The sequence below is a fragment of the Tasmannia lanceolata genome, unplaced genomic scaffold (assembly GCF_043159265.1).
Source record: "Tasmannia lanceolata isolate RefF3 unplaced genomic scaffold, GAP_Taslan_0.1 ptg000019l, whole genome shotgun sequence".
NCBI lineage: Eukaryota > Viridiplantae > Streptophyta > Magnoliopsida > Canellales > Winteraceae > Tasmannia > Tasmannia lanceolata.
This window is the reverse complement of record NW_027518696.1, coordinates 8,012,204-8,156,382: the sequence shown is the minus strand read 5'-3', so window position 1 is coordinate 8,156,382 and position 144,179 is coordinate 8,012,204. Positions and strand designations below refer to the sequence as shown.

Below are 144,179 nucleotides of genomic sequence, written 5' to 3'. Positions count from 1 at the left end.
AGTAAATCCGAAATTTTACTATAAATAGTAATATGGAAATTTTGCTATAAATAGTAATCCGAACATTACTATAAATAGTAAATGCGAAAATTACAGATTTAATTATCTAATTTTAGATGAAATTTCATATTTGAAACCCTAGTTTTATCATGCTTTTGAAAGAGTTTAACATACTTACTTGTATGATGACAAAAGCCTAAAAGAAATGAAGACAAAAGCCAAATCATTTCTCCTTTTCTCTCTCTCTCTCTCTCTCTCTCTCTCTCTCTCTCTCACGTTTTGGGTTTAGGGCTGCAAATGAGCTGAACCGAGCTTTGGGGTGTTCGGGCTCGGCTCGCTTAGTTTTTATGAAGGCTCGTGGTCGGCTCGGCTCGGCTCGTGAAATACTCAACAAAGCTCGGCTCGTCTCAAGAATGATAAAAACAGACAGCTGTGGGATTTGAACCCAGGCCCCCTAAATCCAGCGCCTTAACCACTCGGCCAAACTTTCATTTTTGATAAATAGCCCACATTCTTTTATTTTATTAATAAAAAACAAACATAATCCGAGCTTTAAAGCTCGACTCGGCTCGTTTATGAACCGAGCCTAAAAAGTTCACGAGCTTGTATGAGCCGAGCTATACAAAGCTCGGGTTCGGCTCATTTATTTGACGAGCCTAATTTTTGGGCTCGGGTTCGGCTCATTTAGTAAACGAACAAGCCTGAGCCGAGCTTTTAACAAGCCGAACCCAAACATGTTCGCGAGCCGGCTCAGCTCGTTTGCAGCCCTATTTGGGTGCACGCATGAATGGAGAGGAAAACCCATGTTTTGGGTTTTATAAAACCCATTGATTTATGTTTCCTAGTTTAAATCAAAGAGAATAACATTGTTCCTATTCTACTTCAAAGAGAATGGTAAGTGTCCAAGCCTAATAGGTCTCTTTAATTCTTATCTTTTATTTAAGTGATATAAAAGAGGAATTCCAACTTTGAGACAAATTGGTGGCCTAATAGGATCAATCCTGTCATAAGGCCTCATCTTAACAAAAAAAAGCCCATAACTTTACCAATTCGCGTCCAAATCCCGAAATCTTGAATTCGTTGGATAGATAACCGAGTATGCCATCTAACGGAGCCTAAATCACACCGAACGGACAAGATTTGAGGCCCCAAAAATGAGCTATAAATAAAGTGACGGGAATACACTATGAGCCGTCGATTTCCCGAAATCTCTTGATCTCTTAAAGATCAAGGGGGGTCGATACTCGAGTGACGTGATATGTCATCCATTCGAGCTTGATCGGCGGTTTGCGAGATCTGGCAATCGATCCAACAGTCTGAAAGGCTCCAATCAAAGATCTAAAGCGTTGATCTTCGATCGGGGGATCTACATCCAAGATTTAATTATAATTATTAATTTTCCCCACCATTGGTGAGGCCGGGTCTTTGCAACAGGTTATCATGTGTCTTTCCAAAAAGATTAAGTGATCTCCTAGAATGTTGGTTCCACGTTCTGTGGCGACCTAAAGGAAAGAATCTCTGGAATGTGATCTTGTTGACAAAAATTTGGGTCTTGTAGGGTGTTTGATGGCCTTATAAAGTCCTCGTGGCCTTGTAAAGTCCTCGCAATTTATTTACACTAAGGTGGTTGCCCTAACTATTGGGTTAAGTCCCTCCTTAGCTTAAAGATATGCTTTAGTATAGAGCACATGTCGACTTCATCCCCCTAACTATAGCTTTAGTGAAGGAATGCTTTGAATGGGACGAAGGGAAAATATTGTCGAAAACACACTTCAGAAGATATTTCTTTTTACAGGGAGTTGGATTTGGTAGCAAGATTATTGGAGATACTGGAGGCTTGTTTTATAAAAAGGGGCTGGTAAAGATAAAAGGGTTTGGACTTGGTGCTCGTCCGAGCTTGTTTTATAAAAAGGGGCTGGTAAAGATAAAAGGGTTTGGACTTGGTGCTCCTTCGAGATATTCATTGTCAAGTCATTCTACCATCAATTGGTCACCTAGCCCTGATCCCTCACATCTAGACAGAGTGTGGGGCATCCCAGGGCCTCCAAGTGTCTATGTGTTTGGATGGCCAACCTTTCGAGACAGGATCCAAACAATCGATCGTCTGCACAATCGTCGAAAGGTGATTGTGGATCATTTGTGCTCTTTGCGCGGTGTCTGGCAAATCAGTAGACCACATGTTTCTCCATTGTAGAATGGTTAGAGAAGTACAGAGTCGGATTTTGGGCAGGTTGGTATATCATGGGTCTTTCCACAAAGACTAAGTGGCCTCCTAGAATGTTGGTTCCATGTCATGTGGTGACCTAAAGGGAAGACTCTTTGGAATGTGATCTTGTTGGCAACAATTTGAGTCTTGTGGAAAGAAAGGAATGCTAGGGTGTTTGATGGCCTTATAAAGTCTTTTCACAAAGACTAAGCAACCTCCTAGAATGTTGGTTCCATGTCCTGTGGTGACCTAAAGGAAAGACTCTCTAGAATGTGATCTTGTTGGCAACAATTTGGGTCCTGTGGAAAGAAAGGAATGCTTGGGTGTTTGATGGCCTTATAAAATCTTCACAATTTATTTACACTAAGGCGGTTGCCCTAACTATAGCTTGGCTTAAGGACCTCCCTCGCTTCAAGATATGCTTTAGTATAGAGCATGTGATGGCCCCATCCCCCGGATGTAAACCGCCTGATCTAGGTAAGTTGAAATTCAACTTTGACAAATCTAGTTTGGGCAATCCCGGGCCAGATGTAGTAGGGGAGGGGTTCTAAAAAATGGCCACGGAGCCACAATATGGGCTTGCTTAGGTCCTCTTAGGATCACAGATTCCAATGAGGCTGAGACGAGGGCGGTGCTACAGGGCATGAGGATTATAGAGAGGAACGTTTTGGACGAATTGATTGTAAAGGGTCACCCCCTAAATGTTATTAGACGGTTGAGGGGGAGCCATACCCATCGATGGAGATTCACCCATCGGTTCGATGAGATCTTCGATAGAGTGGAAGGGAGCCACGAGAGCGTAGACTTGTAAGAAGATCGGTCGATGGTGATGCAAACAGGTTAGCCACGGCCGGCGTTGACAAGGATGGTCTAAAATATTCGACTTCCTCCCTCATGAGGGTTTCCATTCTGATGTTCTCTCTCTCTCTCTCTCTCTCTCTCTCTCTCTCTCTCTCTCTCTCTCTCTCTCTACACACACACACACATATATATACATATATATATATATGGGGAAAGTGATGGTGAGCGGTCGCTCATATAAGCTATATGCGCAGTCGCATAATAACCGTTGATTAGAAACGATCGTAGCCATTCTCTCAAAAATCCAGAAACAAAAGGGTAAAACCCATTCGACGTTCTCTCATGTGCGATCATTCTCACCCAAAACCAGAGGGCATCTCCGACGATCGCAGAAATCTGCCGCCTCTCTCCGCACGGTGCCATTGATGTTCTCCCTCTCTTTCTCGACAGATGCTATCCCCGCACGGTGCCATCTCCTTAGACGCGCCCAAAATCCGTCCTCCCCTTCCTTCTCAACGGTGAAATCCATCATCTCTGCACGGTGTGGGCTCCTCCAACGAAGCAGGCGTCGTTCTCCTCCCCAGGTAAGTTTTATATTTCATTTTTTTTCTTTTTTTCCCTCTTCTAAGGGTTTCATTTAGGTTTTTTTTGTTTCTAGGTTTTTATCTGTTCCATTTTTTTTTTTTTCTAGGGCAACAAAAACGGTGATTTTAGAAGAAGGGATTTTCTCTTCTTCCTTTTTATTCCTTTATTTTCCCTTCTTCCTTATTTTCTCTTCTTCCTATTTTATTCATCCACATCCCAAAATCCCTTCTTCTAAATACTCCTTCAGCTTCGACGACTCTGGTTCTCACCATATTCTGACTTCGGAAGCCCTTTTAGGCTTTGGGGTTGTATCCTCTAAACTAATTACATAGATTTGGCAAATCTCAGCCAAAATTACAGAAACCCTATTAAAAACAAAAAAAAAAAAACACAAGAGAAAATAAAGGAAGAGGTGTGCTGAGAAAATCAAGCTCAGTGTGAATTTTATAGATTTTATGCATATGAATGGGAGGAAATACTGTTTGAATGGAGATGAAGGGGTGGTTTATCTATCACATGCAGCTGAGTTTATTTAAGTAATTGGGTGTTTGAGAAGTTCTTGACTGGGAGTCTGTGGTGGGTTCTGAGCTTATTTAAGTAATTGGTTTGGGAAGTTGTTGACTGTGATTCTGTGGTGGGTTTTGATGATGGATGAAAAGAGAGTGCGCTGCGGGAGATGTATAAATGTGAGTGTTGAGTTCCTTTCTTTCTGTTCTTCAATCTATGCGACGATAAATAGGTAGGAATGGAGGGCTCAGACGAATCTGACTGGGAGAAAACAGATAGTTTAAGAGGACTTAATGCGTCTCTTGGCGTCTCGAGAAACGCATCAAATGACACCGGGTGCATTCCCATAGCTAAGGAGAGAGACCAGGTGTTATCTTGTACTGATAATTTTGGGTTACTGATAATTTTGAGTAATCATATATAACCAATTTCTGATCTCTCTCTTTTTTCTTTTTTTTTGGTTGGTATATATTTTTAAAATTGTTGGATGATTTGGTATAGGTCTGTTGAATTTTTTGTCCAATTTTCTGTTTTGTTTCTTTGTTTTTTGTCTTTTGAGGAAAATGTGAATGTGGTGATTTTAATTAGTTTTACAGTTATTATTATTTTTCTTAAATGATCTGAAATGGGCTGAAACTATGCCATCTCATCCTTTTCTTGTCATTCTTATGATTACTACTTTGGTTTAAGGAAAAAGGAAGGTTTGATTTTTTTAATAATTTTTCCTTCAAAAAATACCGGCCATACGAGCAGCTTCAATGGCGATGAGGAATTTGTGGGATTTAGTGATTTTTTTTGTGGGATTTAGGGTTTGTGGGATTTTGTGATTTTTTTTCTTCTGTGTCTGTGTCTGATGTTATTTGTAGTTCATATTATATTTCCATTGGTTTTATGCAGATTCAGAGAGACTCAATTAATGGCATCCTCTTGCAATAGTAGTTCTAGCAGACGTGGTATCAAAATTGCTACAAGAAATTGTAAATGTGAGAAGAAAGCTTCTATCCAAATAACGCAGACGGATGAGAATGGCAATAGAGGCCGCCTGTTTTACGCTTGTGCCTTCTTCTGTGAATGTGTCCCTGAAATATGCTGGCACCCAGTGGGTCTGTACATCCCACATTTTTGCTAACCAACCATTTTCCTCAATATGATATTTCTGAATCAAATTTTCCCATGCTACCCACAGTCTTCCTTTTGTCTCGTGTAAAATCATTTCTTGCAATCCTTGGGAAATTCACTAGTGGGATCTTGCATTAATGGAACATGCTCAAGTAAATGCTTACTGATGTGCCAAGAGCAAAATCTGTGACGCGTATTTGGAAAGACGGTTCTGATAGCATTTCGCATCGCCCCATCCATATCTGTGATGATACAACCAGGAGCTCTCCCGAACATGCAGTCCAACCACTGCTCAAATAGCCATGTAAATGTCTCTTCTGTTTCGTCTGCTATTAGCGCACATCCAAATAAGGTGCTCTGCCTGTGGTGATTTACTCCAGTAAATGGTGCAAAAGGCATTCTAAACCTGTTCGTCCTATACGTTACATCAAACACAATGACATCACTAAAGGTTAGATATGCATCTCTAGCTCATGAATCGGCCCAAAACATTGATCGCAAGTTACCATTAATATCCAACTCCATTTTGAAAAAAAAGTTTGGGTCCTCTGATTGTTTCGCTTGGAATTTCTGTGCTACCAAAACGCCTTCATGCCCCATATTATTCACCCTCTGTTTTCTCAAATGGCAAATCACCTGATTTGTCGTTATAGAACTACCTGATCCTTTATATGAAACATTAATGGCCTTCACAATATTAGCAGGATGGATTGAGGCTGTACTCAGGTCGTCCATCAAATTCTTAACTACCTCAGTCTTGATAAATTTGTTATGCGAAGGATGCATTTGTCGTTTCATTGGAGAAGTAAGCTCATGACAATGTACATCTTCAAAAGCTTTAACTTTCCACTTCCCATCAATTAATGAGATATCCATTTTTGCTTTACAACCCTCCCTGACAGTCCGACGTGGCTTCACAACTCTATCAACCACCACATTTTTAGCTTTACTGCTTTTGAACCCTGCTCTATCACAAACAAATCTCTTAAATATCACTCTCTGTGTTATCTTCGACTTATAAGTTGATGATTTCCGTACTCCAAAACCGGTGGCCAACCCATATATATTATAAAAGTCGTATGCATCATTTTCACTATCAAATATCTGATCCAAAAAGGGTTTCTTACCCAGATTCCTCTCACCACCATCATCAATATCAACAAATTCTACACCGCCCTCCTCATTTGGGTCTCCCTCCTCATTTGGGTCTACCTCCTCATCAACAGATATATATATCCCACCTCACTTTCATCATTTCCTAACATATCGCCAACCATAATCAGTCTATTAGCGTCAATATCATCAATTGATAAACCAAAATCTATACAGTCTCTATCATCCATTAACTTGAGTGCCCTTCTTCAATCCCTTCACTTCAAGACAATCAAATAAAACAAAAAACATGTAAGCCAAATCAATGTCAATTACATAATAATAAACGAAGCATAAACATAAGCACAAATCTATAGAAATGCTTGGTCTATCCAAATCACCAAATAACCAACAGGAACAGCAGAAAAACCCTAACAGTTAAAAACCTAGAAACAAAAACAAACCTAACTGAAACCCCTAGAAGAGGGAAAAAAATAAATGGCAGAGATTGAAACTTCAGCTACTTGAAGGAAAAAACAGCGAAAAACAAATAACAAAGGCCTGTTTGCAAAGAAGCCTTTCAGCTCCTGCTAGAGAAAATATAAAGCCATCAATTCATCCATCCATAGCAGAACCAGTTGTCTGAAAGAATTGGGAATTGGATAAAATTCAATTGACAGACCTTAACAGATGTACTGTCCTCTAACAGTGGTAGCAACTTATGCACTATCCTCTAAGACTGGTAGCAACTCAAATGCACTTAGAATCTGCCTAAAGTTTGGAATGTCCCCGAACAAAATGTCCTGCAGATGAAGTAAATTTGCAACCACCATCAAATCTCATCAAAATATGTAGTTAGAAATTTAATAAGAAAAATCCTTCAAATAAAAGCAGAATATAATAAGAAACAAAACACCCAATTTTTTTACATAAGAATAACACTTTGCATAAGATAAAAACAAAGATCTGAAACAAAAAAAATACCTAGAAACAAAAAAGAAAAACCCATTCATCTCAGAGAGAGACCTTATGTAGACACCCCATTTTGACTAAGCCCTAAATCTTCCCGGCTCATACCAAATCCGTCCAAATCTCATCGTTAAGGTCCCAAACTGCGCCCAAGGCGGGATTAAGGTCTCTTCTAACCCCCTGCAAAATTTCAGGAAGATCCGAGAGCGTTTGCCCAGCAAACGGGCTGAGAGAGTATATGTAGTGCAATTAAGGGGTGGCCCACTAGGTTTTGATTTTTATCTCAAAATCCTTGCTTTTTAATAAAAATCTAGGTCAACCTAATGCTTCAAATACCCGTGAATACATTTTTAAAAGCCTTAAAACCCTAGAAATACCTATGCAAAATTTCAGAAAAATCCGACGAAAAAATTCGAAAAAGACAAGTAGAGTTGGTGCAGTTATCAAGCGTGGGGGGTTGCATTAGCCAGCTGGGGTCGCGCATGTGTGCGCTTATCAAATGAGTGCTGATATCATTTTTTTGAAAAAAACTATAAATACCAGTGTAAACCCTCATTTTCAAGGATCTAAGCTTTTCCTAATTTTTCTAGAGAGAGAAATTCTGAGAATTCTGGAGAGAGAGAATAGATCTCGGTCGGAATCCTTCGTCTTTTCCGATAAGATTTTGCCGGAATCCGGTTAATCTCTAGTTAAATCTAGCTAGTCTCTTCACCGGAATATTATTTCTTCAAACCTTAGCTTCTTCCCCCAAATCCAAACCCTAGTTTATCTACTTTCTTCTCCGATCCAAACCCTAACCTGTTAAAAACCTCAAATCTACTCATTTTTGAAACCAGAATTTTCTCCATTTCACTCTTCTGCTCCGATCAAGGCTATTTTTCCGATCACCTTCTCTGACGAGCTCAAGCTTCGGCCACCTCCGAGCACATCATTTCCTTTTATCTTTTTTCTTCAAGTTTCCAAATTTCACCACGGGAACCCTAATTCTTTCGATCAAATTTATTTTTCGGCAAGCTTATATTCTCCGGCCGGATTCACAGACATTCTGGAGCTCTAAATCCTTTAGTTTCTCATCCAAGTGAGATAAAGGCAAGATCATATCCTCCAGAAAAAGGTATTTTACTTTTATTAAAAAAAAAAGTGTAGTTCTTTGACTGATACTGTGATATAATTGCTGAATGATAATGATGATTTTGCTTCAAAGATCACCAGATCTATGATCAATTAGTCCATCGTTTAGTAGATCATATTATGCTTTAAAAAGTATGTTTATATAATCTGAGTTTTTAGGATGGATATGCAAAGTATGATTTGTGTATTTCATTTATCCTGGTATTTTGAAATATAGAAGAGCTCGTAAGTTAATTGAGAATTCAATTTGAAGAGTAAATTGCATTGTTTCAGATACATCTGTACCAACAGAATTAGCATAAAATTTTTGAATTTCTGTAAAGGTGTATCACATGCTTATAAAGGGTTTTCTATGAAGGATACAGGAGATATCCTGTTAGGGTTAAGATTAGGATGTGTTAAATCATTTCATTTAGAATTTGAAGCTATGCATTTGTTCGGTATACCTTTGAATCATAGGGTTCTAATTTTATCCCAATGGATTCATTCTTGCTCTACAATTTATGAAAATATCTATGATTTCGCAAGTTCTCTTGTTATATCAATGTTTCTCACCTTCATTAATTGATTCAACTTCATAATAAGAAGACTTAGTTTTGAAAGTTTCTTTATGTCCCTGTTTTCAACCAATGTTTTGATATAGTTCAGTCTTCGAAATAACCCCTGTTTCACATAGTTTCACTCATAAAACAGCCCCATTTTTTTTTGGCACTGTTCTGCTTATGATCTGGTCCCTGTTTTGTGTATCACAAAGTTAGCCCCATTCATTTGCAATTTAACTCCTGTTTTGTGTATCAAAATCCAACTCATGTATTTCTGTGTTTTAGCTCAATTTTGTCTTTATGTGTGTTTAGTTCATAGCTTATTTCAGCTCAAGTATATGTATATGCGTGTGTGAAAGAATATGTGTGTGCATATGACTTTTTGTAAGTGAATATGCTTATGAGTATGTGTGTGGCTATGTTAATAAAAAAATGGGTTAATTGTATTGAAAGAAATATAATTGTAGTGAAATCATTATGGTATGTGATGGTTGCATTTTTTTTAATTCTCATATCAAAATTTCTAAAAAGCTTCTTTTATCATTTCCATTTATATAGCTTTCATTTTTAGATCTCTCTTCTTCTTTCGGACAGAATGATCATGGCTTGGTGATGATAGGATAGGACTAATTAATTTTTTTTTTTATCAAGTTTATGCTTAGTTTGTTTCTGGGTATTATCCTATTAACTTGTCGGTTTTTTCTATTTTTTTGAACAATCTTAAACTCAGTTAATAAGCATATGCAAGCAGTATAGTTGTTTTGGTTCAAATATATGCTAGCTAAGTATTCAAATCAGCTAAGTACAGAACCTGAACTAGTTAGTCATAATTTGAAATTAAAATCTGTAGACTTATATATATCCTCTTTGTTTTTGACATAAATGTGCTGGTGCTCAGTTATGTTCCTTGAATGCTGATTCTCATGATGCTACCTAGTCTAACTCCAATGGCTCCTATTTGATTCAGTTCATTTTAAGTATTTGTTCAGCCTAGAGAGATAATTTTTTTTTTTTTCTTTCTTTCTCAAATCTTTGAATTGTTTGATTATGATGGAAGTTCAAGTTCTTCTTTGTTGATGTTTCAGATCATATATGTTTCACTAAAGTGAGAAAGTTGGATTTAGAATTTTAATATCATAATCCCATGTGTGTTTTGAATTATGTAGGCCTTGGGTTAAATGTCATATTTTTATGTTTTTTTTTTAGAGGTCTAATTACCTGAGAGCAGTTATTACATAGCTCGAGAACATATTTTTTGGGTCTCCATATTATCAGGCTGGATTGTTCACTAGAAAGTTCTTTCCAAAACCACTTTAAAGCACATGCCCATGTTAATTTATTTACCATATAAGAACTCAGATTCGTATGGCATTATATGCGAATGTCCATTGTTTTGGCATATAAATCAGTCTATGTTTGGTTTATAATTTTTCACTGTTTAAGCACATAACCTGTCCACTGTTTAAGCACATAACCTGTCCACTGTTTTAGTATATAATCTGTCCACTGTTTTAGCATATAATCTGTCCACTGTTTTGGCAAATAATCTGTCCATTATTAGCATGTAATATGTCCACTGTTTTGGCAAATAATCTGTCCATTATTAGCATGTAATATGTCCACTGTTTTGGCAAATAGTCTTTCCATTATTAGCACATGATCTATCCACTGTTTGGCACCTAATTTGTCTATTGTTTGGCACACAAATCTGCTCCATTTCACACATAAATCTGTCCCTTTTTGCATACAAATCTGTTTCAGCTCTGTCCTAGAATCTGTTTTTGATTCGGTTTCTTATTTGGTAGAAAGTCTGCACAAACCAGTCCATAGTATGGCACAAAATCTATGCACAATCCAGCCCCTATCTGAATGAAGATATCCAAAATCCGGTCTAGATGTTGGCATAGTTCTGTCCATTTCAGTCCCTGGTTTTGTGCATAATTTAGTCAGCTATTCAGACCTCAAATTAGCCCTTATTTTGTGCATAATTCAGCTCATAATTCAATACATGGTTCATGTTCCTTATTTTCACAAGTTAGTCCATGTTAATGCTCCAATGTTTCGCACAAGTGATGTTCCTAATTCAGCCTTTGTCTGTACACAGTTCATTAAAATCTCGCAATTCTGTCAAATTCCCTGTGTATGTCTTTTTCTCCCAACTTGTAAGTTTTTGGTTTCTATAGGGCGATGAAGGCGATAGCCTAAGCCCATCATTTAGGAGACTTGTCAAGTCCCATTAGTATTTCTCTTTCTCTTTTAAGAGATTTTCCAGTTTTTTTTTAAAAAACACCTTTAGGTAGATCCTTCATTGTGAGGGCGATGAAGGCGATAGCCCAAGCCCATCTTAAAGGAGAGAATTACTAAGTCTCAGTAATACCCTCTCCCTTCTCTTTCTTTCTATAGAGACTTCTTAGTCCTTTTCTTGTAGGGCTATGAAGGAGTCATCCCAAGCCCATCACTAGGGGATTTGCTCAGTCCAAATAGCATTCTATTTTCTCAAAAGACTTGCCTAGTTTTTTAGATCCAAATCTTTGGAGACAGGCATTGTCTCATTAATGAATCAACCTGAGTCAACCCCTAGGAGACTACCTCTAGTCTCATAAGTCTTAAACCCTCTTCTTTGTGCGTCTTTTGGTTTTGGGAGAACACCCTACTCGGCTTGGCATCATACCCCTACCCTTATGGGTATTGGGTTGCACATTTGTTGCACCTTAGGGCTAGGTAGCTGTCCGGCCCGGCTGGGTGTTTTACCTTTGCCAAATATGCATAAGGTCTCTTTTTCCTTATTACTTGTGAGCTTTATCTTAGCTTGATAGTCTCACTAGCACCCTTCTTTATCTCATTTTCTTTTAGGAGACAGGCTTTATCTCATTAGCACCTCCTTCTTAGAATCCTATTTTCAGAGTCAGTCCTTAGCCTAGGAGTTTGTCCTTAGCTAGAGAGTCTTTCTTTCTTTCAGGATTCAGCCCTATCATCGTAGGGGTTAGGATTTTATCCAACCTTTCATCAGATCATGTTCTTCTATCCTCTCTTGCAAGGTATAGGATGCTGTCCAACCCTTGCATAGTCGTGTTTCTGTCTTTTTCCCCCGCAAGGTATAGGATGCTGTCCAACCTTTGCGGGATATCGGGAGTCTGTCCTCCCCTTATGATGATAGGATTTGTCCCCCTTGAGTCAAAAACATTTAAAAACAACAAAAACATCTGAAAAACCAAAAATCTCAAAAATCTTGAGTCATTAGGAGTAGTTAGGAAATCTGTTCCGAACTACGTTGGCTTGATCCTCTTCCACGAGGTACGTAGTGCAGCTTGGGATCTTTATCCCAAGTCCAGCCAAACCTTTAAAAATAAACATTTCGAACCTTCAAAAATACAAAACTTCTTCAAAACCTTTTCAAAAAGATCTTCCCATAGAGTTAGGAGTCCGTCCTAGTTTGTTTGGGGTGTTTTAGAGTTAGGAGTCTGTCCTGATTTGTATTGATATGGTGTGTCCTGTCGTGTGTGTCCCTAGAGTTAGGAGGCCTCAAGTCGATCGGTTAGACATTTAGTCGAACCGATGGCTAGACTAGGAAGCATATAATTAGCCCATGGTTTTCCTTAGGTTGCACAGCCTAGTTACACATAGGATGTAGGACCCACCTGCATTAGCTTAAGGCTAATCAACTTACATTAGTTAGGTCATATAGAGAGTCCTGAAAATTACAATTCACTTGAATTTAAGCAATCATATAAAAAAAAGCTTTAAAAATCAGTTGAGTCTAATGGATCGAGTCTAGGATAACGGTTCTAGATGGTTAGGCATAGTAGTTTGGAATAGGGCATCGAACTACGTTGACTCCGATTCTTCCCGAGGCCGGGATACGTAGAGCAGCTGGGATGGATGGCCATCTTGGTCCGAGTCAGGTCGCATTAGAGTTAGGACTCATTTTGTCCAGTCAGGTATAGATTTGATTTGTGTTATATGTTTTTGCTGTGTTTTCTTACTTTCATGTACAGATCCTATACATTTAGCTGTATCATACATGTGTTTGCACACCAGAACTTAGACACCCATTAGGCATGTCACTTATAACCTAGTTTTGCTTAGGTGACACATCTTTCATTTATTTTGTGTATGTGTTTAATTTTCATCTCTGAGACATGCATGTTTAGGTAGACGTCTTCTCGGAGATATTCATTCCCATTCCATATGATTTTCGCCCAAAGCTCTTCAAAATTATTAAGTAAATGGCATAAGAGACCAGGTGTTTGCACTTGGGCGGATGAGGTGCTCTTTAGACCTTCCGAATTCGTAACCAGGCACGAACCTTATTTTATATCTCTGGTTATCCGTTGCAACAGAGTATAGTGTGGGATCCAGGGCCTACTTCCCTGGATGGCGACTCTTCTTTGTATAAGGTACGCCTCGAATCTGGGCTAGTCCCCGAATCGAGAGGTATCTCACCTTTGTATCGCCACTCATGCTGTGAGAGGCATTATTCTTTCGAGAGTTCCTTGGTAGAGCTCTCCATTCACGTGGATGATCCATAGAGACAGTTAGCGCGTGGGGGCACGTCCCTCCACCGCCGCGCCTCTCTCGGATCGGGGTCCACACCTTAACATACTCAAAGACTACAAGACTCGGCCCAGCCCATAACTGGGCCTATGCACGTGAGACCCATATCAAGTACCCATCTGAATCACACTGAAACTCAAACCCAATATCAAATCCAAACATTATAAACCTGACCATCCATCCATAATTCATTTATACACAACGAAAGATAATGCATTAAAATCCCTTCTTCTAAATACTCCTTTTTTATTCATCCACATCCCAAAAACACAAGAGAATTTTTTATTCTCTTCTTCTAAATACTCCTTTATAGGGCAACTCCTTTATAGGGCTTCCTTTATTTTCTCTTGTGTTTTTTTTTTGTTTTTAATAGGGTTTCTGTAATTTTGGCTGAGATTTGCCAAATCTATGTAATTAGTTTAGAGGATACAACCCTAAAAGCCTAAAAGGGCTTCCGAAGTCAGAATATGGTGAGAACCAGAGTCGTCGAAGCTGAAGGAGTATTTAGAAGAAGGGATTTTGGGATGTGGATGAATAAAAAAGGAAGAAGAGAAAATAAGGAAGAAGGGAAAATAAAGGAATAAAAAGGAAGAAGAGAAAATCCCTTCTTCTAAAATCACCGTTTTTGTTGCCCTAGAAAAAAAAATAAAAATGGAACAGTTAAAAACCTAGAAACAAAAAAAACCTAAATGAAACCCCTAGAAGAGGGAAAAAAAGAAAAAAAATGAAATATAAAACTTACCTGGGGAGGAGAACGACGCCTGCTTCGTTGGAGGAGCCCACACCGTGCGGAGATGGTGGATTTCACCGTCGAGAAGGAAGGGGAGGACGGATTTTGGGCGCGTCTAAGGAGATGGCACCATACGGGGATAGTGTCGAGAAAGAGAGGGAGAACGTCGATGGCACCGTGCGGAGAGAGGCGGCAGATTTCTCCTATCGTCGGAGATGCCCTCTGGTTTTGGGTGAGAATGATCGCACATGAGAGAACGTCGAATGGGTTTTACCCTTTTGTTTCTGGATTTTTGAGAGAATGGCTACGATCGTTTCTAATCAACGGTTATTATGCGACTGCGCATATAGCTTATATGAGCGACCGCCCACCATCACTTTCCCCTATATATATAATATCTTCTTTGTCTTTGTTCTCCCCTCGTACTGGCGAGCTCGGTCATCATGGTTCTCCCCTTTGCTTTCTTTAATAAAATTAATCATCATTCAGAAAGATGATATAGCATAACAATGCCTCTCAAAAGTCCTGGAAGATAACTGTTTAGAAATCCAGCAATAAGAGATAAATTCTTGGGTGAATATTGAAGCAAATGATAGCTACAGAATCATTTGGAAAGTTATATGAACTACTTAAACCTTCCCGCACAAAGATAATGTGTGGGATCTGACCAACATAGGGATGTTAATCAGTTAGTTACAAATTGTTAACTTACCAACTTCTCTAAAAGCTTAAGCTGTTGGAGAAAGGCGTTATTTATCTTTTATACTTTAACACTCCCCCGCACGTGTGGCCCACTTGGCAAACACATGGCACATGTGGTCCCACTTTGGGCCGACCATCGCATGTGGATTTTTGCTATCTGGGAGGTTTGAACTTGAGACCTTTGGCTCTAATACCATGTTAACTTACCAACTTCTCTAAAAGCTTAAGCTGTTGGAGAAAGGCGTTATTTATCTTCTATACTTTAACACAAATGATGTCTGCGAATTTACTTGTATTGGGATGTCAACCAAGGGAATGATATGTCAGAGGAAGAAGGATGTGCTGCTCACTTCACCAAATATGAGAACTAAAGAGAAGCACACTGCTGCCCTAGCATGTCCACCTTCGGGGGTTTTAACAAAGCACCAAATGGAGATCAGGGCATGATTTTTGGAGTTTTTCATTTTCTTCTTGGAGTTTGGGTTTCATTCATCAATTTCTTGTTTTTTATGGGAATTCAACTCCTAGAACCTTAAAAAAAAAAAATTAAAAAAAAAAAAAAAGAAACTCCTAGAGCCAGGGTGGTAGAGTGGTGCTGGTGTTGGAGGTTCAAGAAAGTTCCCTTTCTCCTGACAAGTTTCTCAAAGTATAGATTGGGTGGTGTTCTTTCCACCTCCTCTGTGAGTGGGTAGTCAGAGTTCAATTTTGGGATAAAAGATAGTCACAAAAACTGCTATAATAATTGGGTAGTCAAATTTATGTTTAATTTTGAGCACAATAATCTCTTCTGGACACACAATCGGTTCTCAAAATCCCAAATAAACAGGGCCTTAATGGTATCAAACTTAATTATTTAAAACCCTTTTAAATAGAACCCTAATATGGATTAATCTAAATATGCATGGCAATTTGGGCTACCCTATTAGACCTCATGAGAGATAACTCCAACACTCCTTGAAAATAATGTTCATGTAGGTGCTAATTGTTAATGATAATAAGACTGTCCATAAATCAATGGAACCATTAACAAAAACATGTGAAATAATATAGTAAATTAAAAACGGTAACTTTTTTCCTCCCTTAACAAATCTTGGGTCTTCAAGTCACACTGTTGCAACACTTAACAGACTCCAATACCATGCATATACTCAACTTAATTCTGGGTATATACAAGATCCTTACTATCTAAAGTCTATACGCCATTATGACCATACAAACTAGATTTCCATCAAAAGGGGAAGAATTAAAAATGGATTACCTATTTGTGACGTAAAATAACGTATCCAAATCAAAGAACTACCATTTTGCCTAGTGCTTTAAGTACAAAAGTTGAGTAAGATTCCAATAGATTAAATGCTTTAGAAGATGAATAACTAAGCGTGTTAGAATGGAAAAAATACGATACTTAAGAATTAAGTTAAATTATGCTTAATCCTAAGCTTCCATTAGATTGGTTGAAATACGCCGGTAGTGTAAGATTCTAAAGAACTATCTACAATTTTACAAGGATGATGTATAACGTAGTTGACAATTCACATGAAAATAAAGGAAGATAGAAGCATGTTCTTCAAAGGCATTTGAAATCAAGACCTGTCAAATCAATAACCCTTTATTTAACTTAAAGATTTAGTTATTGTAAAATAAGATACATTAGAGAGACATCAAAGATGAAGACAGGGAAACTTTAGAATTTTCTGTTTAATTGTTTCTGTTAGGTTTCTTCTTTTACTGCTTGTATTGACCAGTTCGATCACCCCTTATTTTGAGTTAATAAAATTTACCATTACTCAAAAAAAAAAACAGGCACTTGAGAGTTTTAGCTAATTGTAAAAAGAAAATGAGCCATTGCCATTCAAAAAAAAACAAGAAAGAAAATGAGCCATTGAACTCCCATTCGATATCCTTTCACATGGAAAGGTACAACAAATTGATTCGGATTATCCTTTTTCAAAAAAAAAAGGTGATTCAGATTGTCCATTTCAAAAAATATATATTCATATTGTCATACCATAGCTAGAAATAGTTACAACTTCTCTACATGCGGCACTATAAGGAAAAAAAAGGATATTCCATTGTCTCAAGCACCCAAGAGGCCATTAACAATGAAATTTCCTCTTCCGGTTTTTTTTTTCTTTTTGTGAAGAGCAAATCAATCAAGTTTCATCATTTGAGATTGCTAAAAGAAACTCGAATGGTATTTGCAAAGCATCTTAATAAGAATGGATCAACTTTCATCTATGGAATTGCCTTCTGTTTTTCATGTTTGTTGAAAACCGAGAGATCTCTAATCTCTCAAATAAGGATGAAACACGATGTACAACAAAACGTCAAGAAGAGATGCAAGAAACACAATCGCACAAAAACGAGAACACAAGGCTTACTTGGTTCGGCAATGTGCCTACATCCACGGGAGGAGTTTCACTATTTTTGTTTAGGGTTACAAACTCTCCTCGGCCAAGAAAACTTCACAACCTGTAACTCTAATATGTGGCCTATATAGCAATGCCACCACATCAAAAAAGTTACCAAAATACCCTTTAGCATAAAACCAAAAATAAAATTCCAGGGCATTAGTCAGTAAGGATGCGGCATCACTGCCAGAATACAAGCCATAAATACAACCCGTCTGCACAACAATGTTGTATAAGAATCCAAATTAGTTATTTTACTTGACAATACATAGACAGCATTATTATTAAGATGAATAAAAACATTCAATGAACATAGGTAGTACACTTACCAACAATTAAATAACTGCCAGACAGACCTGAGGTTAATAAATATAACTTTGTTTGAACTCTTTAATACAAGTTACTATCAGTTTCAAGAGCCTGTCTGATTACAATATTTATGGGGCTAATAGGGGAAAAAATTACACAGTACAAGCAGCAAAGGCATCCTCTGAAGTAGCCAAAAAACTTGCCTTTATTGTTTGAATTGCTTTTGCATAATCAACCAACTAGCTGGATGTTTTCAGCTACATTGAAAACATCCTTATCGTCCCTTTGGATTGATGAGCTGTGAGAACACCGCACTTGTGTTTAGGTACGAATCTTCACTCACGAGCACCTCACTCTCGCACCCAATGCTTATGTCACTGTTTTGGCCACCCAAACTGCTATCATTTGCAATAGCCTCAGAGTCGTTAATGGCCTCACTCACAATCGGTTTCCCACCATTGGAATTCTCTTGCAATTGGAGGGCAAATTCGAGATTCCACAACACATCTCCCATCGCCGGCCTATCGACTCCCTGGTCAGACAGGCATTTCTCAGCTGTGTCTGCAAACTTCTTTAAGCACTCAGGGTTTATCTTTCCTTTGAGGTTAGGATCGACGATATCCTCAAGAATTCCCTTTCTTTGGCAATGTAGAGCCCAATCTGCAAGACTAACCTGTTCCTTGGGAAGGCTCGGATTTAGTGCTGGCCTTGCACATAAGACTTCGAAAAGAACCACACCAAATGAGTAAACATCTGATTTCTCTGTCAACTGCTGTCTTCTGAAATATTCTGGATCCAAATATCCAAAACTACCTTTCACCACTGTACTGACATGAGTCTGATTGAGGTTCGGACCCGTTTTCGACAGCCCAAAATCAGAAACTTTAGCAACCAATTTCTCATCCACAAGAATGTTGGTAGTCTTCACATCCCTGTGAATGATTGTGTATTTTGCACCTGTATGAAGGTAGTGAAGTCCTCTAGCAGCTCCAATGCAAATCTCTAACCTCTGCTTCCATGAAAGAGGAGGCTTGTTGCTCTTATAAAGATGCTCCCTTACAGTCCCATGAGCCATGTAATCATAAACCAAGATCATTTCATTGTTTTCTTCACAGTATCCAATCAAAGAAACCAAATGCCTGTGTCTTAGCTTAGAAAGCATCTCAATTTCGGTCTGGAACTCATTAACACCTTGTTCTGAAGATGGGTTTGATCTTTTGATAGCTACATTAGTCCCTCCATCAATAACTCCTTTATAAACCTTTCCAAAGCCTCCAACTCCAATAACAAGGGACTCATCAAAGTTCTTAGTACCTTGCTTAATCTCAGCAAAGGAGAAGTGCCTGCAGAGACTCACAGCCAAGGAAGATAGATGACTGCTAGCACAGCTCTTGCCAGAGATTGTGGACTTGCTCACGGTTGTTTGTGAATTCCCATAGATCGGCAACCAACCCGATACACCGGACTCACTTCCAAGGACTTTCTTCTGACGTTGATAGGCTGCAAAGCAGATAGCGAACACTAAACCAACTGCAGCGGCCCCTCCAGCTGCCCCACCAATCACATGGGCCTTATCTTTTGACTTTGAAAGGGTATTGGGCTCATTAGATTCCGCCTCTAAAAGCATAGGTGAAGGCACCGGATTGGGCCCCGCCAAGTTCCCAGTTGTGTCGTTCAACTTGAAGATCTCCAATCCATTCAGGATAGAGTCATAATATTCAGGCTTTGCCGCAGCAGAAGGGTGCAGTGCCAGCCATAACTGCTCATCATCACCGGGCCCGTCACTAACATACACAGCATAGTCCTTGTAAACCGGCACAGCCTTCGACCCTGACCACGCTATGACATCAGCAGATTCCTGAGCCGTCTGGTTATTGAGGTAAATATCGAAAACTCTTTGATTAACCTTTGTCAATTGCAGCTCACAGAAGTGGAATCTAACTACATACGTGAAATTCGCATCAACTTGAAAGACCCATGTAAGATTATAATTCATGTTAATCTTTGAATCCGGTCCCATTGATCTTGCTGTGCTGTAAATGTCCAAGGGAGCCATATACTCCGCCACTGTCGTTGGGTATCGGATTTTAACATTATCAGATACTGAGAAGGTGACCCCGAATGCAGCTCCATATAAGTATGGGGAGTCGTCATACCACGTTCTGCTAAGGCCGGAGTCGTTACCTGCCGGTACATACTGCCCGCCAACATTTAATCTATACAATGTCTGTACAGTCGAACTTCCAATATCAACCGTCTGATCAGAAAACCCAACCAATGTGGCAGGGGAATCATAAACATCTGGCATTGAAATTACTTCTATCCCATTGATGAAAGCATAAGAAGCATGGTGCTTGTCAGAAGGTGTGAAGGTGACATTGAGAATGTTAGAAGAGGGATTCAAAGAGAATTCCCTGACAATGTAGGCCTGTGTAAGAGCTTGCGCTGTGATGGAGGCACTAAAATTGCGAAGGAACATAAACCCATCTGATTTTACAGAGAAATAAGCATCAGTAGCATTAAGGCCACCATATGAAGATGGGTAGAAATGGAGTCTGATCCAATGCCGCTTTCCCGCAGAAACAGGAAAAGAGTAGGACGATTCGGACTTGAAGATTCTTGCTGACATGTAAGGAAATTGCGAAGGCAGAGACGGGTCTTGAAATTCGGCTTGTGCTGCAACTGATTTGTCTGATGAGAGAAGGAACTTTGAACTCGAATCCCCGACCCATTTGCGGCCATCGGCGTCCACACCATCCTCAGAAGAACCACAATTCAATAGAATTGAGTTCTTGGGTATGTAATTGCCATTTGAGATATCAAAGACGTTGAAGAGGAATGAAAAGAAGATCAGAGAAAGTAAGATATGGGTTTTGTCTTTCATGGCTGGAGGGAGATACCCTTTATAGGAAATGAAGAGAATTTATCTGGAGCGTACAGGAAAACAGGAAATGGCGCAGCCTAGAAAAGATACAAGTGTTTTCCTGTACGCCCAATGAACAGGAAAACCACTTCTCGGTTTTCTTATGCTCTTATTTGGTTTTTTTCAACCCATTTTTCTTTAGTGGAGATGAATCATTGGAAACTTACCTGGATGTCTTGCAACCAAACCAGGTATATAGAGAGAGAGGGGAAGAAGAAGAACAGAGAGAGAGAGAGAGAGAGAGAGAGATGGGTTATTTTTCCTGTTTTTTTCTTCATTGCCATTCAGCATTGATGGGGTGAAAGGAGTTTGTTAGAGATGAGTGACAGAGAAGAGAAACGGAAATTTTGGTTTCATTGATTGGTCAGAAAACTGGTGGAGAGAGCATGAATTGAGGTATTAAAAGCTGAAATTAGAGTTCTATTTAAACCTTTTGACTACTCGACCGTTAGTTTCGGCTTCAGTTCAATTGTGTAACTGACAACGAGTGGGCGTATTTTAGAATAATTATTGACGGGAAATCTATGTTACACCGGTAGGGCATATCACTAAGTCAGAGCTGGGGTTATATAGAAGTTAATATATTGTCTGGATTCCTATCACTATACCAAAAATGTTCTGCACTAGAAGTAGGATCAATCATGGCACTCGGATTAGCCAAAAAGCTCCCCCAATCATACCAAAAATCATGAGATTTGGCTCTGATCTATCATAAATTACAATCAAGGGCTACTAAATGATGATTTAATGGGGGATCACATTGTCTAACTTGATGTTGTCCTCTGTATCTTGAGGTGCGACGAGCACTCAAATTGTTGATATTTGCATGTAGCTCTAGGGAGGTTTAAGCTTTGTCATTTCAAATAACCCATATTTGAAATGAGCCATAGACCATTTCAAAATGTACATCAAATCCTTTCAAGGTTGAGCCTAAATACTGATCAGTATTAACGATACCCAACATGGCAATTTATTTTCAAACTGCCTTCAACGTGTTGTAAGTTCATTTAGAACTCTCTTAGAGGGTTTCATACTCAAACCAATACTTGATCTCGATCATTGACTTAAAGAAAAACTAATTCTATTTAAACAAAAATATAATCTAAGTCATAAAAAAAAACACTTCTATTTATTGAAAAAGGGTTGGAGAGCAATTGAGAGCAATTGAGAGCAATCTAGTTCTTAGTTTTAGTCCCAAATCGACTTCAAATCATTTTTCTTAAGGTTTATAACCCTACAAAAGGGTTGCTTTGAAGCATTGAGACGCAAACTCTAGAGGATTATGTTCTATAATCATTTTCCTTCATGTTTATAGTCTCTTCAAGCCTAAGTAGATTTAACCTCTAGGGGAATATTGGTTTCATGCTTTAAGATTTATTTGATCTGGACCATTGATTGAAGCCAAAACTCTTTTTTTTTTCACAAAAATCTAATCTTAGCCCACCAAAATCACTTTCATCTTTGCTCTATAACTTGGTTTTATTTTTACCACTTGATTTTAGTCAACTTTAGATCATTTTCTTTAAGGTCTAGAATCTTATAAAAAGGGTTGCTTTGAAACATTGAGATATAAAACCATATCTTCCAAGTCTTGAAGGAATTTGAGATCATTATAATTTTTGAAGATTTGGAGAAAACTCAAAATAATTCAAATTTGTTAGAGTTGCTGAATTCCCCGAGAGAGAAAGCTGGGGAACATGACCTCAAACTCCCTCCTTTAATCAAAGATAATCTTCTTTTATTTTAAAATTCTTTGCTTTCTAATTTGCATGCATATGTTTACTAGTTTGTTCGGTTAGTTTATTTACTTATGAAGTTTTATTTAGGATTGTTTGTTTTGTGTTTTGCAGGTTTATTTGGGATTTAAATAGACCAAGAAAAGGGTAGCCAAAAAGATGATAGGATAAGTTTACTTTTGAAAATAGTAAATAATCATGTCTTATTCTTAGGGTAATTAAGGAACTCAAGTGAAATGAGGTATAAAAATAACGGATTTGCTAGCGTCAATCGCATAAGGCATTTCGCGGATGGCCTTTTGCATCTGAGAGCAGCCACACAGGCTCACTTTTCACCAGATTTTGTCTCCATTCATGAGGTGGCTGCTCTCAGATGCAACAGGCCATCCGCAAAGTGCCTTCTGCGATGGACGCTAACAAATCCCTAAAAATGAAGGATCTTTGTAAGTTACTGTTTTAGTAGCAAATTTCTCATTATACATGGTTTTGGTATTTTACAAGCGGCTTCATGTAAAAAAATCATTTTTTAGTCATGGGGTCCAACTCGGGCCAGGTTGCGTGGTTAGTGGCAAACCCAAGCCCAACCCTAGGTAGCATTATCCCCAACCCTAACCTGATCCTAGGTCGGGGAGGATCACCCCTACCCAACTTGCCTCTAAATCTCTCAATCCTAACTCAACCCGTCCTCGAGTTCGGTTCAGTTTGGCTTTTCCTAACCCACGAGGAAATGCCAACCTATACCGTGTCGAAATCGAGTTGAACCGGACTCAATTTACTGTGAAAAAAAGTCTTATTATTTTTTAGCGGATGATATTGGCACAACCATGTTTTTATAATTGCACAAACTCAGCTTGTCTTTTCACTTTTAAGTGAACTATGACAGCTTTTTGGGAATAGTAATAACATTTGACAGATTAAATAGTAAAAGACAACATAAAATAGTGTTATTATCAAACCATTGTTGTGCTGATATCATTTCCCTTATTATAGGGAATAATGCAGCAATACTATTGAACCTTTGAAATTTACTTGTCATGATTTTTTTTTTGCCTTCCTGGATCCAAATGTTCCCTTTCTTGTCTATCTTTTCTAAAAAGATGGACACAAAAATTTCCAATTACTACATTTTGTCACTAATCAATTACTATTTTGTCGCCATCAGGATTGAACACCTAATGCTTCCTTTTACTGTTTTTTAGAAGTATTCAAACAGCTGTTCATATAGGGATAAAAAAAATTTCTCCTGGATAACTTATCTTCTTCATTGTTTCCCAATTTTGTTCTAGTAATATTTCATCCGAGAGAAGATAACAATTCTATCCGTCGATAAATGAACCCCGGCTTGCTATCCCTAGCTTTGATCAGCCTATCACCATAAGCCCATAGCAATGTGTTTTAAAATGCGGCTAAAGAAAATCCTAGTCGACTCGGCACGTTGTGATAGAAGGTTGCCCTGTGATGGCTGGCTCATCAAATTAACGCTCCCGATGACCACCGACAGCATTTGTGCACTCGCACTGAGTCACATCACATGATCTTTTCCAATCGTCAAGGATTGATTTTGTGGTATCCAAAGAGACCCACAGCTGGATGGATGGTTGGGATCGTCTGTTTGGGATAATTCACTAGTGATCCAACAAGGTCCTACATATGGACGGCCCAGATCAATTACCTAAATGTAATAATAGTAAAAACGATCCTCGTCTCCAGCTTCTCCAATCAATGTCTGGACACTGTAGTACTGTACTTTCGTCTTCTAACGAGTTTTTTTTTTTTTTTTTAGGTTGAGAATAAATACGCACCCCCTGTAGGATAATTCGCACCCGTCTTAAGGAGGGTATGCAGCAGACTCTAACGCTTTTTAACCTCGATTCACGTTACAAGGGGCGCGAATTATCCTACAAGGGTACGAATTTATAACTGTCCTTTTTCTTATAATCCGAGAAAACACGTGGCAAAACTTAATTTTCACCGCGACGAGTCGGAATCACCTCGGCGGTGTCGTCCCGTACACGGACGGACGGATGTCATTTTCCGGTGGGACCCACCGGAATTTCAGGTGGGACCCACCGGAAAAGCTGAAAAGGATCTGATGGGATGTGATGTGGGTGATGTGGTGACAAAGAAGGGAGGCGTCTTTTCAATAGAGACAGACTTTTGTTGTTAGATTCAGAGATCGTGGATGACGTGGCATGACAATGTACAGCACCGCGCGAGATGCGCGGGAGCTTTTCCTTTTTTGCCGAATCCTCACGTCACCCCAAAATCTTTCATTTTCTGGTGGGCCCCCATTGGAGTTTATCGGAAAGGACGATAGGCAACAGTAGGCTATCGTAGCCGTAGGATTTGGCTAGGTATGGGGATTTCGATTGAGGTCAACAAATCCAATGGTTAAGATTATCTTATCAATGTAATTTTATGGGCAGGGCCCACCAAACTAGTAAGCTCCTTAGATAAAAAGGGTGGCAATAATCCCATCAATTACAATATATATGTCCAATTAAGATCAAATAAACATTGAGAAAGACTCAATTCTTTTTTAAAGCATATGATTCTAGTGGTTTACTGCATCAATGACAGCTGCATTGTACCTCGAATTATAGTCTTCATTTATTGGAAATTGTAGATAAGAACTACTACATTTTGAAATTTGCTATTGCCAATATTTTCTTTATAGGAATTTGTAACAAAAACAATGAAAATAAATTATTATCTGGATCTTTGCTAAAGAGTCGTGAAATGATGAAATGAAACTCTAATGTTTGATTTCAATGAGATAATGAGAAATTACATTTACTTTTAGGGCCGTTTGGATGCCGAGAAGATTTTGATTTGGAATTCTCACATTTGCTGCCCTTTTTGTGTTGCCATTTGGATCCGGATCAAATCCTTGAATTTCCAATTCAGCCACTGACAGTGAAAAAAATCAGATGTCTGAATAAGTTGTGAAATAAGTAATTGAAAATCCACAGATCTGGCAGTCTCCTTCACCCTCTTGCTCCTCAACCTCTTCCCTACAGTAGGAAGTACTTCGTAGAATTTTAGCTTTGATTTTCTCTTTTATTGTTGCCTTTGGGATCGGCTCTACTTCTTCTTTGTGAGTCCTTTGTTTATTGGATTAAAAAACAAGTTAATCATTCATTTTCCTTCATGTGATTATGCAGTACACATGTTGCTAAAACTATCTTTACTTTTGTTTTGAGAAGCCACTGTTATGCCGACTTCAATAGGAGGAAGTATGACTTCAAGGCTCAAAAAAACATGCCTTACTAACCAACTAAACAGAAAGCTCTGGTTGATGAATTTCAAATTCTTCTATCAAAAGTCATGGCCTCATTCATAATACAAATTACTTTCCTCTGCCAATCATCGTAGAATTTAAAATAATTACTCAACAATATCCGATAAGATTGATACAGAACAGAAGAAACTCTCAAACAACATTTTTATTTTCAATCTATTTGAGATTTACAAAAAAGAGTAGTCTCAGTCTAGGCGTGATTCTGTTCTATTATCCACCCTGACAACCTCCCGGTCCTCCCAATGTTAGAACAACGCCTTGAAGATCACTATTAGCCCTTGTGGGTTTGGCCAAGGATGGCGTAGCACGGACAGCTGATGGCGGATGAGCTTGCCGGATGTTATGACCGGATTCCGGCATCGCAAATGATGCATGATGCTGAGGTCTTACATAAGCAGGATTACCATGATTTGGATTTGGATTTGGATTTGAATTTGGATTTGAATTTGAGTATGTATGAGCATTGACAAATGGACTTGTTAGAGTTGGATTCTGTGGAAGAACTGCTCTTGTGACAACACATGGTCCCTGATCAGCAGACACAATGGTAAGAACATGTAAACTAGGATTTTTTGCTCAACTAGCTTTGAACTTAGATAGTAGTACTTTGGATTTGCTACATAAATTACATGGTGTTCACTAGGTGGGTTGAGTAGAGTTTATAGAAGCTTACAGGGGTAAATAAGACACCTCTCAGTATCTGACCATTGACATTAGCCGTCATGAGGTACCCGGAATCGAAAGCTCCATCCACCGTACCATGGACCTCGGCCCCAATCTATAAAGAAACAAAATGAGCAGAATTCGAAAAATGTTCAGGCAATTACAATCAAGGTTTTAAATCTCGGTTTCGGTTTCGGTTTCGGTCATCACCGAAACCGAAACGTTTCGGTTTCGGAACGAAATTTCGGACGAAATCTTGTAAAAATTTCACCGAAATTTCGGTGAAATTTTGGAAATTTCCGAAACGTTTCACCGAAATTTCCGAAACTTCACCGAAATTTCCGAAACTTCACCGAAATTTCCGAAATTTCACCGAAACGTTTCGGCGAAGTTTGGTACTTTTCCGACTCACAGTGAATTTCGTTTCGGTTTCCACCGAAACCGAAATATTTCGGCCGAAACGAAATATTTCGGCCGAAACGAAACGTTTCGGCCGAAATTTAAAACCATGATTACAATACAATTCAAAGAAAGGACGAGCTTAAGGTCTATACCAAGGGAGGAATTGCTGATCTCTGTGAGGGCTTCTGATCTGCTAGTGGGTATTGAATGCCTTGCCTTCCGGTGTGGGCAACACGGAGAAACTGCTCTGTTTTCGGCTGCCTCTGAAACTCACTTGGCACGAAATGAAAATCATGACCTGCCCTCTGAATGTTACCTCTCTGCTCCATTTGGTTATTTAGTATGGTGTTGGATTGACAATGGGTCTGGGTCTGATTCTGCTGCCTAAATAAACCAAAGGGTGGGTTAACCATGATAGTCTCGGAAGCTGCAGAGGGTAGTTTTTGAACTGTGGTCTGCTCTTGATCAGATTGGGAAGGAGATGAATGTTGGGATAGTGAAAGAGAATGCTCTTCTTGTTCTGATTCAGCCTGCCATGTTTTGAGCTCACTTGCTCTCCTTCTCTTGGAATGAAAATTATCTGAAAAAAAATGTGGATGGCTATTATGTATCAGAAACATTTGATGTACTCACGAGCTCAATGAAATAAATTCAGCGACAATCAGAACCACCTGAACTACGTAAAACAGAGTGCTTTGATTCTGAGTCAAGTTCACGGGATCTGCGATTTGGTTCTCCGTTACTAAAAATCATAATTTTCTGTGACAGAAGTAAACAAGAACAAATAGTTGAGGCTTATATCAAAGTGACAAATTAAGGTTGTGCAAGCTTGGTATGTAAAAGTTGTTGGGATTACATCATCTCTTGCTGAATTTTTCATCCCTCTCAAAAACCTTCGCTTTTCTTGGTTCCAGTGGCTGCCAAAATTCTTGCACAAGGAAATGTTGTAACGGCCATTAGCATGTTCAGATCCTAGTTGAAGGATGAGTAATTCATTTAGAGGACGCTCATCTTCTCCACATCTGCTAGTTTAAACCACAAGATGTAAAATTTCCAAATAGAACCCAATATTGAAAAAACCCCCAAACAAGCAAATTGGCAAAGATGAGCTCACTAACTATATAAAAACCTTTTTTTTTTTTTGAATGGCACTAACTATATAAAAACTTACCCTCCATAAATGGCAATGTCCGAGTCTGTAGCCACAGCAGTGTGAGAAAACCGCCCTTGTGGTTGCTGACCACATATATCAAGCTGAGTCCATGAACATGTGTGCAAATCGAGAACCCAAACATCATTATAGTATTGCTTATCGCCAACACCACCTATGACATAAACCTGTAAGGCATGCCAGACAAATGCAAATGTTTTTCAGATTTCATTTTCCTAAATTGTCACTTCCAAATTTTCAATTACGTGTCTTGCCTGGGTCCCAATATTTACAGCTGCATGACCTGCTCTAACACCAGGAGAAGATCCATGGACTGCCAACTGTAATAATAATTAAAAAAAAAAGTGAACAATTTATCAAACACAAATGCTAAAAATCAAGTGGTATACTCGTGTTCAGTTTGACTACATATTCTATGAAGAATTTATTCGCATTTAGATGACAAATGCACTTTGTGAACGTGTTAGAAAATTATTTTCTATGTATTTTCACTGTGTACTATCAAGTTAATTGTCAAGTTTTTCACAGTTATAGAATATCTATCACTAAATGAAATAGATTTAGACCCTTATGGGCAAGACATATAAAGCTTTTCCTGCTTAGTATCAATATAGAAGAGGTTGCACGCCCCTATCCAACAAAGAAACTTCGGCTTGACGTCTTGTACATCTATCACCACCAACCAATCCTTTTGTAGCTTAAGCAAGTAATGAAAATTAAGAACGATGTGACAATTATATAAATTTACAAATAAAGAAGCAAGTAAACAACTTAACAGAAAGGCAGATTCTTTATTAACTATAAAAACCTCTACTTCATGACAGAAAGAGAAGATAATAACTATAATAATCTCCCTAACTGACTAAAAGAATGCAACAGCTATAACAACTGAAAATTTCATAACACCAAAATGACTATCTTCTAAAATGAAAAATGGCACAAGGTAATGCTTCCAAGCTCTTCAATTTTCCTTTTTAACATTAGAGCACTAATATCTCAAAAAGAAAACCTACAGCAATGACCTTCCAGTGGGAAAAGAAGGTTATAAAAATATTAGAATGGTGAAACATACCCTTGACCAAGTTAGTGTGTCCATGTCAAGAACATCGACTTCGCCATGATAGCGATCACCGCAATCTCCACCATATACAATAAGTTTGTTCTCAACTGCAACTGCAGTGTGGCTGTCCCTTGGTGCAGGAAGATCACCCGTTACCTTAGGAGAAGTCCATTTCATGGTTTTAAGGTCTAAAATGTGTAAGTCATTCAAGTAATTTGCTTCCCCTTCTCCACTACCCCCAAATATAACTAATTTATCATCACCCATGACTGTGGCTGTGTGACTTTCACGCGGGGAAGGTGGATTTCCTTCACAATTGGGCTGACTCCATTCTTTGGTCCTTAGATCCAATATATGGAGATCATTTACCTTCTTGGAACCATTCGTCCCTCCTAGAACTATCATTCGGTGCCCTACGAGTGCTGCACTGTGGCTGTCTCTGGTACCAGGTTGCTGGCCAGTGGTTACAAGGGAGCTCCAAACCATTGTATCTAGATCAAGCATAAGGACATCGCTGAAGTGTAGTCCACCACAACAGCCCTGAAAAAGGTAGAGAAGAATTTATTTACATGGAAAGAGGAGTAAGATCTTAGTTTATATCTATAAAAAGATTCGGAGAAAGAGGCATAGGATATTATAGTTAAATGGAAAAAAATTCAAACACTAGACATTAAGAATTTTGAAGTTTAGCCTGCAGAATAAAGGAAACCAGACCTAGGAATTGATAAACTTTTAAATGAAGATGAAGAGTGAGAAACAAAACACACAATTCATTACCGAAAACAATGATGCAAACCTTAGGGTAAAAAATTAACAGAGTAACCACTCTCCCAAAAAAAGATCTCTAAAGAGAAAATAAAGTAAAAAAGGCTTGAAAGTTGAAAGCACAAACAACTGAAGAAGCCTAATAAGTGAGAATAAAACATGGAATATGAGTGGAAATTACAGAAATTTACACCTGGATAACTGAACGGTCAAAGTGAAAACCCCTTAAATGTCAAAAAGGAAAGGGAAATCAAGTTAGTCATTAATTTAAAATTTTTAAAAAAAAAAGAAAAAGAAAAAGGAAATATAGAAGGCAGTGATAAAATCATGAGCAATTTGTTCAATAATTAAATTCGAGAAGCATGATAGTGAAGCAACAATAGGGCTAGTGGGTATGAACAAGTGTAAGTAGAAAAAGGATACAAATACAACATCCAAAACCTCAACACACATCTACTGATTTTCTCCAAAACCCAATGTTTCTTGTAAAAAGAAATATCCACAATATTTGAACACATTATATTATCAAGAAGCAGAAAACTACTTGAAAAAACAGATCCAAATAAGGGGGAATACAAAGAAGAACAAGAGGAATCCTAGACAGACCCAAAAAATCTCCCTTAACCCTGTAACAGATTATAAGCAAAAATCAGTAACATAGATAATTATCACAAATAAAACTAAAGCCGAATAAACTAAATCACAAAACGAACCCAAAAAAACTCCCATAACAAACAATACTGGAACCTTATGAAAAGAAAGAAATAACAAACAACATTAAGCAAAGATAGAGAAAGAAAGGAAAACAACCAGAACTGCCAAGAAAAATGTCTCTGTAAATACTCAAAGAAAATCAATATCACAGGTCATATTGGCATAGAAAAATTGGAGAGAAATTAATTAAAAACAACACAATACATGCTACGATATAATACAAGCAAATTTGCAAACATTAATATTAGGACAATTACCCAGAGTAACAACAACAACAAAAAGAAAACAAAAAAAAAACAAAAAAAACAAAAACAGAAAAGAACAAAGAAGAACAAACTACTACAAACTGTCAAAAGAATTCCAACCATAACAAACATTTATGGTACTAAATATCAAACAACTAAAGCAAATGAAAAGAAACATAGAGATAAATTCATGGGTTTTGCCACACATACCCCAAAAACATAAACAACCCCGTTAGAACAGCACGCTGAGTGTCCCCATCTTTCAGAAGGATTGAAGCCTGAAACCTTGGGGTAAAGCCACATTACCTTCTTCTTCACAATTTCACCCAAAGAACCCATCTCTTCTCAAACCCCCCAACAACTTGTATTCCTTTCTAAACATTCAATTCCCACAGCCCATTGTTGAGTAAAAGAGAAGAAGAGAGATGGGTGAAAGGTACAAGAACAACCCAAGTGATATACCATACATCAGTGTCTGTAGATAGGAAAGATGACTGCTTTCAAGTCCAAATCACTGTCAACCAACAAACACAAATGGTGGTGAAAAAAAAAAGAAATTATAATTAGAACAGATCTTGTAAATCAAAGAGATAAGACTGATAGTTAGATAGTAAGATTTAGCTTTGAAGAATGGAAGGAGTGATGTAAAATCATGGGACTGTTTAAGAGTTAAGACATAAAGAGAGAGAGAGAGAGAGTCTGGTCCCACACACATTCCCATGCACCCTTGTGCTCTCTTCTCTCTCTTCTTTCTAGGGGTGTTTGTTTATCCGTTTCTTTTTTCTTTTTCACTCGTCTAACTGAAAATGATGGAAGGTGGGGGCATTGGGTTGTGGGAAATGATGGGAGTGTTTGGGGCTCTGAGGTTTGGTGGGTGTGGGTTTTCAAGGAGGTGAAGAAATTTTTTTAGTTTCTTTTGGTCTGGGGATTGATGGAGATGGGAAGTTCTCATTTCTCGAGGTTTTTTTGACGTGGATCTAGAAATGCATGTTCTCAAGCGTCTTGGGGAACCGGGTTGTTTACATACTAATACCAAACTAACAAGTGCAATGATAGATACAAGGGAGCCCTTGCATACACAGCCGCCCATAAGGGCTCTTTGTTTGATCCACTTCATTTTTAGTTACAATTTAAAATTGGTTGAAAAAGTAAAATCATTTACATTTGATGACGTGGATCCCTTGTATGCAAGGGCTCCCTTGTATCTATCATTCCTCAACTAATAAAGCAAATAAAAATAGAGGGGTAAGGTTTTCTCTGTTTAGGTGGCACCGTACCAATACACCATAAGCTTCATAGCTGATTGAACGCATTAGGTAAGGCCCTTTAAATTTGTCCCATACCAAGCTAGTTGGCCCATCCATTCCCATACCTAAGCAGGACCCCCACTCAGGACCATAATATACCATCACACTTTCGCATCCGCTATCCTCGGCGGCTCACTTTGTGACGGCTTTTACTCTGACCTTTTTTCCAAGGTAGCCTTATCCACAGCAGCCCACTCTATGTCCACTTCACTATGGCGGCTTTCACTCTAAACTTTTTTACTAGGTAGCCCTTTTCGGGTAGTCCTTTCCACATACTTGAACACTTGACTTGATGGCTGCTCTGATAACAAATATTAGGCACCTGTAAATACGCCAAAAGCTCCAGCGCTGATGGAATGTATTAGGCAAGGCTCTTTAAACTTGTCTCATACCACGCTGGGTCCCACCCGGTCCCATGCCTATGCGGGCCCACTCAATATTGTAACATTCTCCCCCACATAACATACCCCAAGACATGAAACAACTACACTAGAACAGCGAACTAAGTGCCCCCATCTTTGAGAGGGGTTGAAGCCCAAAACCTTCTCCACCCAAAGAACCCAATCTTTGCTCAAAGCTCCAAAACTTGTAACTTATTCTAAGACTTCATATCCCACGGTCTATTGTTGAGTAAAAGGGATGAAGAGAGATGGGTGAAGAGTAAAAGAACAGAGCCAAGTGAAATATGAGACATCATTGTCTATAGACAAGAAAAGATGGCTGCTTCCAAGTCCAAATCACTATGTCAACCAACAAATACAAATTGTGCTGAAAAAAGAAGTTAATAGACTGACTTAACACAAATTGTGCTGAAAATAGAAATTAATAGACTGATTTAAATATAGCTTTGAAGAATGGAAGGAGGGGTGTAAAATCATGGGAGTGATGGTCCCCACATATATTCCCATGTACTCTCTCTCTCTCTCTCTCTCTCTCTCTCTCTCTCTCTCTGGGGGTGACTATTTATGTTTTTCTTTTTCTTTTTCTTTTACTCTTGTCTAACTGAAAATGATGGAAGGTGGGGGCATTGGGTTGTGGGAAATAAAAGGCAGTGTTTCGGAGGGAGTGTTTCGGGCTCATGTTGGGTGCCTGGGTGGGTGTGAGTTTTCAAGGAGGTGAAGAAAAAAAAATTAGTTTGGTTTGGGGATTGATGGATGTGAAGTTCTCCACATTTTTCAAGGGGGTCTATTGATGTAGATCTAGAAATATCTCTTCTCAAGGGTATTGGGGAAGTGGGTTCTTCACATATTTTAAGTTTTGGGAAATGGGAGGAGTGTTATTTTACTCAAAGGTGTTTGGTTTTCTTAAGAGGGCTATTTCTTCAATTTCTCTTATTGGCTTTGCTTTCTCTAATTCTTTGTTATGCGAGAAATTGTGAGTCCAAAGGCTTCTCTCATTGTATCTCATCTTGGAAATAAGCTTCTATCTCTCTCACTCAATTTTTTCCATGGAAAATAAAATTTCCCTGTTTGGTAAACTCATTATTTTGAAGGGAAATGATAAATCCGCCCAATATCTTGAATCTCCACCGAAGGTGAAGATCCAGATAGTCTCGCTCATAATCCATGCTACCTAATGGGCAATTTTTTGGGTCCCACATGGGGATATATCTATGTGCAATCTAGACTGTTGATCTTGTATTATATCATGAGGCAACCTACATGGTCTCGGTCCTATGCAAAATGGACACCACATACGGTGCGATAAACAACTTAAATCAATGGTTTACCATTTGTAGAACTATAAAATCCAGGTTTTAGCTTATAAAATCTAGGTGTTAGCTCGTAAAATCCTAAAATCCAGGCATTTGTAGAATCATAAAATCGATGTATCCAAATGGCCGCGAGGTCGAAACACTACATTAAGGTACACTTATGTGAATTTTATGAAAGATAAGCATTAGAGGGTTGCATAGCTCTAAAATAGAAGAACATCTCCCTTTGAATGGCTGTGAAATTTCTAAATTTCCACTTTCGAAATTGATTTCAGCACTCCTAATTTTCTTCGACATGCGTAAAAATTGAATGGATTTTATCAAATTCTTAATGAACCCTATTTAGTCCGTTCTTTGAACTATTAGTGTTGTGCAATTGACTTAGGGCAGTGATATCTCCCCCGAATGATAAAATCTCCCCCTTTAACAGAAATCGTTAACTTTTAATGCATTTGGAGTTAACGGTAGTAGGGGCTCTGCCTTAGATGTGGGAATCCATAAGAAGCCGAATGAAACCAAAGTTTCATGTTCGGTTTTCACTCAACTTTAGAGTCATGAACTGGCTAGTAGGGTGGCAATGTTTTAGGCATGGGTGTTTTTTTTTAACAAAAAGGACCCGGCTCTAGCTAGGAGTGCAATTTGGGTAGGGTCGGGTTGATCTTTTGCCAAAAATGAATTAAAATTAAACGGAAACTTGATCCGATCCGATTTTATGGTAAAAGCTCAACTAAAATTCTCAAAAAACAACTCGAGTTAGTTGCACCCGTAGCTCTAGCTAGGGACAAGTCAACTCGAGTTGGGTCTTAAATCTAAATTACCCGTTGCATCCCCTATTGATTAGTGTTAGATGAACCAATTTAGTAGTTGGACCATCATTTGCAAATCAAAATTCAAAAAGAAAAGGCTGCTTAATTTATAAGATGCTAACTTATTAAGCCTAGGAATGAGTGTTATTAACTCCAACAAAGTCCTAGTTTTCCTAAGATTAAGCAAGAGAAATTTGGGGGTTCACAGCCATCGCCTCCTCAGACGATGTTTGGCAACCTATGAATTTATTTACATGGAATATTAGTTTTCTCATTGACAAGGGAAGGTGGGAGGGAGACAGACCTAAGAGGGCGTGAGTAAAGAGCAAGGTTCTAAATTTTGGTTTTAGAATGTGTTTCGGTCCTCACTGAAACTGAAATTTTCCTGAAATTTCGTTCGAAATCCGTCGAAATAGGAAAAAGTAATATTTTATCCCGTAGGAAATTTTAGTAATTTGGGCTGAAATTTCAGGATAATATTAAATAACGAATAAATTTCAGATTTTTTAGGGATATTCCTTAAATTTCGGCCCGGGATAACGAAATGAAAATTTGAAATTTTGGTCGAAATTTTGTAACATTTCGACTTAATCCAATTTCAAATTTCGGTCAAAATTTAAAAACCTTGAAAAGAGACATCAAATTTTAAAATATGATCTATGTTAAATAGATTGAATATTTTTTAAATAAAAAATTCTAAAAACATGGCGACGGTAACATACACACGCACACACTGCTAAATGTATATAGCGACGGACTTTTCAAAAAAATAATTTTCTATTTACAAAAAATTAGAATAATTAATTTCTAGCGTCGGAAAGTTCCGTCACAAATTTGTCGCCTATGACGACGGATATATAACCGATGGCATATTTTCCACCCCGATAGAGAAATGTCTACCTAGCTGTTCTCTTGCATATAATATGAGGAATACTGAACTGAAGGGTGGCCTTGCAAAAATCAAGCCCCAAGGGCACCCCCATTGGATCCATGTCACCCAACTGCATTTTTCATTCCTTTCATTTTCCATTTTTTGAGTGCCGTTATTGTAGAAGTATAAATAATTAAATAATGCAAACTCTAACCGCTTAAGCTTTTGGTGTAATTGGCTGTTTTCGCATGGTACGAGATCTATTGAATCAGGGCATGTCCTAGATTCAAAACCCAACTCCTTTGTATTAAAATTCCACATGTACGAACAACACAAAAAAAGAAAGAAAAAAGATGAGAATAGCATCATTAAATGGACATTATCTAGACCGATTGGAATTAAAGATTCCAAAGAAGCAGAGGTGAGGGCGATTGTCCTTCAAGGCCTAAGACGGGTATCGGATATAAATATGTACAACCTAATAGTGGAAGGAGATAGTGGAAGGAGATTACCTGAACGTCATAGGTGGTTGGAAGGTCGATCTCCTCAACCGATGTTCAGAAATTTTTGGTGAGATTCTAGATCAGATTGAAGTTCATACGATTATCTATTGTTATGTTAGGAGGTCGTTATGTTAGGAGGTCGGCGAATGAAGAGGTGGATCGTCTTGTTCGGGCAGGAGTGACAAGAACCGAGCTAGAAAATTTTTATTTTCTTCCCAGTGAGGAGTTCATGTGCTTGTTCATTTGTATTCTAATGTATCTGTTTTTGTGTCGGGTCCCTGACTTCCTTGGTCAGGACCTTTTCTTAGCCTGGGATGGAGTGTCTAGGGCGGAGAGTTGGAAGTCTTTGATTTCCTTCCCCCTTAACTAGTGATGTGCATTTTCCTTTTTTTTTCCCTGTTTTCCGACATTGTGTTTTCTTGATCTTCTCGATCGCCAGGGTTCTCCCCCTTTTTCTCTTCCATTAATTGAATTCTTTGCCATTCAAAAAAAAAAAAAAAAACATTGTCTTAAGCTTCTGGAGTTGTTGGTTGTTTCACAATTATTAATAAAGTAAGGTGGTGTAGATCCAATGGGGCGGCCTTGCGGTTGGGTTTTTGCAAGGGCATCCTTCAGTTTAGCATCCTCATATAATATTATATAAAAATGGGTTTTAAAGTTAAAAAATGATTATATTATACACAAAAAATAACAGATAAAATTATTGAAATGATATAGTTAACAGCTTCCAAAGAAGCCTTAATGTCCTATTGGAAAATAAAACTAAATAAAAGTAGGGGACTGAATTCCGCAGCATTATATTTTGATAATGGCACTGATCACTTTTGTTTTATACTTTTTTAATTAATTTCTCACAGCTGTTTGTTAGTAGTGCCGTTATCAAAATTTGGTAATGCAAAAATTAATATTATTTTCAAATAATGACCAATTTTGGTGACATTTATAGAGGCCCCTAATCTTTACTAATGCAGCCTTATATGCTTTTGTTTTTGGGTTTTTATTGGCTAATTGATGTTTTCTGGGAATTGTGATAGACTTTAGCAGCTCACTAGGTTCTTTTTTTTGTTGAAAAATAAGGGTGATGATTTTTTCACCCCTCTGTAAGATTATAAGCCCCACTTGTAAAGTGAATTGTGGCAGGCTTTAACGCTTTTTTTTATGTCAAATCACATTATACAAGAGGGCGCATAATCCTACAGTAGGGTGAAAAAATCATCTCCCAAAATAAAATCATGATTATTTAAGCGCCTCGTTTTGATAGATGCACGCCTTCTCTCTACATCTAATCTCAAAAGCAGAGAGAGAGAGATCCCATCTGCTCGATCAAGATTTACAAAAATCAACGGTAAAAAATTCACCTTGTTAAAAGCACTGAAAAGTGTCGTTTGTCTAGGAATCCGGATTAGCATGTACGGGCGCCTGTTTTTTAGTTTTCAACTCATCTCGCGAAAGTGTGGGTTATTGAGAATCTCGTGGTCTCATCTCGTGCGTGAATTGGAACGAGGAGAACGGAGGAGCGTCAAGATCGAGTATGTTTGTACTTTGGAAACGGCGGTAGTTCATCGTTTTGCGTGACCTTGAAACTTGAAAGAGAAATCATCCAGTCTACTCATCTTTCAAAGAAAACCCACTCTCTCTCTCTCTCTCTCTCTCTCTCTTCTCTCTCTCTCATACCCCAATGCAAAATTGAACGGCTGAGCAGAAATAAATAAATTGAAATGAATTAGGGAAACGATATATTGGTCCCCTTTTCTTCTCTGAGTCACCCATCTTTAGTGTATTTATGACTAGTCTTTTTACACTACAAGGGGTGGGCCGGGAAAGAAAGGGCCGGTGGATATATCACTTTCCCACTTTATATCATAAGTTGGTTAGACCCACAAGGCCACAACTCACAAGCAAGGTTTTAAATTTCAACGTCAAGACCGAAACCCAAACGTTAGGAAACCGAAATGGGCGAAACATTTTGGCCGAAATTTCGAAATTTAAAATATTATTTTTTATTTGTTTACAGAATTTCAGCCGAATTTTCGGCCCAAAAAAGCGACATTTCATGCCTTTCTACCAAATTTTGAGATTTCGGCAGAAATTTCGGTTTCGGATAGGACCGAAATTCATGCCGAAACCGAAATTTAAAACCTTGCCCACAAGGCCACAACCTGGACTAGGCCCACTATAAGTCGGTCCCATCTCAAACACTCATTGATTGAGTGATCCTAGTCATCCGATTGGTGGCTTGCGAGTGGTTAGTTAGAGAAAAAAAAAACCCTTGTGATTCAAACAATTTCCACCTTCTGTGCCATTTGCTTAGTCTTAAAAGGTATAATTCCACAACACCTTTGGCGGGTACTCCGGAGTGGGCTAGTTGGATGGGCACTCCTGACTTGGCTAGGTGCATGCCCCTGCCCCAAAAGGAAAGGACAGATCCTTAGGCGATCCAGTGGCGGGCTTGCACGGTTGAGCGGGTTGTGCCCGAGGTTTTAAATTTCGTCCGAAATCCGAAATTTCGGTTGCAAACGAAACCGAAATTTCCTGAAATCAGAAATTTTTGAAATTTTGGCCAAAATAATATAATATTGCCTTTTTTTGTACCTGATTTTGGCCGAAATTTCGTGATTTCGGCCGAAGTTCGGTTTCAGACATGGGCGAAACCGAAATTTAAATCCATTGTTATGCCTTGGCACAGTTAGGGCTTGGTTTGGCTTTATTTACTCATCATTTTCGAGTTGGCTATTTTGGGTCCCATACTAAACAAACATCCCATTCATAATGTAGTGCTTAAGCTTGTTTTTTCCTTAAACCTTAAATGAGACATGGTTTGGATCAAGAGCCTAGGAAGATCCCCTCAAAGTGTTCTCAACAATATTTGGCTAGACTTATGGTTGTCATTCTGATCATCGGATTTGATTACGTACACAAGGCAGGAGTACGGCCCAAAAAAACATATTTAGGAAGGAGCCTAATAGTGCCTTTCTTTCTTTTTTTAAGCTAAGCAAGCAGAATTTTAAGTATAACAGACGATCAACTAAACAAGAAAACCAAGACAGAGAGATTGCTAGGGCTAGTGATTTGTGAGACTACCATTTGATTTTATCAAACACCTTCAATGAAAATTGGTAGCCGTATGTGAGGTCTTCACAACGGGTACATATATTCGGCATGTCCCGATTTCATATGGTCACAGTAATGTTGTTAACTATTTGTTGTTAGTCAATGGTCTAATATTTACGTGAAAACACAGCAAATTATGATTAGTGGTTTAGTTACGCTGTTGGAAGGTATTAGGCACCAACTCTGTTGACCAATGGTCAATCTCTATTTTCAATTCCTCATTTTTCATGGTGGACAATGCTTTTAAACTTTCGACTGTAATACAATTTAAACATAGGACACCCTTTGCAGCTGGATTTTTAAAGGGCGCCCTTCAATTTAGCATTCTTCATACAGACGAAACGCATCACATTTATTTATTGGGAAGTGTTATATCTGCCCCCTTTCAGTACTTGGGACACCCAGCTGCAATGTATCTATGACTGCAAAGGGGTTGTTGTACTTCACATGGGAAGGATTCAACGGATTTGATTGCCACGTACACTGGCTTGTTTCCCTTATTTAAGGCTCGGTTTCTTTCAGAGTAAAAGGGGTGTAAAACAACACCCATTTTTCTACATAAAAAATGGTTGTAAAATAAGTTTTAATCATGTGATATTCCAACTTTACTTCACTTGACCCACTTCTAAGTCGGGCCTAGTTTTTCAAGTTTTTAAACTATGCTTCTTAGTGTCTTGCATCTGTAGTTTAACAGGTTAAAGTAGGCATATAAGGAGCTATCTCCAAAGTATATAGATGCTTATGCTCTTTGAACTGCTTAGTTGTGTGGTTTTGAAGATTGAAGTAGGAGCTTAAGAAGCACTATTTGAATTTCGTTGAAGCATCTAGGTGGGTGGTCTTGTATGTCCACTATTATTGCTGTCTGAATCCACGTGTGTAGTGTTAGAAGTCGACATACAAGTTAATTAGGAGGTCTCTTCAAAGTCTCTTCAAAGTCTCTTCATCCAGAATAGGTGTTCTCGGAGGTAATAGGGAATGAAAATGATACTTCCACCCCTTTTCCCCGGCATTTCCATCCCTTTCCTTCCCTTGCGTTCCTTGAAAATGAGTGTCTATATACTCGTTATTGTTTGTCTTTTTTCCTGAAAATAAAAAAAGGGCTGTAAAAGAGGGTGGAAATATCATTTTCTGAGCCTAACTCGGTTACAAAATAAACTCGGGATTCCATTAACATGTGGGTGTGGCCCGCTCACAACCTTTGAAGAGTTTAGGTGAACCGTTTACATGGTCGTTTCATTGTTGAGATGTCTCCTAGCGTGGAGGACAGTGATAAGACTTCCTGTCTCATGTACAAACACATATGATTGGCTGATCATAACTTTTGGGGGAACTAGGATAACCTTTAACAGCTCACTAGAAAATCTATACTATATCTTAAGTGAAGTCCCACTTATGCTTTTTAAGGGTGGGGGGCTATTTAAAATTTATTTCGCACATTCGGGGTGGACCAACCGACCCCTCTGATCCTTAGAGGTTTTTAATAAAATTATAAAATCTAATCTTGATATCCTTCATTTACTCATGCATGTCTCTCAAATCGAGATTGAGCCCGGCTCAATAGCCAAGGCTTTGTTCTTCAACCTAGGGGTCTCAAGTTCAATCCTAGCTTACATACCAAAAAAAAAGTATGTCTCTTAAATGCAGTTCCAGATGATCTTTTCTTTTGCCATCTAGACTAATTAAGTGGGACTTATGCCTTGCTTTAATGGGAGGGATTTGCTAGGGTCCATCGCAAAAGGTAGTTCACTTACATACCAAACCATTAGTCATCTTGTTCACCATCTCGTCTTTAAATATATGAATGTGTCCGTTCATTGAAAAACACACTTGTGAGAGCACGAGAAGGTTATATCAACAATGAATACAACTCATCTTGGCCGTACCCAACAACACTTACTTGGTCATGATGATCGTTCATCATTTGGCTTTCACACAAGATTAACACTCCGTACTAGGATCCTCTTATGTTTCACGAAATAATACGATCTCGTCTTTTATCATTCAGCTTTTACACAGCTCCTAACCAGGATGTTTAATTTGGCTTTTCAAGAAATGATAGATTTCATGAATGCATATCGAATGGATAATTAATGACCAATTTAATTTTGACATTCCATTAGTCACATGCAAATGAGATTTTTTATTACTTTTACGCGAGGGCAACATACTTGTCTTGATTGAGAGAGTATATGTAGTTGCCACGCTAAAGGCTATGTATTCAACCTCGATGTATACCTAGCAACACACCTTTTCTTTTCTTACTAGACCATGCAATAGAGCCTTTTCCAAAGAGAGATACATGTTCAGATACTAACTTTTCTTTGTCTAAATTTTCTACAAAATTCACTATCTAAATGTATCAAGATAACTTCTAGTTTGAAACATAATCTCAATGAACTTATTCTCTGAATGTGATCTAAGTATTTTTCACAACTGTCAGTGTATCAAGTATAAATTGAAAACCACGCAGAGAAGATGATGCAATGTAATGTAGTGAATACAGTGATGTAGTATCTCTGTTAGGTTCAATTGTTGAAAAACCATTATCTGTATTTAAAGGGTGATTTTTTCTCAAGATTGACCTTGATATAGGATGGTTAACCACAATGAAGCTTAAAGATTATCCTCTCATTTACTTGGTATCAATTTACCAATTTCATTCTCCGATTATTGCATTGAGTTTAAGGTCATGTTTGGCAATCAAGATTTTTTTTCATGAAATATATTAGCTTACCGAGTGTTGAGAGATGGGTCAGGAGTGGGAAAGGGAGAGAGCTGAGAGGGTAGGAACGAGGAGATGATGCAAAGTGGCAGAATTATAAAATTATGAGAAGCACCCCTGGCTCCAGCAGCTTACATCTGATCTTCCGATCTGCCTCCGTCAGCAGCCATCAACCTGTAATAGAATCTCCTCCTTGTCCACTCCAGCTTTGGGCGCCGACTCATTCGTATCTTCATTTGCCAAACGTCATCTATGTGCATACATATGGTTACCGTTCAGATCAATGGCTGTTCGGCAGACATATGGTTCCATGGCCGACTCATCTGTATCTTCATTTGGCCGACTCATCCGTAGCTTTGGCCGATTCATCGTGATGGAAGCACAGTTTGGTCCCTTAAGCTTCGGTGTAACTTAAAATTGAACTAGACAGTCTAATCATTCTCAAGTCGTCTCTTTTGTTGCGTCTTTATTCTTGCTAATGTTCTAACCGCTCAGACCATGAGCTATGGACGCTAGATCCGTCTAACTCATTCTGGATTCATTTTTTTCTACATGATGGCTTCTCCTCATAAAAGAGAATCTCATTGAGCATGAGTGTGAAAATCTAAGCCCCCCTCGGTTGGTGGCTTTTGTGTGGACGGTGGCTAGGAAAAAGATAAACACGTATGACCAACTACAAAGAAGGAAAGTAGCTAACTTTATATGCAAGCATGAAATGGTATGCTGCTAATGGACACGAGTCTTTGATGATTGAAGGTGACTTAACCATTGTTATAGCGTGGGCCTGTAATAACATAGTGGGATCTTAAAAGTTGGCTTGAATCTTTGATGAAATTAGAGATCTGACTGTAGTGATTGCACCCAATTTCCATCATAGACAGCACTCAACGAATGAAGATACGAATAAGTCGGCCGAAGCTACAGTGGACAAGGAGGAGATTCTATTACAGATTGATGGTTCCTGATGGAGGCAAATCGGAAAATCAGATGTAAGGTGCTGGAGCCAGGGGTACTTCTCATATTCGTATTGAAGATGGAGGTGCTAAGTATTATAGCGGTGGCTTATATATATAGTTGCAGCCCCGTGCGTTGCACGGGAATGAAAAAAGTATTTCACCTCAAAAGTTTGATTTAAACAGTGTTGCACGGGAATGAAAAACAGTGAAAAACAATGTTTCACCTCAAAACTTCGTTTTAAACACTTTAAGCAGTCTTGCATGGGAATGAAAAACGGTGCTTCATTTAATATGAATGCACAGAAATGCTTTCTTACAAACAAATTGAAAAAGTTACTTTATACCTTACCTGATCCATGGGATATGTTAATTGAGAGAATGAATTAGAAAGTCCACGACCACATATGAATAGTTCAAATTGATCTGTCAAAAACTGTTTGCCTACAATAAAAGGTTTGTTATTAAGGCCTTTCCAACTTGGAAAGCAAGGTTAGAGTGAAATACAAAGGAATATAGAAAAGAGGAGAGGAGGATTTGAAGAGAAGCAATAAGCATAGGTGTTATAAGCAATGCATCATAGCATACATAGGAGAAAAGTTACGTAAAGCGCACACACATATATATAATATCCTCTTATAAAATATAGGTACTGCTTTGAGTGTCATAACAAACAGAATAACAAAGAGATAACTTTTGCAAACTTCAATATCATAGCAACAAAACCATCCCCAAACCTAAAACCTTACCTATAGAGGATATGATTATTCAATCTAAAGGAAGATTATTTTTTTCGGTTGAAGGATATATAGTGGCTGAAGTCCAAACGTTGTGAGAGAGAGACTTCAGAGAGAATTTTTTGGGATTTAAATGCTAAATTAAAGGAATATTAAAATCCATTAGATATATTTTTTGTGTGATAACTGCTAGATTAATGGACTATTAAAAGTCTTTTTAAATAAAAGGGTAAACGTCGTGATGAATCCCATAGGATACGAATTGATGCCATTTTATTTTGAAGGATATGTATCAGGTGAAATTGAAACATTGGCACCGATTGAGATTTAGAAAGAGAAACGTGAAGGATATATATTCTATGAAGTTGAAACATTGGTACCGAATGAGATTCAGAGAGAGAAATGGTTCAGATAGAATTTTTTGGGAGTTAACTGCTAAATTAATGGACTATTAAAAGTCAATTTAAATGAAAGGGCAAACATCGTTTCAGAAGAAAGAGTGTTATAGAATTTTTTTTGTGAGTCAATTGCTAAATTAATGGACTATTAAAAGTCATTTTAAAGGAAAGGGCAAACGGTGTTTCAGAAAGCCTCTTTTTAATAATCCCAAAGATTCTCTTTGTTGGGACTATTAAAAGCCATTTTAAAGAGGAAGGGCAAACAATGTTTCTGAAAAAGAGAATTTTAAACGGAAAAAATATAAAAAAGCGCTAGGGGTGCCACGCGTTGCACTCCCAGCGTGCAGGATCCTGTTTTACTTATAGATTATTAGATATATGTATAAGTATATATGGAAGGGTTGCACCGTCATCCCTGACTACTTGTATTGGGAAGCTTGTTAGGATTTCTTTTCTTTTTTTGGGTTTGATCGGAATCTCGCTGTAAATTAAATGCATTGGTGACACACTATGTCTTTACGATGTACTTCGTCTTTCACAGTCAATAAAATATCTGTTATTTTGAAAAAAAAATGAAAAAAAGTTAGCCCGTTGTCAATCAATAGAGGCCAGTAGGTTATTTTGAAAAAAAATGAAAAAAAGTTAACCCATTGTCAATCAATAGAGGCCAGTAGGCACTCACTTATTATTTGTTTTTTGAATGATTAGGCACCCGCTTATTATAATCATCACGATGCTGAAAATAAAGAGATAAGTTGTAGAGTTAAAACAAGCAAGGACAAAGGCTATTGGGCAAAATATACTGAGAAAACATATAAATTTCTTTTACTTAACTACTGAAGTCAAAGTCTAATTTTTTGATACAACTGTCACAATCTATAGTCATATAGGACACGTGTTTGGGGTATCCATATTCCACCATGAATGCAGGTTTCTACTGTGAATTGAGCAACCTCATATTTGTTGGTTATTACTTTAAATCGGGGCCTCTTAACTCAATTTTTAGTTTATGCTCTAGACCCTCAATTTTCGTACTCTGCATAGAGTTTGTCTAATGGAATATTCCACTCCAACCAACTGCCGGACTAATAATTTAATCCAGAAAAGATTGCATGACGATCATTCTAGCGTATGTCTTCCATGGCCTGCCCAAGTACATTTTAACATTAGCTACCGTAAAATCTTGTGCCCTTATTATCTTACAATTTTGAATTGATATTCCACTATCTTTTTTTGGGTATTGTCTTCCTTGTGCAATAATTGTGTTTGCACTACCAGTAAGAGGCGTCCTAACATAAATCATCCAATCATGTGTGTTTTAAAATGGTTATTGGGTAGACATATCGTTGCCGTTCGGATCAATGGATCCGTGATCACATAAATGAGGCAGGAGTGGTTCCACGTCTATGGATCAAAGCACAAAAACGAATCATGAGTGGGGCCCACTGCGTGTCTTCTAGGAAGAGCGTAAAAGTGAAATTCTTTTAAGCATTGTTCATGCTTAAAATTATTGAATTGAGTAAACAGTAAAGTATAACGTTCTTTTAGAAAAAAATATTTTTGCAAAACAGTCTGTAACTTAATAAATATCTCCTAATTGTTCATTGGAAATCTATTATTTTCTATAAGGAAATGATATCCGCACAACCATGTTTTGATAATTGCACTAACCCATCTAATCTTTTATTATTTAAAGAGCTGTAAAAGGTTATCACAACCAATTAAAAAGAAAAGTCAAGCTAAGTTTGTGAAAGATGCTGACAGGTGACATCATATTAGTGAGTTAGTGCAGTTATCGAAAACATGGTATTGATATCTGCACTGCCATGTTTTGATAATTTCACTAATTGACCAGCTGTCAAAGGTTATTATAATTCATAAAAAACACAAAAAACTCTCAAAAACCAATTAAAAAGAAAAGACACGGTGAGTTAGTGAAATTATCAAAACACATCAGTGCCAATACCAGTAGCCAAAAAAATAAATGTGGTAATATAAGAGCAAAGCACCATAACCAGAATAAAGGGGTGGTCTAAGTCATTCAGAGATCTTGTCGTAAATTATTCAAGTGCCGGCCTTGAGGTATTGCAATATATCAGGTGGCAAGTGTTTTAGGCATGAATTTAGTCATTTATTTTTTGTTGCCCTCTAAGGATAAACAGCCTATCAAGAGATCTTGACCATCCGATCAAAGCTCAATTTTTGTGTGGCTTCAATTTTAGGCTATAGATAGAACGGCTAGCATTCTCCAGATAAACTGTAAGGTTTCCTAGTTTTGACCCCACATGGTGAAAGGTGCTGACATCATATTAGTGGGTCCCACCAATTCATCTTTGTCTGTCTCATCGCCTGTTGTTCGATCACGGTCTGATGACACAATCCTAAGTCCTTCGTTCATCTCAGTTGGGCTATAAATGGATCCATTACTACTAGGTCAAATGACAAGATTGGCATGAAATGTTATTTGAACGATGGGCCAAACTGATTCGCCAAAAAAGAAACAAAAATAGTAAACTAGGCATTGAAATAATGAATAGATGAAACGAGATGAAAAATTACATATAGAATATATGTTAAAAAGAAAATATTTTTGAAATCCATCTTCATTCTCAAAATCCTTTTTACGATAACTAGTGGAGAGGCAATTTTTGGGTCATGTGGGAATGTATCTGAAATCAAGACCATTGATTTTGTAGAACCTCATGACATGACTCACATGATAGTGGTCTCATCTCAATCGAACATGACACGTATAAGATAAAAGGCTACCAAATTCAAGGGGTTAGATTATCTTTAAGGAACCCTTGACAGGATTTAACGAATCAAGGGCTTAAAATAATCTGATCAAGTGTATTCTTAATGCCTATTTGGCAGACAAATGGTTATCGTTCAGATCGGTTATCGTTCAGATCAATCGATCTGGTCACATAAACAAGGCAGAAGTGGGTTTCATATCGATGGGATCTGATCACATAAACGAGGCAGGAGTTGGGCCCACCAGGTGTCTTCTATTAAGGTGAACATAAAAGTGACTTTCTTTTTTGCATTGTTCTTGCTTAAAATTATCGAATTTGGTGAACAGTAAAGTGTAACGTTCTTTTAGAAAAGAGATTTTTCCCAAAAAGTCAATAATTGGAATTTGGAAATCTGCTATTTTCTTTAAGTAAATGATATCGGCACAACCATATTTTTATAATTTCACTAACTCATCTTAAGTTTTATCATTTAAAGAGTTGTCAGAGGCTATTAGTTGTTACAGCCAACTAAAAAAAAGACGAGCTGAATTTGTGCAAAGTACTGACTGGTGTTTTTATAATTGCACTAAGTAATCTAAGCCGCATTAGGTTGGTTTCATGGAGTAGCGACCAGTTCCTGTTCCTAATGATGGAAGGATAACAAGATGGTGCAACTCTATGCCCAACTCAGTCTCAAAATGACCTCTATTTTTTTAACCATAAAAAGAAATACATGAAAAAACTTGACAAGCAGCATTATTAGAGAAAATAAAAAGAACTATGAAGTCTGATTTTGTTTATCTTTCGAGCCTAAGTCACAAGAGGCTCTAGAAGCCTTTTTCTAGCTTAATATTACCATATTGGCAATTAGTAGAGTGTAGAGTTTTTTAGATAGAAACTAAAATCTGCCTAAATAAAACACCAAAATCATATTTTAAAACTGGAAATGAATGATAAACTAAAGGATGCCCTTGCAAGGTTTTATCGTTAAGGGCATCCTATTCGTGCCAAGTTTTCTTCCTTTAAAACAGCGAACATAGCAAAGTGCTCTCTCTCTCTCTCTCTCTCTCTCTCAACAAGAAGACATAGAGATAAAGAATGTGTGGGAAAAAATGCAGTGTCGTAAAGATTAGAAATGAAGAGATTTTTTGTGAAGTTTAAAACATTTTAAAGGTGAAACAAAATATATAGAAAATTAAAACTTAACTATGGACACAAATTTGAAGGCCTTGAAACCGATTCTGTTACACCAGTTGCCCGTAATAATCATTTTTCCAATCCCATCGCCCAAGAAAGTTACATTGATTTTATTGTCGCTGACTAATACATTCTCACAACAGACTCCGGCCTAGATATGTGTGGTGTATCTCTGGCCAATGGAGCTTGGTACCATGCCCACGACTTCAGAAACAGTGGTGGAGTTCCCGGTGCCATCTTTGGCAACAATTAAGTCAGGCTCGGGTGTGATTTTCGGCAGAATAATGGGAAGGAATACAAAAAAAAAAGAACGGCCCAGCGCACGAGGCTCCTGCCATTGTGGGTCTGGGGAGGGATAGATGTATGCAGCCTTACCCTTGCCTTGTAGAGAGGCTATTTCCGTGACTCGAACCCGTGACCACCGGGTCACAATGGAGCAACCTTACCGTAGAGCCAAGGCTCGCACTCTAATGGGAAGGAATATAAACAATATCATAAAACATTTGAGGGCCATTTTGGTGATGTTGGATGGAGAAGAAGAAGAAGAACTGACATGTTGTGATGGCTGATGATGAACGCATTAGTCAATTTATAATTGAAAAGAAGGTGAGACACATCCTACTATATTTTGATAATGCACCCCTCAATTGCCATGATAAAAGATAAGGAATTTGCTAGGCAATTTCACAGAAAGCTATTTTACAGCTGGCTTTTGCAAGGGAGAATGTAGATGAATTAAATGAGCAAGACAAAATCAATTAAAATGTGAGTCCATGTTGCTGTTCTCGGAAGAGAAAAAGCCAAATTAGTGTAAAAATGATATGAATTTGAACATTAATGGGTTTCATTTTCGCCTTTAATCCAATTGTGTTCGTTAACCTTTTTAGTTGTTATGCTGTTTTTGCAATAATGAAAACTTGTTTTATTGGTTGTAATTCATGTTTTAGTCTACTGGAATTTGTCTTCAACATCTTAAAGGTGAAATCTGTTATCTTTTTTAGTAAGTCATTTTTATAATAAGGAGAAATGGAAAAAGAAAAGGAAGTGATATATTCACCCTCTTTTCTTCACTTGGCCACGCCCTTAGTGTATCTATGAATACTCTTTTTACATTTCAAGAGGTGTCTCGGGAAGAGAAGGAGGTGAATATATCATTTCTCTGAAGAAGACCCTGCCTACTAACTCTGTCGAGTCCTTCACAATGACCATGGGAGTTGTAGGGTGGAAGAGGAGAAAGACGAGGAGAAGCAAAAAACAATATAGAGAGAGAGAGAGAGAGAGAGAGAGAGAGAGAGAGAGAGAGAGAGAGACCAACTAATTGTACAATCACCATTAAGATATCTACACACACACACGCTAAGAAATTATATGGTGTCTGATTAGGCATGATCTTGTAAAAGAGTGCTGCCCTTAATGTTTGATCCAACAGCAGCCCCTTAAAATGATGAAAAGGGGCTGCAGGCTGATGTTGGATCAAATATCAAGGGTGGTGCCTTTTTTAAGAGCATGCCGGATCGGGCACTATATAAAAATTCATAGATATTAAGAAGGGGCTGCAGGCTGATGTTGGATCAAATATCAAGGGTGGTGCCTTTTTTAAGAGCATGCCCAATCGGGCACCGTATAAAAACTCATAGATATTAAGAATTAATACTGGTTCTCACATGAGAACACCTGTCTTTAATAGAGATTTTTTATTTGGTGGGCCATTTGCAAGGGATCCTCAAGCAGTCCCTAAGTAAAAAAAAATGCACTTTTTGAATTACTTGGTGTGTTTGTTTGCCAAAGTAACATTGAAATTCTTATGCTCTGTTTGGTTGCTCATTTTGGGGGGATTGTTGGAGTTTCAAATGCTTAAGATCATCCAAAAATCTCCCTAAAGCATGTTTGGTTGTCATTTAGACCTTTGACCACTAGACAACTTCTAGACATCATCATTACTTTTTATCCTAGGTGGGGCCTACGTGGCGGAGATGTTCCCCCCCATAATCTTCTCCCATTTTTTCACCAAAACGGTGAAATTTGTGTGGGGAATTAGGAGAAGATTCTTGTCTTATTCTTCATATCTCTTTCTCTCTCTTCCACCCTATATTTTGATAACAACAGCCTACATCTTCCGCTAATCCTCTCACGCAACCAAACACTACTCACAAGTCTTCCTCCCAATTTTCTCCCCATCTTACATGCTTATATAATTCTCTTTAACTTCTTCTTCTCCTAATCTCCCATCATTCTACAAGCAACCAAACAGAGCATTAGAGATTACCAGTCAACAAAAAAGGTGCATGTCCAGTGACGTGCTGTCACTTCCTTTTCGATATGAACTATCTAAAAACAAAGACAAGGTTTATCTCTATTTCTCCTTCTCCTGGTCACTTTGCATCCAAACAGAATAAAGCTCATGGTTTTCACAGGGTTTACATAACGTCCGATATCCTGCCCCTTCCATAGACTTTTCTCACATGAAGAATGCTCAAGCATCCAAATAGGGCCTTAATTTTCTTCTTCCGGTATGACAACCAAACACTATTAGTAAAAGGAAAAATATGTCCTTTTATATTAATTTTCCATGCAACCGAACGAACCCTAGGATGACGCTTTTACACGGGTGAACGGCCGCGTTAGCACGTGCAGCGAAAAAAATAACTTGAAGACCAATTTAAGAGCTTCTGAACAGCGAGAGAGAGAGAGAGAGAGAGAGAGCGAGAGAGAGGATTTAGGTCTTACGATTTCCCTCTCAGTCTCATGTATGATCTGCTCTCTAGCAACAAGCCTCCCAAGTTATAAATCGTAAAAAAAGAAAAATGGAACTTAGGGTTTTTCTTGCCTGCCTCTTGATCGCATTCTCTGTAACTTCAACTGCAGCCGATTCGATCCAAGGCTGTGGTGGATTTGTGGAGGTAAAATCCCTTAATCTATCCTTCTTTTTTTTTTTTGAAAATGAAAATCCCTTAATCCATCTTCGTTTATCTTTCCTAAATTACTGGAGTGAAATTGGAACTATTAGGTCGTTTTATTATGCTTTTTTACGAATGTATTGATGCTCTTTGTTTTACCAGGCGAGGTCTTCTTTGATCAGGTCAAGGAAACCATCTGATGGGAAATTGGATTATTCGCATATTACGGTGCGTTTTTTTGTTTTGTTTTTTTCACTCAGAGCTCTCCGAACTTGAAATATGTTGGTCTTTATGAATTTCTTAGATATTTATGACATGTTCGTTTGAGATTGTGACAACCGATTGTTAGCCCAAACCTATTATCATACTCAAATTTAAATCTAACACTCTTACCAGGGGCACCTTTTTGGTACCTCAAAATTTTACACACAGCTTCCCAATGAAACTGTTTTAGATTCTCCATAAATTGACTTACCACTCCCACAAAAAATGGAAACGTGTGGCCAATTAACAGTCGAATATATGAGTTTCCCAACCAATCATCCATACTTTGTCTTATCTTCCATGTCGGTGCTGCCTTCTGCATTCAATTTTAGATTTAGTTCCACTAGAGTATCCCTAGGCTTGGCTCCAATCATTCCAATCTCATGAAGGAGATTGTTCAATACTTTCGTCGAGTCAAACTAACCCCCCTTTTGTCCATGAGACGAGAACCTTCAACTTCTAATGGGATGGATGATCAAGTCGAAGATCCCACTAAAGAGGAGATACACTGGAATGGAGAGCATCAGAGCAACATTAGAAGACAGTATATTCCTTTCAAGGTAGTATAATTCGCCGTATTCACTCCCCAGCCAATCGTCTTCTTTGTTAGGTTTAGAAACTTTGATATGTGCTGTCCCAAGGGAATTTTTTTTAGAATAGATCAGCGCACCCACATACACACACCCATGCCGACGGAGTTCTGCATGTTGCAGACACACAACAACACATCACATGAACACTTCTTTGACTAACATTTCACTGGCATTTTTAGGAACACTTCCACTGCAGCAACACATCACTCGAGCACATAAGCACGCAACATCACATAACAACTGCTGTTCCACAACCAAATTTCAACCACGATGGTTGCACCATAGTTTCAAAACTCCGTCGCGTCATCGTGGACTCCCTTTTATCTTGGCCGTGTTCTTGTCTGAGTCTGCGTTTTCCCTACAGTGTCAATCAAAACTTCTTTAACTCTCTCGAGTTATGACCACATCAACCGAGTACTCAACCACGTTGTGCCGAGTCGACTAGGATTTGCTTTGGCCGCGTTTTGATCCACATCTGCATTTTGAAACACTGAGTTGCACACATAGCTAGCACGATCAGCACAGCACTAACACCATCCGATAGGCAACACAATGCACAAAATCAGCGGCACGATGCACAGAGCAGTCCATCTTATATATTCCTGATGAAGAGAGACACACCGCAAGGACCACACAACTAACCGTAAAGGTAGTTGCACAACACATTCCCAAGAAAAAAAAAACGAGGGCTAGGTGTGCTCGATCAGTCCTCTAGGGTTTTATTAGGGCCAAAAAAAAAAAAAAAAACGGAAAAGAACAACGGAGATGAATGAGAATAGAAAAAAGAAAAATGAACTCGAGTAGAAATCAATGGATTAGTGCTCTGGTACCATGTTAGAATATGGTATTAGGGTTAAAGAAAAGATGAGAAAAAAAGAGTATTGGAGAGGAGGAGAAACCATGAATAGGGAGAAAAAGATTGTGGACGTTCCATGTTCAATAGACTGAGACCACCACACTAATTACTTAATAAAAAATTCTAACAAATGTCTTAAGTTCCCCAGTGACTGTCTAGATATCCTCTATAGGAAGGTACAGCCTAGTAGTTTGTCTAGGAAAGCATTCTTATTTTCTAGGAAAAGAAGTATAGCCTTTTTGTTCTCTCTATACCTTCATCTGTTCATAACATGAGTTGTCTTGACATAGTTTCTCCAGGAAAGCATTCTTATTACCTTCTAAATTTTATTTCCCAGGAAAATAAGTATAGTCTATTTTTTTCTGTATACTTTCATCTGTTCCTACTTCCTATCATGAGTTGTCTTCACTTCTTTATTATCCACCTGCACTCATAGCTATAGTTATAGTGGAAATCAAGTTCGAAACTTTCGAAGGGCTGATTATCTTGTTATTATAAATGTTTGCTCAGTATTAATACACACCAAAATTTAAAATATCAGTGAAATGCACCACTTTGTCATGTAGTGCTACTGTTAGATGTAGTCGAGAATTCATGATTTTCCCTATTAATACGCTCCGAATTTTAAAATATCAGCAAAATGCACCACTTTGTTATGTAGTGCTGCTGTTACATGTAGTCACAAATTCTTGATCTTTTGAACATATTGTATGATTTTTTATTTTTATTTTTATTACAACTACAAAAAAAATGTAGGTTGAGCTTCAGACGGTTGATGGATTGATAAAGGACAGGACTCAGTGTGCTCCTAATGGTTACTATTTCATCCCTGTATATGACAAGGTACTGTTTTATAGTATGCTATGTTATGCTCAAATTATAGCATGCTATGTTATGCTCAAATTAATTGCTGCTTCGTACTTAATATCTGTCATGAGCAATCATTCGGGAAAAAATAATAATTCATGAGCATGTTAAGAATTTCTATTTGGTAGTGCCTTGTGTATAAACATTATTTTTATTCAAAGTTTGTTTGAAAATCGGGACTGGGACATGGACACACAGTGGCCTGGGCGAATCATCTTGGCTGGTTCATGATTAATTTGGTCATTTGGAATGACTTTTTCATTGACTTGGTAGCATAGTCATACCATTAAAAAGAAAGGTAGTATAGTCATAAATATCTTCTGATATTTTTTAAAATGTTTTATAATTTTCCAATTTTTTGATAAAATGATAATATCTCAACATTTTCCTGCAATATTGAGAAATCATTGAGATATTATTTTTATTTTATTTTTTTATTGTAAAATTATCACAATAAAGTCACTGTATTATTTATTGTCCTATTTTTTATTTTTATATATTTTATTTTTCCAGTTTCCCAATATAAACCCAAAATTAACAAAAATTTAAAATATCCTCAAATACACGCTTCCTGAGAATTCCTGAGACAGATATTTGGGACAATGCTTGGTAGGGACAGGACTAAGTCAACTGATCTGTAGAGGTAAACCATTCTTTTTAATTTTTTCACTAGCCATCTAGTGGCCACTAATTAGAGGGTTAGAATCGTCCAATGAGGTTGGATTTTGCTACATGGCCCATACATAGAAAGGCCCAGGAAATAAATAGTTCAGATCATTGACGAAGATGACACCCCCCCGTCTCGTACTTTTGCCCATGTATTTTTTCCTTGGAAAACATGCACATCCATGCTATAAGAGCCCTTTTTCTAGTTAGCAATAATCTTGTCTTGGAATATTTTGACGACATTTTGTATATAGATTTACATGTTCAAATCAGCATGTTTTCTTTGATGAATGCAAACGCACACCAATTTTAACTCTCCCTATTAATTTTCAATGCTTCAATTATCAAAGGGTACACTCATATATATATATATATATATATATATATATATATATATATATAGAGAGAGAGAGAGAGAGAGAGAGAGAGAGAGAGAGAGAGAGAGACTGTTGGTGCGCCCGAGCGCACCAAGCTTATGGTGCGCTCGAGTGCCCAAAATTCATGTGGGCCCATTTTTTTAGGATGATCCAAAGCTTTCATTTGAAAGGCCCTTACATAGATGGGGTGTGTACCAAAAATCAGCTCCATAGGATCATCCTAACCCATCCATTTGTGGAGGTCAAAATGGACAGACACTGTTTGTCCACAAATCTGCCCATTTTTGCCCTCCACTTTTGGAGGGGTTAGGATGATTCAATGGACCTGATTTTTGGTACACACCCTATCTATGATAGGGCCTTGCAAATGAATGGTTTGGATCACCACAAAAAATGTGGGACCCATGTGATTGGGCCCTCGAGCGCACCAACAATTTCCTAATATATATATATATATATATATATATATATATATATATATATATATATATATATATATATATATATGAGGAATAAGCTTAGGTGCGGTCAAGGGCCCAAACACATGGGTCCCACATTTTTCGTGCTAATCAAAACCATTCATTTGCAAGGCCCCATCATAGATAGGGTGTATACAAAAAATCAGGTCCATTGGATCATCCTAGCCCCTCCAAAAGTGGAGGGCAAATATGGGCATATTTGTGGCAAACGGTGTCTGTCCATTTTGCCCTCCACTTTTGGATGGGTTAGGATGATCCTATGGAGCTGATTTTTTGTACATACCCCATCTATGTAAGGGCCTTCAAATGAATGCTTTGGATCATCCTAACAAAGTGGGCCCACATGAGTTTGGGGCCCTCGACCGCACCTAAGCTTGGTGCGGTCGACCGCACACTCCTTTTACTCTATATATATATATATATATATATATATATATATATATATATATATATATTTGTTCTTACATTTTCATATTTATACATTCTCTCTTACCTTGAACGGTGATTGTTTCTTTCCACAGGGTTCTTTTATCATCAAAATTAAGGGGCCTGAAGGATGGTCATGGGATCCTGATAATGTGAGTCGATACTAAATAGCTTTGATGTTTGCCACATTTTCCAGTTCTTACTTTTGTTCTGACACAATCTCACCCCTTGTTCTCCCTTTTTGACGCATGCCCATGTACATGGATCTACATTCACTTTTAATCTGCATGCAGTTTTATTAAAATATGACATAAGAATATCTATTCATTCGCAGGTTCCTGTTGTTATTGATCACAATGGCTGCAATGGAAATGCTGATATTAATTTTCGGTTCACAGGGTTAGTCATATCTTTTTATGCTACATTTTAGGGTTTAATGGCTGGAGCATATGACTTAGTTCCTACGCTTGATGGAAGTCTTTCATGTATCATAGCTCCAAGAGAATTTACACATTTGTAGGTTTACTATTTCTGGAAGAGTTATAGGAGCTGTTGGTGGTGAGAGTTGTTCCTTAAAGCATGGAGGACCTTCCAATGTACAAGTTGAGCTCTTATCACTTATGGGTGATCTCATATCTTCTGTTCACACATCATCAGTTGGAGGTTACTCATTCACGAATGTTATTCCAGGTCTGCATGGTCATTATTCTGTTCTAGTTGATGGATGACTACATTTGATCACTACAGATTTTTTGTCTAGGAAAACAGTTTTCAGTTTCGCTAATCATGCCATAAACCTATGTTTATTCGCTAATATTAGTTTGTTACTATTCAAACCCCTACCTATGGACTGTATCCAGCTATGTCTGGGTAAAGCAGTTGTACTATTTTGATATTCAGGTTAAATGTAAGGGAAATGTTATCAGCACTACTGTATTTTGATGATCGCACTCCTCACTTTATTAAAAGTACGGTATGGCCCGCAGCATAGGATGATCCAAACCGTCCATTAGATGGGCCACAGCCTAAATAGGTTGTGCCCCCAAAATTATTTCCATAGGTTGATTCAGATCGGAGAGTTAGGATCAACCTATGGAAATGATTTTTGTGGCACAACCTATTTAGGCTGTGGCCCATCTAATGGACGGTTTGTATCATCCTATGTATGGGCCATACCATACTTTTAATAAAGTGAGGAGTGCGATCATCAAAATACAGTAGTGCTGATAACATTTCCCTAAATGTAATTATGCATTTTGTCTTTGGCCTAAACCTAAGCATGCCAGTTTGTCTGACACGTAAAAACTTGTGGATATGAACAGACTTGTGAGATGACAGTTTTGTGGATATTATGGGCTGTTGAGAAGGGTTTTCCACACTACAGGTTCTTAAGCTATACTCTTGCTGCTGAAATGCTCAGTAGGAGAGGACTATAAATGGGGAGTTTCATATTGATGATGTGTTTGCAAGAGATGTGATGAAGGAGAATCAAGAGTATATTGATTTGAATCCAAGTTTCTTCAACTTTTTATGATGATGGTTCATCGAGCTTAAATGCTTAAGAGTTGTTGTGGAGATATTTAATTCTGGGAAATGATATTTTCACCCGCTTTTCCAGCATTTCCACTCCTTTGACTTTTTCTAAAATTGACAAGATTTCTGCTTGCTTTTGTTTGTCTTTTCCTGAAAATAAAGTCACTTATAGGAAAAGACAAACAAAAAAGGGAGTGGAAGTACTGAAAAAGGGCGTGGGAATATAAAAAATATAATTTTCCTATAATTCCAAGTAGATTATTGATCTGTATATTTTATCATCGAATGATGATGCTTTAGCATGGTCAGTCACAAGCGTTATTGAAATTCTGCTGCATGCTTCTTTTGTTTATCTTTGTGTACATGGAAAACTTTTAGATGAAAGAGTGACATGGGTTTTAGATATGCACGTTGGGAGGAGTAAAACTCCTTGGTATCATGTGTCAATGTAAGGAGGTGGGACTCTTTGCATGGAAGCTGGTAATAAATGTTGCTAGTTGCACTGGAATTTACATAGGATTGATTGATGCTATTGGGAAATTCATCTGCCCTTGAATGATTCTATCATGAATAATGTGGAGGATGATTGCCTAATGACAAGGCATGTTCCCATCATTATGCATTTCTTGTTTTCTTAGTAATGTAGATTCTTCTAATAATATTCTGATGTAGTTATTATGCCGATGAATTATTAGTCACCGCTCTGACAATTGCAATCCTTGGGTTCAGGAAAATACAACTTGCGTGCTTCTCATCCAAATCTAAAAGTTGAACTTAAGGGTTCCCCGGAGGTTTGAAACTTTTTCACGATTTGTTTTCCAACGAGCCATGCACCTGTCACTTATATTGCATCCATGTTTTTCAGGTGGAGTTGGGGTTTGGAAATAGCATAGTTGATGATATCTTTTTTGTACCTGGGTATGATATCTATGGCTCAGTTGTTGCTCAGGTGATTTGATTAGCTAGAACATTATCAATTATGAATAAATACACGTGCTGATATTCTTATCAATATGTGGCTGTAATATTCAGGTTTATTGAGTCTTTTTATTGTATGAAAAATAGTTAAACATCACTTATGATACTGTTAGGATTTGGCTTGACTACATTGTTTTGCTTCATAGTTTCATATTTTATCATATAAAATTAAAATTAAGGATATATTTACGCACCCCCCGGTTTTTTTAATGATAAATAAAGAAAAAGGGCAGGGGGAACCCTGCGACCCCAGATGCTCAATACAAAGGGAAGAAAAAGTAGAAAAACAAAGAAAAATAAAACAAACAGCTGAGGACCTCATGGTAGAAGGAAATCAAACGCCTCCAAAGACGCCCTTTCAACTCTCACACTGGCTCGCCTATCTGCGTCACTATTGGCCGATTTCCTGACATGCTGGAGCGAATTTCGGGATCCACCACTCGGCCCTAAATCTTATCAATCATTTGCTCAAATCTCCAAGGATGAGGATGACTCCCATCCATCCACTTGATGACATGAAGCGGATCTCCCTCTACTATTAGCCTGCCCTAGTCTCTGCTCCCAGTAATCCTAATGCATTGCAAGACCACCTTCAACTCCGCTTTATTGGAGTTTGTGATCCCAATGAGACCAGAAAAAGCCCACCTGGTTAGACCCCACCCATCTCTGAGGAGACTGCCTAATCCGGCGAGCCCCCATTACCCATACTCGAGCCATCGAAGTTAGCTTCATCAACTTTGGACCGGAGGGACCACCGGGGAGGAGCCTCCATCTTCTCCCAGTTGGTGCAAATCTCTCTTGAGCACCTCCAGAGATTGGAACTCGTGATAAACTTGGAGCAAGGAAGAATCTTCTCCCAGTAAATGGTGAGCGAAGGGCACGAAGAGCTTTGTACATTTTTCATGGAGGATATTAGAGTGCCTTGGCGTCTCTATCAGATACCACATGAGTATGGCATGGTAGGTATGGTCATCTAAACTTCCAAAGCCTATTGGAACTGAGAAGCAGACTTATGGTAATTGGTTCGCCATATATGCTCTGGTTTGATGAAGTTTTCGAAGCATGCGCAGTAGGAAAATAACATGCAGAGCCCTTTCCAAGCAGACAGAAGCAAGATTGCCAGCACACATCTGGAGCTGGTCAATATTGACACAAACCTATGAGCGAGGAAGAACCTGGAGGTGCAAGGTATTTGATTACTTTCACTGCTGACTACTAGAAAAACTTGGATTGACTTCTTTTCTTGAAGTTGAAATCAGATGCTTTTAGAAAGTGGATTGAATTGAAAGCAATGGTTGTGAGGAAATGGGTTGCTACCTAAAGCGTTTTAAGATCTGACAATGGAAGTGAGTTCCGTTCTAGAGACCAGACTTTTCAAAACAAAGTGGAATGAGGCCCCTTACAGTCCAAAGCTGTATGGAGTCGCAGACAGGAACAGCAGAACAATCATTGATATGGCTGAGAGCATGATGGCTGAAAGGAGCTTGCCTAAATCTTACCGGGGACTGGCCTCATGGCAATCAATATTATTCATTGGTGCCCAACAAAATTGTTGAGAGGCATAACACCAGAATAAGTATGGATAGGTAGAAAGTCTGTGATTTCACATCTGAGGCCCTTAATATGCGGCTGCAAAGCTTATATCAGAGGTCCGAAGGAGAAGAGTATCAGATTATAACAGTAAGAAAACAACCTTTTTAGATTATTGTGAAGATTCTTAGTCTTATCAATTTTACACACCTCAATAGTTTCAGTGTTTGGTTTCCAGAAATGCTTGATTAATGGTGGAGAACCCATTTTTCTTTCTTTACTGAAAAGCCTGATGAAGAAGAGATTGTTGAGCTGCCTGTTGAGACAGGTACCGAAGATCTGATTGTTGATGAAGTTCCTACTCAGGGGAAGACATCACAACCTGAATGGGCAAAGCACTCTGAAGGAAGGGGTCATGCTGGACAAGAATTAAAAAAGAAGAATGACTGGATCTCAGAGCAGACTGTTTGTTAACTGCTATGTAATGACAACGGTGCAAAAACTGCCAAAAACTTCTGTGAAAGCCAATCATGATAAACACTGGAGAGATGCAATGATTGTTGAGTATACAATCTCTGATGAAAAAAAAAACATATGTGCATATGTACACACACGTACACACACATATTTTGATTAGTAGAAATTATTGAAAAAACTGAGTTTAGACTCCACCATACGATATATCTATTACTTTGTCTGGTTGCTTGAATTTGGTTGGGAGATTAGTAGAAGAAGTCATAGAGAAGAAGACAACAATGGAAGATGGGGAGAAGAATAGTGGACGATTGGTATGCAGTTTTTTGGTTGCGTGGCAATCCGCAAATTCCAAAATAGAGAGGGGAAGAGATAGAAAGGGAAGAGAGAGAAAGAGAGAAAAGGGAATAAGACAAGAATCTTCTCCCCAAATTCCACCAAAAAATGGTGAAAGATGGGGAGAAGATTAGAGGAGGGAACATTGCCGCCACGTAGGCGCCACATAGGAAAAAAAGGTAATATGATGTCTGGAGGATGTCTGGTCGTCAAAGGGAGTTTGGGCAACCAAACATGCTTTGGGTAGATCTTCGGAAGATCATCGGTGTTTCAAATTTCGTTGATCTCCCACATTTGAGCAACCAAACAACGTTTATATCTCTTCTCTCTAACTTACTCTCGTTCTCACAACTGTCTATTATTTACAGTTGCTGCTATATAAAAGGGCGGTCCAGTGCACGAGGCTCCCGCCATTGCGGGGTCTGGTGAGGGCTAGATGTACACAGCCTTACCCCTGCTTTGCAGAGAGGCTGTTTCTGTGACTCGAACCCGTGACCACCAGGTCACAATGGAGCAACCTTACTGTTGCGCCAAGGTAACCCTCTATATCTTGGGTGAAAACTTTACATTGCTTTAGATTCGTATCGGCATACGATTTGTGGCATGGATGGAAAGAAATATGTTGCAAGGTTACTAATGAACCAAAAGTAAACCAAGTATGGTTGCGGCCTACACAAGGGACTCTAAAATTGAATTTTGATGGACCCAGTATGGGCAATCCTGGGCCATCTGGTATTGGAGGTCTGTTGAGGAATGAAGAAGGGGTGGCTTTATGGGCATTATGAGGTCCGATCGGGGTGGCAGATGCAAATGAGTCGAAGTACGTGCCTTTCACCAGGGTATAAAATTGTTCCAAAATGAGGATCTGAACAAGGTAGTGGTGGAAAGGGACTCGCTTAATGTTATTAGATGGCTTAGAGATTCACAAGCGGCACCTTGGAGATTTGCGGCTTTATTCGACGAGATGCAGGATAGAATTGGGTCGGCTTTGATCTCCTTTAGACATGTTAGGAGGTCAGCTAATGGGGAGGCAAATAGGCTAGCCCGAGGAGGGGTATCCAAAGAGAGTATGGAGCTTTTTGACTTCCTTCCTAAACTCTCTCTCTCTCTCTCTCTCTCTCTCTCTCTCTGTATTTCAGTTTTCTTTTCTGTATTCATTGATGCTGTATTTTAGGGACCTTCTCGGTCTCTGTTTGCATTAATGAATTCATCTCACCATTCAAAAAAAAAAAAACACTTTGGAGCTTATGTTTCACTGTATTAAGCCTACCTGGTTATGCCTCATGAAAGATTTAAGCTTCACTGTATCGTGTTTTTGCAGCTGGGAAAAAAATACTAATAATAGAAATGTAAAGAAAAACCTTTAGAGAACTTTTTTATTGGTTAAGCATGATGTTCAAAAACATTTATTTGAAAAAGAACTCTTATCCCACAAAAACCTTTAGAGAACTTTTTTGATTAAGCATGCTGTTTAAAAACATTTATTTGAAAAAGAACTCTTATCCCCCAGCTTTTATGGAATTAGGGCTTTCGTGTAACCAAAGTGTCCGTAATTATCATTATCAATTGTAAATGAGCTCATGGGATTATGTTTATGAATGGTCAATGATTTTGTTAATGTTTATGGTGCTTGATGCCTTATATTGTTGTTTAATATTATGGATAATATAGCAAACACATCATGAAGTCAAACAATGAATATTTCTTTCTTATGTAATACCAACATCAACTTTTTATCGTGGAATGAACTATGGATGTTCATTTATTCACGTACTCTTCCTGTTCATATTTTACATTATTCTATTCATTCTCTATTTCCCCCTTTTTTGTAATTTTCAGACTTCATTTAATTATTTTTGTGAAATGAGGCGTTCTCCTCATGCCCAAAGGCTTAAGCATCGCTGGGCTTTTAGCTTTAAAAAGCACAGCTTGTAGGCACATTACAGAAAAGTTGCATGAGATCTCTTGTCACATTTTTTTTGTCCTTTTAGTACCTTTTATCATTATCTATCAGACAAGGTGGATCACCTCTTTAATTTTTGAGTCAAACTTGTATTTTGTTTTGAAAATCTTGATGAGGTATCTGAGTATCTCATAGGACCATATTTCAGTTGAGTAAAGCTTCCAAAGCATATTTTATCTTCTGCAGGGAAATCCTATCTTGGGTGTTCACTTATATCTATATTCAGATGATGTGGTCAAGGTGGACTGTCCCCAGGGCACTGGCAGTGCCCCTAGGCAGAAAAATGTTCTCTGCCATGCCGTGTCAGATGCAGAGGGAAAGTTCACATTTAATTCGATTCCATGCGGTATCTTTTCATCTGTACTTGCGTATTTTTGTTACTATTAAATTATTTTTCCTGTAACTTAATTTAGCTTCTCTAATCATCAGTACACATCCAAAGCTGCTGAATTTTCTTTCTCCTTGGCGATAACCTAATGTGAATTGTATCAACCTCTACAAGAAATAGTAATTCCTTATACTCATGGTTTTAGTTTTCAAGCTTATCATTTGGTGCTTGAGGTGGCTGAGCTGTGGCTGTCATTTAATTGGGCCTCACAGGCCAGAGCTAAGCTGAGATAATTAAAATAGTGTTAAAATTCAGACAAATCCAGCATGTTCGTTGAATCCAACTCGTCATAGGTGGCTGGAAGGTTGGGTGTTGAGTCCCAATATTATGTTTATAATATTCAGTATTCAACTTTTACATCTTGAAATAATTTCAAATGAAGTAGGAAGAATGAATAGCCTCTTACATCCTGTAACATCTTAATCCTGTAAGTGAAACATACTCCCCAATTTCTTATATATCATTTATTCTTTGTATTGTTTCACATGTCACCATGGTATCCCTAATCTCTCTCATAACTATATATAATTTAGGGGAATTCTTGTCTTGTGATATTCTGTTATTACCTAATACATCATTGTCCTGTCTCCACTAATTCGTGAGAGGTTTTTCAAGTATTGTCATGGTTATTAGAGCTCCTGGAAAAGCCCAGGAATCTTTAAATAGAAAAGGCATAAAAAAGTGACACCTCTCTCTCTCTCTCTCTCTCTCTCTCTCTCTCTCCTTTCTGTTAAATTCCAGTGTTCATTTTTCTCCACCTATCTACTTTTCATTAAATTTTGCTAGATATGCATGACATTCCCATGTTTACACTGAACATAAACCTATCTGTATTGGATGTTTTTTCTACCATGGTCTTTCTTATACTCAACGTTGGCTTTCATATGTATTATAAAACTGACTTCGGTAGGCAACATGCTTCAATGGGGACCTAAATTTAAATTTGTGTAGTACTCATATAGTTTATATCTTCATTCTACGTCACTCATCTCTGCCTGAGTTATTGTTATAAACATATATATAATGTGACATCTAAAACTTTCATGCTCTATATCATCAGTAGAAACATTATCAGGTCATGTTGTATGGCATTTCACATTACGGAACACATTAATCTACTTTGGATCTAGTTACCTATAGCCTATAGGACACTTGGACAAATTGCAAGGAATTCCATAGTGTGAAGGTTCTAGGTTCTGCTCATATTATATTTTGACTCCACACATTCCTAAACCCTAACCAATACCTCTTTTGTATGAAATAGTTGTGTAACATAATGTATGAGAATCTATTTATATTTCAACAATACGTTACAAATGTTATTGTAATCTCACATATCTACTACATCAGTGAGTTTAACTTTCATATCAAAGTTAATCATATATTGCAGCATATACTATTGCCTAGTAATCAGCTGGTTCTATGATGCATTTTTTGGGATGTTGCATTGGAATGCATGGTTAATGCTGTGTTAATTGTCTGCAGAAATATCTGTGTTTTATCTGTGGCTGGTGCTCAGTTGTTTTTGTGCTTTTACAGGGACCTATGAGCTTTTACCTTACTATAAAGGTGAGAATACAGTTTTTGATATTTCACCTCCCTCAATGAAAGTGTCTGTTGAGCATCGCCATGTTACAATTGCACAGAAATTTCAGGTATTGGCCATTGCGGAGTAGTGGTTTGTTTCTTCTCATTATCCATTTGTACAGCATTTTTTCTGCTTTGGACATTGAGCTTTATAGGTTGATCCTTCCACATTGAAACATTACATACATATATGTGTATATATTAGCACAATGGTTTATTATGGACAAGAGCTTGTTTAGTGTCAAAATATCAGTATAAGAAATGGAGTTAACATAAGGGACTTTTGGGAAGTAGTCCCATTTCAATTGATCTTCAAGGGTTGTAACTCTCAGATATCAGTCAGCCCATTTTACTGCGGTATTTTATGCTCATTGACCTTGGAATTTATGAAAGAATAAACTAGTCCAATGAATAGAATATACACATGCATGTATATATGTATGTATGTATGTATTACCTAAGTCGGTTGAGGTGGACTGGCACCTGACTAGAGCGTGATACCTCCCCTCCCTCACAAGAAGGAGGCCGCCCTCTACATCCCGAAGAAAAGGAGTATTTGCTGGAATTTAAGATATTTCCGTATTTCAATAATCCCGCTGTCACTCTTGCTATATTCTTCTTTAGGGAACTTTCTGTTGTGCTATTTTACTAGAATTGAAGATCTTTCCTTATTTCAATAATCCCACTGTCACTCTTGCTATATTCTTGTCTGGGAACTTTTTGTTGTGCTATTTTTTTTGGAGCCCATTAGCTTTTGGAAGCTAAATATATGTCCACATGCTGCAAGTATCATTTTATCTCTCTCATTCACCAAAACTGCACATTGGAAAATCCCAGCATTCACGTTGGCTTACATTCAGGGTTATAGAAGAGGAATTGATGTAGAAAAGACAAATAAAGCAATCACTAGATACCGAAATTGTTTTAAATTTCAGAGAAACAGTCCTCTACAATCTATGATTAGACATTTTGTTCAAAACGTTGAATACCTTTTTCCCTTTAAATGCTACGCACACTGAAATATTCATATTTCTACCTTGACTGTCATTACAAGCCAATTGTTATCTGTCTTTCTTTCAGCAGGAATCTGTCTAGTTTGGTTGTTATCCATGTTCTGAAATGTTAGTGACCATATATGGCAACTAGTTGCCACTCATGGTCTTCTCCGTCATCCAACAACACTTTCTTTTCCTTGTTGCCTGTGTCATCGTCATTTCTCTTCTGCTTCTTCTTGTTTTTTTTGAATGGTTTATCTTGATCTTCTTATCCCCCCCTCACTTTCTCTTCTTCTCCTTCTCCTTCTCCTTCTTCTTCTTCTTCTCCTCTCTCTCTCTCTCTCCAAAGTTGCTTGTGGAAGTTGGTACTCTTCTATATCCATGAAAATGATTATCTACTAGAGGGCTTCACACTGCCCAAAGATGTCCTCCAAAATTCCTTGCTATAGGAGAGTTATTGTCTGACTCAGATGCGGTATTCTAACTCCTTAAAATCGTAGCTTTTGGGTCTCTCTCATAGCTCAGACATGTCCTTAAAAATTCTGGATTTTTCATTTCTTTTGGCTGTATCTCATGACATCTTGGATTTTCTTGAATTTCTGCAATTGGTGGATGAGAGTATGAAAACTAGAGATTGATTGTCTCTTGATTTTGGGTGTTCTTCCTTTTTCCATGAAAGCAATCATAAATCCTAAGATAATCAACTTAAAAGAAGAAAAATTACACAGAAATATTTAACTGGTTCAATTCCAAATCGAGATCTCAAAAGAAAGTGATCAGAAGTGGAAGAATAAACAAAGTAGAAGAAGAAACAAATCAAAGAGAGGAATTGATTAAGATTAGATGAGACATGGAATCGCCATGGTCATTGAATCTGTCATGGCTGCTGCCTCTTTGGTGAAGAGTAGAGTGGTCATTGTGTTTGCTGCCACTACTATTGTATCTAGGCGATAGACTACCCCCTTCAAATTCGCCTTCACAGCACAGCATGATCTTAAAGGAACTTTGGTAGATCTTCTATCAAGTTTAAGGTTATCTTGGAAACATGGATCTATTAGTCTCAAAACTGGATTGGTTTCTCTTGCAATTGGCATTACCCAGTTTTGCTATTGCTCTTTTAATTGGTCTATTATATGATCTGCTGCTTATCAGAGTCTGTTGTATAATATCTATGTGATTCTATCCAGGTCACTGGGTTTTCTGTTGGTGGTCGCGTTGTTGATGGCAATTATGTTGGAGTGGAAGGTGTTAAAATATTAGTAGATGGTCATGTAAGGTCTACGACGGACAGTCAAGGCTACTACAAGCTTGACCAGGTAGAATTTTAATTACCTAATAGCTATTATCAAATGACATTGAATTGTTTGTAGTTTGTTATATTTGGTTATCTGTGATTTTTTTGTTATATTTGGTTATCTTATCTGTGATCTTGTTATTCTATTTGATCAAGATGTTTTTGTCAACATTCATTTGAACACTTGTGGAACTCCCATATTTTCAGATTTCTGACCAATTCTCTCTGTTAGCTTGTCACATTTTTTCATCTGGTAATCACGGAACATGGATTTACCAAAATAACTTGTGTTTCTTACGTCAAGCTGAATAGGTAATGTTGATTCCAACACATTGCTGGTCAGAGTCCTGGAAAACAGTTTTACCCTGGATTTTCTTTTATCATCCTCTACTACAGTAACAAATTCCTAAGGCTCTGTTCAGTTGCTGCACATCATAATGGATTCCATTGGAAAGTATCTCTTTTAGGCTAAGAGTCAGAAATTCCGACGTTTGGTTGCTGCACTTTAGAGGCGTGGGAAAATGACGTAGAGGGAAAGATTGCTGATGTGGATAGAAAGTTGGGCACACTTTCCAGCTTTCAAAATCCTCTCGTGAGGAGAGGATTTTGGGCATGGGAAAAAGAAAACAACTTTTTGGCCTTGGATTCTTTTCCTTTTTTGGTCAACTAAACACCCTTTTTTTATTCATTTTCCATGTCAACAACTTTTTGGGCTTGGATTCTATTTTCCTTTTCTTGACAACTAAATACCCATTTTTTATGCATTTTCCATTTCCATTTCCTTTTCTTTTGCTATTCTTTTTTTTGCCACGTCACTTTCCTTTTCTTTTTTTTGCCACGTCACTTTCCTTTTCTTTTTCACGCCGATTTAGCAATTGAACAGAGCCTAAGTTTCTTTCAGTGGCAGTTTGCTTGGTAGGCAACATATAATCTGGTTTGATCACTCATAGAGATGAGAAAAAGAAATATTCTAGACCGCTGTCCATTTTTACTCGAAGCCACATGAGTAGACTGGAATTTATGTGAAACTTGAGCATATTATGGGGATCTGTGCTTTTTGTTTCAGTTTTCACCATCCAATGGTATGATTCGTGGAAGTGGATTCAGTTCCGTCACTATCATGTGAGTCCCATTCCGTGTCGAAGGTCTTGTTGATAACAGGGGAATGCTACATATGACAATATACCATCAACTATTGTTGGAATATAGTTAGCATTTTAGCATGCAATGTTTTGATGATTGAGAAGTATACCTTTCCACACTCCTAATGGGGTCTACATAAATTGATCCCAGCCATAGTTGAAAAGCTTCAATTATAGATGGAGAAGCACCCTAGGCCGTACAAGATTACATAGTTCAAGTAGGAAATGAAGTAACACACTAACAGTTTCGAGTGTTACCTAGTTTCATTTTCCATTGGTAAATCCTATAAGGATGGTGTGGTTTGATGTAGTGCCCGTGGACACCTTGTCAGTTGTCACTTGCCTTTGGGGTTCACATGGCAATACAATCGTAGTGCTGTCCATGTTGGATATTGAAACAGTTACACATTCTACAAGGATGATGTAAAGGTTACTTTGGGTCCGTTTGGAATAGTGGACAGTAAGGAAAAGGAAGAAGGGGGAACAAATCTTACTCCATGGTGGATTTTATGGAGGAATCCTAAGAGAGTGGAGTAATTTATCTATTACTGGTGAAGGAGGTCCAAAAGGCTACCATTATTCCCCTTAGAGTATAGACTTTTTCATCTGGGGACAAGGCTAGGTCTAGCCACGCTCCACTTCATCAAGTCCTCTAACTTAGGTACTCAAGTTACATGGCCGCATCAAGGGACAGTTCTGAAGACTGTAGCCCAAGTCCACACACCCTGCTCTTATAGTTGATGAAGGGGTATGTGGATGTGACACCAGACGAGTTTTCAAAAGGAATACCTCCTACGGGCATATCCAACAGCATATAGATATCATCAAGGGTTGATCTTGTCAAATAAACCCTCCTGTAATGAGTGCAAAGAAACCTGAGTATCTCCAGAGGCAAGTGGATGAGTTATTGCAGAAGGAGATGAGTTATTGCAGAAGGAGATGATTGGATAGAGTATGCAGTGCCGGCATTTCTGACACTAAAGAGGAACAAATCATGGTGTATTTGTGTTGATAGCAGGGCTATTAACAATACCTTTTCTAAATATCAGTTTTCCACACCTAGGTTTGATGATATGATCGATACGTTGATAGGAGATTAGTTGTTCTAAAAAATTTACCTTTGCAGTGGCTATCAGTAGATCAGAAGCATCCAGGGGACTAGTGGAAGACAGCATGTAAGACATGTTAGGGGCTATATGTGTGGCTAGTGATATCATTTGGACTAATTTGATGCCCTATCAAGGTCATGTGATTGATGAACCAGACCTATAGGCACTTCACTGGTAAGTTTTTGGTTGTGTACTTCAACAACATCATGGTTCACGGTCTTTGTGAGGAGAATCATCTTATGGACGGTAAGTTTTTGGTTGTGTACTTCAACAACATCTTTTAGTTGTTGCTTCCCAATGAGAGCGTACATAGGGGTTTGATTGCCCAAAGTCATGCACAATAATGTCTAATTATTATTATGAAGAATGCTACTGACGTCCTCAACAGATTCCAGATGATGAACTGTAAACCAGTTAATACACCTGTGATCTACAATAAGAAAAGTGGAAAAGAAGCAAAAAAGTCAAAGATCCTCCAACCTATTGAAGCATGGTTGGAGCCCAACTATACCTTACCATTACTACACCTGATAATTTGCGTGTTGTGAACCGGGTATGTCAGTTTTTACACGACCTTAGAGAAAAACATCTAAAAGGTTCAACTAGGATCATGGGGCTTTTCTAGGACCTCTAGATTATGGATTGTTTTATGGATCTAGTAGATATACAATTGTAAAGGTAGATAAATATTCTAATTCTGACTGAATCGGTGACCATGATAAGAGGAGATGAGTTATTGGGTTATATTCTATGATTAACAATCGCTTAATCTCATGGACTGATAAGAAGCAAGAAACAATTGAAAGATCCAATGCGAAAGCAGAATGCAACTCTATGTCACCTACTACTACTGAGCACACTTAGGGTCGGCATCTTCTGCAGTAGCTCCACATTGATTCTACTAGTCATTCCCGTTATTTCAATGATCAATGTGCAATCAAGCTATCTCAAATCCCATTTTTTCATTCTACGGCCAAACACACTGAAATTGAATATCATTTCATTAAATTGAAAGTGGAAAATGGTATGATTCTTCACCATGAGTGTTTTGTTGACAAGCTGATCATGTTTGAGAGAACACATCAGCTTGAGGGGGAGTGTTAAGAATAGGACTGTTTACGCCCTCATGTAGGGTGCTTAGCTGCTGTTTATTAAGGGTATTTTCCCCCTTTGCTGTTAGGTACATATATGAAAGTAAATCACAGATCCACATGAATGAGAACACTCTTACTTTTTTCCCATGGCTTTTCTATCTCTCCCCCTTCTCTCTCTTCTCTTCTACAAGTGGTGAGAGTCGTGAGTTGTGAGACACCAGCTTAAATTTGGTTTTAGACATCCCACCTAAAGTTAACGTCTTAACGTATTGCTAGTTGGTGATGGTATATGTGAAACTACCGTTACTCCAAATGCTTAAGCTTTTGGAGAAGGTGTTATTTTATCTTTTATACTTTAACACTCCCCCTTACTTGTGGCCTCTCTGTTAGGGTTGGCCTACACATATCACATGTGGCCCCCCTTTTCTGGCTTTGGCCATTGCATGTGGATTTTTGTTATCAAGGAGGTTTGAACCCAGGCATTTGCTTTGATACCATGTGAAACAACCAGTTACTCCAAAAGCTTAAGCTGTTGAGGAAGGCGTTATTTAATCTCTTATACTTTAACCCTCCCCTTCACGTGTGGCCCCTCTTTTGGGTTTGGCCCTTGCATGTGGAATTTTACTATCAAGGAGATTTGAACTCAAGAACTTTGCTCTGATAACATGTGAAATATGCCAATTACTACTAAAGCTTAAGCTTTTGGAGAAGGTGTTATTTTATCTTTTATACTTTTAACAGTATCTGTTTAAGTAATGCACATATGCAAAAAGCCATCTTGGGTTTGTGTCAGCTTGATTGGTAACTTAATGATTCCATTATTTTAATTGTGTCCTTCCTTTCAGAAAAGAGTCATATTGTCTAGCATTAAAACCGAAAAGTTTACATGCATTTTGCTATGTTTATTAAAGTTCATTTCGATCTTAAGTAAGTCATCTGTTGCAATGAGCTTCTGCTTTATGATATCTAATACCTCATTGTATTTGCTAGAAGGAATTAGTGGGGGAGTAATTGGTATGTTATTTTATGATTTAGTTGATCCTTTGTCTTTGTTTAAATGCTCTATTTATTTTTAAGTTGTTTTTTTCCAGGTTACATCCAAGCATTACACAATTGTAGCGGAGAAGGATCATTACAAGTTCAACAGTTTGCAGAATTTCTTGGTAAAATATGTTTTGGATTGCCTAATGTATTTTTAATGCTATAAGATTGCCTTACTGATATGTAAAATAGACCCTGGATGGATATGTGTGTGTGGATGCATGCATGTATCATAATTCATTTCCGTGACTCTACGACTGATATATATTTTTATACTAAATGTTAGGTTCTGCCAAGCATGGCTTCAGTTGCAGACATTGAAGCAGCCTACTATGATATTTGTGGTGTTGTTCGGTTGATTAGTACAGATTACAAGGCGAAGGTGATCCTTTATTTGTATATATTACTTCTGTACAATGGTTATACAACTTACATATTTGTTTTTCCAGGTCACACTGACTCATGGGCCTGAGAATGTTAAACCTCAAATGAAACAAACAGATGAGAATGGAAGTTTCTGCTTTGAGGTATGTTAGCCAGTAACAGTGTGGAGTATTTAGCTCATGCTCTCCTTTTGTGGTGTTCTAGTCAGCTAAACATGATCTAGTAATTGCTGAGCAGTTCTTTAATAATTGTATATGTTTATCTAGATAGTCATCATATTTTCCATGGAATTCATTTCTTAATCTCCATCTTTTGTAATGCATTGTACTGAGCTAGATATTGCAACATGGTATAGATAGTACATAGTGTGGCCTTACAAGAAAAAAAGATTATTTTTGGAGGTTTTAATATGCTCAATATTATCTGAGTATTGCCATTCAAAAAAATAAAAATAAAAATGTGAGCATTTACACTTAATTCCATAGTTGGGATGGGAAGGGAATCCTGTGACGAATAATTTTATACAAATAATCCTCAGATCTAAGGTATGTTTTGGTTTCTCATAACCATATGTCAGTTTGAAGAAGTTTTTCCTCAGTGAATTAAATCACGGCAACTGTTCTATGCTATAGTATATTGAACTGTCTACTTCAAAACATTGTCTTATAACTGTATCTCATATCATGCCCAGAAAGGGAACCAAGTCAACCAACTAGGTTACTGGTGCATAGATATAGGGTACCCGAAAAGGTACCCACCACAAGTATAAACACACAAAGATGATGCAGAAATAGTCTATGAATAATCTGGTAGGTCTCTCATTAAATAATTGAGAAATGCAATGTAAATCCTTTAAGAAACAAAGCAATTGAACCTAAATATTATCATAGGAGAAGAGTTACAAGATGGGGAGTGATGAGAACTTAATTCCAATATTAGTCGTAATTATTGAACTGTTTGTCTTTTCTATTGGTATTGTTTGGTGGGATATTCCCAAATCCCAATGTAATTCTTTCAAAACCAAAGAGGAATTCAGCTCACCATATTCTTCCCTCATATGCACTCTCATCACGTGGAAGTTCTTTCCTTACTCTTTTATATCACCTGGTTGGTCAAACAATTTGAAGTAGGTGGCTTGAGATTTCCCCCCTAGTTTTTCCCATATCAGATCTGAAGGTTTCCATTGAGTGGCAATGGCGGAGCTGAAATTTCTCCTGGGCGTGGCTAGCCCGAAGGAACGCTATATGTGTATGCTTTGTTTTCTGGCAAGGGGCTGCAGAATTAATTATGTTTGTAGTAATTCATCCTAAATGGCGTGCCCTATAAATTCTGAACAAGTTCAACGGTGGTGCTGGCGTGGTGTCAATCATAACCCATGACAATAAAACCGACATTAGGATTAAGTAAAATAAATGTTAATCTTTGAAGTTGGCCTCAGTAACAGCTATAATCTGATACTGTTGTCCTTGCCTTTGAAATGGAATCTTAGTTCGGGAATGACCTGTAATCCTGTTTTTGAGTTGGGCCTTTTCAATGACATCAATTTTTTTTCTTATGGGCGCAATCTGGTTTGATGTGTATGTTTTACTGTTCTATTGTATTTCTTCAAAGCTTTCTTCATAGTACATATGAAATTCTTAACAACTATTCAAGAGATTTTGACATCACCGCCGTTTTACTTGTATATACTATAGGTCCCCCCTGGTGAATACCGTCTATCTGCTTTATCAGCATCACTGGAGAGTGCTTCAGGCCTTGTGTTTTTGCCACCTTTTGTTGATGTCATCGTTAACAGTCCATTACTTGACATCGAATTTTCTCAGGTATGTTTCTCAAAGTTATAAATTTACACAATCACATCCATCATTTTTGAATATCTCTTTAATTTCTTTTATGTGATATAGAACATTCCATACCCTGTTAATTACATTAGCATGAAAAAACTAAGATGAAGACTATCATTTCCTTCTTGTGGGTGTTCAAAATGTTCATAATATTTTATGCTGGAAATACAAGCTTCAAATTATAGTACTACTAATACTTTTCAGAAGAAAAGTATTAAAACATTCCATCATTTTTGAATATTTCTTTAATTTCTTTTATATGATATAGAACATTCCATACCCTGTTAATTACATTAGCATGAAAAAACTAAGATGAAGACTATCATTTCCTTCTTGTGGGTGTTCAAAATGTTCATAATATTTTATGCTGGAAATACAAGCTTCAAATTATAGTACTACTAATACTTTTCTTCTGAAACTCAGGCACAGGTAGATATTCATGGAACTGTACTCTGCCGGGAGAAATGTGGTCCATCTATTTCTGTTACGCTTATAAGATCATCTGGCAGAGGTACTGAGGAAAGGGCAGTATCTTTGACGCATGAGAGTAGTGACTTCATGTTCCCAAAAGTTTTTCCTGGAAAATATCGTCTTGAGGTACAAAACATACCTTTTGGCCTTTATTCTTTTCCACGAATCCTCTCATTATGTTATAGAAGGACAATTTGTTGTGAAATAGTTGGAAAAATGTCGGAAAGCTTAACCATCATACATGTTTTTCAGCGATCTATGTTTATCTCCATCATACTTTGCAGCTGCGAGTGACAAGTGGAATTACATTTTTACTTCACGCTTTTATTTCACCTAAAATAGATTTTTGTAAGGTTTAATTAACTTGTCACAAACTGCTCAATGCAAACATTTTCATTGCTCTTAATCTATATTACTTGGAGACAAGTACTAGTGTCATAATCTATCACTTAGTATTGAGTGTCAAATTTGACGAACCCAAATAATAGGCTCCATGGATTTACCAAAATACAACGAATATAATATTGAAAGAAGAGTTTGTTTTGGGTTTTAGGTTTAGGGGAGGGGGTGAGGATAACCACAAATATTAGTAAAAGAAGATTTAATAATAAAAGGTGAGGTAAACACAATATTCAAAAATACAACAGTAGTTCACACCTTACACAGTACAAAAGCTTGTCGACGCGCTCACATTAAGTCTGCTAGCAGTACGTTTACAAGTGTTGAATAAAGTGTCAATGTATGTTGACACGAGTGTCAGGGTGGACACTTGTTAACACATGTATCAACACTAAATTCAAATTGTCCACTAAATCATAGGTTTTTGAGTGGTTTTGCTATGGTTAAGAGGTTGTACATTCAGACCATTTCAAATGATTGAAAGTACTGAGGATTATTATTAAAATTTAGTGATATATTTTTTGTAGAAAAACAAATGTATCTGCTGTTTCTAGTAAATCATTTTTCTATAAACAGCAAAAAAATCCAGTCCCATAGCCCTCAAAAATAACAATTTCCATTTATATACTCAACAGAAAACACATTATGGAATAGAAGCAGCATAAAAATAACTAATTTTAAGTTTAAATGAAAAGTAAAAATGAATCCCCAATGAGTGGCTTTTCAAAAACCAAGTGAAATGATTCCGGTTTAGATAGTGTGAATTGAAGGGTGTGTGTTTCCCTCTTAAGACACATCCTTTGAAAGAATTCCAATGGTGTCCCAAGCAGTTTCCATTACAGTGTCATCCTGTGACTGACCCTGCCAGATGGATCAATCACTTACGCATGTCTTCACAACGGCAAAAAATGATGCATTTGTAAGAGCATGGATGTGAGAATAATCCAGCTGTATCCAATGCAAATATATGTTGGAAACCATGTCTAAACCTGTCGACAAACAATTCTTTAATATTTCAAAGAATCCATTAAACATAGCTCTTAGTTGATACCAGCTCAAAGCATTGGTAAAATGCTTTTCACATCGTTACAATATGAGAAAAGAACTTTTCTTCATGTCCAAAATTCATTATCATTGCATAAGAATGTGGTTTTGCCCCCAATTAAACAATTTTGCCCTTTATGTCACTGATTTTGTTTGCCTTCCTTTTTAACTCTGGCATATAGGTCAAACATGAATCTCCATCAGACATGTCTGAAGAGGATAATTGGTGCTGGGAGCAGAGTGCCATTGATGTGGATGTGGGCACTGAGGACAAAAAAGGAATTGTGTTTATTCAGAATGGTTACTGGGTGACAATAATTTCCACCCATGGTGTAGATTCTTACATACGCCAACCTGACGCTTCACTTGTGAATTTACTGATCAAGGTAATGTATTTTCTTAAAACATGATGCACACACTTGAAATGCAGTAATTACTAATTACCTATGTCACTAATATCTCTGATATTTTCAAAATATAGAGATTTTATTGCGACATTTTGATAAAATGATAAAATCATGAAATAATCCTGAGAATTTAAAAAATATTGTGATATTTTCATTTACTGCGATAATATCACGATATTTTTACGGTATTTTAATGATATTTTTAATTTTACATCTTTTTCTCTATTTATATATTTTTAAATAATTTTAATATTATCATTTTTCCCGATATAAACCTGAAAAAATAATACAAATTTAATATATCCCAAGATTTTCCCTTGCTGAGAAATTTCCGAGAACGATATTTGTGACTTAGCTAATTACAATAGAAAATCACACGCATCACACTTCTATGTGAAACATTTGTCTTGATGTGTTGCTCCTGTAACCACAGAAAGGGTCGCAGAAGATATGTGTGGAATCTCCTGGGCTGCACGAGCTTCATTTTGTTAATTCATGCATTTGCTTTGGGAGCTCATCAATTAAGTTCGATACATTCGATCTATCGGTATGATTCTTGTTTTTGTACCTCACTTTGGTTAACATTTGTTACTTGTGATTTTAGTTTTTCCTTAACTTATATATTTCCCTTTCTTCTTGTTAAAATTTGGTTGCCTACTTGATATCGTTGGTAGCCTATATATCTGACGGGAAAGAGATACCTTCTAAGAGGAGAAATCCACATTGACTCGAGCTTACTCCATGGCGCATATGAATTATCTGAGAATATCATCATGGACATATTGAATCAAGACCATGCAGTAATTGGTGCAAGTCATACTAGACTTACAACTGATGGAAATGAGCAAACAGGTACTGCTGTCTATGAGTACTCAATCTGGGCTGATCTTGGGGATGAACTTATCTTTGTTCCTCGGGATTCAAGGTACATTTAAATTGCTTAGCTGTTGTTTTTTGGAAGTCTATATTATGTCAGTCGTGTTCTGTTTGTGTACGGCTTTTTCCCCTTCTCACTGCGTAAGATTTTATCATAAAGGCTTGTATCTGCAGATATTCACAGAAAATTTTGCATCTCTTTTCTTTCATATTTTAGTGCAGGATCGGCAAATGCATCGTTATGTGTGGGATGTGTGAGTTTAGTTCATTGATTATGCATTATCAACCAATACACAACAATGCTGTATAGTTATATTTAGAACACCAGTGTTGAACTACCAATGAATCCATTGCTTCAGATCAGCTATGTCAACTAAACTAAGCCTTTGTCCCAAGCTAGTTGGGGTCGGGCTCCAGATAGCTATCATTGAGTAAAAATGTTCAAATTGGGCACCAGTATATTTAGAACACCAGTAGCCTTTATATATAATGCAAAAACATACTACATTTGAATAGTGGGGGCTTTGTGTAAAGAGTCGCACCCCCTAATCATGGATTTAAATTTCATTTTCGGTCTCAATATCGGCCTTGGCCGAAATCCAGTAATAAAAAACGAAATTTCATTTTTTTGTACCTAAGTTTCGGCCGAAATCTTGTAAAAATAAAAACAAAAAACAGCATTGTCATTTCGGTTTCGGATCATTTCGGTTTCGGTCTTGTCGGTCGAAATTTAAAACCATGCCCCTAAATCACCAGTAGGCTAACCTGCCACCGCCAGCCAAATTGACTTCTTACTGAGCATGATAGGTACATGTCTTTCTGGGGGGTCAGGTTGGTGTTTGTGTGTTGAGGAAGTGTTTCTACCTAGTGAGTGGTGATTGATGTAGTGGTACATTTCAGGGCGGCAGCCTTGTGAATTGGATAGTCGATGGGTCCTTGTGCACTAAGGGGTCCCCTTTTCAGAGCTTAATGATTTGGTCATTAGTTTCAGAAACTGTTTTTACAGTGATATCTTTTCTTAGAGGGAAAAAACATCATTTTCATTCTACTTTCTCCCTAATTTGTGCATTCAAATAGACCCTTCGCGATGGGTCATAAATTCATATTATTCGAAGCTCCAATGCTGGATTGGTGGGGTCCAGTCTGCTATTTTTGAAATGTGACAATTCATTTCATCAAAAAGAGTTTACATTCAAGGCCCCAAGTGTTACAGTCACAAACCTAATGGAATTACATCCAAATAACCAGTATTAATGTGCCAACACTGTTAGGTATTTATATTCGCCAAACCATCACCATCTGTGGGAATTGTGGTAGATATGATCATCGATTCCACAAGCACTCCATCTTTCGCTTGTCGATCTGCCATTTCATTTGCCGATCTTATCTTTTGTTCTATTCTAGGGCATATGGCCCGCACCGAATCCCGAATCTCTACTATAGAATTTTCAAGCTTCCAAGGGCCCTTGGATTTATTGGTTTCCCAAGCAATGGTGTTCGATGAGTCGCCCTCAACGATAAGGGGACCCAAGTTGTATTTCGAATACCATCTAAGTCCAAGAAGAAGCGCCTTTACTTCGCCTTCATTAGCATCACTGATTCCCACCGGGCCCGAATAAGACATTACCACTTTTCCATTTGCATCCCGAATCACGTCACCAATCCCGGCTTTACCTCGGTTGCCAATCGAGTTTCGGTCAAAATTCAACTTGAACCATCCATCCAGTGATGCCTTCCACTTTGGACTTATATTTCCCTTTATCTTCTTTTCCCATATCACGGCGTGCCAATTTCTTAAGATTTATTGTTAGTGTTTTTATTCAATATGCATGCATTTTTTCTGCTTAGCATAAAAACATCTGAAATTTTGGATAATAAACATCACTTCAAGCTTCCGGATCCCGTTATTCTTTCGATTTGGAACTTTTTCACTTAGTCCCACTCAGTATATGAAAATCTTCTCTTTTCCATTTATAGTGACGCAATGTTCCATGTGTTTCATCCTGACTTAGGCAGTATAAAGGCTCAACCTAAAGGGTCTATCTTTTACTGCGTTGGTTCTTACATATCTAATTTGTTGCAGGAATACTGCTGGAAAGAAGTTCCTATTTTATCCTAGACTACATAATGTAAGTGTAGACACCCCATTTTGCTCCGCCTTAATCAACAAAGAAGTTAGTGTTCTTGTTATCAGTATTTTCTAGTGTTTTCCGTTCCCGTGTCTGTCTCTCATGCTTTCTTGATCTTTTCAATCATTTCCGCAATGTTCGCATTTTTTCCGCTAAGTGTTGAGAGGGGTTATTCACAAGAATCCGAGCAAGGGAGAATTTGGATCCGTTTGGTGGGCCCACCTTGGGCATTTGTTTAGATTTGGATCAAACAGGGGGGTCCGCATTTTGTTTTGATGAAAGGCATAAACGAAACCAATATCCATGGAGGGCATAGTGTATTTCGTCTGGGATGGGCCCATTATTATGAAAAATAAAAATCTTAGGATGGCAGCCCATCAATTGGACAAGGTGGATCTTTCCACGGAGATAATTTCAAGGGTACAACTAATCACATCGCAGCCCACTATTTGAACGATCAAGATCATCAATTGTGGCCCATCATTCGAACGGTTTGGATTGTCCTAATGGGCTGATTTCTAGAGCTGCAGCGTATTTACATTAAGGGTTGTCACTTGTACGGTTAAGATCATCCTACGAGAGGATTTGAGAATTGTTCTGAATTGAGTTGGGCCCACCATGCATTCGGTCATTAGGATGGCACTCAATTTGGTGGGGTCTAATTCCTATTCTCTGTATGATGATAGTCAAGGGCAATGATGCCGGTTAGTGGATTATTTAAGAGAGTGAAGAGTGCCATCATTATGGGAAGTGAGTGGCATTTTGGGGTGGCCCACTTTCTCATACTCGTCATGAGAAGAGAATTCTTAATTCGTTTTTTTTTAATTCAAGGCAATGATGATATGATAAATTTTGGGGGGACAAGGAGGGGGACAAGAAGACATGATTCTTCTCCTCATGATGGGTCTCCCCACTCAAGAGGAGCAGCTGCTGATCTCTCTCGAGAGGGAGGAGAACCAGTGGGAGAAAAACAGCAGAGGAACCGGGGAGGAAAAAAGAAAGGAAAAAAAAAAAAAAGAAAAAAAAGAAAAGGAAATTCAATCCTTTCAGAAAAAAAGGGGTTTCGTTGGAAATTGCAGAGATGGGGTGGAGGTGGTGGTGGTGGTGCCGGCGGGGAAAGATCTGGCGGCAGAGAGGGTGGCTGGTAGAGATGGTGGCCGGTTGAGGAGTTTGGTAGTGGTGATGGTGGTGGTGGTGCCGGAAAGGATGTTGACCGGCGGTTGGAGGTGGCTCGGCTGGTGGTGGGAAGAAGAAGAAGAAGAAGAGGAAGATGGTGGTGATGATGGTGGGTGTCCGGCGGTTTTGATTTGGATTATGGTGGCTGTAATGGTGGATTTGGGCAAAAATGGGTTTTGGTGGAGAGGCTAGGTGGAGCTGAGAAGGTGGCCGGAGTTTGTAGTGGTGATGCCGGATTCCGGTTGGAGATGGATGGTCGGATTCCGGTTGGGTTGCCGGAGATTGGAGGGTGGTGGTGACCGGCCGGTGGTTGGCCGGGAAATGGATTTGGGGTGGTGGCGGTTGGTGGAGGCAAGGCCGAAGGTGGAGGTGGAGGTGGATATGTGGAAGGTTGATGGTGGTGGTGGCCGGAGATGGAATCTCCTCCCTCTCCCTGATTTTTTTTCTTTTTTCTTTTTTTTTTCTATTTTTTCCTTTCTTTTTTCCTCCCCGGTTCCTCTGCTGTTTTTCTCCCACTGGTTCTCCTCCCTCTCGAGAGAGATCAGCAGCTGCTCCTCTTGAGTGGGGAGACCCATCATGAGGAGAAGAATCATGTCTTCTTGTCCCCCTCCTTGTCCCCCCAAAATTTATCATATCATCATTGCCTTGAATTAAAAAAAAACGAATTAAGAATTCTCTTCTCATGACGAGTATGAGAAAGTGGGCCACCCCAAAATGCCACTCACTTCCCATAATGATGGCACTCTTCACTCTCTTAAATAATCCACTAACCGGCATCATTGCCCTTGACTATCATCATACAGAGAATAGGAATTAGACCCCACCAAATTGAGTGCCATCCTAATGACCGAATGCATGGTGGGCCCAACTCAATTCAAAACAATTCTCAAATCCTCTCGTAGGATGATCTTAACCGTACAAGTGACAACCCTTAATGTAAATACGCTGCAGCTCTAGAAATCAGCCCATTAGGACAATCCAAACCGTTCGAATGATGGGCCACAATTGATGATCTTGACCGTTCAAATAGTGGGCTGCGATGTGATTAGTTGTACCCTTGAAATTATCTCCGTGGAAAGATCCACCTTGTCCAATTGATGGGCTGCCATCCTAAGATTTTTATTTTTCATAATAATGGGCCCATCCCAGACGAAATACACTATGCCCTCCATGGATATTGGTTTCGTTTATGCCTTTCATCAAAACAAAATGCGGACCCCCCTGTTTGATCCAAATCTAAACAAATGCCCAAGGTGGGCCCACCAAACGGATCCAAATTCTCCCTTGCTCGGATTCTTGTGAATAACCCCTCTCAACACTTAGCGGAAAAAATGCGAACATTGCGGAAATGATTGAAAAGATCAAGAAAGCATGAGAGACGGACACGGGAACGGAAAACACTAGAAAATACTGATAACAAGAACACTAACTTCTTTGTTGATTAAGGCGGAGCAAAATGGGGTGTCTACAGATGCCCCTCTTTGGTAGAGATGACGTAGTCATTGAATACCAAAGTTAAAAATGACAGAACCATTTTGCGTAGCTTTAATCGACAAAGGACTCTCTAGACACAACGCACCTTATCATAATGCAAGACCTTAAATGAAACCCTAGAACTTGAACATATATCAAAAATCTTTTATTCTAAACCACTGGAGGACTCGATTATCAGAGGATTAGAGGCTTAAGGGCTTGAGAACTGGAGAACTGAATAATCTAACAATGGGTGGACCGGAGAATTAGAAGACTAGATGACTTGGAACTGAAGAATTGAAGTTTGGATGACTGAAGAATTGGAAAACTGGAGAAGTAGAAAATTTAGGGACTGGATATTTAAAGAGCTAAAAATTTAGAGAACTGGATGATTAAGAGACTCAATAGTCAAATAACCGGAGAATCAAAGAACTGAGAAGTTAAGGAGCCAGTTCACTGGGAATTGTATAATTTGATTACTGGAAAACTGGAGAGTCAAAAATTGATAATTGGTGAATTGGGGATTAGATTGGATCGACATTTTGATTGATTCAATTGGGATTGGAATTTGATCACTGGATGTTAGGACTGGAAACTGGGGACTGGAATCTTAATCTAGATATCGGGAACCGGAACTCGAGAACGAAGACATACCGGATACTAGAATTAGAGTATTGAAACACTGGATTTTCGGACACTGGAACTGGATGTTGGAATTGGAGTGCCGAAATACTGGGAACAAGAATACAAGTACTGGAAAATTGAACACTGGAATATTGGTGATAGAGATACTGGAGACTAGAACTGGCATAGTGACACACTGGAATACTGAATCGAAACTGGATACTTGATGCTGGAACTGGAATTTTTGGAATACTGGAACTGGAATTGGAATTTTGGAATACTGGATACTGGAACTGGAACTGGAATTGGAATTTTGGAATACTGGATACTTGGAACTGGAACTGGAATTTTTGGAATACTGGATACTTGGAACTGGAACTGGAATTTTTGGAATACTGGATACTTGGAACTGGAACTGGAATTTTCGGAATACTGGATACTGGAACTAGAACTGGAACTTTTGGAATACTGGATACTGGAACTGGAACTGGAATTGGAATTTTTGGAATACTGGATACTGGAACTGGAACTGGAATTTTAGGAATACTGGATACTGGAACTGGAATTGGAATACTGGAATTGAAACTTGATATTGACAAATCAGGAATTGGTAATTGATGAACTAGTAAACTGGTTTTTACACAAGTTTATTCGCATTTTGAATTGTTTACTGGGGATGAACAAGAAAGTCTCACAGGGCTTGAAATTTCTTAGATTAAGATCTTTACTCGGGATATAAACTGGGACCTTGGAATATTTGGACACTGGTACAGAGGATTCTTCTTTTGACAAGCATTCAGACAAATATTCAACTGACTGGAAGGAGATTCCGATTTTTAATGGTTCATCTTTATGAGAAACTGGCTCAACCACCATTGCATCCAAGGCTCTTCTAAACTCAAGGTGCCTTCCTGGGGTATGATCTTCTTACGGGAACTGGTTTTTCAGATTTTTCTACTTCTAGATTCTTCTGGAACTGACTTTGCTTAGACTGGATTTTTTTTTTTTTGAAATCCTTGCCTGCGGATTAACTTAGCTTTGGAACAATTGCAGGGGGTTAGCTACACCAGGCATCTTTTACCGAGACAGTTGCATCATTTGGACACAAGGACGACAATTGACTCTTTCTAAAGAGAAAACTTAGATAAAAGGCACTACTCAAAGGATTGAGGAGCTCTGAGGGAGTGAACATAGAATGACAAAGATTGACTAACTATACTGACAGACACAGTGATGCTTCTGACTTAGTTAACATTTTGTTTGGTAAGTCTATCCTTTCGAGGAATAGTTTTTCAATTGGTAAACACTGGACTTTTTCCTTAAAACAGTAATGCCTCAAGAATTTAATTACGACCCCTAAGATTGCTTAGCTTCAATGCCCCCAGTTTTGAGGATATCACTTGAATTTGCTTGAACTTCAGTTGATCTTCAGTCTTGATACCGGCTGTAGCCTTCTTATACTGATTCTCTTACCATGACCAAGTCACCTCTTCTGAGTTTTTAACTTGGCGGACCGTGTTAGCCTTAACTTTTGCCTGAACCACCTTTCTAGGTTTTCGATCCAGCAGGCTATCCCTTTAGCTTTTGCCTAAGCCGCCCTTTCGGGTTTTCAACTTAGCAGGGGAATGATCTTAAATTTTGCCTAGACCGCCCTTTCAGGTTTTCAGTCTAGCAGATCTTCAAACTCCGTTCTTTTTTCCTTTTTCACTTTTTGTGTTTTCGGGACCTAGATCATTAGTTCTGAACACCAGAAGGACTTTTAGGTAGGATAGGGCTTTTCAAAGAATGGCTTAAGGTTCAACAAAGATTTCGACTGAACCTGTGATCAGGTTGCCTACATATCCCAAGGTAGGAATCAGGTCGTGTGTAGTTCAGGGCGAATGCCCCTAGTTTGAAGATAAATTGTTTGAAGGTTAATTGATTTTTTCCTTTTTTTCTTTCTTTCTGGAATGATTGACCTCTCTTCTTTTGAAACTGGTCCCTCTTTTTTTTTGGAACGATTAAATTTCTTTTCCTTTTTTTTTTTTTTTTTTTTTTTGAATCGACCGAACTCGGTTTAACCGAGCTGCCTACGTACCCCAGTGTAGGGATCAGGTCTCGCATAGTTCGGGGGAATGCCCCGAGTTTGATGGGTTTTCAAGAAAATTTGATTTAGGCTCGAAGGGTTTGCAAATCGGTATTCTTTTGACATTGGGTTTTGATTTTGGGATTTAATTGGCCAAAGGAGGCCTTTCGATGTTCAGATTGGGAATCGATCTAGGTTACTAGAGTCCGTCTGGTACTGATTATTTATTTCTTTTTTTTTCTTTTTTTCTTTTTTCACGGAGCTTGACGGTATTTCCAGGTAAGAGATAATGGATCTTCTTCTTCCAAGATTCTTATGCGTGCTTTCGACTTTCATAGAGCGAAACTTGTTCTTTGACATCCTCCATCTATGGATTCGTACTCTTGATATCTGATGATCACTTTTCAATGCTTGCTCTTGAACTTCTTATCTTGAATTTGTTGGCTTTATGTTATGAATTTGAGAACCAAGGTCATTGATTGGAAATATGAAAGTTGTTTCCACTCTATGCCCCTTGTATAGCATATATCTTCTCACTTTCTTCATTTTCTTTGAGCTTTCCATCTATGTCTTGCCCCTGGTATCGGTTGTAGCCTTTCTAGACAATCTTCTTATTCTTGAAATAATTTTATCAATTCTTCACACTCTTCAGAGGGTAATGTATTTTCAATTGGCATTCACTGGATCAAAGTTTCAGTGCCAGTGTTTACCACTTCAATTTCATCTTTTAGAAGCTGGGCTCGGCGCTCCTTCTCTTGTTTGAGCATAGGCTGCAACTTAAGAGGAGTTTCATTGGCATCTTCTTCCTCATTTGAGGAGGGAGTATTATTCTCATTGGTTATTAAAGTTAGAAGCACACGTTGGAATGTATAGAGAAAGCAAGTTTCATTGAATTGAAGAAAAACCACATCTGATAAGACTTATCCTGAACAGACTCAGAATTCACACTCTTGACTCAAAAATAAAAGTAAGAAACGACTCAACTGGACTAGAAATTTATTCAAACTTTTAGAAGACTGCACTTAATAACTGGACTTGACATCGTGACTGGACTTAATTAAAATAACAAAAGGACTAAGACTGCTGCAATTGTTTGGCTTTAGAGGCTCGGCGAAAACTGAATCATCATCATAACAAGTGCCTTTTAACTTCTGGTTCTTCTCTATCACTGCAACTGAACCTGAGCTTTTCAAACCCCAAGTGCCTAAACATCATCCAGCGGCGGTACAACCTGGTTTTGTATAGGACTATCAGCAATATTTGGCGCTTGCTGAAATGGTAGCTTGCGCTCATCGATCAACTTCTGGATCACATGCCTCAGAGTTATGCACTGATCAGTACTATGCCCCGATCCTCGATGAAAATCGCAGTGCTCTTCCGCTCTCCATGTCCTGGGGAGCGGATTAGGAGGTTCCTTAATGCGAGGCAAGTAGATATCGCCGGATTCCAATCCTTGCTGCAATATGACAGATGGTGGAAACAGGAGAGGGGTGAATTCCCTATTAGGCTTTTGCTGAGCCGCAATCCCTGATTGAGTATATTTGAATACCATAGAGTTTCGTGACGGGTTAGCCATTGATACATTATCAACCTCAGAGATCTTAGCTAGAGTCTGTGTCTTAACTTCTTTTGAATTGGGGTTTCCTCTATTGTAAACTCCTTGTGCCATTGCTTCCTCAATTTGCATACCAGCATTGATGAAGTGTTTAAAATCTGGATAATACTGAAGAGACATGTGATATTGGAGCTGAGAGGATATATTCTTCATAATCATCTGGACTTGCTCCTCTTCTGAGGGACGCTGCATCATTTGAGCCGCTAACCTTCTCCATCTCTTGACGAAAATTAAGAATGACTCTTTTGAGTCCTGCTTGGTTCTCTCAAGATCCTTCCTAGTGATCTCGGTTCCATCATCATATTTGAATTGCTTGATGAACTGCTCTCCAATATCCTTCCATGTCCTATAACGAGCCTTGTCCAAGACTATGAACCATCTCCTAGCAACCTTGGTTAGGGAAACTGGGAACAATTGAGCCATTTGCTCAGGAGATAAGCCTTGAGGCTGACACATGATGGTGAACATTTGCAAATGTGTGATTGGACAACCCACACCATCATATTTGTCGAAATCGGGCATTTGAAAATTAGCAGGAAGGCGGATTTCGGGAAATAGAGTAAGATCACTGGGATTGAAACTACCCTGGTCTTGAAACTTAATGTCTTGAACTTTCCTGGTAAGAGTCTCTAATTTCTCCATAACAGACTTATCAACCATGGACTGAGAAGGCCTACTGCGGTCCTCGCTGTACTTCTCTTTTTCTAAGTCTTCTTCGGCTTTATCAGGGATATTGATGAGTACTGGTTGGGCAGGTGCTGCTGAAGTGGCTGCTTGGTGCATAGGCCCTTTATCTTTGGACAACGACGGTCCGAACTTCTCAGAAAGTTGAGCCTTGATAACTTGGTTCTCCTCTTTGAGCTCTTGAAGCTACCGGAGAATCAAGGTGAGAGTATCGGTGATAGCAGCGGGTGGAAGACCATCTTGGTTGTTTGGCATTGGTGAGGATGAGGACGGGAAAGAAGGAGATGCTGGGGTTCTTAGAGAAGGTGGCGGAGAGACAGATTTCCTCTCTAACCGCGAAGAGACCCAAACCCAAGGAGTAGTAGGGTTAGCTATGATGTTTATTGCCCTGTCATGAAAATAATGAACACGAGGTATATGAGCTTGACATTCATGGAGTGTTCATTCTCAATAACTGAGAAAAGATTACACATTTAAGCAAGTAATTGGGACAATAGAATGAATCCTGAATGACCAAGGCATGACAATGATGACAGGTTCGAATAGGGGAATGCCCCTAGTTCAAGGATTATGAGAGTGAACTCTGAAGGACTTAGCAAAATAATCTTGAAAAAGGTAGCCCCTAGAGGAGAAAGACCAAGGATACAAGCAAGATTGGATCATCTGGACCAGGCATGATCAGATCATGAGATTGCATAATCGAAAAATTGTGAGATTCTGTTCCTGCCAGTTAGGGGATGGCATGAAGATACGATCGAATCGTATGACAGAAGAATGAAAGACGCACGGTCAAGAGATTAGATGAGATAGCATAAGATTGCTTTCAACGGATAGATCATGAATGACTAATCCTATGAGATCTTTGGAAATGATGGGATTTATATCCTAACCCCAATGGGAAAGTTTTTAATCTTCACACATTTTATCAGTGTTACCTGAAGGCATCAACCCTAATCCTAATCTAGCGGAGTGGAGAGAGGATCTCGACTCATGACTTTGTTCGTGTATCTAAGGACCGATCGTAGCCATTGGAAGATGGACTACGGCCTAATCTAGACACAAATGGGTAGGATATCCTAAACTACGCTCACACACGTGATGCACATGTGTTCGTATACTATATGCATGTGTGGGTTAATCTAGGGGTAAGGCCAAGAGTTCGCTTAGCGCGAATCCCTGTTCGATATACTGTACCAGTGTCCGGTGTATCAGTACGTGAACAAGAGATCCGTTTACGTACCATAAAGGTACTAGGCTAAGGGTGGAATGCTTCTCTAGCACAGAGGCACCAGGTGATGAAATCCCAGTCAACCATGCTAGATAACACTCCGGGTTTCTAAAATAGGACGTGTGTGCACGTGAGATGCAAGGGTTTAGATGCAAGTGATGTAAGTGTGTGCAATACGTTTGCGCAATCTATGATGCCTTCAGGTTTTGTTAGATTAAGTTTGAGTAAAGTGTGATGAGAAAATAAAACAAGACAAATTAATCTAACAAGTATAGAGTTTTTATGAGCCAGTTAAATTAAATTCAAATGAATTATCTTTTGAAATTTTAATGAAGTTAGGTGATCCCCAGCAGAGTCACCAGACTGTGGGAGCCAGATCCCGCAAGAGGGGCGTGGGGCGCGAGCCGCCACGCTCTCTCTCTTGGTCTCTCGTACCCACGCGATTGGCGTGTGCATTTTATTTGAATTCGTCTTTCCTATGAACTTGGGATCACTAAGGCAATCCGAATTCCACACGAAAGAGACTGACAGAGTCGCCACCTAGATGTGGGATCTAGGACCCGAAATTAACCAGAAATCTAGACTCGCTACCTGGTTGCGAGAATGGAAGGTATGGGGAGTTATCCACCACATGCACCATTCCTGCCCGATAATCGGTCTTCAATTCCAAAAGCTAACTCTTTTAAATTTATTTTAAATGGCTCATTCAACTCTATGTTAATGTGCGAACTAAGTGACATGCATCCTAGAATCTAATTTCAATGTGAATCCTAGATGTGTATCTTGATTTATTAATTTGTCTGGATTCATTCTAAGTGAAAGTTCTCCTATAATTCTAATTTCATGGAAAGCCCTAAATGATTTGATTAATCATTTACAAGAAAATTACTATCCAAAACACCACAATTTGTTGTGGTGCCGACTCGCGGGTGGTATGCCGTCAGACATCCAAGCTGCCTACGTACCCAAGCCTCACTGGGATCAGAGTCGACGTAGTGCGGTGCACCTAAGCTAAGCTACTTATGCCTAACTCAACTAAGACACCGACCTGGACGGGATTGACTGTTTCAACAGTTTTAAGAGGAATTATTTAATTCAAGTTGAGGATTTTATTATCTTAGGATTTCATCTAAGATGCTATATGATTCTTATCTAAATGCAAGTTGTCCCTTAGACTAATGCAGGTTTGCCTACATCCTAATTTACTAGGCATGTCCTAAGGAAAGATTGGGTGACTAGTGTAACTAGACCCATGGCACGGTTGCTATACATAGCAAGCGTCCGTGATGAGGCTGGACTCCTAACTCTAGGACTCCCTAAAACCTAAGACTCCCTAAAACTTAGGACACGACACAACACCAGTGTTCCTAAATTGGGCTCTAATGGTGCTTACGACGGAAACCGTGATCCAACGGTTCCGAAAGACACTAGACAAATCGATTTAAATTCTCGAGGTTAATGAATTTCGGATTTCAAGGATTTTCAGTTTATGGATACTTAAGGATTACCTATGGCTCTAGGGTTTACCAATTCCGGCCTAGAATAGCATCCAAGGAATGGATGCTCGGTCTCCGGCTGCCCATATCCAATCGATAAGAGGGCTTGAAGAAGAAGATCCCTCCTCTCTTTTGAAATTGGAGCCTTGTAGGTTCAAGCTTTTGCTCTTCCTTTCTTCTTTTTCTGAATTGGGAAAAGACGGTGGATCGGGGCGAAATTACCAGAGATGATGATGAATCGAATTCGGGGCGTAGATCGACTGAGAGTGGGATCGTGGCTGCAAATGAAAGAAAACCCAAAATTCAGACCCTGAAATTCTTGCCGGAAAAGGTCTGTCCGAACTGCCAGTTGGTCGGAGCAATGCTCCACGAGGTGGAGCTTCGTCGGTCACTTGCAGTGACTCGGAAGGAGAGGGCTTGGCCCACGAGGACAGCATTAGATTGCCAATTTCACCCCCTCTTCAATTTCGGCTCATGCTCATCCACCCGGTGCGCGATCCTTTAATGCTCAAGCTGGTAATGTCGCCAGCACCGGCCACATTAGAGACTAGAACTAGGTTGAAGTACCGGAGTCCGTTGATGGTGAACCGGATTCCTCCACTTTTCCGGCATGGATTCCTGCGGTAAGAAACTGGAACGATTCCGGCACGGTACTCAGCGATCTTGAGGAACATAGGCATGGCGAGATCAAAATGAGGGCGAGGTGGGTTGCATCATCCACCATCATTACTGGGTTAAGCAAAGTTAAGAGGGCAGAAATTGGTTACCATTATAAAAATAGAGGGGCTACCCGAATGACACCATGTAGGGTCATCAGCACATTTAATCTCAAAACAAGCACCACATCTCAAACCATTGTTAAAGAGTGCTGTGCTCAGAGCTGCAGTTTCTACACCATAGCCTCGGCTATAGAGATTTCCATACCCACAAGCCCCACCCACGGTGCCTGAGGCATCACTTCCGCCTTAGAAAGTAGCATGGGCGTTCTGCCATGAACCGCCGGTAAAAAACACCAGGGATCCGAGCGTTAGAGAGAGTTAGAAAGGAGAATAGGGAAATGAGGGCGAGGAGGGAGAGAGAAGCCATTGAGAGAGAGAGAGAGTGTGTGGAGATGGAATACGGGGTTTGTTGCAGAGAATGGGTTTGCTGTTTGGGTTTTGATGAAAAAAAAAAAAGGGGTTTCGTTGGAAAAAGGGGTTTCATTTGCCGATCTTATCTTTTGTTCTATTCTAGGGCATATGGCCCGCACCGAATCCCGAATCTCTACTATAGAATTTTCAAGCCTCCAAGGGCCCTTGGATTTATTGGTTTCCCAAGCAATGGTGTTCGATGAGTCGCCCTCAACGATAAGGGGACCCAAGCTGTATTTCGAATACCATCTAAGTCCAAGAAGAAGCGCCTTTACTTCGCCTTCATTAGCATCACTGATTCCCACCGGGCCCGAATAAGACATTACCACTTTTCCATTTGCATCCCGAATCACGTCACCAATCCCGGCTTTACCTCGGTTGCCAATCGAGTTTCGGTCAAAATTCAACTTGAACCATCCATCCAGTGATGCCTTCCACTTTGGACTTATATTTCCCTTTATCTTCTTTTCCCATATCACGGCGTGCCAATTTCTTAAGATTTATTGTTAGTGTTTTTATTCAATATGCATGCATTTTTTCTGCTTATCATAAAAACATCTGAAATTTTGGATAATAAACATCACTTCAAGCTTCCGGATCCCGTTATTCTTTCGATTTGGAACTTTTTCACTTAGTCCCACTCAGTATATGAAAATCTTCTCTTTTCCATTTATAGTGACGCAATGTTCCATGTGTTTCATCCTGACTTAGGCAGTATAAAGGCTCAACCTAAAGGGTCTATCTTTTACTGCGTTGGTTCTTACATATCTAATTTGTTGCAGGAATACTGCTGGAAAGAAGTTCCTATTTTATCCTAGACTACATAATGTAAGCAACTTTTGAAGTATTTCAATTTTTAAGCATATGTTAATGTGTCCCATCACAGATGGTCGTTAGTATCTACTTTGTTATGATAGGTTTCAGTAACAAGTGATGGTTGCCAAGCTACTATTCCTCCATTTGTTGGAAGATTAGGCTTGTACATGGAAGGGTCAGTTTCCCCAGCGCTTTCCGGTGTTGACATCAGAATCGTAGCCGCAGAAGAGAGCAGCAATGCTCCACTGCAGAAAGGTGAATTAGCTCTGGAAACTAAAACTGGATCAGACGGTTTTTTTATCGGAGGCCCTTTGTATGATGATACAAGTTACAATGTTGAGGCTTCAAAGGTTTGTATCATTTAGAAGTACAAGCCTATATTTATATATTTGCATTATATGGTTTATTTGTCTGGGAAGTACTACTTCTGTCTTTAGTGGTTGCTTCTTATGCTAAAGTTATTTAAGCAATCTGTTTTCTATAAAAAAAATTGTTTTATATAGCTTCTCCTCGACCTTGTGATTAGCATTGCGGGCTCTTAGCCTGTGTTCAAAGCGATTGTTTTGGCTTGGTTATGGTGCTGTACTTTTATTTTCCTTGACTATTGAGATATTCATTCTCTGTTCCCGCGAAGTGAAAGCAGGATTATGACATGTCACCAATGGGGCCTCACTGTAATTTATTTTTCTGTAAAACAACAATCATGATCCTGATGGAACCTCACTGTAACTTATTTTGTTATAAAACAACAAACAAGTGCTGAAGTTTCCTACAAAATATGTTCCAAGATAATATAATCTCTGCATATTAATTTAAATAGGGTTTTACAAATCACTAGCTTAGAAAAAGCATCAAACACTAAAAGAATAGCCTAGCGGGAACAGAGAACGAATGATCCTGCCTTCGCATAATTCTCAATAGTTCACTTATTTTCCAAAAGTTCATGTATCCTCATAATAACTCAGATTAGTTCCACATATCCTAACTTATAGCTCAAATGAGGCCACATGAACCTCCCTGATAATTCGGATGAGGTCTACATATACCTCAGATGAGGTCCACATATCCTCACTGATCATATGAGGCCACATATACCACTTTGATAATTCAGATGAGATCCACATATATCACCTGGCCATAGGTTCATATAATACCACATCAATATATAAATGGCTCCACATAATCCTCATGAGAATCAAATTCCTTGATCAAAACATTAAACCCAAAAACCCCAAGTATAGAAAATCGAATAGCATAGTTACAATGGAAAGACAAATAGAGATCACAATTTCGACCTTTTTGAAGTAAGACAAATAGCTAAATAGAAAGAAAGATAATATTAGACCAGATTCGCTCATATTATTCCCATCATGAAAATGGACTCCAAGATTCAAAAGACAAATATTCAAATGAGCCCGTATAAAGTACATTGTGAAGCACATACAATAGCTTTTGTAGAATCCCATGTAAAGTGCGTTGTGAAGAGAATGGGGTTGTTACTTAAATGTAAAATATGTTGTAAAGAGCATGTAGTCATTACTTACATTGATTGTTACTTACTAGTGCTTAAAAATTCAGAAAAAACATGGATATGCTACAAGTGCTTCATAATTTAGAAAAACATGGATTCTTTTCTTAAAGTTAAAAGTGCTTTCGGAATTTATAAAATCATGGATTCGTTACTTAAGAGCAGAAACAAAGGGAATTTTAGTTATGAACCCAGAAAGCATAGAGTTACTACTTACAAGTGCGACCAAGACCAACAAGCCGGCAAACAAAACCCTATATCTCACGCTACTTTATTCGCCTATCGTTTCTTCCTTCGTTTTTCTCCACCCCAAAAGGGTTCCTTCGTTTTCTCTGCCCTAAGAGGGTTTGTTTGGTTTTATGTTAAGAACATGTCGGTCAAAGGTAAGTCGGTTTAAGGTTAGGCTAAACTAGTTTACAGATTTGCCCATGCAACAGAACTTATTTACATGGAAAAAAATCATTTAAGCAAACTTGAGTTTTTACATGCAAATAAGGCCATACCCCCATTTGAATTCAATAAAATAGCCCCAATTCTAAATTCCAAAAGACTAAAAATTCAAATTTCTAGTTCAAGTACAAAATCCGGTTTTTAGGGTTGGGTCAAAACTTTTACTTTTAAATGCAGGGGTATTTTTTCAATCTTAAAGGCTCATAAATTTTATAATATACAAACATTTAATAAAAACCCAGAAGTCTGGTAACAAAGGCCTTATATATTTTTTTTTTCCAAATATTTCTAGTTGTTGATAAGTGCCCAGGCATTTTTTTTTTCTAAGTACATGTTGGTTCCGTACATTAATAATTCCACTTGCTGCCTTGACTACAGGGCATCTGACCAATCATACTTCTTCGCCACAATTGATGGATTGTTCTATGATCCACAATTTGGAGCTTTGATTATGAGATATTTTTGGGCTCGACTTTTTTTTTTTCTTCTAACTGTACTTTAACTAGCCCCATCTTCACTGATCTCAAACCCCTAATATGCCAAGCTTCAGCTTTCATGGGCAACTTTTGAAAGTTAGCCACAAAGTCATTGCCCTTTATTATCTTATTGTGTGACGGCATTGGAAATTGTGTGACGGCATTGGAACTATGTCCTTTCTTCCCGTTTATTTATGGCTATCATACTTTGAAGAATTTTTCAGACTCCTTAGAGGAAACGCCAAACTTGTTTTGTTTCCTTTTGTGTGTGTATAAAATCTTTTTTCTTTTTCCTTCTATTTTATGCACCTTCTCTATTACTGCTTATGACTAAATATAGCATTCATTCTTTGTTCAAATCAAATTATATCAAGATGTTTCTTTTCTTCTAGCTGCGTGTTTACTGTAGTTTAGTTTATTTGCATGTGTGATGTCCTAAGCAATGCATTTATTTGAAATTCTTGCTGGTAGGTGTGCAAATAGCTAGTGCCTTTTATTTGATGGTGTTCCTTTGTTGTGCAGCCTGGATATCATCTTAAATCAGTTGGACCTAATTCATTTTCCTGTCAGAAACTTAGTCAAGTTTCTGTCCATATATATGCTGGAGAAGAAGTGAAAGAGCTATTTCCTTCTGTTTTATTATCACTTAGCGGGGAGGATGGTTACAGGAACAATTCAGTTACTGCTGCTGGTGGAAGCTTCTTATTTGATAATTTGTTTCCTGGAAGTTTCTATTTGCGTCCACTCCTAAAGGTGCTCTATTTTGTCCTTCATTTTTTTAGTTATCCATTAGATATTGGTTGCATTCGAGAAGTATGTAAATTTCATTCATCACATAACTGTGTTAATGTGTTATGGAGATCAATGTTTTGTAGTATGAATTTCACAGAAGTTCTTTATGATATGCTCTTTGAGGCCTTGCTCTAGAACCTCGAGAGAAAGAACACTAATAATTTGTTAGCTTCGTAGGCATTACAAATAACTTCGTTCTTTTATAGATGACACCACGCCTGAAATTTTCAGTTCATTGAGTTTAAATCGTTCACATATATTTTGCAACTCATTCCCTATATAATTACTGAGATCAAAGGGTGAAGACACCTAATGGGATTATTACTCAAGTATTTCCTGTATATGCTTACTGTTTCGTGCAGAAAGCTATTGTCTCCTGATGCTAATAGCAATTAAACTGAGAGTATTCATTGGAATTTTCTTTTGGAACCTAGTTGGTCAAGCTAGAAGAGTTCACTGAGGTGTATCCCTGTAGTAAGAGGCTTTAAGCTTTCCTTCTTGGGAAATGATGATGGGAGAAAACTGACTCAGAACTCCAACTGATTTTATTACGGTTAAGTGTGAGTAATCAACTTCTTCGTATGTAGAAAATAAATGTGGGGGGTCTGGCCTTGTGAAATAACTAGAAGTCTGCATTTGATGCTTCTTAGGGATAAAAGATAAGTAAATAAATAATCGTGGGCCCTAGGTTGTTGGGCACTTTCACTGACCATATTGTCTGGAATCTGGATCCTAAACGTAGGTAAGGTCTAGATGGGAGAGCCGTGGAAGAGGTTGTAGCTCTTTTAGAAAGTGTTGGAGAGTAACATTATGCATTCAAGTAACATGTGGTTGTTAGAAATAATAGACAAGTCACACCGTATGTTATAGGTAGTTACTTCACTAAAAAGTCGGTCGTGTTTAATTAATGATTAAATTGATAAATTGAAAATTTTGACTTAAAGAAAATTTTGACACGAATGATTTGGGAGAACTTCACTCCTTTCTTGGCATTGAAGTGGAGAGAACAAAGAGGGATGATTCAGGCACAAAAAAGTATGATCTGGATATTATTAGTATGTTTAATTTTTCGAATTGCAATCCTATTGCAACACATGCAGTCTATAAGGAGAAGGCTAGCAGTTAAGATGCAGAAAAGGTGGTAGATCCCCAGATGTATAGAGTATTGTTGGTGCACTTCAGGAATTGACCTTTACACGATCTAATATCTCTCTCTCTCTCTCTCTCACACACACAGTGAATCTAGCGTACTAATTTATGTATGATCTTGGTGCAAACCTGGGGGTTCACGAGTAATTATGGAGAACTTAGGAGCCTAATGGATCAATTTTTTCAAACTCAAACCATCCACAAATCAGATCAAGCATTCGAACTTAATCAAATTACATGAGAAAATTTAATTTGAGTTAGCTTTGAGTTAATTCACAGTGAGCATGAAAATCTACCTCAAGCATCCATTGTTAACAACAAATCACATCGAGGGTAGGCAATACATTAATATGATTGCGATAAGATGAATAGAGTGTGAAGTAGGCCCAAAGGTGGGTGGATGATGGGTGTCGGTGAACCAAAAGCAAGGCTACTGAGCTGAAAGAAGAAGTATGGTCAGATCTTACCCGTGAGGTAGATGCGTCATCCTCAAATCCCGTGTCGGAGGTCCAAGAGAATGGAGGAGAAGTCAGGAAGGTCCGAAACAGTCCAGGATAACCTCCTGAACAACGAAATCAGTGAAGAAATATGTACAATGCAACAAGGTGTAGAATTCAAGAAAAAAGGGAAAGAAAGGCGAATAAAGGATTGCAACCAGCAGGGCTATCAGCCTTGATAGAAGTATTAAAGAAAGAAGGTCAAGAAGCCTATAAAAAGGATCGAAGGGGACTGTTGGGAGGTGCACAGTCTCCATTCGAGCTTGTTGATTCAGATGTGTGGGCCTCTATTCCGGTTGCTTCTTCCACTTTTTATGATACTTGTGTGGATGATTACCCTCTTTACACTGGATTTATTTCATTAGCCACAAGTTGAACATATTTTCTATTTTCTATCGTTTCTGTACTCAAGTAACTCAGCATTATGGAAATTACATTAAGAATATAAGAAGTGATATGGTAACGAGTACACTTCTCTAGCCTTTCGAAAATTCTGCCACTCACATGGCATTCGGCGAAGTTTTTATATCCTCACACTTCGTCTCAAAATAGTTGCAGAGCAAAAACAAATTGTCACATAATTGATGTTAGTCGTTCAATGCTCAGACTCTGGCGTCACATCACTTGTGAAAAGAAGCAAGGTTCTGAAAATCAGAATCAAATCGTAAATTGTAACAGGGTTCGAATCGTAAATCGAGTAAAAAATATTATATAAATATAATAAATTTAAAAAGGTAAAAAATAAGAATAAAATGAGTTATTATCTATTTTCCATTTGAAACTATTAAATTAAATGTAAAATTCCATTATTAGTAATCCGAAGCACAAACCATATTCACCGCACAATAAATTACTAAACAAAGCACAAACTATATTCATCATATAATAATTCATTATATAATTTATCACAACAGTATACAAAGCACATACTGAAATCAATAATAATTGTCATAGAAAGAAATGTTAGCAATAAACAAAGCATTTTGAAATGATTTTCATTTTAAGTCACAATCAGTTCTCAACATCCAAAACAGACAGAATTGTAAAAATCGTAAAAAGACTCATAAAAATAGTAAAAATCGCACGATTCAAAGTCAAATCGTACTTGAATCATAAGATTTTTACGAAAAAAGATTCTTCGTCCGATTTGAATCGTTCAACCCACGAATCGATTTGAATCGTAAGATTCAAATCGTAAATCGTAAGATTTTAACAACAGAGGAAAGAAGCATTCCACATTGTTGTTCATGTTATTAATATGCTCCCCTCCTTTTGTTTTGGGTCAACTTCTTCTCTTCAAGTCCTTGCTAACACATCTCAAGATCATTGTTAATATTTTTTTATTTTTTTATTTTGATAATTGAGATCATTGTTAATATTCTCCCCTCCTTTTGTTTTGGGCCCACATTATCTTTTTTAGTCCTTGCCAACACATCTGATCATCGCACACCACGGTCATCCGGGTGCATTTGCTACTTCTACATGGCCATCGCTGGACCCAATAAGTTTCCTCCCAAGGTAATCACATGTATATTCATCGACTATAGTGATGGGCATAAGGGGTATATAGGCGCTATCTCTCTTTGCACAAAATCCTAGTCTCATGTCATGTTTCATTTAATGAATCCCATTTTTATGACCCTCCAAACATCGATCATGAGATTAAAGGGGAAATCACTAAGCAGTTATTTCTGCATTATCTCTACCTATTGATCGTGACATGTAATTGAGCAGTGGAGACACTAGAGATATCATGCAGCCATATATGAGGCATTATACTCGACAAAACAAACACAAGCAAGCTTTGACTACCTAAGTAGTCAAGGTAGTCGAACCGTCCACATTTTGCAGATTAGCATATAGTGATAAGTTGGCTAAAGAGAACAAATGAGTGCTGTCTAGAAGAGTTACCATTGCTAGGTTGTAGCTGGTATGCAAGTGTTTTTATAAACTAAAGCAGAAACCCAATGACAATGTAGATAGGATCAAGTAGATTAGTAGCCGACGCTGAAAACTTGCAGCATGGAATTGATAATGAATAAACTTTCATTTTAACACTCAAGGCTACCACATTGAGGCTTATTTTAGCGCCGGCTAACTCCTTTGTTTGGAAACCCTGCCAAATAGACATCAAAACTTTCCTCCTACATGGTTATCTAATGGAAGAAGTTTATACGGAATAGTCAAAAGGATTTAAAATGGAATACATTGGTGATTTTGTTTGCAAGCTCAAGAAATCTATTTGTGGGTTAAAGAGAACCTATATACCTTATGCTCATCACTATATTGATTGGACCCAATAAGTTTCCTCCCAAGGTAATTACACGTGTATTTATCGACTATGGTGATGAGCATAAGGGGCATAATCAAATACTTCTTTCTTCATCCGACACACACAAGTCAAGTATCGTTTTGATTATAGTCTATTTAGACAATGTTTTTTTTTTTTTTTTTTTTTTTTGAATGGTAAATTTTTAGACAATGTTATAATTATTAAAAGTGACGATCTTGAGATTCTTTTTTTTTTTTTGAATGGTAAAGATAATATATTGAAACCAAAAGGATCAATACGATCCCACAAATACAAAAGTATGATACAATAGAGAATGGATAATCAAACGGATGAAAAAAAGAAGAAAACTAGGGGGGGTGAAAATAAAAAAATTCAATGCTTTCCCTAGAAACACCATCTCTGGCCAATTTATCCACCTCCCCATTTGCTGACCTCTTTACATGGTTGAAAGAAATAGCTGCCATCCTATCATGTTCTGAATCTCATCAAACAATGAAAAGGTCCTGAATCTCATCAAACAGTGAAAAGAATCTCCATTGAGCTGCCTTCGACCTTCTTAACCACCTAATGACATTAAGAGAGTCACCTTCGACGATCACTTTATTTAGGTCTACATTTTGAAGCAATTTAATTCCATGATGTACGGCACGTACTTCTGCCTCGTTGGAGTCCTTGGAGAATTTTGGGAGATTCTTAGACTGAAAGATGGCCTAAAGGAGAATTTCGACATGGAAGACCTTGGAGAGTTACGTTACTTTCTTGATTTTGAGATAGAAAGAACCAATGTAGGGTTTTGATGCAAAGGAAGTATCCCTTGATCTACTCCACAGATTGTGTGTGATGAATTGTAAACCAGTCAGCACTCCAATGGTTTACAATAAGAATGCTAGTGGTAAAGAGGGTGAAAGGTGAAAGGCCGTCATGATTATCGCAGAATGGTGGGCTATAGTACATCACATTCACAAGGCCTAGTGTTGCTTATGCGGTAAATCAGGTTTGAAAATTTCTACACTTCTCAAAAAAGGAACAATTACAGGAAACTAAGGGGCCATTTGGATACGCGGATTTTAGAATCTTGGATTTCCTCAAAATTGTAGATGGGAGACGAGAGGAGACCAACCGTTGTTTTTAGATTTCTCGCCCTTCTTTCCGTCAGCAAGAGATTAAGAGATCATCCCATGTTTCCAGGTTTCAGAAATCTCAGGATTGGGGAGAGATTTCTAAAACCCAGATTTCTTACTTGAAATCCAAGATTCTAAAGAGAAGCGGAACGAATGGTCTCCTTCTTCTCTTGTCTCCCATCCAAGATTTTGAGGAAATCCAAGATTCTAAAATCAGGGAATCCAAATGGCCCCTAAGAGTTATGAGGTACACTAGAGGATCTCTTGGTTATGGATTGTTCTATGTGGGCTCTGATTTGTGGACACGGACACGAGTGTCGCGTGTCGACACGGACATGAAGTGTCAGACACAGGAAACTCCAAAATGCTAGAAACGGGGACACGGCTAAAATAGAAAGTACATATAATCATGATTTGTGAACACGGATTTGTGAGTTGAGTTTCGAGATGGATACGAGGAATCTGACATGGCAACCCCTGAAAATCTAGAAATAGTGTCACACTCATACACACACATGCATATAAAGTCACTGACAGTTCTAGCAGCACATTTAAAAGTGTCTAGAGGAGTGTCGACACGGGTGTCGTGTCGGACACGACACGACACGTGTGTCTGCAATAAATTCAAAGTGTCATCCAAATCATAGTATGTCAGTCAAAAGAACAAAGCAGTCATGGTTGAATATATTCCGATGTAGATTGCGCCAATGGCCCCAATACGAGGAGGTCAATTGAAGGGTTTTGTATTTTGGCAAACCAATGGATGGTTTTGTGAGAGGTGAAGTTTCTCCCAGACGAGTGAGGTCAAATTCCATATTATCTCTCTCTAAAACCCTCTCAACACTCAAATTGAGACAATCTTGTGGCACAGGGGGGGTATCCGTACCGACCATAAAAAAGGCTATACAAGCCTTTGATCTGGTCCTTCGTGTCCCTTATTCTTATGTTTTTCATTTTTCATCAAAATTTTGTGCAGAATGATAAAAAAGTTAGATTTATGTTGTGAATTATACTTGGGGCTTGTTTCGAGTTGGAATATAAGAGAGTTCATACCAACACCTCATCACCATTAACTACAGCATCTTTTACTAGCGAGATAGATGCTTCAGCAGAAAATGTTTATTAAAATTGGAACAAAATATCTTGAATATATGTATATGACTTTGCCCCAATGCAAAAGCGGATATGCTGCATCAGTATAGGGACAAGCATCAAAATCCGAAATGGATATCAAGTGTTGGATTCGGCAAGCCACAAAAAGAAAGATTTGTGGATCCGACCAAATATTTGAATCAATTATCAAATTTTAATTTTTTTTACTTAATAATATGGTTATAACAAGTTATAATGTTTTATTTCCAAATTTTGGTAGTAGTATTCAGAAAAAAGCAGATAAAAGAGATCTAGAAGTGACACAAAGAATCTTCAAGTATTGGAATTCCATACGGGTACTTCAACGGTTCAACCATTCAGAAGAATCTGTGTAACATAGCGAGTATGCTACATGGATTCTTCTGAATCAGTGAAGTACACGTGTTGGATTCCAATACTTAATGATTCACCGCGATACTTCTAGATCTCTTTATTCTGTTTGTTTTTTCTGAATACAACAAGTTTACAATTATCACATGTTTTGAGTTTTATATATTCCAATAGTGAGTTTTTTATATGGAAATAAAACATTATGTTTACTAAACCACCTAAAGTTCCCAATATCTACCCTTATTATTATTATTATTTTTGAATGGTACCCTTATTATTATTTTAAAGAATTAAAATTAGCCAAATCCGACACTTGATACCTGTGACGGATTCCTAGACTCATATCTGCACTCATGCAATATAGCCTAGCAAATACTATTGTATCTGTGCTGATTACATTCTTTATTTTTTAGGAGTATTCATTTTCACCTCCAGCACAGGCAATAGAACTTGGTTCTGGTGAGTCTAAAGAGGTCATTTTTCATGCGACCCGCGTTGCTTACAGGTTTGTCTCCAGCTGCTATTATTCAAGATTTTGCGTTCTATCACACTGTTGTCATAACCAAGATACATTATATATTTCGTTTGTGATCACATAGCATCCCAGGTACATTATACATTTAGTTTCTGATCACATAGCACCTTTGTCTTATCTCTGATGATTGTCACCATCTTGTTGTTGGTTCTAAAATCCTATTAACAACTAACTTGCTGTTGTTTATAGACTATCTTGCATCTGGGTAAGCACAATATTTGTTATTTTTAATTATACAATATTCAAAGTTGAACTTCATCAAACGTAACTCAAAGTAGTTTTGACTTCCAAAGGAAATAAGCTCTAGATTTCCCTATGGTAATATATAAGCTTTCCATGGGGTTTGCCGACAACATTGAAGACCTAGTGACAGACGATGCCGTGCATGTTTGATAACTCAATCCATGCTGCATTTCATGTTTCAGTCGTATAAATATTTATACATAATACATGCACCACATTTCACATGCAATTCATATAAATATTTACGGTTCTGGTTTCAGTATTCATTTCGGTTTCGGTGTTGATGGAAATTGAAACATTTCGGTCGTTTGGTTTTGGCTTCGGTTTGGCTTCGGTGGAAATTTAAAACCATGAACTTGACAAGCACATCTTGACACCAAGATGTGTAAGACTTGTTGATTTATGGAGGCGTGTTGGTTGAATGCATTATATGGCTTAAGCTTATTGCAACAATCAGGAGTCATTGGCTCAAGGACACTCATTCGTCAAGTTGCCATCATGGAACACTTACAGTAACAACTGGAATAACCCGTGTCGGTTCTAGTTCATGTCATCCAAGTGGCCTTTAGGCAGCTTAGCAACTATCAGCTTATCGCTCAATCTTTGGTATACTAAAAAATTAAGGCACCATGACCATTTTAGAGGATCTGTGATACCTTGGAATGGGCCAGCTGACATGTCACGGATCCTTGCAAGGAATGTCGGTGTTGCTAGTTGCTGCTTAATGCATATCGTCAATTCCCACATCGACACGAATTTCTCAAGCGAACAGTGGGTAAGAAGAGGAATTTCGGAGACATTCCATCAACAGGAAACAGGGGAGGCATTCCATCAACTGTGGAGTCTAGGTTTCATATTCGCAGTAACTGGTTGGTTTTTCTGTAACAGTGTAGCAAAGATAAGAATGAATGGAAGTAACCATATTATTAGGTGTATTTTATAATGAACTTTAAGTATGGATGATATTGTATAACGTAATTTTTTAATATAATATCAGATGGATATCAGACTAGGATATCAAACTATGTATATGATATTAACTGGTTGTTCTACCTGTAACAGTGCCCAAAGACCAGAATGAATTGGAGTAACCATAATATTAGGTGTCTTTTATAATGGTCTTTGAGCATGGATGATATTGTATAACATAAAGTTTTAATATAGTATCAGATGGATATCAAACTCTTTATATGATACTGTTATGTTTTATGCATAAGGTCTAGGGATTTGCTAGCATCCATCGCAGAAGGCATTTCGCGGATGGTCTGTTGCATCTGACAGCAGCCACCTCTTGAATGAAGACAAAATCTGCTGCAAACTGAGCCTCTGTGGCTGCTGTCAGATGCAACAGACCATCCGCGAAATGCCTTCTGCGGTGGACGCTAGCAATTCCCTAAGGTCTAATATCTCCAAGACTTTGAAAATCGCAATATTTTGCATTTTTCCCAAAGTTGACAAAAATGATACGTTCTCGAGATTTCCCATTACTTGCAATAATATTGCGTTTTTTACCAGATAATATAACACTATTATCTCGATATTCTTGTGATATTTCCATTTATTTATGTTTGTCTAATGATCTTTTATAGTACCTTTATTTATTTGGTTTATTTATCTTTTTTTTTTTGTATTATTATTTACTTTGTTTTTTGTGATGTTTTTCTTTTTCAATAACATCATGAAGAAACTAATCCTACAGTATTTCTGCATGATATGTTTCAGTTTTAAAAAATGAGCTTTCCACAAGAGTTGCTAATAATCTCGTGATACTAATGCATGCCTATATTTTAAAGGGATAATGTCACGATATTATCCTGAAATTTTCCGAGAGATGCCCATTTATTTATGTTTATATTTTTTTTTTGAAATGTATTTATGTTTATATTTTAAATTTTTTTTCTTTCAAATTGCCATTATTTAGAGATTTAAAATAAAGTCAAATTTTTTTGTTACACAAATGTCTCTAGCTATTGATATTAGCACTACCATGTTTTGATAACAAGACAAACTCACCTTGTCTTTTCTTTTTTAATTGGCTGCTGAGAGTTTTTTGGGCATTGTAATAGCCTTTGACAGCTGGTTTACAAAATATAGATCTTGTAATATTTTACTAAAAGATTTCTGAATCATGAAACATGGTCCAAACTAAAGCATTAACAATGATTTAGAGGACATTGGATTTATCTATTGTTTAAAACAAGGTTTGCAAGATGACATGGCTCAACTAAAGAGCAATCATCTTTGTTGGTTGTTGCTAAAGATAGGATTGGCAAATCTAACTCATGGCATGACTATTCTGGATGGCACATTTGCTTGTTTGTATTTAATATGAAGATTTTTTGAAGAATACATCTGGGGATTAAAGGATAGCTTGAAGTCTGCCTTCAACATCAGATAAGAGAGGATGTGATGAAAAATGTTGTTTTTATCGTCCACAATGCATAGTCAATTTGAAAGCCATCAATTTTCTGTGATTCATGATGATTTGGAGCAACAGAATTCTGTTCCAGCCTTTGGTATTTTAGGATAAAAAAGTACACTTGGTTTAGTAATTGTAAGTGCCCACCATTTAGTGCTTTAAAGGTTTATGCTATCTATTTTTCTATTTATTTTGAAAGGACGAAATGGGGATGAAAGGACCCTTCTCATTCATCCGAATAGATATTCCTCAGTGGAGGTTTCACAGGCCATGAGTACATTATGTTGATAAGAATACAGTATCCCATAATAGAAAAGCAAGGGCATTAAAACAGTACAAAACATAAGCTCCTATTCAAGGGCTCAAGTTTTGAAGTTGATTCTTTGCTATCGTGGTGATACCTTCTCAATTATTGTATCATTGATTTTAGAGGTTCAAACTCCATATGCCTGTAGTTGAGTTGAGTTGAGTTGCTCCATATACCTGGACACAAAAAAAAAAAAGGTTTACGGTATCCCTTCTTTCATTGGAAGCTTATGGGCAAGAAACTTGTGTTTACTCAATTGAGCTTTCTTAGGAATATCATTAGATTTTTTCTTCGTAAAGTCCTGAATTGTGGCTCGACTTTTTTACTTTTGGTATACATCCTTCAAGGCTTTTTTTAGAATGTAAATATGGCCTGTTTTTAACTTTGGGATGAAACTTAGGATTATGCATGTATAACCTGTAGTTCCCAATCTCAACCCCATGTCAAATTGTCAATATGCCCTGTTTTAACTTTTGGATGAAACCTACGATTATGTTGTGTACAACCAATAGGTCCCAATCTCAACCCCATACCAGTCCTGTAGTTCCCAATCTCAACCCCATGTCAATATGCCCTGTTTTAACTTCTGGATGAAACTTATGTTATGTATAACCTGTAGGTTCTAATCTCAGCCCCATGTCAGTATCTCTGTTCAAACTTTGAAACCTTGGATTATGTTCGCGACTAGCTCCAGGATCTGAAGCTAGCTCTAGTAAACATGTTAAATGCGGCTAAGAACAGAATGTTCTAATTTCTTCAATGAATTTTTGCATCTAAATTAACATTAATTATATAAGTAAGAAATGCCCCATAGTTAAAATTGTTGTCTAAAATTTAGTTATCCTTTGTTTGCTTGTTCCACTACTCTATTAATTTCCTAGTCAACATGTATTAAGAGAACCAACAGTATGTGTCTACTTTGTCTTTAACATGACCTATTGATGCTCGATTTTGAGTTTTTATTCTCCTTCTAGGGTTCAGCTGCTTTTGTCTTTGTTTAGCAAGGCACTAGGGTGAAGTTTGTTCTAACCAAAAGGCTTTCGTGACTGTTCTCTTTCTGTCCATTTTTCCACTCTGGATTGTCAGATCGGGTGCTGTTCAATGCTAAAATGGTCAATTTTTTTCAGTGCCATGGGTACAGTATCACTACTCTCCGGCCAGCCAAAGGAAGGCATTTTTGTGGAAGCCCGATCTGAGTCAAAAGGCTATTATGAGGAAACTACAACGGATTCTTCCGGCAATTTTCGTCTGAGGGGACTTCTCCCTGATACAACCTATTTAGTCAAAGTAGTGGCAAAGGAAGATCTTGGAAGCATAAGAATTGAACGTGCTTCTCCAGAATTTGTTGCTATTGAGGTGATCTTTTTACTAGTAACTCCTCAATTCCTCATTCCATGTAGCACAAGAATTGTGGTTATGCATAATTGAAGGGGTACATATTTCTCTGGTAGCTTATTGACAAATCCTGATTGCATACCAAAATTCACAGAGGCAGTTCTATATTTGGAACTGTAAATCTCCATTTAATTTTGAGGTCATGGATCAAAAAGCTCTGTATCCATAAAGTGTTTGTACTGACCATAAAAATCATTTTAATGGGAACTATCCATCAACTGAACCAACCATCTATTTTTTCGAAAAATGAGTAGTCACTAGTCAGGTTAAATCTCTGATTCTTATCAACGGAACCAACCATCTATATTGGTGAAGTTGCTAAAACAGAGGAAATATTATTTTGATTCTTATTACTACTTGTGAGGTACCTTGCAAATTGAAGCTTGGCCCTTCATTACAAAGGTGGCTCTGTTTGCTACTTGGCTCCACTGACATTCAGTTTATATCTAGAATCCTGATGAATAAGAAGTTTTCGAGACAGAGGCCTTAAAAAGGATCATGGTTATGTTAGTTTCTATTTCCTTTTTCTTTTTATTATATGATCCTATTTATCAAGTTCGCTGGATGCATATCTTTGTAACTTTTACCCACAAAATGATTTCGTCTGGTACTACCAAGTTTACCATTCTTGTGGTCTTTGATTTTAGGCGTAACTATAGAACATCAGATAAATATGTGCACTGATAGAATGCTTTATTTTTTATTTTGTAGGTTGGAATGAAGGATATAAAGGGCTTAGATTTTGTGGTATTTGAAGAGCCAGAGGTGACTATCTTGAGTGGTCATGTGGAAGGAATTGGTCTTGAAAAATTGCAGCCACATCTCTCAGTGGAAGTCAAGTTGGCAAGTGATCCATCCAAAATCGTATCAGTATTCCCGTTGCCGCTTTCCTACTACTTCCAGATACGGGACCTGCCCAAGGTTAAACACCTTGTAAAGCTTCACTCTGGTCTCCCGTCAAGCATCCACAAGTTTGAATCTGAAATCATCGAAGTCGACTTAGAAAGACAATCCCAAATCCATGTGGGTCCACTCAGATTCAAAGTTGAAGATCATCATCACAAACAGGTATGCCCATCCCCCTTGGTTTAACATACACGGTCTTTTCTAACATGCTATGTCACAAATATCCTTCTCAGGAATTTCTAGGTAGGGAAAATCTTGGGATATATTATTTATTTATTATTATTTCGGGTTTATCACTAGAAAAAATGATAAAATAAAATTATGAAAAATATATAAAAATTAAGAAAAATATATAAAATTAAAAATAGGGAATTGTTATCAGCACTACTGTATTTTTTGATGATCGCACTCCTCACTTTATTAAAAGTACGGTATGTCCCGCACCATAGGATGATCCAAACCGTCCCATTAGATGGGCCACAGCCTAAATAGGGTCGTGCCCCAAAAATTATTTCCTTAGGTTGATCATAACCCTCTTATCTATAGAGAGTTAGGATCAACCCTCTAACATTCAGTCCCTCTGTAGATCGGAGGGTTAGGATTAACCTATGGAAATGATTTTTGGGGCACACCCTATTTTGGCTGTGGCCTATTCATGGTTTTAAATTTCGACCGAAATGCGAAATTTTGGATTTCGGTGGAGACCGACACCGAAACGGTCATTTATTTCGGCCGAAATTTCGGAATTTCGTTTTTTCTGAGATTTCACACAAAATACCAGTTTTTTTTATTTTATTTTAATATTATACCGAAATTTCGGCTGAAATTTAATATTGAATAAAATACCATTTTCTTTGTGGTACCGGATTTCGACCTATAAATTTTAAATTTCAGGGTCCGAAAACGGTACTGAAACCGAAATTTTAAACCTTGGGCCTATCTAATGGACGGTTTGGATCATCCTATGGTGAGGACCATACCGTACTTTTAATAAAATGAGGAGTGCAATCATCAAAATACAGTAGTGCTGATAACATTTCCCAAAAAATATCGTGATATTATAACGGTAAATGAAAATATCGTTATATTTAAAAAATATAACGATATTTTCTCGAAATTATTTCGGGATTTTGTCGTTTTATCAAAATATCGCAATAAAATCGCTATATTTTGAAAATATCAGAGATATTTGTTACATAACATAAACAAGTTGGCCGTGGCACTTCATCTGGATCATGGCCATATGAGCTGTTGGGTGCATTAGATTATCTATCCTCATTTAACCACTAACATGGAATGGTGCGCTTTATTCTTGAGGACAAATTAAAATACTAAGATCCGCGTGTTTCATATTAAGCAGGAATTAACACCGGCACCAGTATTTCCTCTCATTATCGGAGTTTCTGTCATTGCACTTTTTATCAGTATGCCGAGGTGATTAAAGACGGAAAACCCTTGATTATTCTCTGTTATACAAAACCAACATTTGAGATAAACCAGTTGATGATTTTTTTCTTTAATTATTCCTCTGCAGGTTAAAGGATTTATACCAATCGACCATTGGAATGACCCCTTTAGGATCTACTCCAGCAACGACAAAGAAAGAAGTTCGAAAGCCAATAATGAGGAAGAGGACTTACTGAAAAACTGTTAAGTCAGTATTGGGGTGCTTATGTGTTGTGATAATTATTCTTCAAATCCTCATTTGTCTTCACTAATTTTGATCGATAACAAGGTTACAAGGATTAGGGTGACTACTTGAGGGGATTTGTACATTTCAACTTGTGATTTATTTTATGCTTTCCATGTTGAAAGCAAAAAAATGTTAATCCTAAGGAAGATTTGTAGTGCAAGGGCCTGCTGGCCCTTATTGAGGCATTACCTTTTTCCTGCTTACACGAATATGGTAAAGTTAGCATCCATTACCCTTTGGAATTGGAGAACTGTTTTGTAGATGGGTTCAAGGTAAATTGCAATGATTCAGTTCCCTTACTGAAATTTAGCTAGCCGCCTCCTTGAGATCCATTTTTAGTGCATAGTCGTCAACAAACGGCTGGAAAAACAGTGGTGAACTGTGAGAACAAGAGATAAGGGGATGAAGTTGTAGAGCCCATTAACCATCTGTAGGTGGACTACCCTGTAGCTGTCTGGCCTGTTGGGAGACAGAAATGCAGCACCGTAGAGGAGCACCAGGAGAGTAAATCGATACTATGATTCTTAAAATGGGTAATCCTTAATCTTAACTGATAATGCGGTTGTGGTATTAAAAAAAGCAGTGATGGGAGAGTGCATTTATCATTTTGGAAGGAGAAAATGAGATTGAGAAATTATCAAGGAATGGATTATACATGGGGATTATATATGGTATGTTATGCAAGTATTGAGGGACGAGAAGACTGGTTAGAGAAGTGTATACTAAGGCCTTGTTTGTTTTGGATTTTGAGAACTGATTGTGAGTCCAGAACTGATCATTGGCCACCAATTTACTTTTAATTTTGTTCTCAATAATCAGCTTTGGGCTCACAATCAGTTCTCAAAATCTAAAACAAAGAGGGCCTAATTGTAGCCTCCTTGATGTTTGATGTTGAATAGAAGTACTTTTTTGCCTTTTTCAATGGGAAAAGAAAGACTTGTACTTGTGCTCCGGGTACTAGACAGGAATACTTGCAGAAACCTGTGTGTGTGTGTGTGTGAGAGAGAGAGAGAGAGAGAGAGAGAGAGAGTGTGTAATCATTAGGCTGCTCTTTGTGCTATTCTTGGAGAAAAGAATTGAAGAATTACTTTCAGCCTGTTTCTTCAATCCTGATTCCAAAGCGGCTAAAACTGCTGAATTCTTGAAGCATCCCTCCAACCAATTATGTTCCACCCCATTCGCATGCTCGAATGAGAAGGTTTATGATTTTTGGAATGGAAAGAATAGGAACAGTTTGTGACGGGACTGTAAGTTCCAAGACGAATAGTCAATTCTAATATTCTATGCTACAGAAAATTGTAAATCATAAATTTCCAAGAATCCATGAAATAAATTAGATGGTTTCTTCTCAAAAACGGTACGAGGGTATTAAAAGTTCTTGAGGCTGCGAAAACCAATGGCAATAAATTGGAATGGAGCTCGAAAAAATATTATTATTAAAGGAGGATCAATTAAAAACTTCTCAATACCACTTCAGAGAACTGCAAGTAGCCTTCTCACAATCAACATTACTGTACTCCTCATGGCTTCACCATGAATGTCACGGTGTGGCGTCACTTTGGCCATTCATCACTAGAACCATATGAATTTCTAAAGAGCCATGTAATTTAAGAATCGCATTGACACCCGTGTTTTTCGATAACAAAACCAACTAATGACAGACCATCGCTTCATATTAAGATAACCGCATTCCTGTATGGCGAAGAAAGTAAAGCTTGAAATAGTTGGAAAAGAATAACAAATGAATCTATCAATTACCAAAAGAATTGGCTTGGCTTTTCGAAACAGATAAAATGATTGGCGCAGTACCAAGAACACTGAGATCATATCTTCAGGCACATTGCGTGGTGGTAGTATACAACAATCCTGTGTTTGAGTCAGTTGAGCAGGGTGCATATATGTACTGATACATCGCAGAACTGAAACCAAATGGATCTGCGAGCTCATCTTTCCCTCCATGACAGAACTTGCCTAAAGAAAATAAGTAAACAATATATAAACTATTATATCCTAAGCCGTGGCAAAGAACAAGCAACCATTGGCGTGACATACCTTGGGCATAACATGCTGGTGTTCTCAAAGTAAACTGGTCAGTCAAAAAGTCATGCATAATCACCATGGCATTGGCAGTCATCACAAGTTCGCCACTACAAGAAGAATGAGAGCACTCTCTCTTATGGTGAATTGAATCCACAACTACCTGTTCGCAATTTGAAGATGACATAGTAACAGGATTGAAGAAATTATGAATATATGCTACAAAAAGTATTTTGAAATATAAAGTGGTGCTTAATTTATGGGAAAAGAGAAGCAATGTATAGATTTTGAAGACTTCCTAATAACTGCATGTCCACGTGAACAATGAGATAATCTGATTTTATTCAAAGATAGTTTTGTAAAACCTGATGACTTTTTGTAAGTAAATGGAAAATATGCATTCACTCTATAATCAAGTTTTTACTTTGAGCAAACTGGCATTTTACATTTGGGCCTCTTTAATGATTTAGATGTTTGGCACTTTCTTGTATTAGACAAATTTCCTGAAGGGCAAGACTTTTGTAAAGCACAGCAAAGATAGATGACTTGCTCAACAACAGAGTAAAGCATTTGACTACTTCATAAGAACGGGCACTGTGCTCCGTTTTTGAAACCTTGAGGCTTCTAGATAACTTCATGTAAAATTGAAGTTATTTATCAAAATCACAGATAGAAGTATGAAACTTCTGAAAAACGGTTATACACAAACAACAAAAGCTCTGACTACTAGGGGAGTGAGTAGAGTGTGTACCCAGAAGATCAAAATTGAAGATAAAAGGAAAAGAGCTTTCTCTGTTCATCTGTCGGATTCGCCAACCATCGGCAAAACATCCATGCTGCTCCAACAACTGAGGAGACAGAGAGAATGGCTAGAAATCCAAAATGTGAAACATCATTTGCAATAATAGCCACACCCAACATCACAAACTCAGCAAGGCTTGCCATTGAAACCTCTGTTGTCCCAATCAGATTTGCTTTGGTAGATGGAATCCCACTCTGAAGAATCTGTGTCCCGATAACATCATATGACATATGACCCAACCTTGACAATACCTGTAAACATGAGACCGAAAAGCCCAACTCCTTGTGAAACTCTGTGCAAGAGATGCTTCTAAACTCAGTGCATCGTCTGAAAATAAATGGATAAACAGGTTTTTTTTATCAATAATGAGAAGGTTGATGCTTACAATTAAAAAGAGGAAGAAAAGAAGTGGCGTTTGCTGAGAAAGTGAGCCACTCCAGTATACAGCAACAGCAATTGTGAGGAGTGAAGCCTGGAGTATCAATCCAGCTGCTCCTGCCTAGTACAGTCAAGGTGTACTTAGAATTAGCATTTCAATAAGTGATTGCAAAGGAACTCAGAAATCATACAAGACAGAACCTGACCTTTAGAATGCCAAGCCGCTTGACAAGGTTTGCAGAAACAAATGTTGCAGCGACACCCATGAAAGCACATAATCCACTAAATCCACCAATGATAGATGGGTTCAAACCTGTTAACATCAAGGGCACGAAATCTTCTAAGATTCTAGATCTGAATTCCAATATAGCTGAGATGGAGGGCTACAATAAAGACAGCATATAATAGCTGGAGTGTTAAAGGGTCCATACCAAAAACAACAAAAAAGAACTACAAACTTTTTCTAGGAAGGTCTTATCTCGCCTGATAGGCTAATACTGTGGAGATGGGTAATATAATTTTCTATACTAGATTCACATTTCTTCCACTGAATTTACACGTAGAAAAAGAAGAAACCACAAATCTAATTCAAAAGAGGCAATCCTCTAAAGCAGTATGGAACATGAATTTTCATTAAAAAGGTCAGGAGGCGAGAATTTCTATAGTTAAGTTACCTAGCTATTTAATGATGGGCATGCCGACTTATGATACATGGATACTTGTGTAGGCCCAACGAATTGTGTCCGACATGATACAATACTGACAGCCCAACGTATCGTGTCCAACATTATACAAAATTGACAGTCGCGCTAGATACCTAATGTATATTTAATATTCAAAAAAAAAAAAAAACACTAACGGATACTTATGTTGGTCAAAACAACTATCATTTTTCAAATATATGTCTCTATTCAAATTAATATCATGATTTTTGCTTACTAATGTTGCATATTTGCAATTGTAACTTTGAGTATATGTCTCATAGGTTATTTTATTATTTTTTCCGACATTAAATTTAGTTAAGTTTTTATGCAATTTTACCTACGCCATGTCTACTGTTTTATCTCATAGTATAAGACACTTATATCAGTATCTGTATTCTAAATTTTGAAAAGTGCCAAGCAGTGTTCAAAAACTCCTTGACTCAGCAAGGAACTCGCCCGAGTCGACTCCTTTTTACTACATCCGCGTTTTGCCCTATAGAGTCAATAAACTCCTTTGACTCTTCTGAGTTATGACCGTGTCAACTGCGTCAACCGCGTTCTTGGCCGCGTCTGGGCCGAGTCGATAAGGATTTTTCTTACCGTGTTCCGCGTCACATCCCCATTTTTAAACACTGGTGCCAAGTCTTGTCTCCGTATCAGTATCCGTATGTGTGTCATAGATGCAGACATCCATAATCTCGAAGTGATCAAGCAATACAGTTGCTCTTTTTTATTTTTTTGGATGTTAAGCAATACAGTTGCTTTTAGAGGATGATCAAATCACCAAGTTACAAAAACTTTCTAAATTTACATGGAATAAATGGATTATAACCCAGCACGAGAATGTTAAGCAATACAGTTGCTTTTTTATTAATGAAGTTGTTATTTTTTTCCTCACAAAAATAACAAGCCAATGATACTGGAGCTTAATTTCATCAAAGCGTGATCAGATGCAAAATACCAGCCAAAAATATCAAAAGTTTGAAGCGTACCACGCTGCGTTAAGAATGCCGTCATTAGGCCACCCGGAGTAAGAACCACATTGAAATAAAGAAGCACATATGCTAGGCTTGCAGGCAGAACAGGCTGCTGTTTGTATTCCATCCAACCATACTTGATATCATCTATACTTTTTTGCACTGGATATTACGAAGATAATATTAGAAATATAATATAGGAAAAAATAAGCACTTCCTAAATAAATACAGATAAATAAGTTTCACCTAAATTCCATGCATTCAGCTGAGGGAGGCTGCCTCTGAAAGGTTTATCAGAGGTTGGAGGGAATGTACAACGATCAAGAACCCCAGGAGAGAGTATGTTGGTTAAGCAAACCAGAACAACCTGTAAAGACGGAATGGGACTCATGAAGAAATTGGGACTATTACATTTCCCTTTAGGCACTGTTTCTTTCGATGTAAAATGGGTGTAAAACAAATTTTAAACTCATTTTTAAGTTAAAAAATGGGCTTAAAATTTGTTTTACGCCCATTTTACGTCCAAAAAAAAGGAACCTTAAGAACAACAGGAAAGTGTAGAAAATAAATTACCACAACAGGCAGCGTACATATCATCAGACCAGCAGCAAGCTTCAAGCAGGTAACAGGATCATACTTGGACAGAAGGATGCCAAAGAGTGACGCTCCAGCTATCTGAGGCCAGAAAAGCACAAAATACTTGAAGAAACTACAGATGTGAGAAACTGGATATAATAGAACATATTGCAACTGGTTTTGAAAAGAAAAATATAACCCAAATGAAAAATCAAGTAACAAACTACTATGAAAAGAAAAAAAAATGATGTGGTTGGACTAAGTTTTCCTAAGACTGCATAACCTATAACCTTCAAGCAGTATTGAGAAATTTTGTAACCTGAAGGAACATTCAATTCAGTTTTCAACTTAAAATACATACACATTGGAGGTTCTGAAAAAATTAACAAATCTAGCCACTGTGAATAGTTGGGAAATTATGAAACCAGGGAATTTCTGACATCCTCAAACATTGACAGCAATTTCATAAATAAAACAAATGAGGTAGACTAGCAAGATGATCTCAATGAACGAAAACCTCCATGACTCAGTGCCCATGTGGCATAAGTGCTTCTTATTGGGTCCTTTGAACTGATGGGCCATCAAAGGGCGACCAAGTGGATCCAGGTCCTACGTCGAACAGAGATCATTATACGATTGAAGCACATAAAAATCAACAGCTTAAAGACATCATAAGGGCGTCCCTTACATCATATCCTCGATCAAAGGTCTAGATTTATCATGGCCGGACTAGTGCTAGCCAACAATATCCATGGACCCGATCACCTTACACGTGGCAATGGGTCTATGTCGTACAATGATTGTTTTCCTTAACAAAAACCAATGATCATTCAAAAAGTTTTCTCTAAAACGAATAGTAGCAACATTTCGTGAATGTGTGAGAAGTCATGCCACTCAAAATCAGAGCAAGAGTGTCACTAGAAAGTTGAATCATGCAGGGTGTAACTATTACATATAGTAGTGAACTTGTACCTCACAGAGCAGATCAATGCGACAGAGCATAGCATTAGCTCTGGCCAGTGCAATCGGCCTATTTGTGCCAGCCAACTGTATATACAATTACAAAATCATGTTAGGAGGAAACCATCAATACATCCTGTAGAAAACAAGGATGTTACCCAAAAAAAAAAAACTGCATTACCAGCACAACCCAATCTCGCTCCAGGGCAACCCCCAATGCCAAGCCAGCAAGCCTCTCTATGGCCCCCGCTAACACTAGAACAACAAACCAAGGTTGGAGAAGCACAGATGAGGCAGAAGTAGGGGGAACACTATAAAGTGCATGAATGATCATTGCTGCAGATAACAACTGAGCCGCTGCCTGGCAGAAATGAATGTATTTAAAAGCACCAATCGTCAGTGAAGAGCCGAACCCAACTACCTCTGGCCCTCAAAAAATATGTGAGATATAAGGAGAAAGTGTTACCTGGACTAAATTTAAACAATTATATGCAGGAATTCTGGGAAAGGAATCCATAAGATTGCCAACCAAAGGACCTCCAACAAAAACGGCAAGCTGTACATCATGGAACCGGTCAAAGCTTCTTTTTGATGTTCACAGTCAAAACAACATACATGCACTATACAAATGTTTATTGTACCTTGGTGAAGAAACCAACAACAGCCACTGGCAAAAGGCTTGGATGAAGCAATGCAACAGCTGCAGGCCATGCGAAATTCCACAATTGTTCCACCAAATTCCCAGCTAAAGAACTAGCATACAAAGCTGAAAGAAAATAATTGTTTGGTTAGAAGACAGTTGTAACCAAAATGAATGCATCATAGAAATTGAAATGGTAAACTAAATAAGTACAAATGATTAGAACAGGCACAGATGATACGGGGTCCATTGAATCCGTGGAATGCATTATCACTTGATATTCTGGACTGCCATAATCTCAGAGGGAAAATTTGAACGTACCATACAAGCCTGCCGGATGAGCAGGAGTGGCTGCTAAAGCATCTTGTTCCTCTTCGGAGAGAACCTGAAAAAAAAAGTGAATTTCAGCACATGTAAGAGCAAACTTACTCTAGCCAATAAATCCCATTACAGAAAACTCATAACTGTATATGGATAGTAGCGTAGTCAAACAATATTTGATTCTTTAATAGGCATTATCCATGATATTAATGAAATGAGAAGAGAGATAACAGTTAAGGATCATACAGGCAATGCCGTAAATAAACTGTTCTCTAGAAAGGTATCTTCTGTCAGTAAATTGAATGGCTCAGTCTTCAGAATCTCCGACTCGAGATGAACAACTGGAATAGGAGGCAGATCATCTGTGACAACATCCTCCGTAGTTACTTTGTTAAAATCTACATCAGCATTTGTAATGGAACACCTAAATTTGAAATGAGCCGGCCTGGAACAATGCAGCATAGTTGTCAAATGTAGTGAATTACTTATCTAACCCATTTGGTTGCCAATCTTATCACAATAACATTGCAGTAATAGCTCATTCAGTAAGGCCCTGTTCGGATTGCAGGAATTTTCTGGAAAAGTTTGGAAAGGAAAAATATTTCTAATTTTTTTTTTTTAACACCTGAAAAAAGAGAAGTTGAACCAATCCTATTAAATTTTTATTTAGAGGGACCATCAATTTAAGATCATATCCATCCAAATTAACGAAAATATATCATCTCTCTAAATGGTGGAAAGAAAAAAAATTCCCCGACAAAAAAATTTCTGTCTGAAATGTTTTCTTGCAATAAAAAAACAGCCCTGAGGAATTGCATATGTACATACATGTGTGTATCTCAAGAAGAAATCAGTTTCTCCATACGTATAATTCAAAAATGCAATACCCATGAACAATGCAAAAGGCAAAATTTATAAGAGATTGGTGTTGGGGGCATATAACCAAACTCGCAATTAGGGTTCAATTTGGGGCTTTTAAGATTTCAATCTATGTGAAAATTGCAATCTAGAAAGGCCCAACTTGCAGCCAGAGTGATGTGTGTTCATATGTACAACTAAATTTCAAATTTGGGCCTTTTCATATATCAATTTATGTGAGAACTGCAATCTAAAAAAACCCAAATTGTACCCAGATTACAATCTGGGTGGTTTAAAATTCAATCAGATGAAATAAAAAAGTGGGTCTAGAAGAGTTTTATAATCACCTGAGAATGGAGGCCGCGGGCGAGGGTTTCAACCATCTGCGAGTAGAAACGCTAGAATTTGGACGAAAGGAGAGGGAAATGAGAGATGGAGAAGGAGGGTGAGAGACAATAACCAACCCCATGGATGCTTCAAGAAGCTCAACCTGGGATTAAGAGACCTGTTTTCTTGCCTATTCATTCATGCAGTAACGAGACTTATGGCAAGAAGTACAGAATGGGTTATTCTATCTGTACAAATACAATGAAGAAATGAAAAAATTAGGGTTTTATCGATAGTGAAAAGAGGGTTTTGGGGCACTACTTATCCGACTCCAAGCTCGCAGGATAAAGGGGAGAAATGGATTGCATTTCGTGTTTTGTTTTTGATCTTGGCCTTTCAGCGGGCGTTAAGACTTAGGGAAATGATATTGTGAGATGATTTTATGATTTATCTAAGAGTTTCTAATGAGACGCGTTTGTTGGGCCCACCCAAATTATGTCAGCAAGATCCAGACCGTTCATTCATGCCATAGCATCGATCTGAAAAATCAAAACTTGGTGTTGAGTCTGTAGTCAGAACAATTTATTATTGGATCTAAGAGGGTTAGGATCATCCTATGGAGGTGATTCATGTGGTGCACCCTATTTACTTTGTGACCAAACAAATGAACAGTCTGGGTCATCCTTTCATGTGGGCTCATAGTACTTTTTGCAAATATATGAAACTCCATGCCCATACAACATAGAAAATCGGGATTTATTGGGATTTTCTTCAAAGTACAACTACAAACCTTCCTACTTTGGGAGGCTTGGAATTTGTTGAATCACTGGCCCCACCCATCAAACCATGATGTCTAGAAAGTGGGCTACACTACACTACATCACAGTAGGAGTTGTAAATTATGGGTTCCAGGCAATGCATGGGATAGGGGGAGAGGGTGATCCCCAACATGGTATAACAGCCACTCTCTGCTCCCCTGCACCAAATTCCTGGCTATGCCCCTGTTTGGCAGCTACGAAATATTTTTTTCTCCATGGTATCGCTTTTGAAAATAATTTCCAAGAAGATTGAGGAATTTTCAGAAAAAGTTCGGAAAGTAAAAAATATTTCTAAAATTTCCTACTTTCTTAAATCACGTAAAAGATAATTTGGACCGACCACCTTCAATTTTTAATAAGGGATTTGCTAGCGACTTTCATAGAAAGGCATTTCACTTCTGGCTGCTGTATGAGAGAGCAACCACATAAACTCACTTTTCAAAAGATTTTGTCTTATTCATTTTATTCATCTAAGGTGGTTGCTCTCACATGCAACAGCCAGCCACGAAATGCCTTTCTGCGAAATCGCTAGCAAATTTTTTTATAGTATCCCTCTAAATTAACTGTAATCATATTATCTACAGAAAAAGTTTGCTGTTAAAATTATTTTTCTTGCAATTCAAACAGGGTCTAAAGGGATTAGTTGGAGAACTCTAAGGCCCTGTCTGTTTAAGATTATGACAACAGTGGGGAGATGGGGCCCAATTTGAAGTAGGGCACTTTTCACTGTTTTTAGGGATTTCTCATGCTGGGTCCCTGCTTTCTCTGTGAGTGACCTCTCAAGTCTCTCCCCCACCCTCCTTCTCCTCATTTACAATTGGGCTCACTAAGTGTTTTGTCCTGCATCCACATTCCAAGCACTGATCTTGACTGCTTCTCGTTTCAATAAATATAAACTGATTCCTACACTTCTATGTAGGCATTGGGTTTTACATTTTTTTTCGTAGTTTTCAAATTAACAATCTTATTTAGGGAAAAACACTTCTAAAACGGGATCCCGTGATGCTAATAAAGAAGGCATGAAAATGCCCGATCGATTAGGCCATTTTCACGAGATTTTTTTTTTTAAATTTGAAGTGATATGAACTCACCCCCTTTATGTTTTGTGGATTTTCTGCATTTGTGGTAGGGGTGCAACTCGGGTCGGGTTGAGGCCAACCCTAACCCAACCCAACCCGAGCCTCGGGTTGAGGATGTCAACCCTAACCCAACCCGCCTCTAAATCGGGTCAGGTTAAGTCGGGTTGGGTTCGGGTTGAGTCATGTTCATATCGGGCCAAATAGAAAAATACAACGAAAAAAGCATAATCCTAGACGAACATGAGAAAACTAGAGGTCAGGTTCGGGTGGGGTCGACAAGGCCTCAACCTCAAATGTGGACCCATTTATGAAATAAAACTTGGTATACATGGTGAGTCCACTTTAGTATGGTACACATGTGAAATTAAATGAAATACATAGAGGACTCACCCTTGGTTTCACACTGTACACGTGAAATTCAGCTGTAAAATACATATTTTGTGGCCATCTTTGGTGTTTCATACTTGTGAAATGAGATACATGGTAGGCCTACTCAATGTATAAAACTTGTGAAAAAAAAAACGAAATCCATGGTGAGCATATCCTCAATTCCTCATTGTGTCACACTTGTAAATGATATAGATTAATTTTGGGTATTAGGATGACTGAGGATAATTGTCTTGGACTGACTAATAGTGGACTCTTTAAATGCCATTAGATGGATGGATGGTAGCCACTCCCATCCTTGGAGATTCATAGAATTGATTGATGAGATCCATGACAGTATAGATGGTCATGCAGTCTAGTTCCAACATGTCCGTCGTTCAGCGAACATGCAGTCAATAAAAGACTGCATGTTCAATAAAGGACCCAATAAAAAGCACTTATGCCCATCAGTTCCAACATGCAGTCTAGTTCCAACATGTCCGCCGAGCCGAACGGAATCCCGTTTTGCTAAGAGCCCTCTTTTATGTATCATAAAAGGGATTTGCGAGGGACCATCGCAGAAGGCATTTCGTAGACCGGCTGTTGCATGTGAGAGCAGCCCACATGGGCTCAGATTTTGTCTTATTCATTTAATCCATCTGAGGAGGCTGCTCTCATGCAACATCCAGTCCGCAAAATGACTTCTGCCATTGTCCCACGCAAATCCCATAATAATTATAAAAAAAAAAAAAAAAAAAAAGTTTTATTCAATCTAGAGAGCATACTAGAATACCGGCGACAACATGTCCCCCAAATGAAACCCAGAAATTACATCCAGCCCCCTTACAACAAGCACCTATATCCTTTCCACATCCAATTTTAATACGCTGATCCCACTCACAATTTTTTCATTAACCAATGTGGTACTCAACCTAAGCAATAATACTGCAATAAAGAACAGCACATACAATAAAAACACATTACTAGACAATGATGTGTCTTACCCAAATGATAGTTTAGTTTACTCGCATCTCCAGCTTTTAAAGAAGAAGCTTGTAACCACGAAGGAGTATACAGGAGGCATTTGCAAGCTTCTGACCTTGAACACCCCCGCTCAAAGGAAGCTGATTTTTCAGCAGCCTATATGCACAACAACCTGTCTATGATCGTCTTCCCTACACAGTTTGTAATCGAATCAACATCTCCAGCTTCTGAAATTAGACTTGTACGTTGCATAAAAGGATAATATGGAGAAGGGGTAGGAGGCATTTGCAAGCCATCGGTGCTTCCTTCCAACATCTCCAACACCATACTCATTGAAGGTCGATGCATCGGATCCATCTGTGTACACGACAAACCAACCAAGATCATCTTCTTTGCAGTCTCCTCTTCAAACCATTCAAAATCTCCCAGTCCTATATCTTCTTGTTGACGGAAACGCTTATAAATCCAGTCTGGTAAATATATTATACTGGAGTTTACCAATTCAAGGTTCTTTCTTCCGGAAACCATTTCTAACAACATCATTCCATAGCTATAAACATCCGACTTATCAGAGACTCTTCCCCATATAATTTCGGGAGCAAAATAACCCATAGTCCCACCCACACAAGTCATCGTCAGAGAGTTAATATCTCTTGATATGCATAGCTTAGCTAACCCGAAATCAGAGATCCCGAAATCGGAGATCCTTGGAAAAAAATCTAAATCTAAAAGAATGTTAGATGGTTTTATGTCAAGATGCAAAATACAAATGCCGCACCCACAGTGTAAGTACTCAAGCCCTCGAGCAATGGCAACTGCAACTTCGAAATGTTTTCTCACCCCAAAAATATGTCTTCGCTCTCTCGTGTAGATGAACTTATCAATAGATCCGTTGGCCAGAAAATCATAGATGAGACATCTTATGGGCCCCTCTGAACAGAAACCAAGGAGACGAATGATATTAGCATGGCTAGTTCTCCCAATGTTTGCAACCTCGGCGATGAATTCATTTTCAACATTCTGGAAGTCTCTTAGGACCTTAACGGCAACCAAACGGTGGTCAGGAAGCATCCCTTTGAACACACTACCAAAACCTCCTTGACCTATTTTATACCTAAAGGAACTGGTCATGGCTTTGATATCTGAATACTTGTATCTTTTTGGACCAAGGTATCCAAAATTCTCTAGAGATGCATCCACCCTGGGAATGTTCTTTGGTTGCTTCCGCCAAAAGAATGCCTTGTTTGCAAAGAATTTCATTCTGCAGAGAAAGAATAAGATTATAACATTTTTGCTTGTATAAGCAAACAGCCTTGAATAAATCCACATCTAAGCAAAAAAGATAAAGTGATTAATCATAATTGGCAGGAATGAGAGTTTCAGCTGTGAGTCTCTGTAAATGTTCGAGAGGTTCTTTGCTATCAAATGTGGTAAATTCACTAGTACATAGGCAAAAATTGACAAGTACTTCACATGCCCAGCTCTATGTAAAGACCTCCATCAGAGAAGGATATTATAACTAGAGAACAAATATTTTGTTCTCCACAATTAAAGAATCTCCATAGTCCACAGAGTCGCAAATTTAAAGCATTGGGATAATAAAGTAGAAATACTCTTAAAATTTTACAGAAAATATAAATGAGCATAATAGTAACAAATAAGTTTCACTGATTATAGTACCAAAAAAATTAAAATTATAGGATCTGAAGCCATGGTATAAGAAAACAAATTCACTTCTATACTTCAATGCACTTCCTTGCAAATCAGCAAAGGAAATAGAACTATAAAAAATATATATTCCTTTTAAAGTGATAATTAATGGAATTTACAAAGGGATTTACAACTTGAATATCGATTAAACACTTCCTTGCAAGTCAACGAAGGAAATAAAACTAGAAAACAAATGATATTGTTTTAAACGCTAATTAATGGAAATTACAAAGGGAGTAACAATTATAATATCAATTAAATTCATTTTTATGATGGTTATTTGGGAAATCAAGGACAATGATCCTTATAGAAGCTTCATTCTCTCAAGTAGTATCTATTTGATTAGGAAACTTGCTTTGGGCATTAGAGTCAATTAACCAAAAAAATTGAATATTTATGCTAATTAATTTCCGAATTTATGAAATTTTTTGGAATCCAATAAACAAAATTTCATATTTCCTAGAACCCACGACGGTGATTATGTTTTACTCCGCAGCAGAAGTCTTTGGTTCCCGCTAAAATATTTATTTCTACTTTATTATTCTCTAAGCATGGATTCCAGAGATCATCTATTTGTAGGCTTTTACAGGGACAACTGAGGTCGGAGACGCTTGTGAGGCGGAGGTCTGTGCAGTGCATAAAAAAACAAGGGTGGCCCAGTGCACGAGGCTCCCGCCATTGCGGGGTCTGGGGAGGTCTGTGCAGTGCATAGGGGGATTAAAATTATTGGAATGAGATACTTAAGTGGGGTGACAACGGAGGGAGATTCCCCCAATGTCATTCGTTGGCTCAAAGGTTCCCTTATCCCTCCTTGGAGATTCGCTCAATTCTTAGACGAAATCCAAGATAGAGTGGAGGGATCATCGTCGATCATATATTCAAACACGTGAGGAGATCCGCCAATAGCGTGGCGGATATACTAGCACGGGATGGTGTAGTCAAGCTGGGGTTGGAGCTGTTCGATTTCCTACCTCTGTGACAGTCTTTTTCTTTTATCCATCATTATGTATTTTTTTCCATGACTTCTTCTTCTCTATATTCCTCGAATTAACCTCCTCGGTCTGGCTTTTCTTTTCTTAATGAAATCTTGCTATCAATAAAAAAGAGAGAATATAACCTAGAAAATGCTTATTTTAGCATAACAAAGGCTTCCTCTTCTACTAAATAGTAAAACCTAATTACAGACTTGGGTTCAAGGATCGGTCGAATACAATTTGAAAAACTTTCAAATTGGAGCATTATGCACGCATTGGAGTATGATATTTATGATGCAAAACAACAATAAAGCCTACAAATCTAGAGTATTCCACATCCTGGCTCACTCATCTTTGTTGAGCATCCCTCTCTTTGTTGGTTGCCTGTTTTGCATTTCAATGGAATTGTTCCCGAATGCATTACTATGACATGAATTTTGGGGATGGGAGTCAACACAACACTCCCGAGACTTTCACCCGATGAAAGATGTAGAGTCATCTGGTACTGGAAATTGGTTTTCATCATCCTAGTTTATGAAAACTAGAAAAAATGGAATTTCGTTGATCATATTTCAAGAACTTTCACGTGGTGTCCCAAAGGGGCTTGGGCGCACTACGTATGATGTAGACTGCATTGGCTGGATATCGATTTCTTTAATGGATCCAGAATAGATAGATATCTTGTCTCATCAATAGGGGATGTCCCCCTTATTATTGATAGATTGCCTCTCTATCCACTCCTACTCTATCGATCTATTAGAACAGATCATCAAATCTATCAATCGATTTGAAAATAGCACGTTCTTCTCGCTTTCGTTCATTTCTGTCATGCCATAATAGCCGTAATAATAAGAAGCAGGCAAAGCAGCTAGAAGCGCTCGCTTCGCGCCCTTGAATTCTGATTCGTGAATGAATTGAGAAAGCCAACAAAAAGATTTGATTCTAACTTTATAGAGCCGGTGTCGCTGCTGCCTGCGCATAGGACCAACCCTGCTCCCGCTCCAGGGCGCTAAGGGGGTTTGGTTTTTGGAACGGACGGCAGTGTTTTGATGACGCCTCGAATCAAGTTTTTGTTACGACATGCTATGTTTTCTCCCCCATTGCTAGTAGGTTGATGGATCGCATGCCCGACACACATGTTTTGGCCTTGTGGGTCCATAACTCAAAATAAGTGACCTAAAGGCCAACACCCGACTAGACATACCCATAGTCACCAGATTCATATGGGCTACTGGGGAGTGGGCAACGATCTTCTTACGATCAATCTGTCTTGAAGCGGTTGAGGAAGCAAATGAGGCTTGGAGTATACATGGAAGTAGTGGAACGAAGTGTCACTTCGGGGAACATGGGTATTGAAAATCTTGAAAACCTCCCAGTTTTGAAGGAATTCTTGCGAAGATGATGGCTCCTGTTGTAGTTGCCTCTACATGAGCTTCGGGTGACCAAATATAGAAAAATGGAATTTTGTTGATCGTATTCTACGAACTTTCACGTGGAATGAAATTAATTATTGGCATAAATCTTCAAACTTTTGGTTAATTCATTTTAATTCTCAAACCAAGTTTCCTAATCCAACATATACTCCTTGAGAGAATTAAGTTTTTATAAGGAATTTTGTCCTTAAGTTCCTCAAATAACCATCATACAAAAGAAGTTAATTTTTTAAACCAGAATTTATCTAGGAACCTGGGCCGGCACTACATAAGAAGTTAATTGATGTTAAAGTTGTTACTCCCTTTATAATTTCCATTATTTAGCACTTCAAAAAAATATCATTTGTTTTCTAGGGGTATCTCATTTGTTGATTTGAAAGGAAGTGCAATGAAGTATATAAGTGAATATATTACCTTATAATATGGTGGTATAGAGTCAAGCCACAAAGAAAAACTTATAGTAGAGGACAAGAGGTTTCACGGATGGAAATGCTTGTAAATATGAGTGCTAAAAAGCGAAAAATAGCAAAACATGTTAAAAGAAGAGAAGCATAATTTATAAAAACGTTGCTCAATGAACAAGGTAATGGCTATATTGAGAGGAGATCTTCAATGAAGAGGGGGGAAATTCAAGGTCGCGACCAGGTCTGAACAATGAAGAAGATGAGGAATGACAGCCCTACATCACGGCTAAGCAGACGAGAAGAAACAAAATAATTGGGGTTGAAGATGACGAGGAATGACAGCCCTACATCACGTCTAGACAGAAGAGAAGAAACAAAATCACTGGGGTTGAATTCCGATCTAAAAAATCTTCCAGTTTCAAGTGTTCAAAATGATCAGAGCTTTCTGGTTTGCTTGTGTTTTTAGTTGCAGGAGTTTTCTTGTTGTAGGTTTTGAGGCGAGGTAGGTTTTGTCATCCGCGTGTATTTATACGTTTTAAATTAATTCTGGGTCTGGCCCAGAGTCTCATCACTCTGGTACAAAAAAAATCTCTAAGCATGGACTCTAGATAGATATCTTCTGTATGGGGTCACGGCTAATTCTTGTGATACTAAAGAAAAGTACTTCAAAAGTTAAAATCAACCAGGTAAATGTAGCATACCTAGTAGGAGGAACTTGAGGAACCCTCTGTCCCTGGCTGTTCCTATTTTCTTCATTCACGGCGATCTCCTTCAGCTGCTGCTGGTACTGGTGATCGCTTCTAAATTCATTTTCAACAGTGACTTCTTCTTTCTCTAACAGTTTCTCCTCTTCCATTTGTTGAAGAAACATTGCATTTATTATTAATGAATGTGCAACGGTGCCTCCAAATCCCAGATTACCTAAGGGAAAAAAAGAAATATACATGTGAGAAGCTGAAATATTACCATGTTCACTTGTCAGCACAAATGAGCATTCTACGCTGCTATGAGATGCATCCTTACCGTTATTCTTCCTTGATCTGTTTTTCTCACTATTTTCAAAACTTTTGGTTAGTGCTTCTGCAATAGTAACGCGCCTTGGTGGTAGATAAGTGGAAGCCTGAGCGACAAGCTGATTACTTTCATCTTTATCTTGAATTGCAGGACAACTGTGAACATGCTTTGCTTGACTACTTTCACACTCTACACAATTTTGGACAAAAGTCTCAGATACCACACGTTGCTTTTGTGCATGTCTATCTTCTTTAGGTGTGGAATTTGAATTCTCGGGGCTAGATTTTACTGTCTTCCCCTTTGGTGCATGCCTATCTTCTTTAATTGTGGAATTCGAATTCTCAGGGCTAGATTTTACTGTCTTCTCCTGAGAACCATATGTTACTACGTTACTTGGATTGAACTTACAGATTCTTGTGGAATGCCCTTGCTGGCAGCAGTTCGAGCAGTACGAAGTTAGATTCTCATAGTGTATATCTTGCCAAAACCCTTCTCCTTCAATTCCAATCCACACTCGATGAGGGAGCTGCATCAAAAGACTGACTTCCACACAAACTCGTGCAACATTGGTTCGAGATAAGATTCGTGTCGGACAATCAATTGCGAGAGCTCTTCCAACTAAAGATGCTATGGAGAACAAGACATCCTCTTGGAAGAAAACCACATTGAGGAAAGGGAGTTCAATCCAAACAGCAGCCGAAGAAGGATCTTCTCGTGATGGTCGAAATTGAGGAGTCCATTTAAAAACCTTCATCAGATGGCCTTTAACCCACCATCTGTTTCTGGCCCATATTCGTATCATGTCAAATTCGTTGTCTAATCTAATGAAAACATGGTGATGATCTAGTAAAGTAACGGAGCAACTGCCTTTAAGTTTCCACCACTTAGCAACCCATTCTTTGATATGGGCCAAGCCCGGCCATGAACGGGGAAACTTCCCAACAAGGCAATATTTGAACTTCTCAGCATTTGAAGTAATGACAGAGTCCTTGAAGTATATGGCAGGCTCACCTTTGTAGACAGAAATGTTTGGAGGATTGTGGGCTGCGTTCCCCTCTGCTGTTTTCTGATATCCGCTTTGATTCTTAAGGGCTTTTGCATAGGAGAAACAGAGTCCATTAACTGAAGGCTTTGGATCATTGGGAAGAGGAGAAACGTTGTTGGGGATATGAGCTGCAGTATTCGTCTGATCCTGAATTATTTTCTGACACCCATTTCTTGAATAGCTCTTGTGGGTATTGAGAATTGGTCGATTTGTTGAACGCTTTGTATCACTGGCTAAAGAAGGAATAGATTTTGCAGTAGAATTATTGGAGATTGTTGAACACTTTGTATCATTGGGTAGAGAAGGAATAGGTTTTGCAATAGGATGATTGGAGCTTGTAATCTGTTGTTGTTCAGAGGCAGAGAAGGAGAGCAGTGTTGTTTTGGGAACAGAAGGTTCGATTCACCCAATCCTTGGTGGACTCCTTTCTATTCTCAGTAGTGATGGGTTTCCACTGCAATCTCTTATTCTCTCTTTGTGGGATTCTCTTGGGGGATTTACGAGTTCCATGAACTTCCTCCATAGCAAAAAACTAGCACCATACACTTAAAAGACACCCTGTTTACAAAACCCATTTGCTCTTTTAAAGAAGCAGATGAGATCCCGTTTTGTAGGTAAAAACTGGTGGTGGTTCAAAGTGGTGAAAAACCTACGCGTAGAAGCCCAAGGAAAACGCTAAGAAGTTTCCATGAGAACTTTTGATAACTTTTACTCTCAGGTTTCGTCTTTCGTCATTGATTTCATTTCGCTGAAACTAAATAAAACATAATATGATTAGGAAGATGCATCTAATCCTGTACTACTAAAAGGGAAAACCATCGAAAGTTCGTCTGCGCCTTCTGCTTCTTATGTCTTCCCACAATGTCCAATTTCTCAAGGGCATATTAGCAATTTTGCTTCCTACAAATACCTGCAGAATTCCTGCCACATGTAATCCTCCCTATGCCACGCGCTTTTATTACCGAAAGGGAAAAGAGAGAGCCAAAATGGGGTCAGAAAAGATAATAGTACAAATTGTGCACAGCTCAATAAGTCAAGGAAATGTTCTTCTTTCTATCTTTCTTCCACTTTCTTTCAATAACATACGCAGTAATAAATTCGCCGCTTGAAAGAAGAATACAGCCCCCGTGTTCTTCTTTCCCGCGGGGGGGGGGGGGGGGGGTATATTTTTCTTAGGATCCAGTATTTTTCAAAAGAGTACAGTGGGGCCAGTATTTTTCAAAAGAGTACAGTGGGGCCAACTTCATAGGATGATCCAAACCGTTCATTTGTTAGGCCACGACGTAAATAGACTGCAGCCCGTGATCATATGCATAGGAGGATCTTAACCTTCCGATCTATAGATGTTTCTATAATGTGCGGTCTGACTATAGATCGGAGGACTAAGATCATCCTACAAACTTGATTTTTGGGTTACAGGTTACCGCTTATTTACACCGTGGCCCCAACAAATGAATAGCTTGGAGATCATCCTATGAAGTGAGCCCTACTGAACTATTTTTGAAAATTAATGGACTTAGAGGCTCACAGAATATAAGACGAAAAAATCTTGGTTTTTCTACCTCAACATGAATGATGGTGTTTTATCATAAAATTAGGGGCTAATTTTTATTTGTTATTTTTATGCCCGTGGTGAAACATTTTTTTTTTAATTGAATGGCCTGCCGGTGGTGAAACTGAGATGTGGATTATCTGATTAAAGTTTGCGTGATAATTTGGAAAGAAAGGGCTACACAAAAGTCACTTTTACGATCAATGGTAAGAAAGCAGTTTTTAGTTCATAAATGACATGTATGTGAAATCAACACCGTCGATCTTGTAGAGCATCATGTGCCGCCCCACATAATCTTCGTCCCATCCTGAACGGACATCCCATGTGTGAGATAAATGATTACAAAAATCAACAGTTTAACATTTCTTAGGGGAACCCAAATGAGGCTTGATGGATCAAGGGCTTAATTATGATAATCCAATCAAGGTGTTCTAAACCACATTTGGTAGGACTTATGATTCCCTTTCGATCAACGGATCTGATTGTGTAAATAATGCAAAAGTGGGGCCCAGTTAATATGGATAAATCAAATTTACTGGCTTTTCGTCCTAATAATCCAACAAATCCATTATTGCAATCTAAATCTGTATATCATGAGTTAATTAGAAAATTTTGAATTGTTATATATGAACAAATCTAGCTAAGTGCCCCACCTAAGTACATATTTAAGCTGCAAAAAATTGGTTAGAAATATTTTTATTTTATTTTTATCACCAATTGTAGACACCCCATTTTGATCGAACCTTAATTAGGTGCGCTTGAACAAAATTCTTCCAAATCAAAGACTTAGTGTCTTAAATTTCAGCATAGAGTAGGTTAGAGTCCTAATTAGGCCCCTTTAGAATTTCGTCAGAATTCGTTAACATTTGCCCAGTGAGATGAGCGTGGTTCGTAAGACAGTATAAAATAATGTAATAGAAGGGGGGTATTTTATCCGGTTTAGGGGTAAGCTAGATTAGTGTATCTTGCTGTAGAGGGTTGTCCCTGGGTAACTAAAGGAGCGAATTTATTCCTTTATTTTCCATTAGAAATTTTCTTGCGGACTACCCAATTTCGTGAAAACTCAGTGTTAAATATTCAGAGGGGCTGTCCAGAGTACATTTAGGGGGTGAAAAATTATCGAAAAAAAATCTATAAATAGCAGTGAGGGTTTTCATTAAAAAGAAAAAAAAGAGAATTTCATTTTTCTTTTAGAGAGAGAGAGAGCGAGAATACTAGAGAGAGAAACTAGATCTGATCGTCTTCTCCGGCAAAATCGCCGGAAAATCTGAGCTTTCCGATCGGATTTGCACTCCGATCACCTTGTTTTCCTCCCTCATTACCTTAGTTCGTCTTATTTTCCTTTTTCTTTCACTATTTCGGCTCAAACCCTAACCTTTCCTGTTTCTCTTCTCCGGCATCTTCTCCGGTGAGCTGGTCAAGCTCCGGCCGGCATATTCCTTTCAATTTCTTCTCTGTTCTTTATTCTAGCAACTAATTTCTTTGTTAAACCCTAGATTGAGACTTTAAACCCTAGATTTGATTTTTGCTTTCCTCATTTGGATTCAAAACCCTAGATCCGTGTTTGCAAGTATAATCTTCATTAATTACTGCAGATCTTGTTGGAATCTAGCAATTTCTTGATAAATCAGGTCGTTACTCTTTGAATTCCGGTAACTTTGCTGGAATCTCACCGGAATTCAATCATTTCTAAGAAGGTGGAGTAAAGGAGATCCAAAGCTATTGAGGCATAAATTGAGGGAGAGAAATAGAGGTTGCAGCTGCTAAAGAGAAGAAGGCAAGAAGTAAGTACTGTCAAAAGAAGGTATTCATCTTCATCATTCCTTCCATTTCTGTTTGTTTTATCTCTCGTGTTCTTTATTTGGTCCCTAGTTCCAATTTTGTAGGTTTTCTTTTAATATTGGCCTCTGGATATAATTTGGATTCTCAATTTCTACTAATGGGAAGCTACAAGCTTGTGATGTTAGTATTACCACCACTTGTCATTCACACAAATTAACTCAATCTTGTTTTGTCCGACTTCCTTTCAAAAGCTATTATAGTTTTCAAGTGCAAAAGCATAAAAAAGGGAAAAACAGGTAGGTCAATATGTCAAGTTACATTGGAGAATTGAAGATACAAGGGATCATTATATTTGTTCGGTGGATCACTTGTCTTTGTAGAGCATGGATGTTAGCTTATCTCGCCATCATATGTTGTTATCTCGTTAGAATTCTTCCTAAAAGACAAACAAAAGTGTTGTAATTCGGTTGTAGTTGAATTCTTGTAGAAAGATGATAGGAAATTCATGAGGCTAGCACTTTCTGCACTTTCTTAATTCAACATTTTTTTTGGGGCTTCCAATGTACATACTTAATTGGCCTAGTAACAGATATTATAATGTAACGAGAGGGGTGATTGTTACCAGTGTGAAAACGTGACTAAGGTCACATTCACGCTGAAGGCTTCTTTAATTTTTGAACTATGCTGATTTCTTTGATTTTAAGTGACGACTAATATTACTGTGAAAGTTGTATGAATGGTAGTAGCCTAGAAAAATCTATTTTACCCCCACTTCTTCATCTGAAAAGAGGGAACATTCTGTAATATGTTGCTATGGGTATATTATTCCCTAGTATATAGAGGGCTGAGATTTATTTGCTATTCCTTACTGTGTTGGCTGAACCTGGTAATGTCCAATAGCAGTTCTTTCTTTGGTTGTTAAGGTATAATGGTATTTATAGCAGCTTATTTATTTATTTATTTTATATATATATATATATTTTTATAGTTGATGAGAATATTGCCATGCTTTAGAAATTGTCTCTCATGGTTATAATTTCACAGTTAAAAAAAAAAAGAAAAAAAGAAAATGAGCTCGATGTCATCTACTTTTGTTTTCTTATAGTGCTTAAGGAGTTGTAATGTAGTAATTCTTTATTTTGGTTGGAATGAAATACTATAAAATTTCTTAGCCTAAGTAGGATAGAGTTTTGGTTGTTTCTTGGAAAATTGAAACAAAATTTGAATAGGAGGTTAGTCTACGATGTTAATATGTCAGTCACTGAAATTAGCACTGCCGTGCCTTATCAATTTGATAGGTCTGATTTGATTCTTCTAACCTTTGAGAGTTTTTAGAGCTTCAAGTAGTATTGTTAGAACAGAGCTTTTTGGTTAGAATATGCCATTTGGATTGAATTGATTTTTTTTTAAGAAAAAGGGGATTGTTAGATAATAAAGAGTTTTGTAGCTACAGAAATGTAAATGAATAAGCATAATAGGTTTGAATGAAGAAGAAAATGATGAGTTTTTTTTTTATCACTGTCACTTGCTTAACTGGTATTTGGACTGCTGTGAATAACAATTGGTATGTATTTCCGAGCTAAAAAAAAAAATAGTTCATATGCTAGTGCCCCTTTTAATGAAGCATAGGAATGTAAGTTTCTTTGTCAGTATAGCTCTTGGAAGTTGTAGCCCAATTTCTTTGAGCTAATTTCCTTAATACTTTGAACCATTTTTATCATTGAAATTCTTTAGTTCAGTTTTACCATTACGTTGCATAAACTGCTGTTAATAAGAGAAATGATATGTTGATTCAAAATGATTAAGTTGCTGTGTGAACATGATTCCATTAATTATAGGCTTGCTCAGATTTTAATCAATTTTTAGTTTTCAGCTTGGGCCTTGTGAATGATTTAGTTGTCTAATTGATTCAGTTGAGATTGAAATGGAATTAATTATCATTGAAAGTACTTTAGAGGTTCAATATTATGTATTAGCTATATTTATTGGTAATAAAAGTTTGGTTACGCTCAATAGTTGTGGAAAATATACATCCATATGTTGTCAGTTGTGTTATTTTAGATATCCTCTCATGTGGGTCATAGAGGTTTTTATGAGCATTATAAGAATGCTTTATCTATGGCTCTTAATTTCAGTTTTACTCAAAGCTACATTCCATCAAAGCCTTTGAATTCTCTTTTTCCATTTTCCATGTGGTCTGGCTTAGAGTTTATTCTCATTTTCTTAAGTCTGTTTGTTTTTAAAATTATTCATCTTGGATAAAGTTCCACTAGCAATTGTAGAGAATAGAGATATTTTAATAAGTGCAATGTCTTTTGGAATTTAGGATTATATAATAATGATATTATGATAATGCTCAGAGTACATGTTCCGGCATTTAGAGTTCTTTGTGTTAGTATATTGATTTTCTCTTTGTTAGTCGAATTAGTTGATAGGTTTATTTGAGAGTTCGGATATCTGTTATAAGCTTGGGTTATCATTTGCACATGAACCTTATTGCATGTTTGATCTGTTGGATTCCTAAGTTTTCAGTTTGTGATCTAAATGGCAGTCATGTCTGATATGGCTTATCTTTAAATAATTTTTTTTTTTATTCTTCAAATATATATATATATATATATATATATATATATATTTTTTTTTTTTTTTCTATGAAAATTAATGTCGTCCCGATTGCTTTTCAATAGTTACTTGATTCATTTTTTTTATTCCTTTGAGAAATGGTATTAGTAAATTAAATCTTCTTATGCTCGTAGCTCTTGGTCCACTTCCTTCAGTATTTGGCCCATAAAAAAAATGATATCAAAAGAGTATTATTACAGAGGAATATCTAATAAAGCAAGTCATAAAAAAAAATTGTTTTGATTTATACTCTTATCCAATTGTTTTACTTTTCTATGTTAGTCAATAATGAAACAGTTATCAGGGAGGTTGTACCTACTGGCTATTTTCTCTATCAGCAGAGCTAGATGATTTTTGTCTAAAGTAGAAAATCATTTTATTTTCATAATATGCAAGGTGCCTGCTTCTTAGTATCATTTTTTTTGAAAATAGTAGATCTTGATATGGGTCGAAGGTCTTAAGATTTATTGCTAATTAGTTTATCATCGTTATATCTCATGAAACTGATTGGAGTAGAAGGCTGCGGTAGTCCTTAAAAGTATGGCTGGATTGATTCTATTTTGTGTAAGATAGGTTTGTTGGTTCAATAGTATAACTAGAAATGATTTTCATCACAACTATATATTATCCTATACATGATCAAAGTTTTTCAATAGCAAGAATTCAACTGTTGGGTTTTAAGGATATCAATGTTACATTCATTTAGTAAGTTTTGCTCAGTGAAGCAATTTTAGTTCATTTTCTCTTAAAATAAATGTCCAAAGTTTTATTGTTTGGGGGAGAATATTTGAAATTCTTTGAGGGACAAGGCTGAAATGCAAATATGGTTGGATCAAATTTTGATTTTCTCAGGACCCGAGGAGTAGAATTGAAGGAGAAGCTGAACACATTTTCGTTAAAAAAAAAAAAAAACACTAAATATTGTTAGGTTTTTTTTTGTTAAATCGATTCATTAAAATTAATCTGTCTAAAGGATATTTTGAAATTTTAAGTTAACTGTGATTCTTGAACGCTAAGTAAATTGATTTGGTTGATAAATATATTTCAGAAAGTATATTTTAGGTGACATTATTATCTCTGTAAAAAAAATTTTTATGTTGGATTGCTTAAGTCTTGTGAAAATAATATGAAATTGATTTATATTGGCTAAGAATTTTACCTGCTTTGAAAATCGCATGTGCATTGAGGTGTGCAGGGTATTTGATATGAACTAGTCATGAAATGCATTTTAAGAGCATGATCGGAGTATTGATAATGGTCTTCGTTTATACTATCCAAAATTACCAATGAAATGCTCTTAACTAGTGTTTTTGTATCCTTATAGATTTGATTTTTTTTTTCTCTTATGGACATTGTCATTTTATTTTTTACTGAACAGAGCATGAAATTTATTATACAACTCGTCACCATTCATAGTGTGAAAAATTGAAGGCTGATTCGAACAGTAAGTTGATGGTTAAGATGAATAATATAATTCCCCGGAGTGTTTTTTTTAATCATTTTATGAATGTGTTCTTTGTTTGAATATGATAGCTTCATTTTTTTTAGATTCTTATCTTCCAGAAGATTTCCAGTTTATATGCAGCAGATCCCCATCGTTGTAAAATTTTATAGCGACCATGAAATTTAGGAGCTGGCTTCATATTTGCTCTCATATCAACTGTGAACTGTTTGTATGGTTGCAAGCAAATAAACAAAATCCCCAATCTGAAATTCTCTTTCAGTTCGATTTTGATTTACCATTTGTTTAAGAGATTAATTGTTGTTTGCATTTGCTGTCCTATGGATTTCTATACTCTGTAAATATGATTTATGTTTATTTAAAAAAATAATAATAATAATAACAATTGTCCTACAAGCTTATGCATTTCATAATTATAATTTGGACGAGTTAAAAAAAAAAAAACATATTTGCTGTCTACCAATACATAGCTGCTGCCCTATATTTTTATTTTTATTTTTTAATTGTAATTTAGATTGAGTTAAAGAGCATATATTTGTTCCCATCCTTAGGAGACTTGCTCAGTCTGAGTAATGCTTTGCTTTTTATTTGGTAGACGTTCCAAGTCTTTCAAATACCTTTAGATAGAGTTTTTCCCTCTTTTGTTTAGGAGACTTGCCCAGTCTCGTTGATCCTTTGTCTACATCCTTTGTGTATAGGAGGCATATCATGCCTCATTTCTAGAGCCCCCATAAGAGACAAGCCTTGTCTCGTTTAGAGAGATACCCATAGGAGACATACAGTGTCTCATTTATAAAACCTCCCCTACTTGTACTTCAATTTGTAACCTCTCTTTAGTATTTTGTGGTTTAGAGGTTTATCCTTATAGAGTAGCTTAGTCTTGTTCAGGTTTGACTTGTTAGGAACCTTATCCTTCCTCTTTTACTTTAGATTTCGGTTACTTGTTTGTGGTTTAGTTCAAGTGTCTTTGACACTAGTTTGCTTGTTCGGGGTTTCCCCGTAGCTTTAGGGTTTTGCCCTAGTTTGTTGCTTTGTATGTTCTCTTTAGGTCTTTGACCAAAAGAGTGAAAATATTTTAAAAATCTAAAAAAAAAAAAAAAAACTTGAATACTTTGAAATCATTAAAAATCTCAAAAACATTAGCAACTTAAAACATAAAAAATGGTTGATTTACTGTAAGTGTTTGATAGGTAGAGAGTTCGTTTCGAACTACGTTGGCTTGATCCTCTTCCACGAGGTACGTAGTGCAGCTAGGGATTTATATCCCAAGTCCAGCCAAACTTTTGTAGATAGCATTTTAAATCTTTTCAAATAAGCAACCTTTAAAACCTTCATTTTCAAAAGATCTTCCTCTAGAGTTAGGAGTTTCTCCTAGATAGAGAGTTTTAGAGTTAGGTTGTGTCTTTTGATAGGTTGTTTGTTTGTTTGCTTGTTGTGTGCTTGTTTTAGAGTTAGGGGTTTGTCCTAGAGTTATAGGAGCGCCTCCGTCCGGTCAGTCGGCGATCCACATCGCCGAGTGATGACTAGAATAGGATACGCTAGTCCACCTTTGGTTTTCCTTAGGAAATACAGTTTAGTTACACATAGGTTGTAGGAACCACCTGCATTAGCTTAGGGCTAATCTGCATTTAGTTAGGGCATATAGGGTGTCCTAAAATTCACAATTCACTGGAATTTAAATAATCGTACAATAAACTTTAATAATTGGTCTGGTCTTTTAGATCGAGTTTAGGATAGAGGGCTAGGTGTCTTAGACATCATAGCTTAGAATAGGCGCGAAGAACTACGTTGCCTTGATTCTCGTGGAGGCGGGGATACGTAGGCTTCTTTGGATGAATACCAGACCATCCGAGGACTCGGGCTAATGTTTTAGAGTCTTAGGATTTATTATGTTGTTATTATATGTTTTGATGTGTTTTCTTACTTTCTCGTACTGAGCCTATACCTTTAGCTATAGCTTGCATGTGTTTGTACATCAGAACTTAGTCACCCATTAGGCATGTCACTCATAACCTAGCTTTGCTTAGGTGACACATTTTTTTCATTTCATTTTGTGTATACTTATTTCTTTATCCTCAGGAAATGCATGCTTAAGTAGACGATTCCTGAGAATTGGTCCTATTTCATATGATTTTCGCCCGAAACTCTTCGAATTTAATAATAAATGGCATAAGAGACCAAGTGCTTGCACTTGGACGAATTGGGGGTGCTCTCAGACCTTCTCCATTCGTAATCAGGCACGAACCCATATATATTTCTGGTTATCCATGGTATACAGAGCATATTTTTGTTTAAAGGATCCATGGCCGTATACCGTGGATGGCGACTCTGAGCTTGTTTAGGTACGTTTCGAATCCGGACATGTTCCCGAATCGAAAGGTATCTCTTTTATATCGCCACTCGTGCTATGCTATGAGGGTGGCATCCGTTTCGAGAGTTCCTTGGTAGAGCTCTCCATTCACGTGGATGATCCAAAGAGGCCGCTGGGGGCTCGTCCCCCACCTCTCTCCCGGATCGGGGTCCACACCAATTAGTATTGATAAGTAGAATTTTTAAATGTTGTTTGCGCATGAAGATCAGTATTTTTCAAAAACGTGTAGTGGGGGCACATTTCATAGGATGATCCAAGCCGTTCGTTTGTTGGGCCACAACGTAAATAGGTTGCATCCCTAGATAATTTTGATAGGATGATCCTAATCCTCTGGTATGTAGAGGGACTGAAGCCTCTAGATAGGCGTGTTAGGATCATCCTATCGAAATTATCTTCTGGTGCTGCCTATCTTTGTGGCCCAACAAATGAACCGTATATATCATCCTATGAAGTGAGCTCCACTATTTTTTATAAAATACTGGACTTGATGTGATAACCATATCACATTCTTGATCATCTGATTAGCTTGGAAAGTTCTTAGGATAATGTAACAAGTGATAAAAACATTAATATCCTTTCCTATGCTCCGGCTCTCTTCCTCCTCGCACATCGCTCTATTGTCCTACTCTTTCATGAAAGTTGCTACTTAGGATTTCTTCCCACCTTCTATTGGGCTTTATTTATTTCATTGACGTCTTCATGTTCTTCTCTTCTTAAAAAGAAATTGAACGAGGAAAAAGACAATGGAAGCTGGTTGAAAAACTGTGAACAAAAATTGTCACTGCTGAGAAACGAATAAATGAAAACAAAAATTGTCTACCTGAGAAGAGAAGCAAAAGCATCTCAAATTCGTTAAAAAAATCATGGGTTCAATTTAGTAAAACGGAGGACAACTGTGAACAAAAATTGAATACCTGAGGAGAAAAGAAAAAATCTCAAATGAGTAAAAAAAACCATGGCTTTGTTTTGGTAAAGCCCCTTTATAAGCAATTTTCTTTGGTTTTTTGATGTAGGGACTGTTGTTGTTATTCGTTTTTTTTTTGTTCCCGTTCTTGTTATTATTTAGTTATTGTTATTATTGTTGTTGTTTTACAGGGATAAAGAGTTTCTGTAACTTATATAATTTAATTGTTTTGTTCAATTTCTGCTGATAAAATGAGGGGTACCCACTACAAAGCTAACTGAGCAACTTCCATTTTTCCTTATTTCTAACCTTTTTTCCTCTCTTTTGTTATTCGTTTTTTTTGTTCCCGTTCTTGTTGTTATTTAGTTGTTGTTGTTATTGTTGTTGTTTTACAGGGATAAAGAGTTTCTGTAACTTATATGGTTTAATTTTTCTGTTCAATTTCTGCTGATAAAATGAGGGATACCCACTACAAAGCTGACTGAGCAACTTCCATTTTTTCTTATTTCTAACCTTTTTTCCACTCTTTTGTTATTCATTTTTTTTGTTCCCGTTCTTGTCGTTATTTAGTTGTTGTTGTTATTGTTGTTGTTTTACAGGGATAAAGAGTTTCTGTAACTTATATAGTTTAATTGTTTTGTTCAATTTCTGCTGATAAAATGAGGAGTACCCACTACAAAGCTGACTGAGCAACTTCCATTTTTCCTTATTTCTAACCTTTTTTCCACTCTTTTGCTTTTTATTTATGCAGGATTGGTTTTGATTGGATTGACTTTCACTTGAAAAAACAGAAAGGGATACATTTTTTAGGCCTTGGCAATGGAACCCAAATGGATAACAAGGTGTTACAGACCTTTCAGAAGAGCTTTGTTCAAAGTCCAAAACATCTTAGATGCTCAATGAGATTAATCAGAACCACAAGTCAAATGTCAAATATCCTAAATAATATATGCTGAAATGTAGAGCTGATTAGGGAGCTCAACAACAATATAAGGAGGACCCTAGCTCCTTCACAAAGACGATGTAAGCTGGCTTCGTCCGAGGATTGGTTCCGCCAGGGCATTGAAAACTCCTCTCTTTGCTTTATGGAAAAATAACCAACAGTCGGATATAATAATAGGATATAATAGATGACTTCTTCCATTATTATTTCTATGCACAACTTCTCTTTTCATTGAAATGAAGCTTCTTTGTGCGATCTTTCTCTATGATGGTGCTTTAATTAAAGATTAGTTCTACAGCATTTGTTTGTTGTAATTCAGTTCTATTGTTATTTGATGTTGGGCATTCTCATGATTGAGTATTGGGATTTCTTTCTTTCTCCTTCTACAGGTTTTGTTTGCCATAATTCAGTTCTATTATTATTGGCTGTTGGGCATTGGGATTTCTTTTCTTTCACCCTAAAACCTTATTTAATTTTTCGATCAATAACAAATTTATGGTGAGATTGGTGGTTTGCGTAAAAACCAAGACTAACCAATTTAGAGTGGTTTTTTTATTGGTAGTTAAGCTGGGATCGAACTTGCAAACTCAAGGTTGAGATAGTGAGCCTCAACCATTGAACTACAGACCCAATCCCTAATTCAGACTGGTTTTGTGTGATTTTACAAAGCTTCTTTTCATCTGATAACTGAGTTCTCCCCACCTTTTCTTGTGGCAGAAACGGTTGAAATTTGATCCCGGTCTTCACCTTTTTATCAGTCAATAGGTTTCTTTCGTCATCATAACTCTGATTGAATTCGCACTTCTCTGCTTTGAAATTCTCCTTATGCCCTCTTTTTTTTTGCTTCCTTCTCAGTTGATTCCATTTCAAGAGTGAATACATATAATTCCTCATATACCGTCAACACTTTTTCTGCTTTGAAATTCTCCTTATGCCCTCTTTTTTTCTTTTCCTTCTCAGCTGATTCCATTTCAAGAGTGAATACACATAATTCCTCATATACCTTTAACGTAAATGTATATATTGAAGTCACATGAATTAGTTTATGGAAAAATACACTTAGACCCCCTGTGGTTTCTGACACATTCAACTTAACCCCTAATATTTAAAAAGTTACAAGTAGATCCCCTGTTGTTTCAATTTCTATAAGGTAGACCCCCTCAGTTGACGGTTCGTCCACATATTGAAGGGTTGGGATGATCCTGTGGAGCTGATTTTTTTGGCACACCCTATCTATGCCAGGGCCCATCAAATGCATGCTTTGGATCATCCAAACAATGTGGGCTCACTATGTTTTTGGTAGTGTTTGGATTATAAATACTATATGTTACATTAGTTTATACAGTAGATGTCTCTTTAGTTGGTTAATAAAATGATGATTACCATGAAAAAAAGTGTCTTCGGTAGGTATATTAAACCATGTAAAATACCTTAGCGTGCATTTCTTACTGGTACAAATACAAACCCAACTCAAAACGACGACAAAAGATGCGAAGCTACAACGAAACCTCTTTCAGGTGCTTTTCAAGCATGCGTGAGATCCTGCCAGTTTTTCTCAAAATCCAAATTAAAAAGGAGATGATAATTTCAGTCCCCCATTATGTACATAGTGAGATTTGACGTCAAAAGCATTAAAGTTGCCACACCTTTCACGTCAAATCACGCTTAATGCAAGGGAGTGAAAATATCATTGCCCAAAAATATTGGGCTACTGATATTTCCACTACCATGTTTTGATAATAAGCCGAACACACGTTGTCACCTATCAGCAGCTAATTAAAAGGGGGAATACAAGGTGAGTTCGTGTGTGAACTATTTTTGTTGTTTTAAATCAAGCAACACGATCTAACTCAGGTCTTGCGTGTCTGCACTATTTGAATATGGAGGTCTGTTCTTCATCAAATTTCTTCATTTTTTTATTTATGGGAGACGATATTTTCACTCCCCCTGCATTACGCGCACGCTCCCCTTATAAAAGTAGAGGTATGATGGAAAGAAGGGTGCCCTTGCAAGAACCAGCTACAAGGAAATGAATGATGAAAAGAAGGGGGCCCTTGCAAGAACCAGCTACAAGGACGCCCCCATCGGACCATCTCACCAAAGTGTATTTAAAATGGCACACTTTTAAGAAACCCCGTGTGATGCATGGGCCGATAAAACAATGTAAATGAATAATTAAAATAAATTTCAAATATATTCCTACACAGATAGAAAAGAGACGCAAAAAATTAAAAGACAATAAAAGAAAGAGAAAACACATTTCCATAATTCCATTGTGCTGCAAAAGTAATGGGATCACAAAAATCCAATCAATATAATACAACAAAGAAGATGAATTTCAAGTTAGGAAGAAAGAATATCATACTCCAACTATTTCTGTAGCAATTGAAATATCAATTCCATTCAGCTACAACGTTCAGCTCCTAAAGTCTTTTTATTGATAAGTATTTTGGAACAGTGAAACAGACCCCAAATATTGATATTAAGGGCATAATAGAAAGTAAAAATTATCATCAAAACAAACCAATAGTGTGTATGAGAGCATCAACACCATTCCAATCACCTTGATTTTCGATGTATAAAAGGCTATGAGAGCATGACAACTAAGTAAATAACAAACACCTAAACCCAAATTAGATAAAAAGTCCATTTCTTGTCTGTGAAACAATGCCATTCCATACATGAAAAATGTATAAGGAAAAAGATAGTGAGAGGATTAGTGAAAAAAAGGAGAAAAAGAGCCTCCTTTCACAGTTTTTGTGAGCAACAGCACTATTCCAATTAGGGGTGCAACTTGGGTTGGGCTGAACCCGAACCCGATGGGTTCAACCCGATTTTGGCTCGGGTTGGGTTGGCATTTTCTTGGGTTTGGTTGGGAAAAGCCAACCCGATTTAAATTCAGGTTGGGTTAGGATTGAGGCCTTGGCAACCCGACCTGACCCGAACCCGACGTCTGTCCTCTAATTTTATCATTATTTTCTTAGGACTATGTTTTTCTTTCGTGTATTTTTCTGTCCTTTTCTGTCTGGTCTTAGATGAATCTGATCCCAACCGGACTCAACCCGACCCGATTTGTAGGCGGGTTGGGTTAGGGTTGACCTTCCTCAACCCGAGACTCGGGTTGGGTCGGGTTAGGGTTGAGGGAATGCTATCTCGGGTTGGGTTAGGATTGCCCTCAACCCGACCCAACCCGACCCGAGTTGCACCCCTAATTCCAATCACCACTACATACCTGTAAAAATCGCAGCTTCTCAGGAAAAAGAGAGTGAGAGGATTAGTGAAAAAGAAGGAAAAAGAGCCTCCTTTCATAGTTTTTGTGAGCAACAGCACCATTCCAATCACCCTGATTTTGAATGAAGGAACAGTTAAATATATCCTCTTTTTTGTCTATGAAAACAATTACATTACATACCTGTAAAAATTGCAACTTCTCAGTCGCATAAATTCAATCTTAGTTTATCATGGACTTGGATGTGGTAGAAAGAAAATGAATGTCACTCGGTGTTTAAAAACGCAGATACGATGCGGAACGCGGCCGAAGGAAATCCTTGTCGACTCGGCGCGGACGCAGCCAAGAACGCGGTTGACGCGGCCAAGTCAAATGAGTCGTAATTTTTATAAAAGATAAATACAAAAAAATATAGAAATAATGAAAAACAAGTATTAAAGAAACAACATTTATAATTATCATCTTAAACTAAATCTTTAGTGATATGAACCATATATTTCTGCAAAAAAGTGATACATTTAGGGAAATGATGCATTCACCCATATTTCTTCCCCGGGCCACCCCTTGTAGTGTAAAAGAGTAATCATAAATGCACTAGAAGGGGGCCCAAGGAAGAAACGGGGGCGGATATATCACTTCTCTATTTTTATCATGAACGGTGAAATAATAAATAGGCAATGTTAAACATTAATCCACAAAATATTACACATGAAGAAACAGGGTTTTGACACCCTGTTTTGACATCCTGCCCTTATGATTTTCACGGTCGGGAATCATATAAATTCTCCTATGATTGTATGATTAGGGTTATTTTTCAGTGTTAGGAGACTCAAAGATATGTCTATCAAATTAATGGACCGTTTTGATAATTGCACTAACCGTGCTTGCCTTTTCTTTTTTAATCGGCTTGTGGGAGTTTTTTTGGAACCATAAGTCTGTAATAACTTTTTGACATATGTTAATTTACAAAAGACCAGATGAGTTATTATCGGTGGCCCTAAAAGATTTAGGGAAATGATATATTTGGCCCCTTTCAATTCCTTCTTTGGTCCACCCTCTTGTAGTGTAAAACGATAGCCATAAATACTCTAGAGGGGGCTGGCCCAAGAAAGAAAATGGGGTTAATATATCACTTCCCAAAAATATTTAAGGGAGGTTAAAAGAAGAGAGAGAGAAGGCACCATTCATAAATGGTCTCTTAGAGAGGGCTGGCCTAGTAAAGAAACAGGGGTGAATATATCACTTCCCAATATTTAATGGAGGCTAATGATGCAGGTGAGAGAGTTTGGGACAAAGCATGCAGGTTGTGGCCACCTATTCGTCCTACACATCTTGGACCTATAAAGCAAGTCAGAGCACATTTAGCTTACAGGAGAAGGCATCAAGAAGTGATAAATTTGCACCTTGTTTTTACTTGGGACAACCCCTTCTTGCAAATTTATGATTACTCTTTTACTCTACAGGGTGCTGTCCCATGTAAAAAAATGCTGAATATATTATTTGTCCTTTACAGCACTGAAAATTTTCAAATCCCACCAAAGGTTTTTACTTTTTAGCAGGGTTTTGCTATTTGGTATCTACACACAACACGTGGTGTGAATGTAAGATGATCTCATGATCAAACGGTTGAGATATAAAGTGTGTAAAGCATTAGAGAAAAAAAATCATCTTCCTCCTCTTTCCTCTGACGAAAAACAAAGCAACCAAGTTTTGGAAATGAACCAGTAGGCAGCCCTTCTTTTTTACGACAACGGATTTTCCAAACTCAGCCAGAATCGGCTTGGACTCGCCGAGTCTGTGACACCCGAACGCGGCCATCGCTATTCCGCGTCGACATTGTCACTGATTCAAAAGCTTTTTTTATTGATTGAGCTTTAAAACAATGAAACAAAGCCCAAAAAGGACAAATGGTAGTAGAAAGTCAAAGAAAAAAAAAATTGGGTTTAAAAATAACTTACCATTTGTAGTTTAAGTAGGAAACGTGGAGAGACAATATGATTCTCAGATTTCCAAATCCATTGATGTTTCGAATATGTATACATATTATACGTAAGCGATCGAAGTCCAGAGTATAAGCAAAACATACATGCATATTCAACAAAGCAAAGTCAATCATATGAAATGATAGAATACTAACATTTTCTAATCTAAATATGAAGAGATGTTTAAAAAAACAAAACAAATTTTAAGATTTCCCATATTTAGGAAAAAAACCTAAAATTTTCAACATTCAGTAGTCAGTACCTAGTCAGTACCTAATCAGCTATTTCCCAGGGAAAACCAAATCCTTCTGTACCCACATCTTCAATTTTCACTATCAGACGAAAATTACTGGGCGTTTTAAGGTTCTACTTTGAATAGTGTGTTGTTAGGGTCCAATTTTGAGTCCAATAATTAGTGAGTAAGATCTTATACTTGCTTTCTCAATACAAAAGAAGCAGTTGGTTAAGTATGTGCAAATCCTCAGAAATGGGGTTGGGTTTGTGGACTCCTTAAACTAAACCCCCAAAATGCAGAGAAAATTTGGACTATGGGCTTTGCACACATGCTTATATAAAAAAAAAGGGAAATGTGATAAAAACCATATGCTTCTTCTTCCTTTTTTTTTTTTTTTTTTTTTTAAATCTCTGCAGCTTTTAACCATGGGACATGCACATTGGAACTCACCTTTTGATGATTTTTGTCACCATAAATGTGAAGATGTACAATGGTCATTGATCAGACGGTCAGGATCTTATACATGTAGTATATAGCTCCCTCAAAACTAAATGGGAGGGAGTCACAGGCTAGAGAGAAAAGGGGGTTTGGGGTCAGGGTTTGAGGGGCTTTTGCAGACAGAGATAGAGAGGCTTCTGTACCTAGACAGATACTGGAGGGTTTAAGAGAAGAGGGAGACAGAAAGGTGGTAACTACTATATATATATATATATATATATATATATATATATATATATATATATATATATATATATATATATGATTTTTTTGTGGACACCCTGTCTATGTGAGGACCATTCAAATGAATTGTTTGGATCACTCAAACAATGTGGGCCCCCACTGTATTTTAAGGTAGTGTGTAGGTAACTTACCTACACAAGTGTGTAGGAAATGTTCTCTCTATATATAAAGCCAAAATGGTGGGTTATTTTCTTCCACCCTTTGCCTTTATTTCCAATTGT

At 37.8% G+C, this 144,179-nt stretch overlaps 6 protein-coding genes and 1 pseudogene across 9 annotated transcripts; 1 reads left to right on the top strand and 6 right to left on the bottom strand.

Annotated features, from left to right (window-relative positions):
• Positions 1–5,689: 5,689 nt before the first annotated feature.
• On the bottom strand, positions 5,690–6,561 carry LOC143853256 (protein FAR1-RELATED SEQUENCE 5-like). The gene is made up of 2 exons (XM_077362984.1): positions 6,493–6,561; positions 5,690–6,430 (listed from the first exon to the last, which is right to left on the bottom strand). The coding sequence occupies exons 1-2, from the start codon at positions 6,559–6,561 to the stop codon at positions 5,690–5,692; spliced, it is 810 nt and encodes a 269-aa protein (XP_077219099.1).
• Positions 6,562–17,725: 11,164 nt separating this feature from the next.
• Positions 17,726–20,956, bottom strand: LOC143853161 (receptor-like protein kinase ANXUR2). Its single transcript, XM_077362896.1, has one exon. It carries the CDS (start codon positions 20,540–20,542, stop codon positions 17,933–17,935), a length of 2,610 nt encoding a protein of 869 aa, XP_077219011.1. The 5' UTR covers positions 20,543–20,956; the 3' UTR covers positions 17,726–17,932.
• A 4,639-nt stretch (positions 20,957–25,595) lies between these two features.
• On the bottom strand, positions 25,596–31,516 carry LOC143853450 (uncharacterized). Its single transcript, XM_077363216.1, has 9 exons — positions 30,849–31,516; positions 28,927–29,454; positions 28,109–28,174; positions 27,855–28,021; positions 27,540–27,705; positions 27,355–27,442; positions 26,836–27,263; positions 26,292–26,396; positions 25,596–26,146 (listed from the first exon to the last, which is right to left on the bottom strand). Exons 1-9 carry the CDS (start codon positions 30,975–30,977, stop codon positions 25,829–25,831), a joined length of 1,995 nt encoding a protein of 664 aa, XP_077219331.1. The 5' UTR covers positions 30,978–31,516; the 3' UTR covers positions 25,596–25,828.
• Positions 31,517–50,362: 18,846 nt separating this feature from the next.
• On the top strand, positions 50,363–107,931 carry LOC143853359 (Carbohydrate-binding-like fold). Of its 2 annotated transcripts, none has more exons than XM_077363110.1 (27): positions 50,363–50,592; positions 50,752–50,817; positions 53,059–53,145; positions 55,213–55,269; positions 55,452–55,516; positions 55,638–55,807; positions 57,380–57,441; positions 57,516–57,599; positions 62,118–62,277; positions 63,859–63,974; positions 66,089–66,217; positions 70,632–70,703; positions 70,868–70,963; positions 71,031–71,108; positions 72,660–72,788; positions 73,233–73,406; positions 74,906–75,109; positions 75,564–75,677; positions 75,805–76,055; positions 78,090–78,135; positions 90,544–90,792; positions 93,419–93,649; positions 100,644–100,735; positions 104,862–105,090; positions 105,841–106,197; positions 107,396–107,469; positions 107,570–107,931. In XM_077363110.1, exons 1-27 carry the CDS (start codon positions 50,497–50,499, stop codon positions 107,676–107,678), a joined length of 3,597 nt encoding a protein of 1,198 aa, XP_077219225.1. In that variant the 5' UTR covers positions 50,363–50,496; the 3' UTR covers positions 107,679–107,931. The 2 variants fall into 2 exon arrangements, with proteins under 2 accessions (XP_077219225.1, XP_077219224.1); XM_077363109.1 differs by lacking the exon at positions 78,090–78,135 and adding an exon at positions 90,409–90,454 and having other exon boundaries at positions 50,364–50,592.
• LOC143853360 (expansin-A4 pseudogene) lies at positions 88,800–89,582 on the bottom strand (annotated as a pseudogene).
• Positions 107,932–109,143: 1,212 nt separating the features above from the next.
• On the bottom strand, positions 109,144–116,713 carry IREG3 (iron-regulated protein 3). 3 transcript variants are annotated; one of them, XM_077362868.1, is made up of 16 exons: positions 116,329–116,713; positions 115,370–115,568; positions 115,124–115,187; positions 114,804–114,928; positions 114,629–114,718; positions 114,344–114,523; positions 114,175–114,249; positions 113,200–113,301; positions 112,873–112,993; positions 112,642–112,788; positions 111,152–111,258; positions 110,953–111,066; positions 110,517–110,818; positions 109,781–109,928; positions 109,538–109,699; positions 109,144–109,420 (listed from the first exon to the last, which is right to left on the bottom strand). In XM_077362868.1, the coding sequence occupies exons 1-13, from the start codon at positions 116,448–116,450 to the stop codon at positions 110,525–110,527; spliced, it is 1,740 nt and encodes a 579-aa protein (XP_077218983.1). In that variant the 5' UTR covers positions 116,451–116,713; the 3' UTR covers positions 109,144–109,420; positions 109,538–109,699; positions 109,781–109,928; positions 110,517–110,524. The 3 variants fall into 3 exon arrangements, with proteins under 3 accessions (XP_077218983.1, XP_077218982.1, XP_077218984.1); XM_077362867.1 differs by having other exon boundaries at positions 109,144–109,699; XM_077362869.1 differs by having other exon boundaries at positions 109,144–109,699; positions 109,781–109,924.
• Positions 116,714–119,356: 2,643 nt separating this feature from the next.
• LOC143853159 (uncharacterized) lies at positions 119,357–126,999 on the bottom strand. Its single transcript, XM_077362894.1, has 3 exons — positions 125,100–126,999; positions 124,778–124,997; positions 119,357–120,816 (listed from the first exon to the last, which is right to left on the bottom strand). The coding sequence occupies exons 1-3, from the start codon at positions 125,890–125,892 to the stop codon at positions 119,712–119,714; spliced, it is 2,118 nt and encodes a 705-aa protein (XP_077219009.1). The 5' UTR covers positions 125,893–126,999; the 3' UTR covers positions 119,357–119,711.
• Positions 127,000–144,179: the final 17,180 nt, after the last annotated feature.

Excerpts from the sequence above, each read along its gene's own strand:
- LOC143853256 (XM_077362984.1), bottom strand. The coding sequence starts at position 6,561 with ATGGATGATAGAGACTGTATAGATTTTGGTTTATCAATTGATGATATT. Across the intron at positions 6,431-6,492 it reads ACGCTAATAGACTGATTATG|GTAGACCCAAATGAGGAGGG; the intron begins GTTGGCGATATG and ends GTTGATGAGGAG.
- LOC143853161 (XM_077362896.1), bottom strand. The coding sequence starts at position 20,542 with ATGAAAGACAAAACCCATATCTTACTTTCTCTGATCTTCTTTTCATTC.
- LOC143853450 (XM_077363216.1), bottom strand. The coding sequence starts at position 30,977 with ATGGGTTCTTTGGGTGAAATTGTGAAGAAGAAGGTAATGTGGCTTTAC. Across the intron at positions 27,443-27,539 it reads AAAATTCAGCAAGAGATGAT|AAAATTATGATTTTTAGTAA; the intron begins GTAATCCCAACA and ends CTTCTGTCACAG. Across the intron at positions 26,397-26,835 it reads GATCAGCAATTCCTCCCTTG|ATTGGGGCCGAGGTCCATGG; the intron begins GTATAGACCTTA and ends GTTTCTTTATAG.
- LOC143853359 (XM_077363110.1), top strand. The coding sequence starts at position 50,497 with ATGGAACTTAGGGTTTTTCTTGCCTGCCTCTTGATCGCATTCTCTGTA. Across the intron at positions 62,278-63,858 it reads ATTTAATTCGATTCCATGCG|GGACCTATGAGCTTTTACCT; the intron begins GTATCTTTTCAT and ends GTGCTTTTACAG. Across the intron at positions 90,793-93,418 it reads ACAATGTTGAGGCTTCAAAG|CCTGGATATCATCTTAAATC; the intron begins GTTTGTATCATT and ends TTTGTTGTGCAG.
- IREG3 (XM_077362867.1), bottom strand. The coding sequence starts at position 116,450 with ATGGGGTTGGTTATTGTCTCTCACCCTCCTTCTCCATCTCTCATTTCC. Across the intron at positions 115,188-115,369 it reads GTTTATTTACGGCATTGCCT|GTTCTCTCCGAAGAGGAACA; the intron begins GTATGATCCTTA and ends TTTTTTTTTCAG. Across the intron at positions 112,789-112,872 it reads GCTGAATGCATGGAATTTAG|TGCAAAAAAGTATAGATGAT; the intron begins GTGAAACTTATT and ends CGTAATATCCAG.
- LOC143853159 (XM_077362894.1), bottom strand. The coding sequence starts at position 125,892 with ATGATACGAATATGGGCCAGAAACAGATGGTGGGTTAAAGGCCATCTG. Across the intron at positions 124,998-125,099 it reads CAGATCAAGGAAGAATAACG|GTAATCTGGGATTTGGAGGC; the intron begins GTAAGGATGCAT and ends TTTTTCCCTTAG. Across the intron at positions 120,817-124,777 it reads CCTCAAGTTCCTCCTACTAG|AATGAAATTCTTTGCAAACA; the intron begins GTATGCTACATT and ends CTTTCTCTGCAG.